We start from the raw sequence: 101,308 nt of genomic DNA, 5'->3' as shown, positions 1-101,308 counted from the left end.
AATTTAATAACCCCTGCTCAGTAATAAAATGCTCTGACCCAGAGCTCTGATGAGGATGAGAGGAGGGGAAGGGGTGCGGCAAAACAGCTGACATTGATTCAACATTGATCAGATGTTGATCAGACATCAGCATTTCAGTCATTAGATTTCAACCACAAAACAACATTGATTCAATGACACAGTTTCAACGTTAGTTAATTGGCTAGAGGTGGATGGTTGTTTGATGGTTGATCCACCGTCATTTGTCGTCTTCAACCAAAAATCAACCATTAATCAGACTTCGGCATTTCAGACATCAGATTTCAACCACCAAACAAAGTTGATTCAATGACACAGTTTCAACGGTTTGATTGGATGATTGTTTGATGGTTGATCCACCATCATTTGTCGACTTCAACCAAAAATCAACGATTCTAACTATTTTTCAACGTTGATTTAACATCGTGTGCTATCTGGGGAGTTACCACTGTCACTAGACACTACATTTTTAACGTAGTGTTCCTGTTTTTTATGTGTATCGATGACTGTGACCTAGCTCATTCCTGACATTCCACACCATGAGGGTCCTTGAGAGACTCTTGTTGGCCTGAGTGGCAAACAAGTATTTTGTAGGATCCATTGGAGTTAGTTAATCACTGTGGGATTGAAGACGCCATCATACACCTGCTTCATCAAGTTCAGAAACTGTCAGAAACTTTAGAAGGGAAAACTTGGATAGTTTGTGTTGTAATTTAGCTGAATTTTTAAGTACATTTAAAAAATATATTTTTAAGTATATTTAAATATACACTTACAAATTCAGGATAGTTTGTATTGCAATTTAGCTGATTTTTTAAGTAGACCCCATATTTACAGTTACTTTTAAAATATGTACTGCTTCATGTTGTTTTATTAAAGTTCTTGTTTTATTTGTATCTTGTGCTAGCCTTTAAATATATATTTTTTTATTTCTAGAAAAGATACAAGTCCTGTTTGGAGGGCACAGGTAAATGGTCGTTTTTGCCCTTGGTTTAAATTTTGCATGAAGAAGCTTACGATGCTGACTGATATGAAGAGTTTCACCTTCAAGTTAAAATAATACAATTTGAATTCAGATTGCTCTGGTCTTTAATTTAACATTAGAGATGGATCGGCTAATATTTAAAAAAAAAACACAGACTAAGCTAAACAAGATTAGAACGATAAACTACAAAGTAGATAAAATGAATGTTTCCGTTTTTTGGAAACCCATCAGTGGTTATAGTTTGAAAGGTGATACCCGGATGTTGTATGCGTTAACTTCACACTAACTACCTTCTGACATCCTCATTCGAGCAGTACAGTGAAAATATTCAGGTGAGTGCTTTTAGGACTGTTTATTGGAGTGTTTGGTATTGTGGGATGCAGACTTTACGCTACCTGAACGCAATGGACGAAGTTCTACAAAGAGGTCTGCAGCGCAGTGATTGTTTTCATTTGTTCAACATTTTGAAGTAAGTTCGCCAACAAGACTAGCGTCAGTTAGCTTTAAGCTAACTATTAGCTCGCTAGCAGTAGCTACGTAACACCGTGTAACGTAGATGTTTTTACGGTTTGGGGGTTTGATCTCGACAACTGTACTTTTTGCTGTTCCGAATAATATTTTAGAAGTTTCTGGGAAAGAGACACTTTGTGTTTCAGTGGGATTCCGTTCACACGGAGCAGAATGAAGCCATGTTGCTAAAACGAACCGGAACAGAGTGGGAACACATGCGTTCCGCTCAAGTCTGCCCTCAGAGGGTTCCAGAAAACTTGTTTATCTGGAAAATCACGTTTGCCACTCGATCTGGGGTTTCTCGTCACCGTTTCATATACAAAGCGAAACGATGTACCGTTTCAAATTTAGCTTAGGCTTAAATATTTTTATATAGTAAATACCAGCATTTTTTTTTCAACTTTTTAAAGTAATTTGAAGTGTATTTGTTTTATTGTATATTCAAACAATTATTTTCCGGTCTTTTTGGTTTCGTTTCCACACTAAAGGATCCAGTGAGGCTGGTGGTGATGTTAGGGTCAAGCTAAACACCTGCTAATTCTAACAACTCTGAGTGAACGCAGTCAACAACGATGAGTTGCTAGAGGTTTCCTCTGGCGTCCAACAAGCTACAGCCGAATAAAAGAGTTTCTTGGAACCAGAATTCTGACCCTTCCAGTTGTGTACTGTTTTATGTTCCCAAAGATGGATCCAGCAACATTTATAGAATAGTGAACTTGCCCACAATGTATTCTTTTTTATTCAACAGATGTTACCATTGTCTTTTTACACATTTCTATTTTTTTTCTTTGTTGAGACTTGATCAGCATAGCTTGGGTATGAAGCTGTGTTGCTACAGACACACTTAGACATTGGATCATCTTCTAAGTGTTAATTTAACATAGTTGATCAACCATTTAAGATCTTTGACTGGAGGAAGTTTTTATTTGAACTTCACAGGGGCATGTTTTGATCCAAAACTCAAGCATGGTCCCTGCCATGAAGATCCAGCTTGGCCCAGTATCTGACAGCTAGTTGTATTCCCACACAGTCAGGGCAGATTCTCTCTTCTTTAATTTTGTAAATTCACCTGGAGGACACAAATGGATTTTAGGGTCACACAGTCTGGCAAAACTTTTACTATACAGCTTAATATAGTGAGTCTAAATTCTAACCATTCTTTTGTTTAGATTTCTAGGGTTGGATCAAAACCGATGGAGACGCCAGGAATTTGTGAGATTGATCTGCCAAACAGAAGAATAGTGAGCGGCAGTGAATCCCCAACTGATCTGGATAGTCCATGTCAGGTACATGACAATGTGATCATTCTTATGTGCTCGCTATTCTTGGGTTTAATCTGCTAGATTATTTTGCACCTTTTAAATTAATATTTACAAACGTTTTTCGAAGCTCCCTGACTTCATTTTCTACAGATATATTGATCACAAAAATGGAAAAATATAATTCGTGATGGTAGGATCTGTCAGAAAGTAAATTTTATAACTGATCAAGATTTTCAGTTTCCAGTTAGGTTGTTGTCAGCATGTCCTGTTATGGGCTACATATAATACAAGATCAACTTTGTTTTAAGATGAGGCTGAGTTGTTGGTTAGAGAGTAGACAAGGAGAGCTACTTACACCAAGTTATGGTTAGGACAGTGGCTTCCAAAATGTTTTCTGCTGGGTCCTCCTTTGGTTAATAAGAACATTTTTGTGAGAGCTGAGTAACATGTAGCATCAGATACCAATATGTGTAAATGAGAGGTTGCACTAGAACAGGTGTGCCCAACCAGTCGATCTCAGGAAGGTTTTAAGTTGATCTGGCCTGTAGGGTCTTCAGCAGAGAAACTGAACGCCACCAGCTGAGATGAACTCATTTCTCTGGTTTTGAAGAATCAAAAATATACACTAAGGTCCAAAAAGTTTAAACCTTTATTAAAGACAAAAAACCTCAACAAAACATGTTCAAATTATTGAATCAATAAAATAATCATAATAATCACAGTAATTATTACTTTATTAAGGTGCTGTTTGGTTAACAAAAATCAAAGGCGACCCACAGATGAACTCACTGACAGATCACTATCGGTGTTGAAGTTAGCTAATCAACCACTGCTGTGTTCAAGTGACAACTTATTAACAAAAAATAACATCAAGCCTGAAAACATAATATTTTAGGGGACTGATTATTCTGCTAACATCTGTCAGACCCATATAAGTGGACTGGGTCCTTTGAAGGATGCAGACCCTGAATTCAGACATGGCTACTGTGTCCCTCACTTTGGGAATCACTGTGCTGGGGAAACAAAGTTAAAGTTTACTCCTGCAGCATAACTTTTGACATACAACTAAAGATTTAAGCCCTTACCTTTTCTGGAGTTTTCAATGAAATCTCCAGCTCAGTGTTGTTTAATGGGATATTAGAGCTGATGTGTTGTCATAATGGTGTGTGTGTTTATAGGAGGAAGTCGCAGGGTTTCATTTAGGTCTGTGCGGGCCTGAGGAAGAGAGAGGGGAAACCCCGGGAAGAGAGGACAGTCCCAGTGACCTGGGGGAGGCAGAGCTTGATCCTGGAGGAGACCCCAAGGCTGGAGACGACAAGGCTTTTGGTAGGAAAGCTGCTGCTTGCGCATCTCCATTTCCTTTATCAGTTTCCTCTCAACAATGCTGAGTTTTCATAATGTTATGGAGTTTTTTTTTAAGTTAAAATATGGTTTGTTTATTTTGATGGAACAAAATGTGGGCAAAGGTTGAATGTTTGATTACACTCAGGACACTTGGCCTGCCTTTGTTTATATGTGACGTGTAGGTGGAGTCAGAATATTTTTTGGTGGTGGGGGTCAAAGATCAATCCAGTCCACATTAGTCAATGCTCAAAACTGCAGGAGGTGCATGGATCAAACTGTTAAACACTAAAACAGCAACATTTGGATTAGAGATTCTGCTGCTCAGTGGAAAAATCCAAATGTCATTCACTTAACCTATTAGTATGTAAACGGTAAGGATGCTCCGATCAGATTTTTTCCTGATCACTGATTTTGATTTAGGATATAAATGGAATCATAAAATCATTTAACTTAGAGAAAAACATACAAAAAATGCAGGTACAATGCATCAAGTATTCAATCAGAAGAGCAACAGAAAAACATGCTATCAGTAATACAGTATTTAACAGCAAGTCCCCTTGTGTTATAAGCCTGACGGGCCGCCAGTCTTTACTTGCTCTCCAGCCAGGCTAAGCATTGCTTGTTTTTTTTTTTTAAGCATTAGCTAACTACAAGCATCTTTGCTGCGCTGAGCATTTCACTGGCAGTGCAGTGAAATGCTCAGCCAATCACACCGCTGGCGCCTCTGTGCATTGGCTGCCTCACGCGCTATCACGGCTGAATCTCTAAAGTTTACGTGGGCGTGGATCGGCGCATGCCTCCTTTCACTTAAACTGGGCACAGGCTCACCTGTATGGATATTTATCTCAGCCCCCTGTGAGAACTCATGTTTCTTTGGAGAACTCTACATCAAGGTATGAGTCAAGTTGCTCTGCTCACACAGCTCAATGTGAACCGCAATTATAGGTGCGCGTTAAGCATGCAGTGACAATAGTATATCTGTGTGAACAAAACATTATGTGCGGCGTGTGTGTTTATGTCTCAACATGCTGCTCTGTGAAAGCACTGATTAAATGTATGTATGCATTTCTTGGTTAGCCGGTGCATTAGTGGACCAGCCTCGTAGTCCCTGGTGGTAGTAACAGCCTTTTCAGCATGTCAGTGTTCTTCTTAAGTCTTCTAATGAGCCATCATTTGAAGATGGGTGCGTTAAACCAGGGGGAGAACTAAAGCATACAAGATGCCGGCCCTCGAGGACCGACTTTGAGCACCATTGCTGTAGTGTCTCATTGACCTCCTTTGACCACTTCCTGGCTGTCCTCATGGTTGCAGGCTGTCTCTTTACCAGATGTATGTAACAAAAACTGAGGTGCACCTCTCCACTCCCTCCACTCGGAGGGAAGAGGTACTGTATGCATCTTTTACATTAGCATACAGTTAACATAAAAGATGCATTACGTTAACAGAAAGAACTCTGGACCTCTTCTTTCTGGTGGGACAGCTCAACTTCACCACATACTGGGTGAAGTTGGGCAGGGTTTTGTCCATGGTGACATGATTAAAATCACCCTTGATAACCATGAATACAGTCGAATGTCCAGACATCATGGCCATCGTGGCATTTAGCAGAGGAAGGAATGTAAACAGTCACCTGAATAACATGGGAATGTTCACATTTGCAAGTAAAATGGAGATCAACCAACCACCAACAGTTCAACATCCAGGCAACAGATTTGGTCCTTGACCGTTGTATGAGCAGGATTGCACCAACGGTTGTTTAGTTGAACAGCAACCCCCCCTCAATTCTGCTTTATGTTCTTGATGCAATCCCTGTAAGCCTGAACAGTCTCATAGCCTTTGATGGAGACATTGGCATCAGGAATGTCGGAGTTCAGCCATGTCTCTGTAAAACACAATAAGCTTCATTCCCGGTACTCCCTCTGGCTCCTGGCCAGTGCTGTTAATTCATCCGTCTTGTTAGCCATCGATCTAATGTTGCCCATGGTAACGGGAGGGGAGAAACAGCTTGTTGCTCCTCTTCTCCATAAGCCTCTGCTGTTTCTTGCTTGTTGCTCTCCTCAGCTGTTTGTTTCCTTTTTTGCAGCCCCGATGTGTCCTTCTCCAGAACTGAACACCATGCCTTCCGGCTTCAGCGCAATCACCTGATCCCTTGTGTAAACAATGTGGCCAAGTTGTTTTACTTGGCAGAGTAAAAAACATATTTCTGCAGCAAAGAAAAAGATTTAGACTCTCTTAGTCAACAATGTTGAAGATGAGCTTCTAGTAAAGTGCAAAAAGCAATTCATGTTGTAAATAAATAAATGGAAAACATGAAAAAGTAAAAAGACCAGAGGAGTAACCGCAACAGATGCACCAACCTGCATACATGTTGGTGCATGCGCACTCTGACCACTAGTTAGTAATGGTTTGGGAAGCTACATTTAGGTCTGCTGATGTTTGAAGCAGCTGTTTTATATAAAATTGACTTAAAATTATTTCTGTTTGATCTTTGGCTTCAAAACAGTTTAAATATATCATTAGTTACAGTTTTGTTCCTTTTTACTAGTTTCATTCTAATGTCCATTCTTTAATTTGTGCAAAATTTCTTGGTATGAGAAATAATTTGCCAAGATGGCATAAATCTAAAAGTAATGTGTTGAGTTCTTGTACTGGAGCTTTTAGTGTTGTGATCTGTTTGTTAAACTATTTTTAATGTGTTTCTTTGGCTGTCTTGTCATTTTCCCTGCAGGAAAGGAGGTTGTACTGCTGATGCAGGCACTGAATTCTCTTGCCACACCTGAAGAGAAACTGGCAGCACTGTGCAAAAAATATGCAGATCTGGTAGGAATGTTGGCTTCTGTCTTTTTACATAGAGTTACATAAGACACTAGACCACTGTAGAGTTTTTTTTTTTTAAACTGGCTATTTGTTTGCCACTTTTTTGACAGTATGATTGAAAATTCAAGAAAATAAAATGCCAGAATGTAATTGTTTTTATATGTATCGCAAAAATAATTAGCTGATTTGAGTCTTTCTTTGTTTAGGCCAGATATAAATTTTTAATAATTTATTGGAGTCCATCAGAACCACATTCTGCCCACAATAGTGAGGAACAGAGCATATAATTGAAAATCTCACGACCTAGTGTAAAACCAAACTGCACATTAACTGGCGGAAAAGTGCCTATAAGGTTGCAGAACACGTCTAGAAGGATCAGCCCGACGTGTTGAGCCATGATCAGGGTTTTCCCTAGAAAACTTGCTAAGCCCGGAGGTCGGGATGCCAAGGTGATCCACCGGCGGTCCACCGTGTTTTTGTATTAAAGATGTTAAGTTTATGTAAGCAGATGGACGGGAGAGGACGGGTGGCTGAGTAATTGATGCTTATAGTGTAAGTGTAGCTTTACAGACGAACCGCACAATAAATTTAATTTCATCCTGGTCTCAACAAACGGGTGACGGAGCGCATTGTGGCGGTACATAGCTGGTAGATGTGCTTCTGTGTGTGATAAACGAAAGTGTCAAATCCCGTCGCTAACATAAACACAAAAGCTATAAATGGCTGGGCAAGGTGAGAGTTCATCTATTAAATTGACTGAAGATGAATACATTTGAGCCTGCCTCTTTATTATTAAATTCAATATAATTTCAGATCTTTGTATAACTTTTCTTCTGGTTAACTTAGAAAGTGAGCTATTATTGTTACAGGTTAATTTTGTAAACTACAACCAAGTAAATATTTTATTTTATAATTTTTTAAAATCTGATTACTCGATTAATTGTAAGAATAATCGATACATTACTCGATTACTAAAATATTCATTTACAACAGCCCTAATCCAAGTTAAGTCAGCGGCTCCATAAGGCCTCCCAGGGCTTCAGGGGCCCCATAAATGTTAATATTTTAACACAGACCACAGATGAATAAATATAACAGTTGTTTGAGATTATCAGTGCTGCTAAATTTGATTTATGGTTTCAGCATATATAAATTAGATTTTAAATTGTTAAACATTTAAATGTAAGATTTTAAGAAGCTGGCAAGTTTACTTTGTAAAAGTTCAAAGAACAATATTCATAGTTACATTGTTTCAATCTGATGCTATGAGTTTAATTTTTGAGTTTAAGCTATGTTTGTTCACAAATACAAATGAGTAAACTGCAATTAAAACTAATTGTTTATAGGTTGGCTAATTAAACTACCCCTCTCCCAGTTTTCACTAAATCTAACAAAGAAGCTGTTGGAGGTGCTGATGCTTTTACCAGCAAGAGGAGCTCCTATGTCAAATTCTGCTCCAGGCCTCATACAGCCTTGGACCAGTAATCCATGATGAGTTAAATCCACTGCACTGCGTTCAGAAATACATAACAAAGCAGCAGACTTAATTTAACGCTGCTAATGTGGCTTAGGTAACACTTTTATTTCGTGTCTGATGAATTTTTAATAATTGCCACACAAACTGTTTTGGTTGCTCGAGTTTATGGGACAAGTTTTACAGATCTCTGCGCAGCCACGTGTATTAACTCTGGTTCACTAAGTGGACAAAGCATTTGCATTAATATGATTTGATGCATCTTTTAACTGGAAAAATAATACTAAAATAATATAAAACCAGCATGATGCGTGACTAAAAGGCGAACGCGAAAGCTCCTCACCGGGCTGAATCTGCATGATGAGTTTAGCACTGGTTTGTTAACTACTAATGCACCAGCCAAGCGGGACCACAAACATAAACTTTACAGGGAAGACAGAGCCACTCACTGGGCAGTGTATTGAGATGTAAGCGCCGCACATAAGTCTGTTATGTGCGGATCTATCTTCCCTGTATGTGCAGCTCTGGTGTGACTACAACGCGCACCTCTGAAAGTGTGACTATAAGTTATTCCTGCGGTTCACATAGAGCTGCGCAACTAGTGCTAACACGGTGGGGTTTAAACTCTTACCTTGATATAGAGTTGTCCAAAGAAACGTAATTCCTCACAGGGGGTTGATGTAAATATCCATACAGGTCAGCCTGTCCAGTGTGAGTGAAAGGAGGCCTGCGCAATCCGCGCTGAGGTAAACTTCAGTAATCGAGCAGCGTCAATGCACAAAGGCGCCAGCTGTGTGATTGATCTGCGCTCCCGGCTTTACCATTTAAAATCATCAATTATAAACCTATCTTTACGGAATAAATCTGATTTGCCAGTGAAACGCTCAAAGCAACAGACACTTGCAGCCCCGCTTAAAAAAAAATTAATTTTTTCTTTGTTTTCTTAAAAACAAAAACCATCAACGCTTAGCCTGGCGGGGGGGCTTGTAAAGCATGGCAGGCCGACACTGCGGTAAACCCTGCATGATAAGTTTGTGGGGCCAGCCAGCTGCAGGATTAAGGTGGAAGTAGTTTAATCTGCTTTAATATTTGGCATTTAATTATGTTAAGTGCAGAAAATGAACAGATCACTAAGCTTTATTGAGGGGTTGGAGGTCTCAGGAATGCTGTTGATGTGTTCTCTCCTTTAGAACAGGACACCTTCTGAGCCACATGTTCTGTGTTGTGATGTCGACTTTATTTTTAAAAGGACAAAATCATTGAATAACATTAGTTTTCTAAAGCTTGATTTGTGATCGTGTTCACATATAGACCAGCACTGCGACTGAACACCTGATGCAGTTTTCTGGCTAATTAATGATCTTGAAGAATCCTCCTGACCTGCTGATACTTTTTATTTTTTTTGTCTGCCTGAAAAAAAAACAAACAAAACGTGCAGACATCATATACATATTGGCAGGTCATGCTGGGTCTATTAGTCAAACCTCTCTCATGGCAGAGTAAAAGAGGACAGGTTGATTTTTAAACCTTTTCTGAGGTAAATAAGATGGGTGGATAAGATCAACCTCACATTTAGGTATGGACAAATCACTGATTTTCTAAAATTAAGGAAATCTGGGCTGATTTATTGGTGCATCCCTACAAGATTGTGCAACTTTTATTTACCTTTTATTTTCATGTGCTGTGACTTTGTGGTTGGTTCAGCTAGAGGAGAGCCGTTGCATGCAGAAACAGCTGAAAGCCCTGCAGAAGAAGCAGTCTCAGATTGTCAAGGAGAAGATCCACCTGCAGGGAGAACACAGCAAAGCCATCCTGGCCCGCAGCAAGCTGGAGAGTCTCTGCAGAGAACTCCAGAGACATAACAAGACACTGAAGGTAATGGCTCTCTTCACAAGCATTAGGCTCCTTAAAGTCTACAAAGCTTTGCATACATTTCATTTCATTGTGCTCGTTTTAATTTACAAAGCCCTTTATACAGCTAAGATGTTTTCTATTTTAAATTTATTTCTAACAGATCTGACCGTTGATCTCCAGTGATGCTAAGCAACACAATGCCCCCAGGTAGTGGAGAGGCAGTTCATAGGTTGGTCAGAGAGAATTTTTCCAGCATGCTCTGAAGCAGACCAGGTCTCCCTCCAACCCCCATCAGAAACTGGGCCACAAACGTGTCTCTAAGACAACCGCTGCCTTGCTGAAGCAAATCTACTCTGATACAATGTCAAGTAGTCAGTTTACAGTTTCTATTACAGTGTCATATCTTCAGTTTAGCCCCATGGGAAGATGAAACTAAATATTTACATAACTGTGAGGGGTGCACTTACTTTTGTGAGCTACTGTAATAATGTTGAAACAGATTGGCTCTGTGTTCACTGACAGGAGGAGAACGGCCAGCGGTCCAGAGAGTATGAGGAGCAGCGGAAGGAGGCCATGCTGCACTTCCAGATGACTTTGGGTGACATTGAGGTGCAGATGGAGCAGCACAGCTCCCACAATGCCAAGCTGAGGCAGGAGAACATGGAGCTGGCCGACAAGCTCAAGAAGCTCATAGAGCAGTATGAGCTCAGAGAGGAGGTCAGAACCAAATGTAGCAGTCATGTTGCAGCTTCACTCAGCACCATGGGCAACTTCGGGTTGTTGCGAGTCGGGTTTTAAAAGTGGTTTCTACTGTAACAGCTTCCCATCGTCTGGTTTAGTTATGCTTCCACTCTGCTTCACATCAACGTTTAGTCTGCCAAGTCACACTTAACCTTCCTCCTGCCACCAGGTCAGTTCAAGCTAGAAATTGACCAGTCAGAAATTATTTTGATATCAGTTTAACAGATCTCCGATATGTGCTGCCGTTTTGTTTTTCATTCTTCAATGAATTGTTGCAGTAAATAAAAATATTGCATTAAATAAATACTGAATGTGGACAACAGAGAAAAAAATATTGAAAAGAAACCTAACATTGAGGAAAATGAAAATTAAAGAATAGTTAGGATGTTACAAATTAAATAATAGTTATATTTACATTAATACTGTTAAAAATTATAAACAAATATTTAGAGGTGTGCCGATCGATCGGCCACCGATCATAATCGGCCGATTTCCTTGAAAAAGTCTATGATTGGTGATCGCTGATCACGGGCTCTTGTTGCCGATCACACAAACCGATCATCACCTGCATCTCATTTCCCAGCCTGCCTGTGCAGCTGGTCTCCTCTTTCCTTCACTCTGCGCAAACGCGCAGCAACAAATCCTAATCGATGTGGAACTATAACGCACTGAGTGAAAGGGGAAGTTTCCGTGTTGTGGCGGAAAATTACCTCGGGGTGAAGCAGGTCAAAATGCATCAACACAACGAATCTAATATGGCATAAAAACAATGCCATACTTGACGGAGTTTGGCTACATCGAGGCTCACTGCAGTAAAAAAAACATATGGAGGATCAGATAGCAGGTAAAGCAGCGCACAGCTACAAACACTCACCCGGATTAGCATGACGGTCAGAAAGCTAAACAAATAACCCGCAAAATTATTGAAGTCTTCGAGCTGCGATGTCAGACGCTGGTTCTGCTCTCCTGTTGAACCGCTGCTACGCTACAGGTAGTAATATCTGACAGACGGAGCGCCGCTTCTGCTCCACCTGGTGGTGACTCTCACACCGAACCTCTGTTTGGAGCTGCAGCATCTAACTTAAAAAAATTATTTTACATACATATTAAAACTTTCACTGTCCTAACATGAGACAGATAATCTCTGAAAAAATAATCCATCTCCTCCCTGATCTGCATAATTACTCCGCTCAGTCAGAAACAGCCAATCAGAGCTAGCAGTAACCAGCTAGCCGCCATGCTAACAGGAAGTTTTCATTCAGTAACTCAGGATTGTTTTTTGTAATGGAACCTGTTTTTGCCTTTGAATGTTAAGTTTTATAATTGAATTTTTTGGCAATGTTGAGAGGTTTTATTTTGGCTCTTTGCATTATTTAGCCTCTTCAGAGCCTTCATGTGTTTTCAGTCTGTTAAAGATAGTATATCGATAGCAGTACAATTACGTCGTCGAGGCGGTCCACCGTGTTTTTGTATTAAAAGATGTTAAGTTGACAGGAAATGTAAAAGTATTACTGTGTAATTATATGTTACAGGAAAAGATCTCCAGTGAAATGCTATTTAAATCCACAACTAGTCTAAAAACAAATTTGCACTTCTGTTTAATCCAAATTAAGTCAGCAGCTCCATCAGGCCTCCAAGAGCTTCAGGGGCCCCATAAATGCTAATATTTTAAAACAGACCACAGATACATAAATGTAACACTTGTTTATTGAGATGATCAATGCTGTTAAATTTGATTCAATTGTTTAGGCATACATAAATTAAATGATTTTAAATTGTTTAACATTTAAATACAAGATTTTAAGGAGCTGGCAAGTTTACTTTGTAAAATTTCAAAGAACAATATTCATAGTAAGATTGTTTTGTTACCATAGCAACAATCTGATGCTGTGAGTTTAATCGTTGAATTTGCAAATACAAATTAGTATACTGCGATTATAACTTATTGCTTTTTAGGCTGGCCAATTAAACTACTCCCTTCTCCCATATTTCACTAAATCTAACACAGAAGCTGTTAGAGGTGCTGATATTTTTAGGAACAAAAGGGGCCCCTAAGTCAGATTCTGCTCCAGGCCTCATACAGCCTTGGACCGGCCCTGCATGATGAGGTAATCTGCTGCACTGCACAGAGATGAGCAACAAACGGGAGATTTAATTCAATGCTGCTAATGTGGCTTTAGTAGCTCTTCCATTTCGTGTCTGTTGAGTTTTTAATAAGCGTCACAGAAACTATTCTGGTTGGTCGAGTTTATGGGACGAGTTTCTCAGATCTCCGTGCGGCCGCGCGTATTAACTCCAAGTAGACAACGCATTTGATATGGTTTGATGCATCGTGTAACCGAAAAATAATACTAAAAAAATAATAAAATAATATAAAATCAGCGTGATGCGTGACTCCGAGGAGAGAGCGAAAGCTCCTCACCAGGCTGAACCTGCATGATGAGGTTAGCGCTGCTCGTTATCCAAAAACACTCCGGCCAACCGGGACCACAGACATGAACTTTACAGGTAAGACGGACATAGAGCCACACGCTGGGCAGCGTGTTGAGATGTAAACGCCGCATATAATTGTTCGTTCACAAAGATAAATTATTCTCACCACTCCACAACGCGCCTCTGAATTCGCTACAAGTTATTCCTGCGGTTCACATTGAGCTGCGCAACCAGAGCTAACGCGACAGGTCGAAAACTCTTACCTAGAGTTCTCCAGAGGATCATAATTCCTCACAGTAGGTTTATGTAAATATACATACAGGTCAGCTTGAGTCCAGTTTGAGTGAAAGGAGGCGCGCGCGATCCTGCTGAGGTAAAGCAGCGGCAGCGCGCGAGGCAAAGCGCAGAGGCAAAGCGCAGAGGCACCAGCTGTGTGATTGGTCCACGTGCTGTCCGGTTTAAATGCATAAACTATAAACCTATCTATTAAAAACCTATCCTTTATGAATAAATCTGCTCTGTTAGTGAAATGCTAAGAGCAAAAGAGACGCTTGCAGCCCGGCTTTAAAAAAAAAAAAAAAAAAACGATTTTTTTTTTTTTTCTTTTTTCCCCTAGAAACTTAAACAAGCAACGCTTAGCCTGGCGGCGGGGCTAGTAAAGCATGGCTGGCCGCCAGGCTTATAATACACTGGGGGAAACCCTGAGGCTGTAGTCAGTTGTGGATGCTTCACCTGATTGACAGATGAATGATTTAGGTGAGATACTGTGAATGTGTCAGAATTTGAGTTAAGAAGTTGCATTTAATTTTCCTTTGGTAGCAATAAAGTATTTTTGAATACTCACATCCTGGCAGTTTGCAAAAAGGCTAGTGGTTACCTGTGGTATTCATGTGGGACCACATCTGCCTTCAAATAACTGAAATCTGCCAAAGTTGTGAAGTCTCCACACTAAACACTAATTTTAATAGTTCAAACTCCAAATATCATTTAGTATGGATAAATACACACATCTAAACCAGTCATCCCCCTACCAGTTTCGTTCCAACTCCTCTCCTTATCATTTCTGTTGATATTCCTTGTATGAAATGCTGAATAAACATTCATGCTGTTTCCGCACAACATCGCCGATGTCAGCTGTTTGGGATTCCCCTCCTTGCTTATTTCACCATGCTTTCTGATTCAACAGGTTGCGTTCTCACTCCCAGTCAGGGAAAACTCCACACACTGCGATAGTCGAGCCAAGACAATCCAACTTGTTGAATATGCCCGGTTTTAGATTGGGCCGGTTGCCAATCTTGGAACATTCCGAGTTCTAAGATTGACGACTTAAGGGGAAAATTGATTACTTTTTACAGGACAAATAATGTAAAATCATAAACTGTAGTGTGACAGAAAATATCGTCAGCTACTCTGATTATGATCCATCCAAAAATGCTGTGATCTGGAGCCTGTTCCATTACTTGCGATTGGAGTGAAACCTGTCACTGCTAGGGAGGTTTTCTAATTCATGAATATAATTAATGAAAATGAAGACGTTTGTGTTCCTGTCCTAGTCTTGCATGCCGGCATTGTTTCTTTCTGCAGCACATAGACAAGGTGTTCAAACACAAGGAGCTGCAGCAGCAGCTAATGGATGCCAAGCTGCAAAGAATCACTGAGATGATGAAAGAAGTGGAGGAGAAGCAGCAGCGGGAGAGAGAGTTTGTAAGATCATTTCTTTTTTTTAATTGTCTGTCTGATATGTGTGTGCTCATCAGAACACCTTGGCAGATTATTCATCAGAATATTGTGGCCAAAACGCACCATATCCGTTTTTGCATCCGATCCACAGAAAATTGGGTTGAAAGATATAAGCAGTAAATAGAACACATTGAAGTCAACAGGGCCTGGCTGACAGCTAGTGATTCTTGTAACTGACCAAGTTGAATCTGGAGTCAATACGTGAACAGAGCTACACAATACAAGAGGTGTTTTTCCACTGGCAGATCGCGCTCTAACCAGTTAATGTGTGGCTCAGTTCGACCTCAGACTCAAGTCGGAGCTGGCATGTCAAAAAAAATGAAAAGAAAAGGGATTAAAGCTTTAAGAGTCGGATGCGAGCGGCGTGCTTTGGCCTTTAGAATAGTTTACGTTTGTTAAGTACAGTGATCCCTCATTTTTCGCGGGGGTTTCGTTCCGAAAATAACTCGCGATAAGTGAAATCCGCGAAGTAGTTACCTTTAGTTTTTACAATTATTATACAGCATTTAAATACTCTACATTGAAACCAAAGAACAAAACCTGTTTTCAGGTCGGCAGATGTGTGTGTTCATCAATCGGGCCTTAATGTGATCTGGAGTCATGTCATTAAAGCGTCTCCTCCAAGCTGCTTTGCGAGATTCACAGCTGTATCTACGGCAGAGCGATGGATCTCATCGAGCCTCCGGTCGGGTTCTGCTGCCTCTGGCCACAGATCTTTCCAGCAGGCATTCAAAGTTTTCAACTTTCATCTCCTGAATGGCCAATCTGTATTACTTATATTTAAATACCGTAACGTTATTGGCACACAGGTAGAGAAGGAGCTTGGAGACTGTTTATCCAATCAGGACGCAGAACACAATGCACTGTGAAAAAAAATGCACCAAAAAAATCCACGAAGCGGCGAGACCGCAAAAAGTGAACCGCGTTATAGCGAGGGATCACTGTACACTCTAAAAAGCTGTGTGACACAAGTGAGTTTCAGTTCTAGTCCCCCTCAGGCTGCTAACCCACACTCAAATGGGCAGTATTATGTATTTTCCAGGCACATAGTGCCGTTTTATATGACAGTCAAGTAACCGTTTCTTTCAGTTGTTATAAATATGCTGTATATATCAATAGTCCAATCCAAGCATGACTGCCTGTATAGGACTATTGATATATACAGCATATTTGACCACTCTAGGTTAGTAGTCACCCCTCTACACCAGGATGAGATGGCTCTTTGCTGCTACTTTCTTCTTTCTCCATGGTAGCTCTTCGTTCTGAACACTGGGGAGGTTGAAGAACTCTGTGAACTTTGTAGCAGCATCAGCCGTGTAGAATGGAACATAAGCACCCAAACTGTTAGCAAGACTACAGAGGGAAAATTAAGTGTTGAAGCCTAGTTCAGGGTTAAACACCTGTCTGTTGTGGTGTTTCAGCTACTGAAGGACGCCACAGAGTCCAGGCGCAAATGTGAGCTGATGAAAGAGCAAGAATCTCAGCTGAAACAACAGGTGAGCTGATCCAATCAGGATGGATGCTTCTGCATGGTTTTTATCTCATCTGTCTTTGACTGTATAACACAATGCAACACAATGTGCTGTAATAAAGTAAATGTAGTGTTGTACACATGGGCTCTGGAATAATGTTGTCTCCTCTCAGCTCTCCCTGTACATGGACAAGTTTGAAGAGTTTCAAAGCACTTTGGCTAAAAGTAATGAAGTCTTCACCACCTTCAGACAAGAAATGGAGAAGGTGAGCTTTGGATCTTCACCTCTTTGTGTCTTATAGGTTAGACAGCATCCTCAGGTCTACAACTTTGACATCATTTAACTAGAGAAGAACATTCTGTCTCACAGCTGTGACCTCTCTAAAGAGTTCACAGCAAAATTGAAACCCATTCAGAGAAGTTCCATCAAGTCTCAGATGGAACCAGAGACTTGAGTTCAAAAAGTAAGTCAGACTCAAATTAGACTTGTGTCCTGAAGACTTGATGCTTGACTTGGAAAGATCACGATGTCTTTCCCAGAGAGCTCCCATCTCTGCCTGGAGATTCCTGCTAGGAGTCGCTGCTTCAGAACAATTCATTCAGCTTTTTAGAGCCACTCTGAGCGCCAAGACAACATACATTTTGATCTTATTGAGGAGGTGTGGAGGAGAAGGAGTTGCGTGCACAAAGATCAGAAAAAGTCATTCCATAAAACTCGGGCAACCAAAATAGTTTCTGTGGTGCTCATTAAAAACTCAATAGACACGAAATGGAAGAGCTACTAAAGTCACATAAATTAAATCTCCTCGTTTGTCCCTCTGTGTGCAGCAGAGATGCACAGTGCAGTGGATTTAGCTCATCATCCAGGGCCAGACCAAGGTTGTATGAGGCCTTGAGCAGAATTTGATTTAGGGGCCCCTCTTGCTGCTAATAACATCAGCACCACCAACAGTATTTCACCATGAACTTTGGGAAATCTGGAAGAGAGGGCCTTGTTTAATTGGCCAACTTTAAAAGTCATCAGTTATAATTTTAATTTACCTAGAAGTATTTGTGAACAAATAGAGCTCAAAATATTAAACTCATAGCAGCATCAGATTTTAGCTGTGGTAATGAAACAATCAAACTATGAAGATTGTTCTTTGAACTCTTACAAAATAAACTTGCCAGCTCCTTAAAATATTAAGTGTATATGTTAATTTAAAATCTTTTAATTTATTTATGCTGGAACCATTAAATCAAATTTAACGGCATTGATATTCTCATTAAACAAATGTCACATTTATACATCTGTGATTTGTATTAAAATGTTAGCATTTATGGGGACCCTGAAGCCCTGGGGGGCCTTATGGAGTCACTGACTTTATTTGGATTTAACAGGAGTGCAAATAATTTATATTTTAATTGTATTTTATGATTTGTTGTTTTTATGACGCCATAGTTGCGGGTTTAAGTACTGTCAGCAAAATCTTCTAGTAACATAATTATCCAGTAATATTTTTACTAGAGGTGTGATGATCGATCGGCCACCAATCATAATCGGCTGATTTCCATGAAAAAGTGTATAATCGGTGCTCACCAATCACTGACTCGTGTTGCCGATCACCAAAACCGATTACATTTATCTTGCTTTGCTACCTGCATGTGCAGCTTATCTCCTCTTTCCTTCACATTGCACAAGTGCGCAGCAACAAATCCTGTCGTGGAATTATAACGCTCTTGAGAGTGAATGGGGAAGTTTGAGTGTTGCGGTGGAAAATTACCTCAGGGGTGAAGCAGGTCAAAATGCATCAACACAACGAAGCTAACATGGCATTTAAAAAACAAGCACTTGATGGGAGTATGGCCATCTCGAGGTTCACTGCAGGAAAAAAAAGCTCATCCAGAGCGGCCAGACAGCAGGTAAAGCAGCACACAACTACCAACACTCACCCGGATTTGTATCACATTCGGAAAGCTAAACAAATAACCTGAAAAGTAAGTCAAGTCTTCGAGCTAGTGGTGTAAGACACTGGTTCTGTTCTCGCTCTTGGACCGCCGCTACTAGTAGTAATATATTCCATCAGACAGTGAACTCTCACACCGAACATCTGCTTAAAGCTGCAGCATGTAACTAAAAAAAAAAAAAGATTTTAGATATGGATTAAAATATGTCTATTATGTCTAAATTAGGTGAATTTATTGCCATCTGGCAATAAATTCCATTTTGCCAGATAATGGTATTATTTATACCTAAAACGAAAAATTAACAGCCATTCAAGGTGATCAGCAAAGATTTGTGATTGGCAGAGATCAGCCTCATGGATGATCGGAATCGGCAGCAAAAAACCTGATGGGAGCATCCCTAATTTTATGTTTTCTGTGAACATAACATTTTCTAATACAAAAACACGATGGGCTGCTGGTGAACTGCCTCAGTGCCCTGGCTACCTAGCTTAGCAAGTTTTTTCCTTGCTAAGCAACTTCCTGAGTCTTTCTGAAAGAAATCAGCCTAGTTTTGGCTGTTTCATGAATCAATTGATAGAAATGAGCCGATCATTAAATCTAGAATGAAAATGTGTCATGACGAAACTTTACAGTATTGTATTAATGCCGATGAACATGTTTGATCAAACCTTATTTACATCTTCGTTATTGTCATTGGTCATGGTTTCTCACCATGACCAATGATTCTGGTCTGATCATTTTACTACATCATCCATTTGATATGGATATTTATGAACTCCTAACATTTCTTTTAGTGGCCTTTCTCAAACAGTGGCCTCCGTTTCTTTGCCGCAATGTTAGCTCAATGTGCTCAGAGCTAGTTCACCAAAGGATTGTGTTAAAAATAATGATGGAAAACTGGCTTAAACCGGGTTACTCAAATGAAAAGCTCTAGAGACCGACAGAAAGAAAACAACTCCAGGACTAGTATTTATCAGAAGAAGCTAAGTCAGTCTGAGAGTTGATGCGTTGTTCACCAGCGATTGGATTCCTTTGAATGATTAGCAGTATGGATTGCTCCAGTTAGTCAGAACTATTCTTTGTTTTTTGTGACTTTGCTTGGTAATGAATGATGCTTTGTTTTTATTAATTAAAAAATATTAAATAAATACAATTGATAAAATATTTTGGTTATTTTTATATTTAATGGTGCAGAAAAGGATTTTTGTTTCTGTTAAAGCAACTCAAGTCTATTTTTCTTTAATTGTGCTTCTAAATCACAAATGGTACTAAATGTTATTATTGTACACAGCACTTGGTGGTAAAAAAAATTATTATTATTTCCATGTGTTTGGCATCATTGGAAAGCTTAGACTCCATACTTTCAGAATCTGTAAATAACTCAAAATACCCAAGAAGACCTGTTCATGGCTTTGTTGTGGCCTGTGACATTTACCAAACAGCACCACTCTTCTCATTATGATGAACAAAGAAAACATAAATAAGTAAGTTAATATTAGCATTTCAGGTTGCATCATATGTTAAGATGCGTTTTCCTGATTTCAGGTTAGGTGCCCCCTGGCTGTTTAAGAGTTTAGTGGTCCTCACCCTGAAAAAGTTTGATAAACACTGGGCTAAAGTGTTTGTGAATAACTTTTATCTTGCTGAGGGAAAATTTGAAGAATAATCTTGTTAGAATTTGAGACATTTGATCAATTTTCCTATATTAGGAGTTGCAACAATTTTAGACTGAGGAAGCTTTGAGACTGAGAGTTTAGAGGAAGCTGCCAAGTTTTATTTTGGAGGAGGAGCTTGGTTATCAGCCTGTAGCTTTGGTGAGATTATTATGGGATGTTGGTGTCTCACAACAGTCTAGTCATTGAAGGAGTTTGAATCCCTTCAGAGCAATATAAACCTACCTCAAACATTTTCTCTAAGCTAGAAGCAACATTTCACGGAAACTTCTGGCCAAAAATATCAAAATGTACCATTCATAGCAGTTTCACACTAATTTCAATCTGAATATACATTTATAGTACAGTGAGACACAAGTTCTAAGTAGATCGGTAAGATAACACCAGCCACATGATTGGTGTGGATTTAATTCCAGATGACGAAGAAGATCAAGAAGCTGGAAAAGGAGACAACGCAGTGGAGGACCAAGTGGGAGAGCAACAACCAGGCGCTGCTGCAGATGGCCGAGGAGGTGAGCCTCTTACCCACAAACTTTTTAAACTAGGACTGACAACGTTAACGCATGACAACAATTTGAACATTTTAACACACTATTACATGATACAAATTACTGAAACTACCTATTTTGACCTAAAAGCCTCTCTCCTGTGTAGGGCTATTTATATTATAGCTTTCTTGCGTCGCTAGGCTGCAAGAAAAATAAGTGAGGCTGCGACGCAAGAAAGTCACAGAAAAATCAGAGACACTAGACTGTGTGCACATCTAAGTGTACAAGCTCAAAATTTCAAATGCACGAATTATGCTGGTTGCTTGGATGGATGAGGACAAGTGACTGTGGCCTCGTCACACAAGCTCCACAGGAAATGGAGAGGGGCATCTCTAAATTTAAAACGTTTAAAATAAAATGAATTCCTTTAAACTTTCCTGAATATAAAAACCTGGAAAACTAGGAATCTTTGAACATGTTTGGTTGGAGACAATAAAACTTTTCTTAAACATTTATTGAAAACATGCATACAGTGGCGTTTTTTGATCTGGGCAACATCTGCAATTTCTCAGGGCAGCATCAGAAAGAGGTGGGGCACCCATAAACTAGAAAATAAAATCTCTTATCTGTCAGTTGTCCCCTGAACAAGTTTGCTACATGCAATGGAGTAAGTTTCTCTTAGTTGCTATTGAGTAATGGGAGACTATATTACCTGCTACAAAAACCCCAGATAATTGCTTGTATTTGAATTGGTTGAGGGGTAGCAGGAGGAGGGGTTTCACCAAGGGTATCATTTCTGCGAGAAAAACTGTGTGCATATTTATAGTTAGGTTATGGTGATTGTTTTTTTTTTTTAGTCAATTGATACTACTACTCTACACAGTTGTCTGAAACACTCTGTTGCAGAAAACGCTGCGCGATGGGCACTTCAAGGCTCTGCAGGGGAAGCTGGAGCTGCTGGAGCGCCTGTGCAGAGCTCTGCAGAAGGAGAGGAACGACCTGAGCAACCAGCTGAGCCTCCTTCAGGAGCAGAGGGACAAGGGGCCGGTGCCACCTGGCCCCGGCCAGCACGAGGCCTTGCCCATGGAGGACGAGGAAGACGAGGAGGAGGAGGAGGATTCTGAAGATTTGGCGCACAATGAAGAGCTGGAGGCGTGTGAGGAGCCCCCACAGCATGCTGCTGATAAACCCACTACTGCTGCAGCAACACCACCGACCAGGCTGCTGGATTGAAGCTGCGATGGGGCAGTCTGAAACATTACCATTACTAAAGATTTACCCTTTCACAATTGTAAACTATATCTTTTTGATCTTTTTGTGTTTTTACACTTTGCTCAATAAAATTATTGTATGAAGAATTGCCACATTTCTAAGGCGCTGTGCAGTAAGCTGTGAGCAAAGCCCTTTCCTCCACCAGTCAGGCTGATTTGGGCCTGGAGCATATCATTCCAGCAGACTGCAGTACAGGGGGTCTGTCTAATCGCGACATTTTCCTCAAAGCTTCTGCTTCCTGAAAATATGACTAGCAGATAAGGGCCATTAGATGTTTGAAGAGCATCAAATAGTTGAGCTATTTTTTTAAGTCAAATTCTCATTTGTATTTTTCAAGGAAATTTCCTTTAAAATCCATCATATGGAGTTCTAACAAGTGTTTAGGGTTTCTTTTGGTTCCAGTCAGTTGTAGTTCCCAGTGAAGGTGTGAATGTCTCATGATGTTAGCTGTCTGCTTTAGTCTTCCTGGTTTTAACTTGGCCACCTGCTGTCTGTGGCAGCTCCATTTAGGAACCATCTCCAGTGAAACTCAGGGTCATCCTATGCTAAGTTTTTCTCCCAACTAGATAGCCAGTATTATTCATTGTGACTATCTCTGTCTGTCTTCATCAAGCTTGGCCTTTAAAGCACTTCCAGGAAGACTGAATAACAGCACTGCTGTCATTCAGGTGGAGATTTTCACATTTTACAAGATAAATGTCGAAATATCTGAGACCAAAGTGAGATGATGTGAAGGGTTCTTTAGAGTATATAGAGGCTGGTCTTAACAGGCCATTGGTGCGAATTACATTTGAAACATTGACATCCAACCATGTCGGATTTGATCTTGGAAGAGAAGATGGGATTTGCTTTTCTGGAGAGTTTGAATACATCTGCTGATAGGAACCATTAAGGGCTCTGATGGGGGTGTGGCCTCTTCAGTGAGTCTACACCTTAAGTGAATGTAGGAAGTAGCAGCAGGTACCAGCCTGACTGCTGTCATTGGGGAGGATTGTACTACTGACACTTCTGGTTTCTCTTCACTTGAAAAGTAGATTTGTCACTTCATCTCATTTGCACATCTTATAGTAATCATTGTTCCTTTCCATAAGCCTCAGCAGCTGAGAAAGCAGCTGTTGCCATGCAATGTGCCCTGTCCTGTTTTACTGTAGCACTTACTTCACATGTTGTAGTCCTTCAGCTCCAGGCTGACCCCAGATCTGCCCGACTTCTATTTTGGCATAACAAAGTAGTGGGACGGATATGGATGTAGTCCAGATGACATAATTAAGATTGTAAGTGTTGCATAGCAGTGAATGTGTAAAATGGCAGTCTGTGCACTTTGACCTTTGCCCACCTTTCTAAGCAACTCTTCATGCTGAGTTGAAATCAGAGGAAACTAAATGTTCATCAGCAGGCAGCGAGGGTTTCCACCCCTGGCTGAGCTGCAGACAACTTGACCTTGGCATTGCCTCAGAATTACTTGGATAATGTCAGAATCTACCTCTGTGGGCAGGGCCATGAGTCAGCAAACTGACTGCTTTTGTTTTTACCACCTTCTAAATGTAAAATGTTCTAAGACTGTCATGCTTTTCAATAAACATTTTGTAGGATTTCCAATGTCTGGATTCATTTTCCCTAGCCACTTCACACAAATCTCAAAACTTCTGCTTTTGAAAAGCAACATTTACAAAAGCTTTATTGCAGTTCGGTGCCAGAAACATCACTGATAATGTAACACATTATGTAATGATGAATAATCCCAAACCGCCAAGTGTTTTGTACCTTAGAAAGTAGCAAGCTCACAGTTGGCAATGTACATCTGCATAGTGGTGATAGAAAACCACCAAGAGCTGCAAACATTCATCTTAATATTGTGGTGGTATTAATTATGTTTTCCTGTGAGCTTTGTGGGTCTGAAAAAAATAACTGAATATTTTCTAATGCCCTTTACCACAAAATGCTTTTCATAATACTGAAGAGAAAACACTTGAAGGGGAACAGCTTCTGTTAGGGGCCAGTGGAATGACACCAAATTCAAGTGTGAACTAGAGAGGGCACAGGCTGCTCTGACATTTCACAAATTATTGGATTAGGAGACCGCCAAGGTCCAGGGGGTGGCAGATTAGTTGGTCTGGGCAGAGAGTGTTCATCATCCTTGAGCCTCCAGCTCTGATGCGGGTGTGTTGTCTGGCTCCTCATCATTGTAGATATTCTCTGCCTGGAAGACAAGGGAAGCACAAAATGTCCCTTCATCTCTGTGTCTGTGTAGGGTTATAGTCATCAAACCTTGGGATCTAGTTTCTAATTTGATCTAGAGAGACTTTGGATAAGAACCGTTCTCACCATCTGCCAGACTTGCATGATGTTGTCTTCGGACACGGAGCAGATGACCCAGGGTTCATTGGGGTTCCAGGAGAAGTCTGATATCTTGGCCGTGTGGCCACCATGAATGAACTGAAGTGGCAGAAAGAAGATAAACTGGATGAAGACATGAGCAGGTTGCCAACAAACCACTAAAAGGTTCCATCTGGACAATCAGCAGACAGGTTTCATGTCATACTGTCCACCACTGAGGCTTCTGCTAAACATCACCTACCAGAAGCTCTGGTGGGCCGTCCTCAGCGTCCTCTGAAGACTGCTCCTCCCCAATTTTACTGAAAACAGAATCCATCATTATCACCCTGCACAGCAGCGCCACTTGTCAACCCCTGAACATGTGAGCAGGAAAGTTCATGATCAGCAATCATCACTGAACACTGTAAGATTCTACCTGAGATCCCAGACGTTGAGACGTCGGTCAGTACCGCTGGAGGCCAGGATGGTTTCATTGTGAGGTGACCACTGGACCTAATGAACAGAACGGAGTCCCTAGTAAGATCAAACTGGATGCAGAGTCCAACAGCCCAAAGTATCAAACCGTCCCTGACCTGTTTTCATGTAGCATGTAAACAGCTGCCTGCCATGAAGATGCCATAAAAATGACTGTTCTCACACAGAGTATGAAAGTCTGGTTTCTGAAATCTGCTAGCTGCGTCACATAAATCGTCTCAGCTTCACAATTTTAGCCACTGCACTTCTGAAGGATTTAAACTCCAAAGGGATATAAGCATTGAGTTCTGGCAGCTGAAGGAGGAACAGCTTATCCTGCTCTCTCCCGTCCTTACTGATAATTTTGCCTGTGAATTATTTTTAAAGTCACAATTTTTATGGTTATATTTACATTATCAACATCATAACTGGATTACTTCAAACCTAAGGATCGGGAGATTTTCTCACTTTTATTTTTACCTTACTTTTCTTCACCTCCAAGTTGAACTAGGGCAAAATGCCCCCGTTCGACCACAAGGACATTAACAGTATTCTACAACAGCTTCAGTTTTTAGAAACGAAGATTCAACGGCTGGAGGAGAACTTTAGCTCAACGCTACCTGTGGAAATGAAACAACTCTTCCTCAATCCAGCGGAGAGGTCGTACACCCCTCACCAAGCAGCTCACCCTGGATCGCTCAGGGCGCCAAGCTGAAACAAAAGTCTCACACTGCGGATCCCATGAGACGTCTAACAGGGAGAACCCCTCACCTGGACGAAGCAGAGTGGGCGGCTCTGAGCCGAAACCCACCTACAACTTCAACACCTGCTCCACCAAAGAATAACAAACAAGCAGCTGGAACCAAAACGGCCCCACCGACTCCACTACCAAGGACAAAGCGACCAGCCCAAGCCTCAAAACATTCTGACTCCGTGGGAATCCCACTGAAAAACAGATTTTCTGCGCTCCAGCCTGAGCCTCTGAGTGAAAACCCACCTTCAAACATCAACAATGAGGCTAGACCAACACATCCACCCCACAAAGCTCCAAAGGACAAAATGACCACCAGGAAAATGAAAGGTATGCAAAGAGTGCTTATTGTTGGAGATGAGACAGTAAATGGAATCAGTCATGTTTGCAATCCCAAGAAAACGAGAGTGGTTTCTTTTCTTGGTGACACTATATCAACAAGAACAACAATGTGACCATCGCTTCAGAAGAACAGGCTCAAGGATGTCTGACTAGGATGGGACCCTCCGCTTATCAGAACCAAAGTGCCCCAAAACAAAGTGCTGGGGACAGAATGACTGGTTCCTCTCCTCCTTCCCCCCTCCCTCTCTGCTCCTACACTCACTCACAAGATCAGAGTTTCCCAGGAAGTCGATCACTAAAGAGAGTTGGGCTGCACCTGAGCCGCCTGAAGATGCTGGTGGAGGATCCAGGTCAGAAAGGAGGACAGACGGACTCCTCCTCCTCCCAGGATGGGAGGAGGAAGATGGTATGGATCAGGATAGTATGGCTCAACAGCAGGATGGTATGGATCAACAGGTTCTCCTTGGCATGTCTCTCCTTAGCGCTAACATAGCAGACCTCACTTCATTTAAGCCACCTGCCTCTGACCTCCCTGAGGATCCAGCACTCTGCGTTTCTGAGGTCTGAGACTGGGGTCCAGATATTATCTTTACACTTGTCTTCCTCCAGAATGTGTCTGGCCCCCCGGCACCGCAAAACAGGACATTACCTGTCCAGATCACTACAAGAAAATTGACAAAAAATAGAAATACAAAAAACAGTGGTCTTAATTCAAACCTCAGACTGATCCCCTACCTAAAGGAACCTCAGACTTAAGAACCTTCGGCCTCCAAGTCACTTAAACTGGCTCTCTTAAATACCAGATCTATCTGTGCTAAAGCTCTATTAATTAATGATTTCATCACTGAACATAATATTGATGATTTATTTCTGACAGAAATGAACCAATCGTACTAATTGAGTCAGCGCCTCCTACCTACAATTTTTTAAGTGAGAAAAGAAAACATAAAGGAGGAGGCGTGGCTTCAATATTTAAGAATACCATAAACTGTAGTAAAATCTCTTTGGGTAATTTTATGTCTTTTGAGTATCTTGGAATCGAGGTAAAAGGCCACAAACGAACTTTGACACTAACTTTATACAAAACTCCAACATATGTGGAAGGTTTCTTTACGGACTTGAATGAACTTCTATCTCTCATATGCATTGATTATGATTGTTTGATAATTGTCGGTGATTTCAACATTCATGTTGACAAACCCCAAGACTGAGGGGCAAAAAAGCTCCTTAATATATTAGAGAGTTTTGGTTTAACACATGTCAAACAAGCAACACACACTCATGGACACACAGTGGACCTGGTTATCAGTGAGGGTGTGAATATTTCCAAAGTCTCTGTAACTGATGTCGCCCTGTCGGATCACTTTGCTGTTATCTTTGAATGTTCTTTATCCGTTAACCCACTTATACAAAAAGCTACGATCACAAAACGTACTTTCACAGAAAACTCAGCAGAAACATTTAATCAAATCTACTCTTCTTCCTCGCCCTTAAGCTGTAATGACGTAGATAAGTTGGTAGATGATTTTCAGTGCAAACTTTCAGATATCATTGATTACATTGCCCCCATTAAAGTGAAGGTTGTGACTGGTAGGAAGAAATCTCCATGGAGAAATGCACAAACAGTTCAATCTGCAAGTCAACTCTGCCGTAGGGCCGAATGGAAATGGTGTAAAGCTCAACTTCACGTTTATTATGACATCTATAAAGAAAGACTACGTAACTATCACACAACACTAAAACATGCAAGAGAGGCTTTCTTTGCAGATGTCAAACAAAAACATTAACAACGCTCGAGCTCTATTTGCTACTGTTGAAAGGCTCACAAACCCTCCTATGACGTTACCACCTGAACTTCAATCTAATGCCGCCTGCAACAAGTTTTCCAGTTTCTTTTCAGAGAAAATTCAAAAGATCAGAGGATTAATCTGCACATCCACTCTAAAGCCAGTACCAATGCTGTGCCCAAACAAAACAAATACAAAAAATGACCCAATTTCAACTACTTCATTATAAAACCCTTCAAGAAATTATAAGTCAATTAAGCTCCAGTTCCTGCTGTCTGGATGTCTGGATGTCCTACCCACACATTTCTTTAAGAAAGTCCTGCCTGTCGTTGCTAATGATCTGATCCAAATAGTAACTCATCGCTCTCATCAGGTGTTTTATCCGAGGCTTTGAAAACAGCAGTTATCAAACCACTGATAAAAAAGAACAATCTGGACAAATCACTACTGCAGAATTACAGGCCGACCTCTGACCTCCCATTCATCAGCAAAGTTATTGAAAAAGCTGTTCTTAAACAATTAAATAACTTCCTAACAATAATGAATTGCTTTGACTCCTTCCAGTCTGGTTTTCATGCTCACCACAGCACGGAGACGGCCTACTCAAAGTGTTCAATGATATCCATGTAAATACAGACTGTGGGAGAACCACAGTGCTGGTTCTGGTTCTGTTGGACCTCAGTGCAGCTTTCGACACTGTTGACCGCAATATTTTACTGAATCGACTGGAGAGTTTGGTCGGACTCTCCGGTCCAGTGCTCAACTGGTTTGAATCTTACATAAAGAACAGGGTTTTCTTTGTTTCAATTGGAAACTTCTCATCAGAGAGGTCAAAGGTCACATGTGGGGTACCCCAAGGTTCAATCCTAGGACCCCTTCTTTTCAATATTTATATGTTCTCACTGGCTCAGGTTATAACAGGAAATAAGATTAGCTACCATAACTACGATGATGATACACAGCTCTACATTACGATGTCACCAGGTGACTCTGAACCCATCCAATCACTGAATAGATGCTTAGAACAGATAAATGTGTGGATGTGCCAAAACTTTCTCCAGCTGAACAGAAACAAAACTGAAGCTATTATCTTTGGACCTAAAGAGGAGCGAACTAGAATCAATGCACAGCTTCAGTTATTACAACTGAAAACCAGCGATCAGCCCGAAACCTGGGAGTAGTGATGGACTCTGACCTGAACCTTCAGAGCCACATTAAGACAGTCACAAAGTCGGCCTTCTATCACCTGAAGAACATCTCCAGGATTAGAGGACTGATGTCTCTAATCAGTCTATAGAAACTCATCCATGCATTTATCTTTAGCCGCATTGATTACTGCAGCAGTGTCTTCACAGGTCTGACTAACAAATCAATCAAACAGCTGCAGCTGATCCAGAATGCTGCTGCTCGCGTTCTCACTAAAACCAGGAAGATGGAGCACATAACACCAGTGTTAAAGTCCCTACACTGGCTCCCTGTAGCTCAAAGAATAGACTTTAAAATACTGTTGTTAGTTTATAAATCACTAAACGGTTTAGCACCACAATACATTAAAGATCTGTTATTGCTGTACCAACCGTCTAGATCCCTCAGATCTTCTGGTTCTGGTTCTGCTCTGCATCCCCAGAACCAGAACCAAACGAGGAGAAGCAGCATTCAGTTTCTATGCACCACAGATTTGGAACAAACTTCCAGAAAACTGTAAAACAGCTGAAACATTGAGTGCCTTTAAATCTCAACTTAAAACCCACCTGTTTAGAGTTGCGTATGGCTAAATTGTGGGTTTTGATGTCTTCAATGTTTTTATCTTTACTTTTCATCTAGTTGTTAATTTCTTTTTATTTCTCTTTCACACTATGTAAAGCCCCACCGGAAAACGTCCCAGTTCAACGAATCTATATCTAGGGGTGTGAGAATCCTTGTTAAATGACGTTTAACTAAAGTCCTACGGGATTTAGAGTCCCAGTTGACGGTGTTTCAACTAAAAACCTAGAGGTTGGAGTCCTTGTCAAACGGTATTTTTGACTAAAGTCCCAGAGGGTTAGAGCCCCAGTTAAACGACCGTTAAACGACAATTAACTAAAGTCCTAAAAGGGGTGCAGGTTTTAATGTTTTTATCTTTTTTAAAATGTCTCTCTCTTTCTCACTGTTTATTCAATGACACATGCTGTTTTTATTTTAATTATGTAAAGCACTTTGAAATGCCTTGTTGCTGAAATGTGCTATGCAAATAAAATTTTATTGATTGATTGATAAGAAAAATGTCCGTTTGAAGCAGGAAGTGAGGAGGTTATTGGATCTTTCCCAATCACACTGCTAGCTGGTCTGATAGTTTTAGATGACTAGTTTATTTCTGGTCAGCATATTACTATTATTGTTTATAATGCATTATAAGTTGGATATGAGGACCCAACAAGTTCTTGACAAAACAACTAAAATTCTTACTTGGAAAATTTCATCCTTGTGGGACTCAAAAGAGTGGAGCTTCAGTTTGAGATTCCTTAGATCCCACAATGCAACAGTCTGGGAGGACCAAACAGAAAAACACATCTGTCTTTAATCAGTTGGGAGTTACAGTTAAACTTGAATTTGCACGTTAGCATGGTTTCCACCTTATCTGCAGAACCCGTGGCAAGAATGAACTCGCTGTAGGGATTGAAGCTCAGACAGTTGACCTCAGCAGTGTGAGCATCAACAGAGTGGCTGGCTTTAGAAGTGTTGTTGGAACGAGTGTCCCATCTGAATCAGCCCAAACCCCAAAGAAAGCAACAGGAACATGTCAGTTATCAGAAACACAACATGGAGGAGTAGTGTTTTATGGAAAGTTTCTGCTTTGACATCAGCTACTGACATCATTAGTTTCTGATCATCAGCAACGGAGCCAAACAAGGATTCATGGAGTAAATGCCATGACACGTCTTCCACAACTGCGGTGTGACCAGTGAAGATGGTCTTGGCGTCGACGATCTTTCCTTCCTTTGGGCCGGTGCCAATGTCCCACAGACAGATGGTCTGTGGAGGAAAAATTTAAAACAGCACAAATTATTCTTGCAATTGTTCAGTTCTTCGGATCTCTTATAGGTGGGAAGGTTCTGATTTCTGATCCAAGTACCCCATGTCCAACTGTACACAACCCTAATCCCCTAACCCAGAGGTTCCCAAACTGTGGGGCGCGCCCCCTGGGGGGGGGGGGGGGGGGGGCTGTGCCATTGCAGGGGGTCGCGGGAAGCAGTCTGGATGGAAAAAAAAACAAACAAAAAAAAAAACAAAAAAAAAAACATGAACGCTTTATGCGCTGGGCTTTTACCTTAGAATGGCCAACTCTCTGTTATTCCTCTGTCAATTTGATACAGTAGGGGCTTCTGCACTTCCCATATCAGTGTCCTCTGTCACTTTTATCAGCAGTTTAATCTGTTGTTAACATGTCGTAACCTGTTTTTCCAAGCTGCAACATAAGCGCTACGATGCTCACACTGGGTTTACAGCTGTGCAGCAGTGAAGGAGACCTGCTGCTGCTGTGCAGAGATACACAAGTGTGCGTTAGAATCATGGCAGTAAACCAGCACAACGCAAAGAACTTTAAACAATTTTTCCCCCAAACTAACAGACTGTTGAGTAAAGCTGTTGAATGCAGGTAAAATTAGCTAAAAGATGACTAGCTAGCTAATATCAATACAGCACCTTAAGATTGTTAACAAGTAGCTTGTAGGCTGCTGATGTTGTCTGTGTTCAGCTACAATTCATTTTGCCCCCAAAAAAGTTGATTCCCTCCCCCCCATGTTCGTCTGGAGCCGGGGCTGAGTAGGGAGTCTCTAAGAATGACGTTCTTGAGACGTCATTCTCTAAGAACGTGAAGGCGTGGCAGATGCAGCAGCCCGTTTGCCGTTTATGCAAACAGAGGGAGCCTCAGGCCTTCCTCTGAGGCAGATTATATCGATGGGTTGGTGCAAATGGTTTTCCACTTGGACCTGCTTCCTTCAAGGACGTCTCCAGCTGGCACTCACTGAGAGCGTCTGTAATCAGAACTGTGACTATAATAATAATAATAACAATAATAATAATAATGGAGGAAGTTGGGTGGCGGTCTGACAGAGGAATTCACACATCGTTCAACCAGACAGCTATTTGTAAGCCATAGGGGGGGCCCAGAAATAGTTTGGAAACCACTGGGGGGACCAAGGAGAAAAAGTTTGGGAACCACTGCCATAACCCAACATGATCATATCCATTTTAAGAATGTCGATGTAAGAAAATACTCGGATGTAGATTTTAGGAAAGGAGAGCAGGGTTTCCTCCAGAAAACTTGCTAAGCCCGGTGGTCGGGGCGTCGAGGCGGTCCACCGTGTTTTTGTATTAAAAGATGTTAAGTTGACAGGAAATGTGAAAGTATTACTGTATAATTATATGTTACAGGAAAAGATCTCCAGTGAAATGCTATTTAAATCCACAACTAATATTAAAACAACACATTTGCACTTCTGTTTAATCCAAATTAAGTCAGCAGCTCCATCAGGCCTCCAAGAGCTTCAGGGGCCCCATAAACGCTAATATTTTAAAACAGACCACAGATACATAAATGTAACACTTGTTTATTGAGATGATCAATGCTGTTAAATTTGATTCAATTGTTTAGGCATACATAAATTAAATGATTTTAAATTGTTCAACATTTAAATACAAGATTTTAAGGAGCTGGCAAGTTTACTTTGTAAAATTTCAAAGAACAATATTCATAGTTAGATTGTTTTGTTACCATAGCAACAATCTGATGCTGTACGTTTAATCGTTTAATTTACAAATACAAATTAGTAAATTGCGATTATAACTTATTGCTTTTTAGGCTGGCCAATTAAACTACTCCCTTCTCCCATATTTCACTAAATCTAACACAGAAGCTGTTAGAGGTGCTGATATTTTTAGGAACAAAAGGGGCCCCTAAGTCAGATTCTGCTCCAGGCCTCATACAGCCTTGGACCGGCCCTGCATGATGAGGTAATCTGCTGCACTGCGCAGAGATGAGCAACAAACGGGAGATTTAATTCAATGCTGCTAATGTGGCTTTAGTAGCTCTTCCATTTCGTGTCTGTTGAGTTTTTAATAAGCGTCACAGAAACTATTCTGGTTGGTCGAGTTTATGGGACGAGTTTCTCAGATCTCCGTGCGGCCGCGCGTATTAACTCCAAGTAGACAACGCATTTGATATGGTTTGATGCATCGTGTAACTGAAAAATAATACTAAAAAAATAATAAAATAATATAAAATCAGCGTGATGCGTGACTCCGAGGAGAGAGCGAAAGCTCCTCACCAGGCTGAACCTGCATGATGAGGTTAGCGCTGCTCGTTATCCAAAAACACTCCGGCCAACCGGGACCACAGACATGAACTTTACAGGTAAGACGGACATAGAGCCACACGCTGGGCAGCGTGTTGAGATGTAAACGCCGCATATAATTGTTCGTTCACAAAGATAAATTATTCTCACCACTCCACAACGCGCCTCTGAATTCGCTACAAGTTATTCCTGCGGTTCACATTGAGCTGCGCAACCAGAGCTAACGCGGCGGGTCGAAAACTCTTACCTAGAGTTCTCCAGAGGATCATAATTCCTCACAGTAGGTTTATGTAAATATACATACCGGTCAGCCTGAGTCCAGTTTGAGTGAAAGGAGGCGCGCGCGATCCTGCTGAGGTAAAGCAGCGGCAGCGCGCGAGGCAAAGCGCAGAGGCACCAGCTGTGTGATTGGTCCACGTGCTGTCCGGTTTAAATGCATAAACTATAAACCTATCTATTAAAAACCTATCCTTTATGAATAAATCTGCTCTGTTAGTGAAATGATAAGAGCAAAAGAGACGCTTGCAGCCTGGCTTTAAAAAAAAAAAACCCAAACAAACAAAAAAAAAAACAATGTTTTTTTTATTTTTTTATTTTCCTAGAAACGTAAACAAGCAACGCTTAGCCTGGCGGCGGGGCTAGTAAAGCATGGCGGGCCGCCAGGCTTATAATACACTGGGGGAAACCCTGGAGAGAGCAGAGCACTATTAGTGTTCCTTCAGCCACTTACATGGTCATCAGAGGCACTGAGCAGGTTCCCACTGAGGTTTGGATTCCAGGAAAGGCCGTAACCTTCTTTCTGGTGACCTTTGAGCCTCAGGTCAGGACTGCACTCCCCACTGGGATCTGAAATAATAATATTCATATTCATAATTTATGATCACTCCAGTTCCTAAATAGTCAATAGGCTAAATGCCTATTGACTATTTAGGAACAGTCAATAGGCAAAAGTTCCATCTTGACTCACCTGGCTTTGATGGGTGCTTGGTGTAGTCAAAGACCAGAACGTCAGATGTGGGAGTTTTGGTGGCAATAATGCAGGGATTCTGGGGCATGTATCGTGCTCGGTTCACCTCTCCTTCATGGTTAATCTTGATCTCAATCTCTATTTTCCCACTCACTGAGCCAAACCCGCCAAACTCTGACAACACACAGGCCCAACACTGAAAGCACTAGAGTCTGATAAAACACTGAACAGCTGCATATAAAACATCACCTGTGGCCAGTTTACAGCATGATAGAAGAACTACAGTACCATTTGGTTCTGGTATTAGAAACATAATGCTCCAACCCTGGCTACGGCCAGTAGCATCACTGGATATTTGCTTCTCATCATACATACTGTACCTGTTATTTACTCAGAGGTCATGAACACCCCACACCTACACACAGCAGAATCTCCAACAACATACCTGCTGGAAGATAAAAAATAAAAATAAAAAAACAAAGTTTCAACATGCTAAGTGAATATGATTTATGTATGTGGTTTAGAATGGCATTCATAATGCTAAATCTATGTGTGTAAGATCTACACACACAGACAAAATTGCTGGTACCTCTGTTAATGACCAAAAAGCAACAATGCAGGGTTTCCCTCAGTGTATTATAGGCCTGGCAGCCCACCATGCTTTGCTAGCCCTGCCGCCAGGCTAAGCATTTCTTGTGTATGTTTTTAGGAAAATAATAATAATAATAATAATAATAATAATAATAATAATAATAAATAATAAAAAACCAAAAATGTTTGGTTTTTTTCCCTTCTTTTTTAAGCCGGATTGCAAGCATCTCTGTTGCTCTGAGTGCTTCACTGGCGGAGCAGATTTATTCCTAAATTCCTAAAATACAAGTTTAGAGAAGATAGGTTTATAGTTTATGCAGTTAAAGCCGGACCAATCACACCGCTGGTGCCTCTGTGCGTTGCTTCGCACGCTGTAGCAGCTGGATGACTTAAGTTTACCTCAGCGCGGATCCACGCCTCCTTTCACTCAGACTGGACACAGGCTGACCTGTATGGATATTTACATCAACCCACTGTGAGGAATTATGATTCTTTCCAGAGCTTTTGATCAAGGTAGGAGTTCAAACCCCACCGCGTTAGCTCTGGTTGCGCAGCTCTATGTGAACCGCAGGAATAACTTGTAGAGAATGATTTATATTTCTGGACAAAGAATTTTGTGTGGCTTTTCCATTTCAACACGCTGCCCAGCGCCCGGCTCTGTCTGCGCTGATAAAGTTTATGTATGTGTTCCCGGTTGGTCGGAGCGTTAGTGGTTAACGAACCAGCACTAACTTCATCATGCAGGTTCAGCCTGGTGAGGAGCTTTCGCGCTTGCTGCCTCGCAGTCACGCATGAAGCTGGCTTTATATTTATTTTTACAGTTAAACGATGCATCAAACCATATTAAATGCTTTGTCCATTTAATCAGCCAGAGTTAATGTGCGCGGCCGCACGGACATCTGAGAAACTCGTCCAACCAAAATAGTTTCTTGTTAAAAACTCAACAGACATGAAATGGAAGAGCTACTAAAGCCACATTAGCAGCATTGAATTAAATCTCCAGTTTGCTGCGCATCTCTGCGCAGTGCAGCGGATTTGACTCACCATGCAGGGCCGGTCCAAGGCTGCATGAGGCCTGGAGCAGAATTTGACTTGTGGGCCCCTCTTCATGCTAAAAACATCAGTACCACTTATAGCTTCTGTGCTAAATTTAGTGAAATCTGGGAGAGGGGAAGTAGTTTAATTGGCCAACCTAAAAATCAATAAGTTATAATAGCTGTTTTCTCATTTGTATTAACAGAGCTCAAACTCAAAGATTAAACTCATAGCATCAGATTGTAGCTATGGTAACAATTTAACTATGAATATTGTTCTTTGAACTTTTACAAAGTAAACTTGCCAGCTCCTTAAAATCTTACATATAAATGTTAAACAATTTAAAATGTTTTAATTTATGTGTGTTGAAACCATTAAATCAAATTTAACAGCATTGATCATTTCAATAAACAAGTGCTACATTCATGTATCTGTGGTCTGTGTTAACATATTAGGATTTATGGGCCCCTGAAGCCCTGGGGGCCTTATGGAGCTGCTGACTTAATTTGGATTAAACAGAAGTTCAAATGATTGATATTCATTTTAATTGTATTTTTTGATTAGTTGTTTTTAAGACTAGTTGTGGGTTTAAGTAGCGTTTCATTGGCGATGTTTTCAGGTAACATAAAATTACCCAGTAATATTTTTACATTTCCTGCCTACTTAACATATTTTAATACAAAAACATGGTGGACCGCCTCGGCGCCCTGACCACTGGGCTTAGCAAGTTTTCTGGAGAAAACCCTGCAATGGTTACAGAAATAACTTGAAATGAAAATGAACCAATGAAAATCAGATCAAATCTATTGAGGTTTGTGGTCAGAATGTCACAAAATGTGGTAAAGTTTGAAGTGGTATGAATACTTTCGCCATGGAGAGTTAGAAATTTTAGTCACTAAAATTTTGATTTTGTTCTTAGAAAATAGTTTTGTTGCTATGAAATTGCAAGATGATCTGTGTACTAACCTCCTTTTTCACTATCGTAGTGTGATGCATCAAACTGGGCGTCGTCATTTGGTACCTGGACACTGGCTATTACAAGATGGTTTTGCTCATCTGATGTGTGGGTCCCCAGAACCAGACGGTGGACTGTGTAGTCCTTCCCCTCTGGTCTAAGCATGCATTTTTCACAAAGAAAAGATAAGGAGAATCAATGCTAGTTTCAAACAGCCCAGAAAAACTGCTTGTAAAAGAAAAACTGTATTTTATAAAGATGTTAGACATAAACATGAAGTAAATATATCCTGACTTTGATTCTTCGGAACCACTCTAAGATTAGAGATGAACCTCACACATAAACACTGTTCAGATTAAGGCCTAGCAGAGACTGTAACATCATCATTCACAACTTCTTCTGCTCGCTGATTAGTCCGTTTAAAATTCTACCAGATATGACCATGTACAGGGCAGAAAGTCCAGACTGTGCTGGGAGTGAGAATTATTTCAAGCAGAATTGTGGAGGAAGGCAGTGGGCCAGGCTAGGGCAGCAGGGAAACTGTACATCAATGGGAGAAAGGCACAGAGTTTCTCTTTCAAAACTCTGGGTTCAGGTCTCCCTTCTTGCTGTTGTAGTTGTAAGATCACTGGATTTATGCCGAAAGTTCTTTGGAGGTGTGGAGGTGTTTCACTTGACCATTAAGTTCCAGACAATTACCTGCCAATAGGTTTCTCTGTGTTGTTCTGGGATGACAGTAACTGGAAAAAGCATGTGCCATATTGTCTCCGTGTTGTACTTTTTATAGCCTTTTGATGTCAGAGGATTACTGGCTTGTGAAATGTCACAAGGGGAAAACCATCAACAATAATCTAAGAGAATAAAATCTCATTACCAGTCAGTCTCCAGGAGGACAATTTTGTGCTTACCAAAGAAAAAGCAGCTGCCTCATTACCAGACAGAGATGCAAACTGGTTGATTTTTCCAGATCAGCGGTGCATCAGGCATTTCCATGTCACCATTACTGAGACTTTATTACAGAAACAATTGTAATTACCTGTTGACATCTGGAAGCCACTGCACAGTCAGACTGGGCCACTCCAGGGCATGGGTCATGACCAGGTCATACAGAAATGGAGTGTTCCTCTTCCAGATCTTGTATTCTTCATTGATGACCCTTTCTTCCACTGCATCGTCGTACACTGAAGAGGAAGAGCAAGGGATAAGTTAAATGTATGAACACAAGTAATCAGAAATATTTGTCTTACCTTTTCATCCTTAATGAATAGTTTCTCAGAGTTAGTTTATCATGATCAGAAGCTTTTATTTCTATGGTTATACACTGGCTTTAATTGAGATGTCTTCATTACTGGGACTGTTTCTACTGAAGTATCTTGCACACCACTTTAAGAACACCTTTGCACTTTATTAAAATCACCTTAACTAGCATTTTATTCAGCACTGTACTTTAACTGTAGATTTACATATCAATAACAATTTGCATGCAAGAATTTGTAACTATTTATTGAATATTTGAGTATTTTAATAAGTAGCATTTTGTTCCAGGCTGCGCATAACCAACCATCCCGCTTCAATTAGAAGTTGGGGTTGGCTGGCCATAAAGAGGAAAGAATTGGTCCTCAGAGCAAATAATGTCCACTGTTCAGTGAAACTTGGACACCGGTTTGTGTAGAGTCTGGTGGTAAAATTTACCACTAGACTTCTACCAGGTAAATGTGAGTGCAAAAAAGTGACTTGAAGTTGTTAAAATGTAGTTACTATGATTGGTCTTTTACCATTTAAATGATCTTAGTTTGGCATGTTGCTCTAGATTCTGTAAGCCTTCAGTTTTAAACCCATTTAATCTTCAGGATCCATCACCTCCTCCATGGTATGATCCAATATTTTCATTTTCAATCTGGTATTTTGCATTTGACTTGGAGTGGCATGTACTGGCTGGTCAATAAATCAGTTTATCAAATTTTCTGTTTTGTACAATAGAACTTTTTAAAACCAGGGTTTTATTCTCACCAATGTACTACTTGTGTTTCCATAATTCAGCGAGGTTAGCAACCCATGCTTTTCAATCTTGTTTGATAAGCGTGTTTTACAGCTTCCATTTATTTGGACTTCAGGACAACTCACAGAAGGCAGGATTTTTAAAAAGTCAGTTTTTGAAACTATATTTAACATTTAAATATATTTTAGATTACATTTAATTTGCATTTAAATATTTTCTGTCATTTGTTGAGAAAGTGAGAAAAAAAAACTTAAAATTGCAGATTTTATTTTTAAGCCATATTAGCCAGCTGTAGCACAAGCAACAGCAGACAATCATTTGTGTTGTTGACTTTACAACAATTCCTCATACTGAGTAGGCATGTAGTGACGGTACAGAGGAAAAACTCTTTTAACAGGAAGTAACCTCCAGCAGAACCACATCTGCTCTCACAAAGCAGAACCACTGTCTACTGTTTTGCCAAACAAGGAAGTGACATTTTTTAATTAGATATTTTTCTAAACAAAGGCTGAGTTCTCCCCCTACTTTTTGGTTTTGTTCCAGTTATGGAAAATTCAAATACTGACATTGTGATTAATCATAATTTTGCTCTCAACTGGATGAAACCGGCAACCTTCAAAAAATGTTGCAGTATAGAAATGGTATTGAGTATTTTGCTTCATATAGGTATAGAAATGTTACCATTGTGACAACCACAATGACATCAAAAATTTGTCAGCAACTCATCCATGCACCTTTAATGTTTTCATGCACTCCCACATGTTTGAAATACAGATAATCTAGTTTTCTCTCAAAACTTGAATTTATGAATCACAGTGCAAGTAATGCTTAGATAATTACAACCTATTTATAATGGAAAGGTTATTCACATAAAAATAAGTCATAAATTTGTATTTATTTATTAAAAAATATATTGCACATTGCACTCAATACCATGGACTAGAAAGGAGATGTTAAGCAAACGTGCATGTGTATTTGCAGTTCTGTGTTCAACTGTTCTTCCTAAGCTACATGAAAGTAAAGAAACAGGTCTGATTTGTCTTTATGACAAAGACCAACAGATTTCTTTTTATTTATATTTCATGTTTTTAGGTACTCATTAGGTGCCATTTATCTTGATTGGCATAAAGGTTAATTTATAAACCTTTAACCTAATAAGGATATGATTTTTAAAATCATAAAACATCCATTTATTGATAAATTAATAATAGATTTTTCTCTTTGCTTATATGATTTCAAAGTAAAATACTCTCAAATCTACAAACACTACATCAGTGATCTCAAACTGCAGTCCTGAATTACCAGAGACCTGCCACCTTTAGATGTGTCCCTTGTCCTACACACTGGAATTAAATGGTGAAACTTCCTCCATAGCATGGAGTCAAGCTCCACAGAGCTCTGCTGTTGAGCTCATCAGAGCCAGGTGTGCGGAAGCAGAGAGACTTCTACAAGTTACCGGACACCGGCCCTTTGAGACCACTGCATTAGATCCTGTGAATAATAAATACAGTTTTTTGTTGTTGTCTATTTTGTCAAACTTCTGTTTCTTTAAACTTTTCTCTTTCACAATGTGAGATGGACAGACTATCAGTCCACCACTTTAGCAATGAGCTGTTGCAACACAGCATCACAGGTAAAAGACTTGGGAACAAGAAAACCACAAGCAATTTCCCCTTGGGGATTAATAAAGCATATTCTGTAGGAACCAGTTATACTCTTAAATATAGATAACAGATAAGTGATGCTTTTCTATACACTAGTAAATTTATTTTCTGTTTGTGTGTGTTTTTTTGTAAGTTCTTGTCTAAAGTTTGTCTCCTCTAACCCCTTGCATTTAGTAATTCTGTATACATGTGCCTATATTGCAAAAACGATTCAGGGAGATCTTCAACTAACAACTGTGACGTCTCCCAGTGACGTACATAGAATGCAGAAGCTTGTCAGTTGAAAAAGAGTTTATCCCGTTTATGGGGAAAAAGGTGACTGTGGTCTGTTGTTTTATCGGTAAGATAATACATCTAAAGTGAGTTTGGCTGATTTAACGCAAATATCTGGCTGGTAATTCCAAAAAGTGCTCGCAAGAGAGTTTTACAACCAATAAGTGTCCAAGATTTCCATATTCTTGGACTCTTTTGTCCCACGCATCTATCTGATAGGGCAGGTCTCGTTGTAAGGTTTTTATTTTAGTCATTTCACCATAGACACCTTATTTTTCACTTTTTAGTTGTAATATTGCTACAAACTTTGTACAATCTACTCGAGTTTCAGGGTTTTCTTCACCATGCTTAATCACCTGGAATGCAGAAAGCCTTTTGTGGAAACCTTGACAGAAGTTCTTGAACATAACATAAGCTCCACCAGCACGCAGTCAAAGACCAGAAAGCATGACTGCGCTTCACTGAGCTAGCACAAGATGCTAACCATAAAGCCCGACAAACCCGCACAAAGCGATACATAAAAGAAAACTAAACCTTTGCCCACATGCTACAGAGTTGTATTTAACCTACCCTCCTTTTCAGCCATGTCCCAAACCGCGCAATGACACAGTGGTCAAAAACAAAGGAAGTCGCAAACTGCTACTTCTTAGCAGATCCCTGGCTAGTTGTCGGAGCTGAGCGTCATCAATGGGTCTGCACCATTTACACGCCTCTGTAGCAGAGCGCCGAGTGGGCGGGGCTTTATGTATGCCGCCGGATTTCCCGCGCAGATCCAGCACTGCTAGATAAAAGGACATACCTTCATAGACATAATATAAGAGTAGACCCCGCATTGGCTTCTCTGGCGCAGGAAATACGGTGGCCATCTTGGAGCGGTCGTCCTCCTACTTTGCACAACCAAAACAGCATAAGATGCCTCAGCACTGCGGGATATTGTTGTTCGGATCGACGGACTATTGATATGAGGGCTCAACAGACAACATTTCGAAAGTAAGATGGACATATTATTGTGCATTTTTTGTGATTAGATTAGATTAGATTGTGCATTTTTTGTGATTCACTGAATTTATGTCCACCGGCGAGATACCAGCTAATATTAGCTATAGTGCTTGGTGTAAAACAGGTGTTACGTGACGTAACACCTGTTACCGGGTTGGCGTAACACACACACACACACACACACATATATATTACGCCATATTCACTAGCAAAGTTTATACAGCTGGTAAAGACTATTATTTATATGTAATTCTTTCACTCTGTCAAACGTAAGATACATCCCAAATCTTCCGTTTTTGTTTTGAAGGTTTCATAAAGACACGATGTGAGGAAGAAGTGGGAAATATCTTTAAAGAGAGACGGATTCACTGCAGCACGGATGAATCTCGCATCGGATTTTGGACTCAATCTCAGCTGCTGAATCACTGAAGCTAGAATTCGTCGGCTGGAAAACAGCCGATGAATAATTAGATACATGTTTATATAAACATGTATGTAATATATATTATTCAGTATTAATCATTATTTATTTGTGTCATTATTAATAATTATTTATTTGGTTTGTATATTTATATAAATATGTATTGATATTACTAAATAATTAAATAAATTATCAACGGCTGTGTGCTTTGTAAAATGCTCATCATACATCAATATTACATCAATATCAGGATATTTTATTCCTATTGTATTGTTTTCCCCACTCCGCATATTTAAATATCCTGAACTATGTATCAATACAATTAAAAAAAACTTTAAAATACAATTGTTTATAAATGTAGCTTTGATAACTGTTTGAATAAGGTTTTAAGTAACAAAAATGTGTATTATGATCGATTTAATGCGCTGATATGTTATTGTGTCTGCCAGACATATAACGCTGAGTGGAGCGGTCGACCGCTCCAAGATGGCCGCCCTAAATCCCGTCATCTACAAAAGGCGAGAGCGGTTCTTGAGGCATCTATTCTTATATTATGTCTATGCTCACCGTGGCACGGCAACATTTCTTAAGAGCAATTTTTCAAGGGTCGGCAACGTTACAGTAATATGTAACGTAAAGTGTGGTTTAAAAAGTTTTTAACCTGTTCAAACTCCAGGATCAAAAATTACTATAGGTGGCAACCCAGATAGCACAGAATGATTGAAACAACATTGAATCAATGTCAGCCAGAAACATTGAATCAACGTTGAACGCTGACATTGAAACAACATTGAAAGTGGTCGGTGACTTGTATGTTGAATCAACGTTAGGGTTTCAACCATAACTGACATTATATCAATGTTGATTCAACCATCATCTGTATGTCAACTTGTATGCATATTTGTGTTGATAGTACATTGAATCAGTTATGAATCAATGTTGATTCTACATTATATCAATGTTGAGTCAACCATCATCTGAACGTGGATCTGCATCCGGATTTCGGTTGATTCTACATTGAATCAATGTTGATTCAACACTCATTTGACTGTGGATCTGCATGCATATTTGTGTTGATTCTACATTGAATAAGTTAGGAATCAATGGTGATTCAACCATCATCTGAACGTGGATCTGCATGCATATTTGTGTTGATTCTACATTGAATCAATGTTGATTCAACACTCATTTGACTGTGGATGTACATACAGATTTGGGTTGTTTTTATATTGAATGAAAGCTAAGGATTTATGTACATTTTACGTCTGATAGGTCTACATCATAACATGCCACTAAAAGTTTCTTCACTGGTGTTAAACACTGTATTATTGGCAGATGATGCGTAAACTGTGTACAAAAATGACAACATGGGTTTGATTTAACATTTTATTTAAGAAAAGAGGGACAGATCTTTAAACATATTTGATTCCTTTTTGACTGTCAAAACAACAGTATGTTGTCCACAGAAGAACAGAGTCCATGAAGTTAAGCTTTGTACTGTATGAAGTAGGGAAACAGTACAAGTTGTGGTAACCCCAGTTTGACTCTGGTTGGCGTCACTTTGATTCCTTGTGATGTCTTCCTCTCATTCTGGCGCATAATGAAGCCACTTCTTGACAATTTTGCTGCAGTCCTCAAGAGTCAGCTTTCGGTCAAACTGCAGAGCAACAGCTGAAAAAAATAAAAGTGAGGAAGGTGCCAGTTAGAAATATGATAAACATTTGAAATGTTCTGAAACACAATGAAATATTAAACACTGTACTGGTTACAGGTCTGAGAACAAATACAAACCATATAGTTCCCCATGTACACTCACTGTTAAATTAATATCTTAATCTTTCATTAATATTTATCTTAATGTTTACATATACAACTGCATTTACCCATCAAGCTGCAGTATAGTGTAGGATTTATGATATTGATATTAAATCAATATTTAAAATAAAGGGCTGTTTATCAGAAAACCTAACAATAAAACTCAGGGAGGATCAGGTTTATTTAACACACCAGAGACAAATAAATCAAACAAAAGGTGATTTATAGTGTAGTTGGAAAAATTATAATTAATACACAATAAACTTCCATCAAATAGCTGGTTCAATCTTCCATCCATCCATCCATCCATCCATTTTCCTTCACCCTTGTCCCTCAGTGGGGTCGGGAGGAGTGCTGGTGCCTATCTCCAGCTCACGTTCCGGGCGAGAGGCGGGGTACACCCTGGACAGGTCGCCAGTCTGTCGCAGGGTTCAATCTTCCATCAACTACAAATATTTCCAAATAAGTTGATTAAATTCCTTAAAAAGTGTCTATATGCTAATAAAGATCCCACACAAGTAACAATAGTCCAGTTCAATTTAACCAGTTACCAATCCAAGGATCAACAGACTGAATCAGTCATTAGCAGGTTTAGTTCAGTGTTTCACCTGCCTTACATGTTAAGTGTTTCCCTTCTGCCTCACCTGGATTGAATCTGTGGATGATTAACAACCTTCTGCACTTCTTGATGGCTGCAGACGGTCATGTAATCATCCAACTCAGCTGTTCTGGTACAGAGGCTCATTTAAGCACGTCCCTAAGCATATCATAATAAAAAGTTAAAAACAAGTGATTACTATCACAACAATTTAAAGCCCACCTGGACCAGCCAGCCTTACACTTCCTTGTCCACCACATGTTCTCCCAGACCAAACAATAGGCCCCACCCTATTTAAAAACTCAAATCCTACAAAATCTCGCAGGATTTCATACTTAGGCCTGGAGTGGTGGGTAGGATGAAAATAATACAAAAGGAGACATGACCTCAATTATTAAAAATATCCGTTTTGCCCCAAAATAACCAGGATTACTATGGGCACAAAACAATGCCCTTATTTTTCAATAAACACATTTAAGATCAAAGTAATATTGAAAAACTTACCATAAAAGTGCTCAGAGGAGAATTCAATTCAGAAGCCGGTAGCAAACAAGCCAGCAGCAAAGTGGCTTTTTGGTTGGGACAAACCACAAGTGTAAAATTGGGGAGGTGGACTGTACAACTCCTAGTAGAGACTTGTAGATGTTTTTGTGTCAACACATTATGCACAGTCAGTAATAATATTTACAGACAAGTAAGAAAATGTACAGAAAGGAATCACAACCCACTGTTCTCAACATGTAGTGCTTAATTTGAAACATGATTAACCCCCACCTAGTAATAAAATGTTCTGACCCAGAGCTCAAGGAGGGGGAGGGAAGAAGGAATGAGAGGGGGTAAAGAGGAGAAGGTTGGGAGGAGCGGCTGGGTGGGGGAGGCTTGGGAGGGAGTAGGGGGAGATGAGGAGGTGATGAGGGCTGCAACAAACTGCCCAGATTGCACACAACGGTAAATAAACGTTGAATTATAGTCAGAATGGTTGATTTTTGGTTGAGGTCAACAACTGACGGTTGATCAACCATCAAACAACCATCCACCTCCAGCCAAGTAACCAATGTTGAAACTGTGTCATTGAGTCAATGATGTTTTGTGGTTGAAATCTAATGAATGAAATGCTAATGTCTGATCAACGACTGATCAATGTTGAATCAATGTTGAATCAATGTCAGCTCTTTTGCCACACCCCTTCCCCTCCTCTCCTCCTCATCAGAGCTCTGGGTCAGAGCATTTTATTAGTGAGTGGGGGGTATTACATTCTAAATTAACCTTTGTAAAGGATAGTGGGTGAAGATTCATTTCTGTACATTTTCTTTCTTTTTCATAAAAAAGTCCTACTGACCATTTGAGTGTGATATATTGACACAAAAACATCTACAACTTACTACAAGGAGTGGAGCGGTCCACCCCCACCATTTACATGAGTGGGATGTCCCAAACACACAGCCACTTCGCTGTTGGCTTGTTGGCAAAAGATGTTAATTCAATGTTGAATTGCCATCATGTGCAATCTGGGCAGGCGCAGAGCTATGGGGGGTGGTGGGGTTAAATATCTGATTATAGACTGAGAAAGTCTACCACCTGTTGAGAAAGGTCTATTTAATGTTAAAGTTACTTTCCCTCAATGGAATATATACTAGTCAGTCCCAGTGACCGTTTCACTCACGGTTTAGCCGATGTGTTTCCTGGGTAAAGATCAACCAAAAAACGCAGACCAACCTCCCCGCCCCTCGCTCAACAGTTTCTGGTAGCGCAGGCGATAAACGTCAGGGGCCTGGTGATTCGTTAGGGGTCCGGTAATTAGCCCCGCCCCCCGGCCCAACGCTGACTTGTTCCGCTAGTGAATCTGGGTACAGAACGGAATCACAACTCAGTGTTGTCAACACATAGTGCTTAAGTTAAAACGTGATTAACCCTCACCTAAAAGGGGTTGTGCTGTGGTGGCGCAGGGGTTAAGCACAAACCACAATCAAGGACTCAGTCCTCAACACAGCTGTCACAGGTTCAATTCCTGACCTTGGCAACCTTTGCTGCATTACCCACCTTCCTGTCAATTAACTATCAAATAAAGGCCACTAGCCAAAACAATCTTTTAAAATGTGAAAAATGAAAAACCCTCACTTAAAATTAAAGTTGTTTCACCCGATTGAGGGGTAGATGGGCCCAGGTGGGGGGAAAGAGGTGTGTGTGTGTTTTTGGTGGGTGGAGGGAAGGGGGTTGGGCGTTTGAATGGCAGGCGGTGGTGAGGGGTGCAAAAAACACCTGAACACTTTGATTACTAGTTTTTCCCCAAACCTTATCCTCAAGGCAAACTGACCTGCATGCTTTCAGTTCAGCAAAACCTTGTTAATCAAATGTTAATTAAAATCATGTGTGCTGAATTAGGGAAATGGCTAAAACTTGCAGGGCAGTGTGCCTGGTGCCAGTGCTGAAAAACACTGGATTCGATGTGGCATTTCAATCAATGAATGTTAATTGGCTAGAATTGAATGGTTGTTTGATGGTTGATCCAGCTTCTGTCGTTGACCTGAACCATACATGCAGCCTTTGTGATCATAATTCAACATTGAATTAACATTGTGTGCTATCTGGGTAGTTCTTCCCCAAACCTTGACGTCAATCAAACTGACCTGCGCTTTTTCAGTTCAGCAAAACCCCATTAATCAGACGTCAATTAATATCATGTGTGTTGAATTAGGGAAATGCCTAAAACTTGTAGGGCCTGGAGGACCAGTGCTGAAACACACTGGATTCGACGTTGGCATTTCATTTATTTGATGTCAACCACAAAACAACATTGATTCAATGACACAGTTTCAACATTAGTTAATTGGCTAGAATTGAATGGTTGTTTTATAGTTGATCCACCATCAGTTGTCGACCTCAACCAAACATGCAACCTTTGTGATGATAATTCAACATTGAATTAACTTATTTTCCAACAAGCCAACAGCGAAGTGGCTGTGTGTTTGGGACATCCCACTCATGTAAACGGTGGGGGTGGACCCCTCCACTCCTTGTAGTAAGTTGTAGATGTTTTTGTGTCAATATATCACACACACACAGTCAGTGAGAATTGTTATGAACAAGTAAGAAAATGTACAGAAAGGAATCAGCACCCACTATCCTCTACAGTGCTTAATTTAAATGTGATAACCCCCGCTCAGTAATAAAATGCTCTGACCCAGAGCGCTGATGAGGAGGAGAGGAGGGGAAGGGGTGCGGCAATACATCTGACATTGATTCAATATTGATCAGATGTTGATCAGACATCAGCATTTCAGTCATTAGATTTCAACCACAAAACAACATTGATTCAATGACACAGTTTTAACATTGGTTACTTGGCTAGAGGTGGATGGTTGTTTGATGGTTGATCCACCATCATTTGTCGTCTTCAACCAAAAATCAACCATTAATCAGACTTCGGCATTTCAGTGATCAGATTTCAACCACAAAACAACGTTGATTCAATGTCACAGTTTCAACACTGGTTACTTGGCTAGAGGTGGATGGTTGTTTGATGGTTGATCCACCATCATTTGTCGTCTTCAACCAAAAATCAACCATTAATCAGACTTCGGCATTTCAGTGATCAGATTTCAACCACAAAACAACGTTGATTCAATGTCACAGTTTCAACGGTTTGATTGGATGGTTGTTTGATGGTTGATCCACCGTCCTTTGTCGACTTCAACCAAAAATCAACGATTCTAACTATTTTTCAACGTTGATTTAACATCATGTGCTATCTGGGAATACACATCAAGTGTGTATTTCTCAGTAAACAAACTGTTGAGACTCATGTCAAAATAAAATTAAAATTTAGCTTAGAATTGAGTTTGCTTCAGTGTCACATAACTAATTTCTTTCTGCTACATCTGTACAAAACATTTAAGGCTCTAAATAAAAACAAGTTTTAATAAAATTCTTCATAAATATTGATTTATTGTAGCAGCTCGCAATACAAGTTATGTATTATTTAAATTATAACTTGTTAAGTTGCTTTATTTTTAAACCTTTTTTAGTTTTGCCATGTCCAGGTTGACTGACAACCAATAATAGAAATAATGAATATTATCATAACTTAAACTTATTGGTCAAAGCACCAGGGTTTTTATGGTAAAAATGTAAAAGATTTTATTACGCAATTTTTAAAGGCTGTGTGTTGAAGATTGTAAGAAAAAAACATGCTTTCTGTTTTTCTATCTACCGTCAGCTTCTCTCTGCTCCAACATGCTGAGCCATTAATGCTCGGCCCCTCCCTCTCGCTTCAAACTGTTTTTATTAACATAGGAGTTAGTGAGCTAAATAAGATTCAAATATTACATTTGACAAAAAAGCTTAAATCTATGAATGCAAAAAAAAAAAAAAAGTTGCTCTGTTCCCTAATATGTCCTTTACTCTTTTTATTTCATTTTGTTAGAAACTGTGGAGTACGGTACTCACTTTTCACCCAGAAAAGGGAATTAGAACAAACTTGGAATCCAGAGACTCTAATTTATTAGCCACTCTTTAGCTTATTTTGTTAAAAACTGTAGAGTACTCACTATTTTATGGAGTGAAAATAGTCTCAAAATATCTGTGTGTGATATTTGCACAAAAAGATTTGTGCGTGCATAAAAAGATTTGTGTGTGTGTAAAAAGATTTGTGCGTGCGGGAAAGTATCTCTGTGTGTGTAAAAATATGTGTTCGTGTGTAATTTCACTCCATAATATTTAGACCAATATCGTCACCTTCTTAAAATAATTGCCTAAGTCATTTTTTTTCAAAAATGATTTTTTTTGCCTAAATCATCTCTGGCCACCTGGTAAAATTGCCTACATCCTCAATTAAACAGATCATGCCGTTCTACCCCTTTTGTATAATTGCCTATATCAAGAGTGTGACTTAGGCAGTTTTATTTTGCTTAAGTCACTTAGGCAATTTTAGAAGTTTTTCAAGATGGCGGCTGATTCAAGGAGACGAAAATTCTACACAGCTGCTGATGCTATTTCCAAGATTCAGGACTCTTCCCATGTTGGTAAGTGAAGATGTTTACTATAATATACACTAGGCTATCAAAATTGCATAAGATCTTTTGTGAAAATTTTAGTTTAGGAAGCTAGCTAAAAATGCTCTGTGATAGACTGGCGGCCTGTCCAGGGTGTGCCCTGCCTTTGCCCGAAGCCAGCTGGGATTGCCTCCAGCATTAACCATGACCCTCCAGAGTCATCTAACTAAGAAAGTTTTCAATACTGTAATGTAATCTACAGTCTAGAAAAAATTCACAAAAGACCCTCTTTACTTTATTGATTTTAACTAATGAAAATTTCAGTTGAACATAAGTAATCGTAAATGATTTGACTGGTGTTATAGTGTGCCTGTGTTGCTGTATCTAGAGGCAACTTGCAAACCATTTTGGGAATCCACGATGTATCTTAATACAATTGACCTCAAAGGCAATTCATGTTTGTCAGAATAATCACACATTTTTGAAAGGTTTGAATATATTTTTTTTCATTTTGGTAGGAGATGCACTTGATATTGATGACACCAGTCTGTCCTCATCTACTTAGAATGACAATGAGACCATCAATAAAGAGATGATGCAGTATGTTGATAATGATGCACCATCTGCTCCCATGGATAAAGTTAAAGATGCCAAGCAGACACATCCACACCAAGAAGAGGCGATATCAAATGATGATGGCGATGATGGTGATGATGTCATTCAAGATCCGGACTATACCCCAACTTGTGATGAGTCATCTTCTCCTGAAGATGAAAACAGCCTATCTATGGTGGCAACAACTTTAGAACAGCAGGATGAGGATGTTGAATTAAAAGATGCAGGCAAAAAGAAAATGAATCCAAGTAGAAACGTCTAAAAGGAATGTCATACAAGAGCAAAAGTGGCAAAGAAATAAGTGCAAAGACTATGGGTCCTCCCTGCAACTCCAAGTTCTGTCAGCGAGTCTTAACTCAAGACTGCCAAGTCCTTACAGAAAAGCAGCGGCAGTGGGTATTTGACAAGACTTCGGCAATGAACACCTGGGAAGAACGTTGGCTATATGTCACCACTTTGGTCACAAAGACTAGCATAAAGCAAAAAATAGTTACTGAGGGATCCGATGCAATTCATCATTTACCTACCAACTGAAGCTTGAAGATGGAACAAGTGTTAAAGTGTGCAAGGCACTTTTTTCTTCTACAATTGGTCTCCCTGAAAGAACCATCACAAAATGGCTGGATGACCCTATCAACCCTGAAAAACAAGCAGAAGTGCCATCAAAATCTGGACCCAAAAGTGGCAGGCATACAAAGGTTGAAACTGATGTCAAGGATTTCCTTAAGAACTGGTTGAGGGACCTGCCCAGTGTTGACTCACACTACTGCAGAAGCACAGCTACCTACAAAGACAAGAAGTTCCTTTACCAAGGCACAACCATCTCCCAACTACATCGTGAATATGGACAGGCAACTGCAACTGCTGGAGTGAGAGCTGTTGGAATCCAATATTTCACAGCTGTGTTCCATGAGGAGAACTACTCCGTATTTACTCCAAGAAAAGATCAGTGTGATGTTTGTGTTTCATTCAAACATGGAAATATCAGTAAGGCTGCATATAACACACATGTCACCAAGAAGGATGAAGCGAGGCAAGAGAAATCTAGGGACAAGGATTCTGCTGATGAAGAGAAGTCCGTTTGGACAATGGACTTGCAAGCTGTGCTACTGTGTCCAAAAACCCAAGCCAGCAGCCTGTATTACAAAACAAAACTGCAGGTCCACAACTTTACCCTTTTCAACTTGAGATCAAAGGAAGGCTACTGCTATGTTTGGGACGAATCAGAAGGTGACCTCTGTAGCGAGGTATTTGCACATCTTCAGTATCATTGTTTTGAAGGTGTGATCAAAGGCCTTCCAGACCTCAAGGAGCGACGGTTGCGGTTATCAGAATTGCAATACATGTGTAGCAAATGCATACTCTGAGCTTGCAAGGAAATATGGGGTGCTAATAACCCAGAAATATCTTCTTGCAGGTCATACACAAATGGAGTGTGGCAGTATGCATAGTACTATTGAACGAAAAATAGTTGCAGATATCTTCACCCCAAGAGACTATGTCGTTGTACTCCAGACTGCAAGAATCAGGCCATCACCTTACTATGTGAAAGTGCTCAAGCACGATGAGTTCCTGAAGCTGAATGGATCTTACTTCTTCAGCATCAGACCAGGCAAAAAAGCTGGAGACCCGACTGTGCATGACTTGCGGGGTCTTCAGTTTAGCAGTGAAGGCAAGGTCCATTTCAAGCTGTCCTTTTCAGAAGACTTCGTGTGGGAAGAACTGCCACAAAGAGTGCAGGTGCCAATGGGCCAATGGCATGGATAAGTTTGTTTCCATGTGCTCTGCCAATCAAAGAGAGAAAGTTCCAGGACCTCCAGTCAATGAAACCCATCATGCCTGTCGAGTGTCATCATTTCTTTGACAATTTGCCACACTAATAGGCATCAGACAAGAACCCATCAAAGAAGAGCTGGAACGAGAAGTGGAAAAAATGCACATGCCTCCTCAGCATTATGTTTTGTTAGTTTGTGCTGTAAAATTGCCTAGGTCACAAAGGCATGTTCAAAAATTTGCCTGTCATTTAATTCTGTCATGTTCCATGTTTGACTGACCTTGCTGTTTGTATGTCAAAAGACATCTGTTGTTACAACTTTTTTGATTAAAATTGTTCGTAAATCAGTGATTCTTGAGAATGGGGACAAAACAGGTCCTATGGATAAAGCACCAGATTTGAATAAAATATACACAAAATATATTTTTTCAAATATCTGACTAAACTAACCTGGGTCATGTGAGCACAACAATGTATATTTTTCTTGTGTTTGCTGAATATTTTTTTATTTTAAACGTTGTAGTCGGTTGATGATGCCTGTAAAATCCCTTGTCCAGGAGCAGAATTCAACACATTCTAATAGTTTAAAACAATTAAAGAAATACTAAAATTATATATTATGACAATTAAGTATAAGCAGTCATATAAATAATTATAAAAGTATCGATAAATTGAATTAAAAATCATTTTTAGATATTTTCCAACTCCGTTGAAATTTGTCCCTAGTTCTTGTCAACACCGTCAGACATGAAAAGAATGTAAAAAAAATCAGGCAATTATTGGGGGGCACCAGAACTTCTGAGGACCCCATGACGTTGTCTTTTCTCTTCCTTTTAAAGAGGGCTTGTTAGCTCTGGTTAGCTTATGTTATTCTTTAGTTTTTTCTTCTGTTTTACTCCTAAGTTGCTTTTCACAACTATGATGTGTCAACTCCATAACTGACAATTTTCAAAACTTTGATGAAATTTTGTGAAATAAAAGCTTAATTTTGGTATAATGTAAAGATTTCATGGACCTGACGAGCTACAATATGGCCTCTTTCAGAATAACATCATATAAATAGAGGTAGTTTGGCATTTCGTCAACTCCGTCAGAGTTTTTGTGATTCTTTCAGTGAAATTGTTATCAAATCTCACTTAAATGTGCAATTTATTGATTTTAATACATTTTACATAAATTGCATTACTTCACATGTATCAAGTTTTTAATTTTACTCACTAGTTTGTCACCACCTTCAGTTCTGTGTCAACTCCGTCAGATGGACTTTTTGTTGTTTTTTGTTTAAAATAATATTTATTTTGTTTCTTGAGAAGCATTTGTCTGTAAATGAGTAATTTTACAGACAAAAAGTCATTAAAAATTATTTTTTATTTATTTTTGTCAGATGGTGACCAACGTTCTAGGTCAGGTCGATTAAAAATGTAATTTTTTAAAAGAATGTTGCAACTGGGAGCCTGTACCTTAGCATCTTTACATTTCCTAAACATTATTTGTCATATTTGCATACATAAGATTTAGAAATAATTAAAAAAAAATATGGGAAAATTAAAACCCATTTTGTCCCTATTTTCAAGAATCACTGAAATATCATTTATTCAACAAATGGTTCAGTTTTTTGTGTTTCCTGAAGAATTGCAAAAAATGACTTAGGCAATTATTTTAAGGTGACGATATTCTACTTCTTAGATTAATTTTTAGATCATCATGCAGAGACTCCAGAGGATACTTACTATACTTATCTAGCAACCCTGAACAGGAGCACCTAGTTTACATACTTTAGATCAACATTAGATTATTTTTCTTCTTTTGCTCTTTCCTATTGTTTTTTTATTTTGTTTGTATTTCCTTTTAATTCCTGTGAAGCACTTTGTATTGCCTTGTTGCTGAAAATGTGCTATATAAATAAAATTGCCTTTACCTTTTACCAATGCAATAACAGCCAGTTTTGCTAGTTTTGATTTCTAAGCCATAACGAGGCAGTTTATCATGATTCAGCCAAAGTAATGAAATGAACAAACTGCGGTCTGATTTTTATTGTTAATGTGTTTCATCCTGTTGAGCAGTGAAAATAAATAAAAGATGTTACATGTCTTTAGCTTTAAGTATTTACTTACTAGTTGTTTTTTGCTTGTTCATTTACTTCCTGACCCCCATCTGCATTGTGTGATGTCAGTACTACATCTGTAACCCAGCAATGGAGTTGAAGTTCTAGATAGAGCATTAAAAGCATAAAACGATGGAAAGATATTTTAACATTTAAAAGTTACATTTGAGAATGTCATATATTATAATGGCCTTACATAGACAAATGGGTTTAAGATACTTCAACGTGGAAATTCCAGTTATGGATACTTATATGAATTGTTCACACAGTTGGAAACAAGACAGAATATAACAACCATTGTTGTAGACAGCACAGTAGGCAGCATGAAGGCAGGTAAAGCACTAAGGGCAGATAACCTCCCAATTAACTTAAATATTTAAGACTAAGCTACTTACATGTCTAATAGATGTTATTGTGTAGGTATTTCAAACTAAAAGTTTACCCAAATTCCTAACATATGCATTGATGGTATTGCTCCTAGGAAAACTGGAAAAATCCAGACAAATGTGGAATCATAAGACCATTAAGTCTGGTAAATACTGATCTTAAAATCCTACGTGAAGCTGCCAAAAGGAGAATTGATGCCCAGCATAATACAGAGATTATGTATCCATAACATCACATTTAGGAGACTATTTAGATATTTAAACTCTGTTCAAAGTAAAGGTTTCTGGGTAGAATTCAGTGTGATATTCAATAAAATACAATATCAGATATTTGGTTCATACAAGTTGAATCAAGAATTTAGATTCTAATTTAAAAACAATTAGTTATGTCTTATAATGTGAGAGAAAATAATGCAGAAATATCTTTGTTTAACTAGGTGAGGAAAGTTTTCTTGCATAATGTAAAATAATTGTTTGGTTGAAACTTTGGTTACCTCAAGTAATGTAATTTGAGAACTTAATATTACAAGAAATGTAAAAATAATATTAGGTTGTTTTAACTTAACTTTTGAAGGTGGAAAAACATATTGGTTTGTAATTGAACCTAAAAGCACATGTCGCCTTTTATATTTCCTTTATCCTTAATAAAAGGCAATGTTGGTCATTTAAAAAGGTTATTGTACTTAAAAATGTATTGTTCTTTGCTATTTTGGATTTTATCATCTGCTATTTATGTTTATTGTATAGGAACTTAACTTTGGAGGTTTTATTAATTAAACATGTATTTATTTTTCATATTATGCAAATCCTTGCATTTGCACTCTTCCCCACCCTTTATATTTAAACAATTTACCTCACTTTAATTCTGTTTTTGATTTGATAACTTTGTCCTGATCTGAGTGTATGAAAAGTATTCCATAAAAAAGGCTGATTGATGCAGCATCTCTTTTTACTCTCCAGTCTGATGAAGAGATGGAGGTTAGGCCTGCCTGTCCATGCCTACTGGTAGAAACTCCAGAATCATGAACAGAAAAGCTTGTGGTACCCCGTCCTGTGGCTTGAAATGTCATGGAAAACACATAAAAGTTTTCACAAAGGCTTAATGAATCTATAGCATTTACACACAGTGTTTTTATATGAGTTGACTTTTAAAACCCACATTGCCAATGCTAGTGCTAAATAACTTTCATAGCATCACAGGTGTTCCTCCTTAGTGTTTTATAACACAAACCGAGACATATTTATTAGCTATCAAGATAGAATAATAACAAATCTAAAAAAGTAGTTTTTTTTTTTTCAAACACCAGTACATATAAGTACTATTGTGTACTTATGAAGTTTTACACAAAATGATTTAACTTAAGATTTTTTTTAACAACAATGTCCTCTCTGGGTTGCTACCAAATTAAGTGTATATGATTATAAAATCACCTCATGGTAAATAAATAAACAAATAAATGAATAAATAAAAGCTATAACAGGGAATAGAATTTATAACATTGGGGAACTAAAAGAGCAATTTATTATTACAGATATTTCATCATATTTTGGCAAAAAAAGAAATAAAGTTGTAACAAAAAAAGAACAGCAGGAGAGGAAATTAAATATTTATTTTAACCGGAAATGAACTGTCATTAATATGACACATTTTGCTTTTCTTACTGGATCCGTACTCCAATTTAGGCCATTCTCAATTACATCTACTCTTGACTTTGTGCGTAAGAGAAAAGGTCTGTTATGGGTCCCATTTCCCGCATTTTTTATTTATTTATTTTCATGTAAACTGCAGTCTTCATATAAAAACTTGATGATTCAAAATTTAGACCAGCGTTTAGGGCCCAGTTAGATGTGATCAGGATTATCAAGTTCGCCTAAATCTCAGCGTTTCTTCAGCGACATGGCTCGACCACGACCGCGGGAATACAAGGCAGGAGATCTGGTTTTCGCAAAGATGAAGGGATACCCGCACTGGCCAGCGAGGGTGAGTCTGTGCTGCAGCCGGGCTGAAAGCGCAGAGAGGCGGCGGTGTTTCCACAGAGCGGCCGGCTGACTGCACGGTTCTCAGCAGGATGGACTGTGTTGCTGGGGCAGGTTCTCCTGCTGCCGTCAGTCGGTCTGCTGGCATGCTAATGACGGCTGGAGAGGAAAAAGGAACATTTGTCGTCACCATTTTCCCTGCGAATATTTTGGTGAAGACAACATTTTTAGATATTTCAACAAACGAGCGGAGAAACTGCTTGAATTGTATCCAGTATTCCAGAATATATAAGGCACTTGACCTGTAGTTACCTTAGCCCAGGTAACTACAGGTCTGTTTTAACAATGTTAAACGTTGCACTTAGTCTTTTGGTAAGACCTGCACCCAATTAATGCGCTCATGTGTACTGCAACCGACACGGACGGATCTGTCGTGTCATTTTAGCGACTACTGTTAAGGTTACCTTCAAATAGTAGTTTCCGACTTTCTCGGTTTTTTTTTTATCACACTCAGGCTCTTTCTTAACACGTAAGATCAAACATTTTGTGAACAACGTATCTGTAGAAGATGGATAGCAGGTAACTCTGCTCTCTTTCCCGTTCTTTCTTCGGGAATCTTAGAGGAGAGTATAAGGTTTATGGGTTAAAATGTGATCTAACTAGCGTAAAAGAAAAAGAGAAAAACTATCATTTCAACTCAAGTGTAGAAAACTAAAAAAATCCCAGAATGCTAACCCTGAACAACTTAATGAAAGCAAATATACAATTACTGTACTGAAAATAATTGTTTGTATGCTTAGGTTTGCTATAAAATGTTTTGAGTTCGTTTTAATTTTTTTTTCTGAAGACATTCTGATTGGAATTTCTTGAAAGAGATATTAGTGATTGAACTCTGGAAACTCTGGTAACCATTAAGTACAGTTTCCACACTTTTCCATATTGTTCTAGCGGGGTACTTTGTATTGTCCTGGTAAATACAGCTGCTTGGAATAACTGTAAAGCTAATTTTTAGAATTTTCATATTAAATAATAAAATATAGTAAAACTGAACTGCACACAGTCTGTGAATAAAATTCTAACTTGTGTAATCTACATTTAGGAATTTTTTCTCTCTTCCTGTCATTCAGATTGATGAGCTTCCAGAAGGAGCGGTCAAACCTCCTGCCAACAAATACCCAATCTTCTTCTTTGGGACCCATGAAACGTATGCGCATTTATTTGTTTGTTTTCAAACAGGAAAACTATTTTTATACATAATTTGCTTTATATTTAACTTTCATCCAGTTGTCACATCTATATTTTGACGTTCTACTCATTTGCTATTTCTATATATTTTCTTTCTTATATTATTCTGTCTTTGTACTATTTTTCACTCACAAGCATACACAAACACAAAAATTTAATATTTATGATTCAGTGTTTAACCTACAAATGCTTACAGACTGAATTAACTTCACCGTCTCAGTACGAAGTAGTTCTCATTCATTAATATATTTTATATGATTAAAAGTTTTTAATAAGATATAGTTCATGATGTCATGCATCAGTTAGCATACTGACTTAATATTTCCTTGAGTTTATTTCTTTCCTATTCTCCTTGCTCTCACAAAAGACTTTTAAATGTGGCCAAAGTATGAAAAGAGCTCTTCTCACTCACATATTTTCATATTATTTAGTTGTCAAATCTAAGCCAGTACATTTTAATTAAAACATGTTTAGCGATTGTACCTCAGGGAATAATTTGTCAGCTGACGGTTCAGTTGAAGTGAACTATGGTGCAGTTTGGTATATGTGAACGCTAAGTGGACCGTAGAACACTCGAAAAGCAAGAAAGGGACTATAACCCAGGGCTTTCTGGGTATTCTATCAAAACAACCATGCAAGTCTAACACTAGAGGTAGAAAAGAATCATGGTTTTTTGCCAACTTTAGACAAAAGAGAAATCCTTTGATTGCTAAATTCTGACACCAATCTGTTTGTGTTTACATTTCACGAAGACGAAAGCTGTGATCAGTGTCTTTTTTTGAGGTTTTTCTGTGGTTTCCTTCAGTGGCTCTTGATACATCTCCACTACGGACAAGGGAGGGAACAGATTGCTGAATGGGGTTAGTCCGTTTGTTGTGACAAATGAAAGAGAATTGCACCAGCTGAAAACATTTAACAAATGTTGCAATTTTGGTCCCCAATCAAATCAAGTCTATTTAAGTGTATTAAGTTCTTTTCCTCCATTGATAACAGTTGTACCATTAATATTGAAGTTGTGATAACAGCACAAATAAACTTAACAGAAATGCAGCTCTCATGACTTCCAAGTTTGTTTTACTTTTCGTGTTTTACTTTTTGACTCGCCCCCCTCATTTCTGTAATATTCGGAGCAATAATTGTTGCCCATGTGGGCAGAGGGCATTTGACCATATCCCAGTCATCCTCCACAGAATTTGGTGTGGATTTGATCCTGCTTAAGGGAGTTACAGCTGTTTGAAATATTCTAAGCAACACAGTTGATTTAAATTCCAATATAATCCAGTTCAGTTGTTTACAAATTGACAAAAATTATGCATATGTCAGTTAAAGCTAATCGTACGCAAATGACAAGATAACAAAATGTTCCACTATCATAGTCTCTGTTTTGAGTAAGTAATACAAAATGGCAGCTTTGTTCCACAAAAGTCTGTAGGATTTTCACAATACAGCCCCAGATCCAGAGAAGTTTAGCAGAGGGGACATTGGTTTATTTTGGGGGAGCACAGTAAACAAGCTTTTACTTTAATATAAATATATAAGGAAACCTTTATGTAACCTTTCAAATAAATAACCATGTTTATTAATACAAAATAAATAAGGATGTATACAGTGGCATGTTTAAAATGTTGAGTAATTATGCTCAAATTTGCATAAACATTAGCTCACATGTTGCAGAAATCTAAAAATCTAATGTTTCCAATCTCTGAAGTCTATTCCTTTAAATGCAAAATTAATCTACTCAATTATTATTATTATTATTATTATTATTATTATTATTATTATTATTATTATTATTATTATTATTATTATTATTGTTATTATTATTATTATTATTATTATTATTATATTAGCAATAATAATAATATTTATTATTAAACTATCAATAATTATTATTAGCAATAATAATATTACTCAAGTAAAAGAAAAAAAGTACAGTGCAGTACTCTTACCATTTTTCCCAAAATGTTGCTCAAGTAAATGTAACCATATTACCAACTTTTGAACATAGATAACATCAGCAGCTCATACTTGTTAACAAGCTTAACATGATATATTGGTATTATCAAGTCATCATTTAGTTAACATTATCTCTGCATCCAACAGCATTAATCAACTCACTCCGTTAGTTTGGGGGGCAAAAAACGATCAAACTTCTTTGCCTTTTGCTGGTTTGTTTCCATGCGTAGCAGCAGCAGGTCTCCTTCACTGCTGTACAGGTGTAAAACTGGCTTGAACATCTTAGCGCTCATGTTGCCTTTAAAGCCATTTCGGAAAAACACAACATGTTACAACATGTTAGTAAATTAAACAGTTATGGTTGTCACGGCTGAAAGAAGTGCAGAGGACAAAGGGCACAGTTATGGGAAGGGTGAGAGTCCCTACTATATCAAATCAAGATAGGAATAACAGAAAGTTGGCCATACTGAGGAAAAAATAATTTTAAAAAATAGCTTCCAGTCTTTTGGGGGGAGGGGGGCATGGCTCACTCTGTGGGGCGAACAATGCCCACCCATGCCACCGGGCCTGTCACAATGGCTCCAAGATGCTTTTTTCTGTCATTACTGGATTTCATAATCTTCAGTCAAAGCAGGGCTTTGGGCTGATTGCTTCAATGCTTCTAGGAGGTGTGGAGGAATTAGGCCTCATCCACCAAATCTTTGACTGAATGAATCTCTTTTTGGAGCTGGATTAGATGAGCTCTATCCTATTCAATTAGAACAAAACATATGCCACAGTGGTGACTTCAGACTTTTTTATACTTTTCTACAAGTATAAAAAATGTCATACCTTTATGATAACATTAGGTAAACAAGGGGGAGTACTGAAAGTTTCAGGGGACACTGCATTGCGACTGCACCTTTAAGGGTACATGAAGAAGGTAAAGTTCTTTATAAATGTTTCTTTGTTCATATCTTAAGCTGAACCATAAACACACTTCTGTTTAGTGATGCTAAGTAGACCTGCACTCAGCACAAGTTCATTTTTTAAATAATATTAGCATTGCTAATTTTAACATTCTCCCAAAAGTAAATACCACCCATTAAGGCAATCATTTGAACACCACACTAATTACTTGTACATACATATACATTTACTCAATACTTGCTTGAGAGCAAAAGAATACTTTCAAGCATATTTTATTCATTTTCCCTTTTAGTGCATTCTTAGGTCCAAAGGATCTTCTGCCCTACAAAGACTATAAAGACAAATTTGGCAAGTCAAACAAGAGAAAAGGCTTCAATGAAGGCTTGTGGGAGATTGAAAACAACCCTGGAGTCAAGTTCACAGGTTATCAGGTCGGTTGGCAGCTTGCATCATCTTTGGTTCAAAGGAAAGTCAGAATAACTACATAAGGGGGTTGCAAAACAGAGCATGTTTAATGGTACAAATAAAGAACTGTTCAAAGCAGAGCCCGTTTTTGTAAGAAAGGCAAACCTGTCTTAACCTATACTGTCTGACATATAGGCCATGCAGCAGCAGAGCTCATCAGAAACAGAAGAGGGAGGAAACACTGCCGATGGCAGCAGTGAGGGTGATGACGGTGACTCTGTTCAGGAAGAAGATAGCAAGCAAAAGTTAAAGGAAGACAAGACTGGATCCAAAAGGAAAAAAATACCCTCTTCTAAGGTATGATGTGACAATAAGATGCAGGTTGTAAATTAAATGGAAGTCGACTTTATAGCTATGACCGGACACCATATTTAACACTTGTGTTATTTTAGGGCATAATTCAAAAAGTGTAGTACAGAGTGCCTGAATGTTAAAATTGACCTTTTACTATGCCTTTGCTTGTGCAGGTATAGTAAGTATACCTGCATTTCGTTATTATAGTGTTCATAATTCTTCTGGATGTTTTGTTTGTAGTTTAATATCAAAGGAGGATTTTGGGGAATTTATTATATAAAATATATGAAGAGACACCAACACTCTAGATCAGAAATCCCCAGTCCAGTAATGAATAAGGCCTGTTGTATTTTCATTTAGCTTGGTTTTGATTTTCACAAACTTCCTTTTGTGTTGAAATATGAAATGTTTCAGATCAATAACTACAAGTATGGGCTGTTCCTAAACATATTGAAAAGCCTGCAGTTTGGTGTGGAGTTGAATGTTTGACTTGTCCCGAACTCAACATTTGACCTTGCCTAAATCTGTAACATCTGACATGTTTAGATGAAAGATGAAACTTATATCTGTGAAGTGGGTAACTGCTGCCATTCCTGCTGTAGAGTGATTTCATGACCTTCAAGGTTTCCCCCAGAAAACTTGTTAAGCCTGGTGGTCGGGGCACTGAGGCGGTCTACTGGGGTTTTGTATTAAAAGAAAATATTACTGGAAGACATTGCCGACAATACTTAAACCAACAACTATAGAATCTTAAAAACAACAAATTAATAAAATAAATATCAATTATTTGCACTTCTGTTAAATCCAAATTAATTCATCAGTTAGTGAATCTGAAAACATGATGTAATGCTGATCACATTTAAAACCGGCTCAAGGAAAAATGAACTAAGAGAATATCAGTGCTGCTAAATTTGATTTAATGGTTTCAGCATAGATAAATTAAAAGATTTTAAATTGTTTAACATTTAAATTTAAGATTTTAAGGAGCTGGCATGTTTACTTTGTAAAAGTTCAAAGAACAATATTCATACTTAGATTGTTCTGTTACCATCGTTACAATTTGATACTATGAATTTAATCTTTGAGTTGTAGCTGTTCATTAATGCATCTTAGTAAACTTAGTAAGACTTCAAATAGACAAAGCAATTGATATGCATTGTATTGCTGCAAAAATAAAGCAAAATCAAAACAATAAATAAGTCATGCAACATGCTGGCTTTCACCCGTGGAGGTGAGTGCGAAAGCTCCTTCAAATGCTGAACCCCTGGTCCACTAACGCACCGGCTAACCGGGAACTCAAACTTTATTTATAACCGCAGACAGAATTAGCATGCTGACATATAAACGCACACGACACATATAATGCTTTGTTCACAAAGAAATATTCTCACTGCACGCTCGCATTGAGCTGCGCGAGCAGAGCAAACGCGATGGATTTAAACTTGATTCCTAACTTGATGAATTCTACAAAGACATCCTCTTCCTCACAGGCGGGGTTTCATATAAATGTCCATATAGGGGAGCCACGTAAAGCATGGCAGCCCACCAGGCCTATAATAGGAGGAAACTGACCTCAGTTATTACAGTTTGTAAAGTGAACTGCACCAAGTGAAGAAATGTAAATACTGTAAATGTGCTGAGAGCATCAACTCAAATGACTGAAAAGCAATTTACTGTATGGCATGTGAGTTGTATAGAACATTGATAGCCTCTGACTGTGTACATTTCTGAGAACTATATTAATTTGGCACAAAGGGTTCTATAAAAATTTAAGACACTTTAATCCTGCGCCACTGCCATGCCCAGTCATTTAAAAATAATAATAAATGTAGAAATGATACAGTATTTATTTTTGGTGTCTTCATTTTTTGTCTTCATTGCCACTAAATTATTACTTAGGGTAATAAAGAATGTTGTATTCTTTACTACAGTCTGTCTTTGTTAGGATTTAGGGCCAAAAGTAAAAAACCTGCTATTTCTGCTGTAAATGGAAGCAGTCACTCACATTCATCTCCCTACTTAGCAACAACAGTTGCCTAGCAACTGGTCTCCATTGTGCAGAGCACATGTGGTGCATTTGAAGGAATGTGATGCTTTTTAGGAGCACTGCTCTCATCATATAATAAAATTTAAGTACAACTTTTTTCCCTTAACAGATAAAATAATTTGAAAACGATTTACTCACATTATTTTTGTCTGATTAAAATTAGTATTGTCATTAAAGCATGAATATAGCACACTGTATGTGGGGAATGATTTAGTTCTACAAATGGTTGCCTTTCTCAGTTTTCGCCATGGTTTTTGGCCTTCATTAACTGGATGTCCCTATGAATTTTAACTTAGTGCCTTGCTGTAAGAGCTGAGCTGTGACCTTTCACTGCTTGGTTAGAAAATGCATTTGCTGTTTTTAAGTTTTCATGACAAGAAAAAATGAAGAATGTTTCACATAAAATTTGAGTTTAGCTCAAGTTTCTGAACAAGAGGGAAGTCAGATTTCCAGACTGATATGACAAGATCTAAACAGTGTAAATAAGCAATAAGGAAATCTACAAAACAGACACATGAATATCTGGACTTTCACTGCTCTGTGTGGCAGCTTGGAAACACACTCAGGCCATAGTCCCTAAGAAACACTGGCCTAGAATGTAGACAATAAAGTTAGCTGCAATTTGTCTTCTGCATTTTATATGCAGACACATTGATAATAAAGCCAAATTACTTTGTAAATAGAAAAAACCTGCTAAAAATGGAAAATTGGATCTGTTTATGTTCAGGTTCTATCAAGTTCACACTGCAGCCTGAAGTGACCCAATTCCGATTTTTTTGACATAATGTGACCTGTATCCGATCTTTTCATGGCAGTGTGAACAGCACAGGTCGGATTCTTTTTCGAATGTGACCCATATCCGATACGTATCCGATTCAAATGTGACCTAACGTTCAGGTCGCCTTCATCTGAACTGAATGTCACTGATTCTCAACAAATCTCACTATTCTGTGTCCTGATACGTACAAGCGGGAAGAAAAACAACAACCATGACAGATTATATGAGGATTAAGTTGTTAATATGCTGCTCCAGTTGGACAACAACTTCATATAAGCTAAGCTCCACCGTTAGCCTCCATGTTTACTTCCACAAACACTGAGCACTTCTTCGTTTTATGGCAGTTGGTAGAACACTGAGAACGCTGACGCTATGGCGCCCTCTACTGCGCATGCGGGACACTTTCAATTCGTTTGCCCGTTCACACTGCAGAACGCATACAGGTCGCATTTACTGGCAGTGTCAACGGCCCCGGCAAAAAAATCAGAATTGCCAAAAGATCGGAATTGGGTCACTTCAGGCTGCAGTGTGAACGCACCCTTAGAGTGTGATATGAAATTACTTGTTCCAATATTTGCTAGTGTTTTACTGAATTTTTAATTTTCAAATATTCATGAATGTATCTTTGCTTTCTTAACTTTACCATTGCTCTTGTCCATATGACAGTGACAATAAAGAGCAAGTCTTTGAAATCTACTTAAGCACATAGACTCCTGTTATAGCACATGCAATATTAAATAAATTTAGTAATTCTATTCCAATCAATTAAACAGCTGATTCATGGCAGATATAATCTCAATGTAATTTACAAGACAAACTGATGATGAATTCAAAATAGAAATATATAGACAATTCAAACATATATGATTGAATGATTCTTGTATATAAGAAGATGATTTAAAGTCACCGACATTCCAACTGAGGATGACTTTATGTTGAGAAACACGCCGGGTAGATCATGATGTGCTTGTCTTTCACAGCAGTCCTCAAAACTGTCAAGGGTCTCATCTGAAGAGGATGACCAGGAAAGGGATGGCAAAGATGAAGACCAAAAGAGTGACTCAGAGGGAGGAGACCACGACAGCAACTTTATCCAAAAGACTACCGACGCTAAGGTGGGGGTCCTTATGATTAGCACTTTTTAAAAACATTTTAGTCTTTTTTAAACAAAGCATCAATCTAATCACCTGCAAATATTTGAGCTGCCAGTAGCCCTTTTTAAAAGCTCTTTTCAATCTTTGATCGGCATGTGTTTTCAACTTCTTGGAAACTGGCTGAAAGTGATGATGAGACAGAATGGCAGGTTAACCTGGTCCACTGCTGGTATGTGCTTCATTTTGGAATAGTCACAAAACTGTAATGTCCATGTAGTGACTGGATAGGCTCAGATTACAAATATTTAAGTCAGTTCTATAAAAGTCAATGACAGCAAGTCCTCGTAAGAAGCAAAGAGGAGCTCCTTTAGATTCACAGTCCTGCTCCATGTCCTGCTAGCACACCCAGATCAGTTACCTTGGTTTTATCCAAACGTCCATCACAATGTTTTTTGTTTTTCTGTTTTATATAAGAATTTTTTTGGCACTAGTGGCCTTTACTTGACAGGAATGTGACAGGAGAAAGAGGAACAGACATGTGGCAAAGGAACCACGGATGGAATTCAAACTCAGGACGGCCTTATTTGGGTCTTTAGCCTCTGTATTCAGGGCGCCCGCTCTAACCGCATAGGTTTTAAAAGCGAAATTATAATGCAGTTTTGAACTAAGTAAACCTCTGCGGGGGAGAAGCTTTTATTTTCAAAATAGGAGATTCAATTAATATGCATTATGTAATATTAATGCATCGAGTGCTTCAGATTAACCACATCCCTTAACTACTACTACTGCTTTGTTTGTAAAGCACTTTAAAACAATACTAGCTGTAACAAAGTGCTGTACAGATAAAAATAAATAAACATTCAAAATATGGAAAGGATGAAAGACAATAATAGAAACAATAAAATGCAATAACAGAGGTAAAAGTAAAAGTCTCAACATGTGCTAAAACTGCACAGTGGCGCAGTTGGTAGAGCTGTCGCCTTGCAGCAAGAAGGTTCTGGGTTTGCTTCCCAGCCCCAGACATGGAAGTTTGTATGTTCTCCCTGTGCATGTGTGGGTTTTCTCCGAGTACTCCGGTTTCCTCCCACAGTCCAAAAACATGACATGACTGTCAGGTTAATTGGCCTCTCCAAATTGCCCCTAGGTGTGAGTGTGCATGGTTGTTTGTTTGTCCTGTGTGTCTCTGTGTTGCCCTGCGACAGACTGGCAACCTGTCCAGGGTGACCCTGCTTCTCGCCCGGAAAGTTAGCTGGAGATAGGCACCAGAAACCCTCCCGACCCCACTAAAGGACAAGGGTGTAAAGAAAATGGATGTGTTAAAAGCCAAAAAATAAAAATGTGACTTAAGAGGGGGTTTAAAAGTGAACAGTAAGGAACACTTCTAATATATAGCCACAAATTGTTCCATAATTTGGAAGCAGCAACACTAAAAGCTCTGTCTCCTCTGAGCTTCAAGTGTTTGCATCCCCCGTTTTTTCAAAATATCAGGAAGTGTTTGTGGCTCCAAATGAGTTTTACTTTGCTAGACTGAAGACAGAATTGGCTTTTCGCATTATAAAGATTTTAGAACCCTAAACTAGGATCTGAAAATCTGTTGGACTAGACCAGGGAACCAGGGGTCCTCAACTTCAGGCCTCCAGGGCTGATGTCTTTGCTTCAACACCTGAGTCAAATAATGAGGTCATCAGCAGGACCCCGGAGAACTTGGCTATATACTGAGGAAGTAATTCAGTTATTTGATTTAAGTGTTGGACCAGGGACACATCTAAAAGTTGATGACACTGACCTAAATATTTAGGACTCATTGTCGTACAAAGACTCTCTGTTTCACTCACTAAGGCACACACAATTTCCCAATGACAACAACATCACAATTATTGTTGGTAAAAATCAAAGGTAAGGGAATTTGTGTTATGGACAAATGTGTTAAAGGGAATTTTGTTTCTCTCCACTGATCCTACATGCATGCTCGGTGTAAGCTGCAAAGTCAATGCATGTAGCTACATGCTCCTCCAGGAGGAGGCAGTGCTGCATGTCAGTGACTTGATGGAATCTACTGGGTTTCTTTAGGTGGAAACTTTTTACTCAATTTGAATAATAAACTCTTTCATGCATTGTTTGATTACTAGGATCAACTAGAATGTATGTATGATTTGATTGATTTGACTTTTTATTTAGGTAAAGTGTTTTGACAAGACATGTTGTGAAAACTAGTTATATAAATAAAGTCAATGGAATTGAATTAAATTGAACTTTTTCATTTTATTGATTTTAAATACTTAATTTTGCCCATGCAGAACCAGTTGCTTATGGAAGAGCACTGAAGGAGAGAACATGCCAGGAGGATCCCTCTTTTTAGCGATGATGTTGGAGAATTGAATCAAGTACCTGGTTTGTCATGTTCAGCCATCACTGACTGCAATCATCACCTCCATCTCTGTGGTGGACTCTCATTTTGTGTATGTGAGAAATTTGGACCCTAAGAGCTTCCAGAATCCAACCTGAGGAGAAAATGAGGGCAAAACTGGGCTTTCCATTTGTCAGCACTAATAACATAGCTGTCAGAATTAAAATAAAGGCTTTTATTTTTTTCAACATGATATCTTGGAATACTATTGTTTATATTATTATGGTTGATTTATACATTTACACAATTACATCTAATCTAGTCTTTGTGTTTACTAAGCCTTTCTTCAAATAAACAACCCAGAATAGAGAAGAACTGCCACTGATTAAAAACAAATCAAAAGACATCAATAAAGTGTACCAGCTTAAGAACAAGGTATGATTTTACATTACTCACTGAGGAGTTCCATCTGGGACACCTTTTGTCATACTCTTTTTGGGTGGGTTTGGTTTTTTGGGAAGTGTTATGTGATCAGATACCCCAACGCTCAGCTGCCTCCCCACTCTAAAGCTTCCAGACTAAAAGATTCTGACTTATCACAACATTATTTTATTTAACTTGCAGTTGAATGGAGTCCAGGATGATTTTGCAGTTTTATGAAGACAAACAATCTGAAACAGTAAGCAATTTGAGGAAGCAGCCAAATAGCTTACTGGACAATTGTAATGGTGTGTTCACATCAAACGCAAATGGAGGTGCGTCGAGGGCCCGTTGTAGTGCGTTTGACGCATCTAGTGCAGTGTTATTTGAACCATTTGGAGAGTTTTGAGCGTTTGACATGCCAAGAGTGTCCAGTGCATCGGACAAATAGGCCATCAAGGAAAACAACAGCTAGAGATTTTGACACGCCTCCACATAGACTTTGAATGTAAACCAGATGCGCAAATGCTAGATGAGACCAAAATCTCAACAATCTCCATTCAAAGTGCAAAGTGCACAGATGCACTTGAAGCGTCAGACTCGTTTGGTGTGAACACACCATAACTTCTGTCTCAATTTGGGAACCTTCCAGTTTACATTTGATTGTCGTCTCTGTGATTGACTGTGATTGCATAAACACGTCACGTTTGCCATATGGAGCTGCCCCTCAATGTATCCTACTCCTTCCTCTCTTTGCAGCCCATAAATACTTTTCTAGATTCACCCCTAGTGTAGTGTTGCTGATTTTAATGAGCAGATGGATTGCTATGACTGTTCTTTGCTCATCTACACGACAAATTCAGTTTAGCAACAGAATGTACAAATATAGTCTTTGAGAATGGACAGCACTACAAGAAATAGGAGGTTTCAGTTTGAGAATGGATCACTTCGCCAGCTTCTGAACAGCCAGTTTTCTCTTTGTGTTAGCTGCTTCAGCAAACTATTATCCATTCTGGATAAAATGTTCTTAAAGCTGTGATTATTCCACTATGTCTTCTTTAGGCCAGGCTTTCAAATTAAACACGTAAAGCACCCTTTTGAGAGTGTTGTGAACAGGTGTGAAGCTTAAAATGTACTAGTACATGAATGTTTGCTGAAATTAGCAGGTTATTTTCCTGTAGCTTGGTTCTCCTGACTGCTCAGGCCAGAGTAGGGTCAGTTGGGAGCTCAGTAAAAAAGATGGACTCCATGCCAGGCTTTTGACTCTGCCTTATAGATTCAGGTGAAACTTTTGATGCTCTGGGCCCAAAGGTAGACATGTCCCCAGGCTTACTGTTTGTCTGTCCTCATCCCAACTCTAGCATGCAGTTCAAGAAAGAGGCCTAGTCAATTATTTGTCTCTACACCCAAGTCAGTGTTTTTCCCCCCTACACTGATGGGTGTACCCACTTTTAGATAGGAGGCGAAGTTTGAGGACTGTTTTGGCCGAATGATTGAGGCTTTGACCCTTTGGATTTAAAGGACTGAACTACCTCGTCTCATACTCAGCTTCTACAGAGTTCTGCTAATGGCCTAATTTTATGATCAAGGTGTGTTGACAGAAACACTAAAACTAAATAAAACAGTTTATAAGCGAGATGTAAATGAATTTTACTTAAAAAAAACAACAAACAAAACAAATAATACTATCATTGCCAGATGCTTTAAAAATATGTGTGATGATTTAGGACAACATTATGAAATATAATGATTTCGTATTGGTTTCTAAAATATTTTATTATTATGCTGTACCTCAGCATTCTAACTTTTGTCCGGAGCTTCAACTCCCAACCTCTTTTGAAAAATATCTTAATATGGCTCCAGAAAAGCCATGACCATGTTTAAGTTTGTATGTTTTTATTGTCTTTATACATTTTAAGTTGTACTGTGTTTGCTTGTTGTTTTTCTTGCTGTTGCTCTTATCTCTTTCATACCAACTAGCCAGTTGGAGTAAAGATGTAAGCTAGCCATTTGGTTATAATTTCCCATACGTACATGCTATTAGTCCCATTTTTAAGATAAATTAAAGTAAATCTTTCCCAGACTTAATGTTTGCCTCTCCCACACTGACTGCAGTATTCTACTGAGGCTGTAGGGAAATGTTGATGGATTCACAGGCTCACTACTTCCCCAAATTCCTATGACTTCACCATGAATTAAATGTTTAACTCTGTACATTCAGACAGCAGAGTGCTGTTGAAGGCAGAGTCAAATATGGGCGAGTTAGACATTTGACCTCGACCTTCAACATTTGCTTCTCTTGACATTTTCACTTACATTTACTACATCCTGCTACCAGCAGTAGTGGTAAGCCTTTACATCCTCCCACATTTGACTGTTATAGATACAGAGAATAAAAACTGAAAGAACTTGATTGAAAAGATTTATTTAAAAGCCAACATTTGGACATTTTTACGAAGTGGTAAGTTTGCCACCTCTTAAAAATGTCCAAATGTTGCCATTTAAATAAATCTTTTGATGTTGGTCAGTAAATTATTTGACTTATCTAATGTCAAATGATCCTACAACAAAAGTATCAATGCTTCTGTTTGAATAATATAATTTATTTTTCAGTTTTAGTTTGTAGAAAATATTGTTGGAAAAAGAATGAGTGAAAGGACTGCACGTCGTACAGACAGCAGGTTAGGTTTCACCTTGTGTTACTCCAGCTAACTCAAAAACCACATTTGAAATACTGAAGCTTCATATAAGCTTTGTTTTTCCATCATATGCTTCCAAAGTTTTTTTGAACCATAATGTTGCCGCACTACGTGATGTAGTGTGGCAACATTACATTAGGTAGTGTATCATAGTTATATCTGTTTCAAATTATGAATGTGAAAATTAGTTTCCATAGAAACTTTGTACCAAAATTGTTAGACTGTGGATTGAACATTATGTTTAAAAAGTGACTTATTAGAAGGTAGTTTGTGAAATGTTTGTTACAAAAGTACATTATTGCTGCAATAACATGAGGAAACCATAAAATTATGTCTCATACTTCAACCAAGCAAAACAGCCAGATGAAGTTGTGCATATTTTTCCTTATAATTCATAACCACACATTATGTATAGCCATCAAACTATTTATACTGGTGTGCGTACCTACTTGTATATTCATTATATCTGCTGTGTCTGAAATTGTTTTTCAGGATTGCCAACTTGCCCCACCCCTCACAGTTTCTCACACACACGCACACCCACACACATGCGCACACACGCACACACGCAGGTATGCATACAAACACACGCATATATATACACATATGTATATATATATATATATATATATATATATATATATATATATATACACATATGTATATATATATATATATATGTATATATATATATATATATATATGTATATATATATATATATATATATATATATATATATATATATTCTAAAGTCCAATCACACACTATATTGCCAAAAGTACTTGCCCCTCTCCCCCACATACATGTCAGCTTGAGGTACATTCCAGTCTTAATTCACAAAATTTGCTATGATGTTGTTCCAAATGTCTCTTCAACCTATTTTGGGAGTTTTTGACCATTCTTCCACAGGCACATTTGTTAGATCAGAAACCAATGCTGAGTGAGAAGAACTGCGTCAAAGTGTCTCTTTAATTCATCCCAAAGGTTTTGAGGTCAGGTCTGACCTTTCTCCAAATACCTTTCTACTTGCAACTGTCAACTCCAGACTTGCAAACTAGATTGTCAGATAGAGGTATGACGTATCACTACAGAAAACACTTTTCTAGGGTTCTAGAGTCCAAATAGAGTCCACAACTTCAATAGAAATCATTTCTCAATAGCAGAAGGTCCAGACCCTCTGGACAAAGCGATGCCCCCTAACAAGGGCCGGTTAACTGAGCTTCTGAGGGCAGAAACGTTTGGTAAAGTAGTCAGCAGGTCTGGATCATGGATTCTATACATCTGTTGCAGTAGAAGTAATTGGAGCACTTGAATTCAGTGATGTGGCCCAGTATTTTTGGCAGTACAGTGTTTATGTTGATGTATTGATCATTTCCATTTATTGAGCTTAACAGAATTGTTGATAAGAATCCTTATGTGTGACTGTATTCTGTAACCATCTGACATCATATGTCAAACTTCCTGCTATTTAATCAGAAAAAGATGAACGAGAAAAATAAACAACATAGAGTTCACAACTGGGCTACATATTGTAAGCCCTTATTAACAGTGTCTGTATATTTTACCTTTGATGTAGAATATAGGCCTAGCATTTTACTTGAAAAACTCTACTACATCTTTTTAATGAAAAATTAATACTGTATGTGTTGCCCAGTGTCTATAAAATAGGTCACATGATATTTCAAATCATTCTGTAGTGACATGGTGTTGTACTTAACATCTATTCATTTTAGTCTGCTGCTCTCAAAGAGGAAAATGGAGATTTCCTACAGTATCTAAAGCTGTTACTAACCTTGATCACAGTTCAGACTTCAAAGATGCTTTTTCTTTAAAACATTGCAAACATGCTATGTCATTATTTAAACTGAAATCTCGAAACCCATGAGTTGTCAACTAAATCCTGCAGCTTTTAGACTATTTATTTTTTAAATAATAGGTAATGCACTTCCTGTATGTTTTTAATATTTCTATGGTTGTGTTTGGAACATATATCCATTATAAAAATTTGTAATTTAATGTAAATTGATTTTGCTGTGTGTGGGAGACACTTTTTTTTTGCTAAATAAACACATTGGGATCCATATTTATGCTGCAGTTGTCATTAAACACCTCCAGATACACATTCTCATGTTGAATGAAAAAAATATTTAAGTAGCTTTCCTCCAAGTAGACTTGATGCAGTATTTATACGATGTGATACGTTTCACCTTTAATCAGTCGGTGAAATGTGGCGTTCAAGTGACCGTTGCTGAGCTGCAGGTTTCCACCAGAGGGCGGAGTTAAGCATAGAGCTGCCGTTCCCACTAAATCAGTGGTTCTTAACCTTTTTTGAGGTACCGAACCCACCAGTTTCATATGCGCATTCACTGAACCCTTCTGTAGTGATAAATAAAATGAATCAAAGATACAATGAGAAAATTAGTTTCTGTCATTTAATTCATGTGGATTTGACATAAAGCTCAAAGTTTTATTTTATGTCTCCTGGTGGGTCGTGCCCGGAACACCAGAGAGGCGTCCAGGAGGCATCCTGACCAGATGCTCCTCTCGACATGAAGGAGCAGTGGCTCTACTCTGAGTCCCTCCTGGATATCTCAACTTCTCACCCTATCTCTCAGGGAGAGCCCAGCGACTCTATGGGGAAAACTAATTTTGGCCACTTGTATCCGTGACCTCGTTTTTTCAGACATGACCCAAAGCTGAGTGTAGGAACGTATCGACCTGCAAATCAAGAGCTTTGCTTTTTGAATCAGCTCTCTCTTCACCACGACAGATCGGTACAGTGCCCGCTTCACTGCAGACACTGCGCCAAGCCGCCTGTTGATCTTCTGCTCCATTTTTCCGTCATTGGTGAACAAGATCCCGAGATACTTGAACTCCTCCACTTGGGGCAGGACATCCTCCCCTACCTGGAGAAGGCACTCTTCTTTTCTGGCTCATTTACATTTATTCACTTATTCACAGGGGTGAAAGTAGTTTTAAATTCTTGGGGGTATTAAGACAAAAGTATATATATAACTTCTTCTTTGTGTGCTTTGGAGTTTCTGTGCTGTTTAATTTTTTTGCGAAGCGATAAAAGCTGGTAGCTCTTAAATTGCTTCAAAATAAAGCTATATTTCCCTCAGCCCACTGGCTGCAATGTTGACAGGTTAAGATGCCATGAGACCTAAATCCTGAACATCATGGCATGGAGAGCATCCCAGTTTTCCATGTCTGGCATATAACCATTCATTTTAGCTTTTAAACTGGTTCTACTGATCCTGTGTCCAGACAGACGGATAATCAGTAGCCCAGCATCATGACCTGTTTGTTCTGAAGATCCTGCAGCTTCCACTTCATCTTCCTAACATGGCTCCTCCTCACCCATCATGTTATGACTCTCATACTGACAGGAGGAACCACAGAGCTGTTAGGTTAAAGCTCATCTTCTGAAGTTGGGATATTTAATTTCACACAGTTATCGCGGTAGAAACCATTTGTTTGTTAAATAATAAATGAAACATATTTACCGTGTTTGATGTTTGTTATGAATGACATATACTCACAGCCGAATGAGATAATTAGTCCAAGTTTGTTGTTTATCGAACGTTCAGAAATTACAGCGGCTGTGATGCGCCAAGGCAAAAGTGCATGTAATGGTAAAATACAGGAGCACGATAAAATAACCCTTTTACCAGGGGTAAAGCACACCCGTTGCCATTGCAACCACCACGAGCCGAGCAGGGACTACATTGAAAATATACCATTCAGTCCGTTATTAATAATATTTTGCGATTATTAATAAGCCTCCCTGAACACAGCGGTGGTTGATTAGTAAAATTTAAACTCCTGCTCTGCTAGTTATTTTGGTAATGGAAGCGAAACACAGAATTGCGCAACAACTTGTTGACACAATAATCACTGAGATTATTGTTGTTGGGTTTTGTTGAAAAATCAACACGTTTTGCTGATATTTTTCTTTCTTTCTTTAATAAAGTTAGGAACGTTTTAAGCCAATCAGAGGAGGACCTGCTGGTCTCAGCCTCTTGGCAGCGTTCAGTTTGTCTCCTAATGCCGAGATCGACTCAAAACCTTCCACGATCGACGTATTGCACCGCTGCTCTAGTAAAACACGAACAGTTCAGAAACAATATGAAATGGGGAAAAAAAGTTATTAACTGATTAAGTCCTTGAAAAACTAATCTGTCACGGCTGATTAGTGGGTGAACTCACGGCTGCACAGTGAACCAACTGATTTTTTTTTACAGCAGACAGCCGCTCCTCTCTCTTGCAGGTACTGTGTACCCCCACTAAATCTTTTAGGGGTAAACAGTACCCGACCGTACCCCCCTACTTTCACCCCTGCTTATTCATATAGCTATGAGTTTTTATTTTATTTTTTAAGATGATAAAAGAAAGAGCATTGAACACGTTGATCAACAGGTTTTGCATGTAATTCAACACATTCTCTCTTTTGGTTTTCTCATCCAGGGTGTCAGACACACACAAATAATACACATGCACAATAAAGTATAGGTGGTAATGTTAGCTAGTTGGTTAGATAACCAGCGTTGGCTAACTTTGAAGAAGGCTAATATGTTGATTCATGACAATAACGCTGTCACAGTACTCATGATTGACACACACACGCACACACTTTTGTGAGGTAAAAACTAAATACTACTAAATATAAATAAATACTCCAAATAATACTTATATATAAGATTTCTTGCTCTGTAAAATATTATTATTCAGGGGTAACACTTGGGACTCAGTGTGTTTGGTTCACAAAAAACAATGTGTTCTTGACAGTCACAGTTGGTAAGAAACAAAGATTCCCATTAAACGCCTCAGGAAATGAATGCGGGTCATTTTGGACCCACTCACGGAAAAATGGGGTAGTGATATAAAACATGCTATTTCTTAAAATGTATAAAAGGTAAATTAAAAATTTGAATTGCATGATATCAGTAGCGTATTTTTTGAGGAATACCTGGAATATGAAGTGATGAAAACTTTTCATTACAAGGATATTGCAAAAAGATGACCTCACTCAAAAGGACCCACTTATGCATCAGAGGGTTAAGCGTTTCACTAATTCCTTCCTTAAAGATTACCTCCAGAGTTTCATGTTCACAATCTTCTTGCAATACTGGACCAACCATCTGCAACCCTCCAACACCAGGCTCTTTCTATCATTTTCATTCTGATCATCATTGTCATCACCAAATCCAACCAACCTGTCCAACCTCCATCCATCCACACTTCCATCTACAGCAACATCCAAATTCACTTTGCTCATTCCTCCTGGGCGTTAATCACCTCATCCATTGACTGATTTCTTTAAAATAGGGAGGAAAACAAGTATAAATATTTATTAATGTATGCTATTAGTTAAAGAAATGTGAACAATAGACCGGTCAAGTCCTAGACCACCATTTTTTTTATACTAAAACCCAAAAGTATGCTCAAATCCTGGCTGCTGATCTTTGGCATAATAAAAAAAGTAATTTCTAAGTTCCTGCAGGTGGCAGCAAAGATCAAACATTTGGATGGCTTACCAGTGAAAAAAGGTGTGTAATTTACTGTAGATAAAAATACTATTATACACATTGCACCACATTCTTTGCACTAAGCCTCTGCAATGAATGCAGACATTACATCTGCCCCCGTGGTGCAGTGGAGAACAAAGGGACATGCTTTGCTACCCTTATATTTTTCAGGGACAAACTTGGAGACCTCCAAGGGAAACTGTCCATACACATACACTCACAAATGTAAATATTTTCACAGTATGTTTAAATAGCACAATAACTCGGTTGGAAGTGCTCAATACACACTTACCATGCTTAAAAATAGCAAATGTTATATAACAAGTCTAAATTTTAAGCAATATAAAATCAAAATAACTACTGAGTTGTAGAGCTTGTTACATAGTGTCATATTTTAAATTTTCAACAAAAAAGGAACAATGAAGTGTTTTATCTCTCCACTTGCAGCATACAGTAAAAATAGATATATCCATAAAGAAAAAGAAGGCAGTAAAAACCTAACATCTTTTACCCACATTATTGGATTCTGTGTGGTGTGCTTTGTATTAGTTCAAATAAAGCTTAATCGATTTTGGGTTTGGGATATTTATTTCTGTGATTTTTATGTCAATTTTTGTTAGTACATTTAAAATATGAAATGTAAGGATTTGTGATCATACAGGAAATTTCTAAAACTGATTGATACTTAAATCTCAAATGTCCACAGTGTGTGTGTAACATGTAACAACTTTAGAAATGCAGGCAGAAGGATATGTGTTAATATGATGATGTTGTATGACGATATTTTACTTAATTTTTTTTGGTGCCTGCAGTGGACTGTTGACTGATGACGTCTTGGCAAAAGTTCAATCTAGAAGACTCTTTAGCCTCACCTGTCTCATCAATCAGCGCCTCCCCCTCTCCACCCTGGACCTATCAGCGTTGGTTCAAGCCTCGCTTCAGCCAATCATCAGTCGAGCTCCAGTTGAAAAGGCCCTCCTGGCCACAGCCTCCTCCGCTTACCAGCTGCGATCAACCCACCTCTGCCCCATCTCCATCTTCTGCTCCTGGCTCTCAGGCCACATCCTTCTTCGACAGCCGCCACCAGTACAGGCCCCGGGGGGATTACATTCCTATGCAGCATCAGGAATGTTTATCGAGCTTATCGAAGTTCCAGCTCGACGTCCCTGGCCGGGGCCTGAACGCCAAAGGACTTTAATGTTTATTTGTCATTAAACTTTCTTTAATTGCTTTCTTTCTCTATCTGAGTCTCTCCAGATTGAATTGAAAGCTTCTCATGAACTTTGTACTGCAGGTGGCATGTTTGACTTTCTCCTCCTTTCTTTTTCATCTGAGCTGTAGCTTATGAATCTCCTCTGGCCCATATATTTTTCAGTATCTGTTTTCAGATACCAACATCCCCCCACCCTTTAAAAAAATCCTTTTTGCCAGTTACAACTTTAAATTTTCGTTTACTTAAAACATTATTTAACATACATTTATGTATTAACATTTTAAAAGTTTAGAAGAACCACATTTTCTGGAAAGTTTAAATTTCAATACTCTGTTTTGTCATCTGTGTTTAATGTCAAGATTAAGACCCTTTCCATAGCTGCAACATAACTTCCTGGAGGCAATGGAAGGTTTAGCACAGTAAAGATGGCTAAACAAGATGAAAAACACACACTCACGATATCTGTAAATTGTCTTCCAAAAGTAGATTACACACAGTATTTAATACCAAATTGGCTTGGCACAGATAATCAGATTCTATCTTTAAAGAACCACAGTAGTGGTTCTTAAACCACTGCTGTGGTTTAAGAGCATTTTTGACAGCTGTTTATTGTCAAAAAATGTCACTGTTGGCATTGTGAACAATTTGCCACAATTAAATTGGCAGTCTGATTTATTTTATAGTTCTTAAAAAAAGTATTCATTCCACTTGAACATTCTAAGTTGAATGCATTCATGCAAAGCACATCCTGCAGGCTGTTGTGCACTGCTGAGCCAGTTCTGTACAACCTAGCTATCAGGAAATAATCTGAATTCAATTCACGTCAGTTTATTTACATAGTGTCAGTTTACAGCAAACATTATTAGTAAGGATCCAATTGAAAAGCAGGTTCAACTCATGTCCCATTGACCTGCCTTTTATCTAAGCTGACCACTGTCTCCATCCTTATGCACTCTGCTGCTCCTTCGAATTCCTCTGCTTTTCTGAGTTTGACATCAGGTGAAAAAAGAAAATTTTTTAATCAGTTTTAGCAACTAGGTAAAACCAGGGTCAGTGTTCCACTTGTCCTTGAAGTTCTGTTTTACTTTTAAATGTACTCAAGCTCAATGGTTTACTCTCACAATGTGACTGCTGTTCATTGATGCACTGAACCCAGATAAATCTGGCTTCCATGGCTGCCAGTACTGCACTGTCAAATTCCATGATCCTAAATAGCTAAAGTCATAACAATGCCTGCGACCAGCCACAGTGCTTCATAGTCATAAAGGCCCCCGGCACGCTCAATTTATCATACATTTTGCAGTTTCACACCCATTCACAGAGAGCCCTTCGTGGAGCATTAATGTTGCTTTGTGAAGAGAGCCTTTGACACTCAGCCTGATGCACCTTCCACGGCTTGCATTCATGCCCAACCTGATGAGAAAGGCGCAAAGAGACAACCCCGGCACCCAAATGCGGACTGTTTGGTTTGCGGCTGACACCCTGCGCTCTAAATAAATGATCTAAACGCTCATCAGAGATTGTTTTGCCACTGCTTGCCCTCAGCACTGACATAAGGGGAGGGGTTGGAGGGGCAACATCCCCCCCTGCGGCCTCATGAAGGCCAGCCAAGATGAATATGAGGAAATGAGGCAGACATCCAGTAAATAATAGTTGCCATTGTGCCTCTCAGCAAGCAGAGGTTGGGGTAGGGCTGGAGGCAATGGTGGAGGGAGGAGGAATGGGGGACTCTGCATGATATGCCAGGCCCTGACATGGCACCCAGACCCAGAGCTGTCACCCCTGCGGAAACATCATCCTCGCCTCCACAATTTGTGCACTTAACACTTCAGTTGGCACATGACAGGTGCTTATTTCCCAGTGCTGGCTTTTCCCCCTTACAGTGATGCCTCTGAGCTCCGGGCACACACAGCATCTGGTATGGGTGTCTGTCCATGAAGCCGCTTGCCTTAACAGCTCATCACTACACCAGTGATACGTTATAGAACTGCACATGTTACATTTTGCACACTGGCATGGCTGCAGTGGGTTGTAAGTGTGGACAGTAATCTGTGGGACAAAGAGGTCATATGTTCACAGAAGTCCTGAGACTATCATGTTAAATCTGCATTTCATCACTTACATTCTAAAAGACATCTAAATGGGATTCTGAAATGAATGCTATAACTGATAAGTATAACCACTACTAGACACCTCTGATGTAGCAGCCAAATACACCTTATTCCAGATTATTATGCAAATTGGATTTAAATGTCAACGATAAAAATTTTTGTTGTGCTATTAAATTCATAGATGGTATTGTGTCACAGGTTCCTTTGAATCACTGTAATTAATTTCAGAGAGCTGGTTGATTAGTTTGTCTGGTGAGCTCAATTAAAGGAAATCTACTTAAGAAGGATGTTCCACATTATTAAGCAGGCCACAGGTTTCAAGTAATATGGGAAAGAGAAAGGATCTCTCTGCTGATGAGAATCATCAGATAGTGTAGTGCCATATGACAAAGTATGAAAACATTAGATATTTAATGAAAACTAAAGAGATTTGTGGCTGATTCAGAACAAAGATGGGTTTGTGCAGACAAAGGCATAATGAGGAAGGTTTCTGTTAGACATTGATGGGATTAAGAAAGCAGCTGCTAAAATGGCCTTACAAAGCAGCAAACGATTATTTGAAGCTGCTGGTGCCTCTTGAACCTCAATGTGGAGGATCCTCCAGACCAGTGGTTCTTAACCTTTTTTGAGGTACCGAACCCACCAGTTTCATATGCGAATTCACTGAACCCTTCTGTAGTGATAAATAAAATTTGATTTTTTTCCCCCAAATTCAAGACATAGGGGTGACCCAACTAGAGTCTGGTTGGGTCACCCCATGATCACTAAGTCTTCTTAAAAGGTAGAGTCTCTGAGAACAGTTCTTCAAAATATAGTCAGTGTTTTCAGCAAAGTTGAGCTGACTGTCCAGGAACAACCCAAATTTGCCACAGTTTCAACAGGTTGGCCGTCGAGAGAAACTGGAACCACTTTAAGGTCTTGCTTAGATCATTTAATTAGCTCTACATTCTTAAGAGAATGAAAAATTTATAAGAAATAATAAAGACTTTCCGGTATTCTGATTTAGTAATGTAATTTTATTAGTTGTGTTACCACCCCCACGCCACTAGAGGCAGTACCAACCCCGAAAAGATGCGACTAAGGAGCAGATTTAGAAGTACACCGAAAGCTACAGAATAGACCCTTTTCACATGACGTCACACAACCTCCGTTTTGGCTCGAAGCTGGTGTACATAGTAACGATAAAGTTGTCTATTTCATATATATATATGTAAAATGGACACATATATATCTATATATCTATGTATATCTATATAGAGACATATATATAGAAAGAGAGATTTAGATATTTATATATATATATATATATATATATATATATATATATATATATATATATATATATATATATATATATATATATCTGACAGCATATGTTGATCAGACAGAACACCGGAGCATGGAGTTTACACAGTCTCTAAAACATTTGCCTAAAGTAAGATTTGAAGATAGATCACGATTTGAAAACCAATTTTCTCTGACAATAAAATCTAAATTAGACAAAGGCTAGAAATTCTTCACCGAACAAAACCTGTTTGACTATGAAGGTAGGTATTTTTGTTTTGCGTAACCGTTAGCTTAGCATTAGTGAATTTTGTTAGCTAGCTAACTACGTGACATAACTGTTCCTTAACCAGAACTTTTTACTGTTTTTGAACTATAACGTTTTAGGCTCTAATCTTGATCAGATTCTTAAATTATAGACTGGAGTTGCCACTCATCCCATAAAATAGGGGTTTGTTTGTTATAAGCAGAGATAACAAAGCAGCGGTGCCGCCGCTGCTTTGTAATGCCTTCCTCTAATCGGACCACTTTTTCCGGTAACGAATAATCTAACGAGCTCGTATTTCAAATCCAGTAATCTGATTAAAGTTATTTTTATGTCCTTTATTTTCCATTAATACAGAAAATGAACCTCTAAACGTTACATCACTGACAGGCGGCGGTGTATATGTTTCCTAACTGTGGCTAAAGCTGCTGCTAGCTGGTTTACTCATGATCGGAGGCTGGTTGGAGAATGGTAAATTGACAATGACTAATAACGGTTATCTAACACGTAAACACTGTTTTATAAAATACAGAAAGTGAACCTCTAAACGTTACAGCACTGACAGAGAGTATATTTTTTCCTAAATGTGGCTAAAGCTGCTGCTAGGTGGTTTACTCTCCGATCCGATACTGTTTATTTTATACACAGTTAGAGAATGGTGAATTTACAATGATTAATAACAGCTATCTAATACTTAAATGCTGTTATTATTAAACTTACCTTTTATTATATCCTTAAGATTATGAGAATGCGGGAATTTTTCAGCTTAGTTCCCAAGGCAAAATCACACCGGAAGTAAAGATACCCAGTTTTGAGTTATGGCGGCCATTGTCTGACGTCACTGTGAAAAGGGTCTGTAGGGTATATGCCACGGACTTACGTTTTAGCACTTACGCATTTTTTTCCACATAGCCTGCTTCTGGTGTACAGGTCACTCTGTGCTAGAGATGGAGTTTTTCACTTGGTCCTTGCTGGATTTGCCCACAGTACCCGTTAACCATTTTAAAAACAAAAAGCAGCAGGAGGATGTAACTTCATAACCTCATTTTCTAAGCAGAATCTCAGAGGGAAAAAAGAGAAATTACATTGTGTAACGCAAGAACAGATTATAGCAGTCAAGTGGAAAAATTCACTCTAACGTGGATAATAATTATGAAACAGCAAAGGTAGATAATCATATATTCGGGATTCGGGAAATACGTGATTTACACCATTTGTTCTGTGGGTTTTTATGTGGGTCGGTGCCACTTAAACGGCTGTAAAGCGAAGGTTTTGGACCTTAATCTGACTGACTTCTTGTGTGGTTTGGAGCATTGCTGCTCTCGGCTGTTTTTAAATTACCGTGCTCGGTATTGCTCCGACTGCATGTTAAATGTATTTTATATAATTGTCACATAAACAAAAACTAAGGAGTTGCCTAAAAATAATTTCATACTCCATATAACATAAACACACACGTATTGACTTACCTTGTGCCGAATCGCTGCCTCTGTTCTCAGCCTGTTCCCGTTGCAGTGGATTTCTTCTGGCATTATTTTCCTCCAACAAATTATTCCACTAAACGAACCACGTACAACTCCCTTTATATCCCCCATCTTCCCATTTCTGACGCTGGATCTTCAATATCCTCAAGCTTTGATATAGCAGGCAGCTACAAACCGCGTGTTAGCTGTAGTGGCTAAGTTTTGGCTACAGTCCTCTGTCGCCTTGTTATCAGCTGGAAAATTAAAAAACTAAGCACTGGATGGTACCGACTAATTACTGGAAACAACGGCACACCACAAAACTCAGTCGTTGTACCAGCAGCTCACAGATATTTTAAGTTTTGCGTCTTTTTCATGGTACAGATCTTGCAGCTTCGGCCAAGAACAATAGGAGCAAGCAGGACCCGGAACCAACCTATGTACAAAGAGGTAATTTTCAATAGATACACATATGGGTGACAGAAAGCAATAAGGTGTGTATTGCAGATAACTTGGTGTAAGGGTTTAGAAAGACAAACCAGCATAAAATGGGAAAATGTATAGGTAAATATTAGTAACTGTTACTTCTGACTGCCACTTTGATTTGATTTTTTTAATGACAGTAGGACTCTAAAGTTTCAAGTGTTTAGGGGGTAGGAGTTTATAAGTTCTCACTTCTTCCTACCCCATTTTGAGCATGATATGTTAACTGAAACAAAAAATCTGTATTTTCTCTTCTTTCTTATGCACTCCTTGTTACTGTGCACTATTTTATTTTTATATTTGTATCATGTTCGAATAAAATTTCATTTCATTTCATTTCATGTGGAATAAATTCAAACGGAAATACGTCACCACCTCTCGTGGCATATACCCCATTTGGTAAAAAACGTGAGCTTTGCTGAAGTAATTAAAGACACAAGTTCAAATCCATGCTGAGAGTGAAACTCCTTCAATCAGTGCTCCTCTGCAGCTCTGATTGGCTCAGCAACGTAACGTGATCCTCTGCAGCAAAACGGGGCGTCATCACGACTTTACACACTGAGACCGACTCATCGATCCCCTGGGGTTCGATTGAACCCAGGTTAAGAACCACTGCTCCAGAGGCTTGCGGTGCATGAACCTACTGTTCGGCCACCCCTAGCCAGTGTGCACAAGCCGAAACGGTCCCAGTGGGCCCAGCCGTACATGAAGATTAATTTTCAAACAGTCTTGTTCACTGATGACTGCTGTGCAACCCTGGATGGTCCAGAATCTGGAAAGGCTGGACCGCAGTAGTGGACCATCCACCACTACGTCCATCTGGACTCCAGATGGACGTAGTAGTGGATTGGTGGTGGATGGTCACCACGTCCCAACATGGCTGTGACATCAGCAAGGAAGTGGTGGAGTCATGTTTTGGGCCAAAATCATGGGGAAAGAGCTGGTCGGCCCCTTCAGAGACCCCGAAGCTGTGACCTCAGCAAAGTATATGGACTTTCTGACTGATCACTTTCTTTCATGGTTCAAAAAGAAAAGCCGTACCTTCAGTAGCAAAATCATATTCATGCATGACAATGCATGGTGCAAGGAATACCTCTGTGTCATTGGCTGTTATGGGCATAAAAGGGGAGAAACTCATGGTCTGGTCACCATCCTCTGACCTCTGACCTATTGAGAACCTTTGGAGTTTCCTCAAGCAGAACATCTGAGGGTGGGATGCAGTTCATATCAAAACAGCAGCTCTGGGAAGGTATTCTGACATCCTGCAAAGAAATTAAAGCAGAAACTATCCACAAACTCACAAGTTCAATGGATGCAAGAATTGTGCAGGTGATATCAAAGAAGGGGTCCTATGTTAACATGTAACTGTCTGTTAAGATGTTTTTGATTGAAATAGATTTTGATTTTAGTACCTGTGACCACTTAATGCTGCACATTCAAAGAATGACCGCTTGCAGTTCTTTATAATCCATAAAATGTTTAGAAAATCTGCTGTGCATAATAATTTGGAACAGTGCATTTTGAGTTTTTTAGTTTTGAAAAAAATACTGTTCTCATTGGGAGCTTTCAGTAAAATTTCATTTATACTGTAATAGTTAATGACTTGAAAATTATACTGACCATCATTTGCATTGACTATTTAAGAAAATCTGAGAAAATATTACTTGCATAATAATTTGGAACATGGTGTACATTCACAGCTGTGGTCAAGGACCTTGTGCTATTTAGCACTGCAGAATGCTCTGGTAGCTCTTTGAGGATGTGGTAATGTGTTTTTTTTTCTTCCATAATCTTTGCATTGAGCTCCAGGTTACAAGTACATTATTTGCCAGTTTCACACTATCACTGACATATTATTATTAATTTAGCAGAAACAAGTCAAAATTTAGTCATGTAAAACTTTACATATGACAGAGACATGGATGTGTATTAAAACATTTTACACCAGAACAAATATGTATCATCAAAAATGAAAACAGAAGTATTAGCACAACCTGGCTATATTAAGGAGTGTTACAGAGGGGTTGGCCATTATCAAAGCAAAATATTCTACATTAAAGATGAAACTACCTATTTGTGTGAGGCCTTTGAAGTCTTACATTTCAAGACTTACATTTTCTCTGCACTCTGTGAAATAACATTTTATTAGTTTTGCATATCTTTTCCCTATGCATTCATTCCTAGTTCACAAGTTTACTGAAACATCAAGTGCTCAGCTTAACAGCCTGATTCATCTAGTGTTCTGTTGTAAAGATACAGTTGCAGGATGGTGAAAAGAAAGCAAAGTGATAAAACAATTAAATTGTAAGAAATAATGTTCTGGTTAGCAGCTAAACCTCAATATATTTTTTCAGATTTGACGGTGAGTTTTTGAAAGCTAGAAGTTCATGATTTCTGGGGAAGTAGAGGTGACACGGGAATTATTACTTTCAAAGTGCCATGCGACGTAGCTGTAATGTGTAATGCAACACTTTAGAGAAATGTAGTGAAGTAGAAAGTACAGATACTTCCTGTAAAATATAACGAAGTAAGGGTTGAAAGTACCTACGATTAGATCTATGTAAATAAAGTACAGATATATGAAAAATTTACGTAATCCAATAATGCAGAACTTGTTCTTTGTTACATCCCACCACTGGCTTGCAGGTAAGTTCTTCTACAGGAGAACAGCCAGAAGAGAACAAGCCAAGAGGCAACGAAGGTGAAAGTCGATGAACAGTCCAGCAATGAAAGAACCAGGGAATGGAGAGCTGTGGAAGGACAACAAGGCACAGGTAGAAAAGCACACCGGAGTACTACGCTGTTTACCACTCTATGTCAGAAAACCATCTGATATCGGCCTCATGGAACTGCTTCTGTTAAACTGCTCCTGATTGTGACTTATTCAGAACCAACCAGCTGCAGCCAGTCCTGCCCGGCAAACCCTGTCGGTATAGGAGGAAACACACAAACACACCCACTCTCCTTCACACATCCTTAACAAGAAATGGTTGGAGAGAGATGACAATGGAGAAAAGAAGGGCATTTGATTTGTTCCAACTGATAGACAGACTGATTTGAAATCTGAAATAGTTGAAAACTTGAGTTATTGTCTCTGTAAGAGTGTGATTTGCACTTCCCAGAAAGAGCAGCACATCATCAGCATATAAAACACATGTTGTGGATTGTATTTGCAACAAGACTTGTTGATGGAACTGAAATGAAAAGATCAATTCTATGACAGACACTGGAGTCTTCCGTCATAAAGACTAGAGGATGGATGTTCTCTTTTAAGAAATAATCAGCAACTCAGTGAGTATATTATTTTTTTTTCACACATAAGAGGGATCGTTCCTGTTGTAGTGTAGAGGTTTGAAGTTTTAACAATAGTATTTGCTCTCAATATTTGAAATGCCTCTTGTAATAAGTTATTAAATTATTAGTAGGCTAGCTGATGAATAAATAGCCTCACTTGTCCCTCTATTAATTGTAATGTCATAGTGGTGGATTAAGTCAGTAAACCCTCACTGAAGGGGAGGTTTACTGACTTCAGTAAGTAAACCTCACTGAAGTCTACTAAATTTACAGTCCGTCACTGGTGCTATTGCAGATTTGAGCGATTATGGAAGAGTTCTGGGGGAAGCGGTTCAGTGGCAGCTAAACACACACTTCAAAAAGATGAGAGATGAGTATATCAAATCGAAATATCTCAAGTATTTGGAATCATTTTTTTTCATTGCATTGTGCCTAGTTAAGTTAATTTAATTTTCAAACAGTCAATTCATTGTGAAAAAGTGTGTAAAATAAATTTATTATTATTGGTTCAATTAAAGTTCTGCATATTAAAACGTTGTTAAATGTGATTTTTGTGATGCATATCTCATTTCAAACAAAACTTTTCATATTACATTTGTAAGAAGGAAACACATGACAGGAGTCCAAAAGCTAGAAAACCAGCAGTGCATTGAGGGTTCTGTCCCCTGAAACAATAACTTCAAAACAAAAAAAGAGGGTCACTTGCAAGAAGAATAGAATGTGTCAGTAGGACTACCCACAATGAATCAAAGAGTAGGAGCTAACACTTCAGTTAGTTTCCCCCCTGGAATGAAATGATAAGACAGCACCTCAGGCAGTAGAAGACCTTGAGTGATGAGAAATAAGAGGAAATATGGCCCAAGCCTTTCCGTAGGATAAATCATTGACTATTAACAGACACAATATCCTATTAATGGCAACACAGGAGCCTCCATCGTGGTTTAACAAGACGAACACATGCAGCAGATCTTTAGAGCTTGAGACATTCAGAAATGTCTCAAGCTCATGATTGTGAAATGAGATATTTCACAATCATGACTGATGAAATGACTAATGTGAATCCCACTGAGGGTCAAGAAAAAGGAGGTAGCTCACCCTGTTGAGGACAGGAAGAAAATAACAAGCACATCACACTCCACAATAAATGCAAACACAGCTCTACTTTGCTCCCTATCCATCACACAGTCAAGATGATTTTCACCTGACTCACCCCAAGAATACAACAAGCGACAAACGAAGCTGGAAGATGCTAAACAAAAGTTAAAAATGGGAGGAGTTACACTGCTTACTCAAATCATGGCCAAAAATCAAAAGCAATAAAACTTAATTAAAATAATATGTTGGGTTTACTTCAGGGCCTGGCCTCTTGTTAATGTTATTTAGTCATTCTGATCAAACTCGCTGGGCCCGTTGAATTCTGAAACTCTTTCTGCCCTTCCTCTTGACATTTTAGCAGGTTTAGCCTTTGAGTTAAAACTGGATACTTGTATGGTGATTTTCAGTGTAAATAATCTTGAAAATTAGTTTTTTGTTTCAAAGTACCGTATTTCTTAAAATCCAAATAAAACACGAAGCCACCAAGGCAAAAATTGCTACCGCATGACCCTTATCCCCCACACAGTGTGTGGGGGATAAGGGGGGTTCTGAGGGGTTGTGGAGAGAATAAGAAATACAGAGAAAGAAAGGCCGAAATTAACAGACAGAGAGAGATGGTGGTGGGGTGTTGTGGTGTGTGTTTGTGTAAAAGAAAAGATAAAGAAGCTCAGTCACACTTCCTCATGGCCCCCTTGGTGTCACCTGGGAATCTTGCAGCAGCCGTCCGTTTTAGAATCCTTCTAAAAAATCGGGCCTGATCTCTTTGTTGAATAATGCATCTATATATATATATATATATATATATATATATATATATATATATATTTTTTTTTTTGTAATTTAAAAAAAGCTAGCTTTTAGTTGCTGTAGTGGGACAGTAATGCCACCTGACAATCGTTCCCTGCAGTCTTGACTGTGGCCTGCAGGAAAAGTCAGACTCCTTGTGATTGACAAGGACAAAAACTGGAGTCGTCGTACTTCAGTTTTTGAATTGTCAACCACAGCCATGGGATTTGAGAGTGAAGGATGAAACCCTGACATTGAATACAAGACGTTAAAGACTTAGGCATGACAAGTATGATTACCATATCCAGTAAAGTTCTTTAGGGCACCAAGGTTAGCAACAGCCTCTGCGGCGCATTTTATTATTTATAACATTGAAGAAATTGAATGCTTGTTTGAGGCCATACAGCTTACAGGTGTTTCAAAGAACATTGTTTACATAGTGCAGAAGTACAAGCACCTGTTTGAACTTTACATTACAGCAAATTTTAGTTAATAGCATATGAAATAAGATAAAATTTTTCGTTAGAGAAACAGTCAAGTTTCTCTAACGGTCCAGTCAAATCCAAGCCATAACGCCATAAATACCCTGATTAACGTTTTTAGCAAGCTTTATCTGTTATTTTACATCAAAAAGTGTCTGTAACCGTTTTTCTTCCTGTTTGTTTTTATTTGAACTGAATTTAATCATATTCAGTTAATTATATGATTATAATTATTCCAAAAGGAAACTGCAATTTGACCACTGGAGATTGGTACCAGCAGCTCCCTAGGGATAAGTGTGTTAAGATGATAGATGGATGGATGGATGGAAATTCCCATTTAAGCAAGACAGGTTGTGAACAACAGCATATCTTAAGGAAGTAATAACCTAACGTGTTGAACAGTGGTTAGCCTCGTTGTCTTGGAGCAAGAAGATCCTGGATTCAAATCCTGACCAGGGCTCTTTCTGCTTACAGTTTGTAAGTTTAAACTTTTATATTAGTATTTAGCTTTTGCATTAGGTTAAAACATTACCATTATCTTTTCTGTCCTGTTGAGATCACAGATCACAAACTGAACAGGCAGTTTTCTGCTTAGACCCTCTCCTCTGAGTCTCACAGGGGTTCCATTAGGCCAGCTACTAACCTTACCTGGGTCCAGGACTGTATAGCACCCCACCCACAGCGTTCTATAACTTGTACAAGAATAATACATTTTTTTCAAACTTCTCCCTCATTCTTCTGTTCCCTTCTTCCCTGTCCTAACTGCTCCACACTTTTAGATTTTTTTGTTTTTCTAATTAGAATATTTATTTTCGATGTAAAAATACATGTTTATATGTATGATATTCCTGCCACAAGAAGTTAACAATGACATTTATTAAATACCTGTTATAAATGATAATTTCAAAATTTTTATTTTTGATATTTTTCAAAAATTGTAATTTGATTAATTGAAATTCAAGTGTGGAATCTAATCAAAATTTGAAGAAATCTGAGGGTGAAATCATACATAAAAATGTAATTTTTTTTTACAAGTTTTTACTTTCTGTTCTAAAGTTATTTCATGAATGAATTTTAACTGCTACTGTCTTGCTAAAGGAAAACCCTAACAGCTGATTGGCAGACCTGGACAGAACCTCAGCGGCAGATCAGTAACCTTTCTGTACGATGTTTTTTTCCCCCCACTGACTGATTTAATTTGTAAGGTGGAGGGATAAATTAAATTCTGCAGAATCATTAGGCAAAATCATTAGGCAAAAGATTTAAATACAGAATATTAATATACAGCAGGGGTCCCCAAACTACGGCCCGCGGGCCGGATCCGGCCCACCACCTCATTTGGTCCGGCCCCCTGAACAATGCCGGATCCGGCCCGCCTCCTCATACCAGAGAGCATTCAGTGTTTTTTTTCATATATTGTATTTTCCGGTTTATATGTGGATTTTTCTTCAACCACCAGGGGGCTTGAGCAGATGTAAAACTAACTTTCCCTCAGTGGAATATATACTAGTCAGTCCCAGTCACCGTTTTCCATTTGCATTCTGGGTAAAAAAAAAAGCGTGAATGTGTCGTCGCCCCCCGTCGTCGCCAAGAATTTTCTAAGGTTTCTTTCTCCAAAAACTAAGACCAGCCCCCGACCAGAGAAAGGTCGGGTCCTGTGGCCCTCGCAGGAAAAAGTTTGGGGACCCCTGATATACAGTAATATTCAATAAATTAGAATATGTATTCAGATGAGGCCCATTTGTTGAAAGTACCTTTTGAAAATAACAACCTTTAATCAAATATTAAACATACTCTTCATTACGTCCACATTTCTGTTTTTAAAAATTGTTTTTTCATTGGTCTGATGTAAAATTCTAATTTAAAATGGCATGTTTTCATTAACTGTAAGTGGAAATATCATAATTTTTGTGTAGGTGTATAATTAATCTGTAAAATGCATTTCATTAAGTGATAAAGTTCTTAAAAAGATTATCTTTATGGTTCTCTATTTCTTTGAGATAAATATAAATTAGCTTATCTGACACATGCCTCCAGCTTTATAAAAAAATCACAAGCATATATAACAATTTAGGTACTTTTTAAAAAATTGAACAGTGGCATGTGTTGCTTTCCATACCTTCTGTAGTCATTGATTAATCTTTTATTATTCTGTTTGTGTAACATGTGTAACATACCTAAGCTCCAGATGCTATGGTCTGAACCTTCTGTTAGCAGTGAAGGTGCTACAGCAATGTCTTCATTCATTCATGGCTGCTCACCTCAGATAGGTTCAGGAGCAGCTGTGACTTTTTAGTGCATCAATATGTGCTACCTCTGTGTTTTATAAAGGTAGGCAGGGGCAGATCTAGAAAAATATCTATGGGGTGGCAAGAGGGGGGCAATGATTTTTTCAGGGGTGGCAGCATATATATATTTTATATAATGTCTCATTCTCACATTTAGCATACATAGACCCAACATTGGACTTAATTTACTTAATGATTTACTTGTTGCAAAAATATTTTAAACTTACATTGTTTCAAAATGAGCTTCATGTCACACGGAGGACTAAATACCATTTCTTAATCTAGTATAGTTAATTATTTTTACGTCTTTCATACTGCTGCTAATTGACATGTATTACTGGATTGGACAGCGCCTAATAGACCCTTTTCACATGACGTCACACAACCTCCGTTTTGGCTCGAAGCTGTGTATCCTTAGTTCCGGTGTACATAGTAAGTAACGATAAAGTTGTCTATTTCATATATATATATGTAAAATGGACACATATATATCTATATAGAGACATATATATAGAAAGAGAGATTTAGATATTTATATATATATATATATATATATATATATATATATATATATATATATATATATATATATATCTGACAGCATATGTTGATCAGACAGAACACCGGAGCATGGAGTTTACACAGTCTCTAAAACATTTGCCTAAAATAAGATTTGAAGATAGATCACGATTTGCAAACCAATTTTCTCTGACAACAAAATCTAAATTAGACAAAGGCTAGAAATTCTTCACCGAACAATACCTGTTTGACTATGAAGGTATGTATTTTTGTTTTGCATAACCGTTAGCTTAGCATTAGTGAATTTTGTTAGGTAGCTAACTACGTGACATAACTGTTCCTTAACCAGAACTTTTTACTGTTTTTGAACTATAACGTTTTAGTCTCTAATCTTGATCAGATTCTTAAATTATAGACTGGAGTTGCCACTCATCCCATAAAATAGGGGTTTGTTTGTTATAAGCAGAGATAACAAAGCAGCGGTGCCGCCGCTGCTTTGTAATGCCTTCCTCTAATCGGACCACTTTTTCCGGTAACGAATAATCTAACGAGCTCGTATTTCAAACCCAGTAATCAGATTAAAGTTATTTTTATGTCCTTTATTTTCCATTAATACAGAAAATGAACCTCTAAACGTTACATCACTGACAGGCGGCGGTGTATATGTTTCCTAACTGTGGCTAAAGCTGCTGCTAGCTGGTTTACTCATGATCGGAGGCTGGTTGGAGAATGGTAAATTGACAATGACTAATAACGGTTATCTAACACGTAAACACTGTTTTATAAAATACAGAAAGTGAACCTCTAAACGTTACAGCACTGACAGAGAGTATATTTTTTCCTAAATGTGGCTAAAGCTGCTGCTAGGTGGTTTACTCTCCGATCGGAGGCTGTTTATTTTATACACAGATAGAGAATGGTGATTTTACAATGATTAATAACAGCTATCTAACACTTAAATGCTGTTATTATTAAACTTACCTTTTATTATATCCTTAAGATTATGAGAATGCGGGAATTTTTCAGCTTAGTTCCCAAGGCAAAATCACACCGGAAGTAAAGATACCCAGGTTTGAGTTATGGCGGCCATTGTCTGACGTCACTGTGAAAAGGGTCTATAGTCGCTATGTGATGCTTTGAGTTATGTCCAGAAAACCATTCTATTACAATGCAGGACGAGCAGAAATCTGTCGCGAAAATTCAACCTGTAAGACTCTTCCGACATCACCTATCACCACGCCTTCACCCCAGCCAATCAGGACGCACCACCTCTCTACCTCGATCCAATCAACTGGCAAGAGCTCCTTCAAAAAGGCGAAGCAACCACCCGCTTCAGCTGTGTTTCGACCAACCTCCTCCCCGTTTCCACCACCAGCCTCCCAGACGCCTCCAGGTCCCCTCAAGACTCCTCTCTCCAAGCTCCGCTCCACCACCAGTGACTGGGCCCGGGGAAAGACCTACCTGAGCTTCATTCGAGCCGATCATTCAGCTCGCTGCCATTCTCAGCACGCACGTCTTCCGCCGGTCTCCGAGTGCCAAATTCTCGGTCCAATAAAATTGTCTAACTGCTGTTTCTCTCTCTGTGTGAGTCTCTACAGATTGAAATATTAGTAGCCCCATCATTTATTATCAGATATCTATTAAATACGGCTTAAAATAAAGTTGAGAAAATTTGTTTGCTGCATAAATTCTCCCTAAAACAAATCTATAAACAGTTTGGTTTCTGTTAGTTCTGTCAAGATGCAAGAAATGGTAAATTTCTCTTATATTGGTAAATCATTTTATTTTAAATATGCTGTAGGAGCCGTAGTTTGATGACTGTTATAAATACCGCCACGTTTCACGAACAGAGGGAATTAGTTCAGTTTTTGTCTCTAGTTTAACTTTTAGTAATTGCAGCGGCTGCAATAAAGCTGACAAACAGGTGAAGAACAAAGCTAGATAAAACCACTTCTACTGTATTCAGCTTTTTCTTGCTCTGGGCTTTACCCTACACGCAGACTCGTTGCCATGGAAACGGACAGACAACAGCTCAACGAGCAGATAGAGCAGAGATTACCGATCTGAGGAATCAACACCAAAATCAAACATTTCCCACACAAAATCATCAGGCTTGATGTCTATATTGTGATTATTAATAAGTTTTCGCCTGATCACAGCAGTGGTTGATTAACTGACTTAAACAGCTGCTCTACTGATGACTTGGTGGGCGGGTTGTCCTGTTTTAGTGCTAACGGAACCAAAACACACCGAACTGCGCAGCACATGTTAAGGTTATCAAAGTCAATACCAGGCTAACAACAGTTAGGCTAGCAGAACTGACTCACTGCTCACTTTCTCAGTGTTTTCTTTATATTAAAACTTTTTCCTCACCTGTTAAATCTGAAACCCATGAACCTTGTTGTCCATGACTGCCATAGGGTTGAATTAACCGCTAAATATTGCGTGGTTTTTTCAGATTCTATGGGTGATTGTGGTATTTTCCTGGCCACCGATATTCCTGACTCAATGGGCAGCAATTAAATGGCATGCTACTTAGCAGTAGGTGTCAGGTTACGATGTGTTGCATTCTATGTTATTGGAAAAAAGAGTTCAATGCGCTTAATGTCCGATTTTCCATAACTATTTATTGAATTCATAGTCGCCAGCTGGGGTGGCAACTGCCACCCTATGCCACCCCAGTAGATCCACCCCTGAAGGTAGGATATTCTGGTGAAGAAATATAGTGCATCAACAAATGCTACTGCTATATTTTCTAAAGGTAGATGAAGTGATTCGATGCAACAGAATTACAGAAGTACAACATGTACAATACTACTATATTTTATAAGGTAGGATTTTCTAATAAAAGAATTAGTGCACACATCTACGATAGCTTTTTACCTTAAACAGGTAGGATATTTTGATGAAGGATGTGATGTTATTCTGGTTTGTTGTGTATATAAATTATTCGAATGCTATGCTAAGCATAACTCCTAAGCTCAAAAACTCAAAGAATGTTATCCGATGATGACATTTAACATTATCAGAACCTGCTACAGTTTTCGATTTGTAAACATGACAGTGGCAGTTTTAGATAGGACTGACAGACAGAGATAGCTATAGCTAGGAGGAGACCCAGAGGAAGACCCCTTAGGAGTTACCCTGGAGGACCTACAAGAAGTGGCGGCTAGGAAGAGGGAAGTCTGGGCTTCCGTGCTTAGGCTGATATTCCTTCAACCTGACCACGGATAAACAGAAGAAAATGGATTGATGGAGTACAATGTGTAATTGTTAGAACTCAGGACTGTTTTCTTGCATATTTACTAATCTTGGCAGAACACTGCTAGTATCAATTGTAAGCAGGGGCGCGTTATAGGGGGGAAAAGTGATGACAATTCATATTGTATTTTCAAAGATTGTTTTTAGCAGTAAAAATTTTATGTTCCCACTCCCAGATCATAAAACACACATCCATATTTGCCCTGAACCTCCCATCCCCTTACGTTAAATGGTTCGTTCCTGCTTGGAGCACTTGAGAGTGACACTGTTCAGCAGCAGTCAGTGGAAGACATGAACAACTGTGGCAGTTACTATGCTGCTAAGAAAAGTTATAAAATCAGGTTTTCAAAAAAAAGAGAGAGGGAGAGAGAGAGAGAAAAAGGCAAGAGTGTAAATTTATAACCCAGTTTTTCTCCGAGAGGTGAGTAGACTGTGTGAGATGATCAACCATTTAGCATAATTAGCTTAGCTACAGACTGCTGTTTGCCTCCATTTTATTAGCATTTAATGATTTAAGGAAAGAAATTACCAACGTATTCATATATTTAACTTGTCCCTTGTACCTTTTACCACTTAACAACAGATGAGTCAGTCAGCAGCATCTCTAACCCACGTCCCTGCTGACCCGTCCTCTCCTGAGTGAAATTAAAGCTGCAGTATGTAACTTTTATATAAATATATTTTTTCCACATATTTGTTAAAACTGTCATTATGTTGTGACAGTATGGTATGAGAGGTAGTCTGTGAAAAATCTATTTCCTCTGCTTTTTCCCAGTGCTAGAAGCAACCAGTCAGTGGCAGGAGAGCTTTAGTGCTGTCAATCACAATCTCATGTGGTGCTGCTCATCCTTCCTCCTCCTCGATTTGTGCCATGCTGCAGCTAGCATAGCACAGAGCTGTGCAGATTCAAACTGTGAATGCTCAGTTTAGTTAGCATAGCTACCAATGATGGCAGATAAATGATTTCTTGCAATGATAAGTTCTTTCTCCACCATTAGCACATTTAGCAGTGAGTGAATGAGGCTAATTGACAGCGCTAAGAGCGTCCTGCTAGTTCTGATTGGTTGTTTGGTCAGAACGGTGCATTACTTTAACCAGTAATAGTAATTCAGGAAGGAGATGGAGGAGATTGATTGTTTTCACAGATTATCTGTCTCATAACAAACTGCTATGACATCATGACAGCTTTAACAAATATGGAGAAAACATATTTTTTATTAAAGTTATGTACTGCAGCTTGAATAAAATGCAACTACATAGCATTTTTAGAAGTCTGGATTGCTTTATGTGTAGTTGCACGTTGCTTTTGACTGTTGCTCATGGGAGAGACATTTCAGTATCTAAAACTAATAGAAAAAATGTAAGCAACCTATGGATGTAATGTAAGCATACTGGATGTGGACTGTTGGATGTTAAATTCATGAGCAGTAAATATTGTGCTAATTATCAGTATTGAACCAAAGAAAGCAAGGCAGATGCAAGCCTTTAAAATTGTGACGCTTTTTATGGGTCAAATAGACTCAAAAAATTGTAACAGCAGCTGCGCGGGGGGCCCAAACAAATTTTTTGTCAGGGGGCCCAAGATTCCTGGTGGCGCCCCTGATTGTCAGATAAAAAGAATTCTAGGATAGACAAGAAGAATGTTTGTGGATGATGTCTTACTTTCAATAGAAACACTTAACGTGTTATGTCTGCCTCATAGAGCTTCTTCAGTGTAATATGAACAGACAGTGGGTCATACTGCCGTTAGCTTCATGCTGACCAGCAGCTGCTGCTTTAAACACGGATCAATTCTAAGACCCACCATCAGAAACGTAACTTGCATCATTTTCCAGTGCTTTTAAGGCAGCTACTCACAGGCCTGGTTTCAAGATAAACATAACCTTCATGACTCTCTGTAATTGTCTCTTGAACAGTTCAGACAAACTGGCTGAATAAACGAAGCCTCTCAATAGTGTCTCCTTGTCACTCCAGTGACAGTTACTTTAAAGGGACTGAAAAACATGTTTTTCATTCCTATTCTCAAGAAAACCTTTTTATACTTATGTTTTTCTTTTTTCTTCCTTGCTTGATCCTGGGTGACTCTGTCTTTTCTTCTCTGTGGGATAAATTGATGGCAGTGCAGGAGTTAATTGTAAAGGCATGTGTTTGCCTTCCTGATGGAGAGTGGATGTGGATCAGGATGGGGTCAATGTTCACAATGACATGTTTTTTCTCTTGCCACTGTAAACGGAGAAGAGGCCATGGGAGAGTGCTGAAATCAGGGTGAAAACAAGTTCTACCAAAGCACTTACACCTATTCCTATACAGCAGTCAATAAAAGAGAAAAATAATCTTAAACATCAGAGAGGATAACACATCCATTGGAAGATGCAGCTTCACAGAAACCTAGAGTTAAGATCCAGGGGACACAAAGAGCATGTGGGCATGAATAAAGCTTTGCCTTGTAGCAAACACAGAAACAAACGGTCTTCAAAAGTTCAATCCTTGACAATGTCTAAAACGGTCATTTATTAATTAATACACCCTCAAGAATTCAAGAATCCTGATTAACCTCTCCATGTTTAGATACAAGATTTTTAACATCCCATTGATGTAAAATAAACAAACGAAGGTGGAAAATGGGGGTAAATACAACATTGTGTCCTTTTTCACCACTCATATCAGAATATATACTGCTCAAAAAAATAAAGGGAACATTTCACTTTAATTGTGTGTGTGTGGCTCCAAATCCAGGCCTCCATTGGTTAATAAATTTGATTTTTCCATTGATGATTTTTGTGTGATTTTGTTGTCAGCACATTCAACTTCGTACAGAACAAAGTATTCAATGAGAATATTTCATTCATCCAGATCTAGGATGTGTTATTTGAGTGTTCCCTTTATTTTTTTTTTTTGAGCAGTGTACTTAAACTCATTACCTTCATGGTGAATTAATCTCAGGTATTTTCCTGAAACACTGAATTCATATTCACTAGATATACAAACTTCTGAGGCACTTTTATCTAAGGACTAAAAGTGATATTCTTCAAATAAAAGTACCACGATGAAAACTCAGTTTCCTGCCATTCCTGCCAATAAGCAAAACTTATTGCAAACACTGATGTTGCACTCTGTCACTACATTTTTTTTGTTATTCTAAAACTATATAGTTATTGAAAATGTAACTTTCCTGTAAATCTGTAAATTGAAATTGTGTGCTCCTCTATTTCCTGACCCAAATTCAGGAACAAAAATGTTTTCACAAAATTTTTTTGTCATGACTTTATTTTGATTCTTATGCTTTTAGACTGTGTGTACTGTGAATTATGTTGTGTCTTTGAAAATTGCTTTGTAAATAAAACTTAAGATCATGGTTTCTGACAACAGCTCCTTATTATTGCAAGGGATGACCTGTACCTGCTCGGACCAGGCTGTGGTATGCGGGAAATGTATTGGAAAATGTTTTACAAATTCTTGGTTTTGCCTCAAAAGTGAACTTTTGTGCTACATGTAACCCTTGTTTAGACATGAGTCTATACACAACACTGGTTAACACCAATGTACATGGTCTACAAGTGATCTAAGCTTACACTTAAAAGTTACAAGGGGTACCACAGAAGTTTTGTAGGTCATGCAAAAAGTATCAAATAGAATGAGCAAAAACTCAAATACCATCTCATTTGATTCAGTATGGAAAAATGATGATGTATTTACAACAGCAGCCCAGAAAAAGGCAGAGCTACCTTCTGCCTATAGACAATATACACTTTCCTGAAATACACACTTTATTATTTTTGATAGAATATTATAAAATTGTGTTTTCAGGATGAGCAGAAGATAATTATAAATAGCAGCAACCATCCCTAAACTGATTTTTGGTGTAAGTTTTTTTTTTCTTTTTTAGCTCAAGCACACTTATAAAGTAACAAATTAAAAATGAGAAAAAATGATCTAAAAATGAATAATATGATGCTCTTACATCAAGTTTTTCTTTTCCTCTGACACTCAGATTGTAAAGGCAATAAAAGTAAGAAAAAATACAGAATACAATACTCAGACAAAGGTGTCATACACCTTCCTCTGTATTTGATTTGTACAAATTATCCCCTCATTCATGTTCTATAGACAGTTGTTGTGCAGTTCATTGATAAAGAACACATCCTGATTGAACTTTCAAAAGAACAGAGACTTTGTCTATTAGAGTGAGCAGTTACTTGGTGCACCAACAGTTGTTTAAAGATAAGCCACCAGCCAGTCAGAGGTAGTAGGTAGCTGGTCCTAATGGAGGAACACCCATTTTTCAGTGACAGCAGGATCCCAATGTGTCATTTAAGAACTGCAGGGGAAGGACAGTCTACACCTCTAGCAGTATGGGACACAAACTACATCAAAACCATTTTGTGATGAAGGTACTGAGTTTTATTTTAATTTATCCATGCTGAACTGAATAAATGTTTGTGTTGGAGGTGGAAGAAGAGGTTGGGAGCAGGGGGGGAAGGAGATTACGATACATGAACCAGAAAGAATTTTACTACCATACTGATTTTCTTAAGTGTGACCTGATGGATTTATTTCTGAAGAATGACACACAAAGGCCATTTTAAGTATTTATTGCTAATAAAAATGTGAATAAAAAGTGCTGCAAATTTCCTTAAAAGATAAATTTATTTTTTTTAACAGAATAGAGAATTCTACATTACAAGATTATCACTGTTCCTCCATGAAAGTGTAAGTCTTCAGCCTTAAACAGATGTTCACATAGCAAACATGATTTTTTATAACTGCAACAGATTCACATTTAGGATTATCTCTGGTGTCTGGTATAATAGATCACATTTGCTTTTTGGAAACATTATTAGATTAAAGCAGAGGTTCCCAAACTGTGGGGCGCGCCCTCTGGGGGGGGCGCTGTGCCATTGCAGGAGGGGCGCAGGAAGCCGTCTGGATGAAAAAAAAATCTATCTATCTATCTATCTATCTATCTATCTATCTATCTATCTATCTATCTATCTATCTATCTATCTATCTATCTATCTATCTATCTATATGAACGCTGTATGTGCTGGGTTTTTACCTTAGAATGGCCAACTCTCTGTTGTCAATTTGATACAGTAGAGGCTTCCACACTTCCCATATCTGTGTCCTCTGTTACTTTTATCAGCAGTTAAAACTGTTTAATCCGTTGTTAACATGTTGTAACCTTTTTTTCCGAGCCGCCTTTAAATGCAACATGAGCGCTAGACCTCGCGCTGGGTTTCCACCTGTGAAGGAGACCTGCTGCTGCTGGGCGGAGCTACAGGTGTGTTAGAATCACGGCAGCAAACCAGCAAAACGCAAAGAACTTTTCACAATTTTTCCTCCAAACTAACCGACTGAGTTGAGTAAAGCTGCTGGATGCAGGTAATGTTAGCTAAAAGATGACTAGCTAATATCAATACAGAACCTTTAGCTTAACAAGTAGCCTGTAGGCTACCGATGTTGTCTATGTCCAGCTACATACATTCATTTTGCCCCAAATAAAGTCGATTCCCCCTCCTCCCCCCCAAACACACATCGTTCAACCAGACAGCTATTTGTAAGCCATGGGGGGGGTCAGAAAATGTTTGGAAACCACTGGGGGGGTAAAAGTAAACGTTTGGGAACCACTGTGATTGCAGTAAAGTTTTTCTGACTTTACTGCAATCACATATTTACAAGCAAAAAAAAAGAAAAAAAAAAGAGACTGTCAACTACTTTTTTTAAAAAATAACGTGTTACTTGCAAAAGGGAAAAGGTAACAGAGATGAAAGATTGTGTCCTGTATGGCTCAGTTCCGGCTGTAAGTACATCCTTGACCATAAACTAAACATGTTCTTATTTCACTGATGTACAAACTTACATTAGATGAAGCAGAAGGAAGTTTGCTGTGTGGTCATTAGCAGGTTGGACTAAGCAAAGTCCTGCCTATGAGGTAATAAAAAAATCTACTAAATTAACATTTCAGCTAAACTGTCCAATCACCTTTTCATCCTAATGAAGTAAACTGATAGGTACTTTTTCTCAAACCTATATAAAAGACCACAGACAACGTATATGAATTTTATGACAAAGCTTTTGCAAAAGGAGAAATCTCCATCAACAACTTCTCCAAGCCATTCACAGAGAGTTCTGATCTCCTTCCACGCGAGCCCCTGTTTTATTGTCCAAGCAGAACAGCCAAAAGGGGCAGTCAGGAAGAACAACAAAGGTCGTAAAACTTCTAACCTAAACAAACCAGCCAGGTGTGATATCTGATCTACGGTCTGAGCTCAGTTCAAATCTCGGTCAAGCTGTTAACAAAACAAAATACAACTGCTCACAGGCAGTTAGGAGGTATTCTGGTTGATAAGAATTAAGGTCTGGGAAACACAGAGTTAACTGTTTCACGTGAAGATGAAACATAGTCCTGACCTCCAGGTCAGTTCATTCACACATAAGGAAGAGAACACTTTAAACAAAAAATTACAACGATCTATAGACTGAATGTGAACTAAAGTAATAACATAATGATAATACCGAAAATTCTCTAACATAAACTGTTGGTAGTAAACTGTTGGTGATGACATTGACTAAAGGGAATTATTATAAAGAATGGTTCACTTGTTAGTTTACAAGAAAACAATATGAAAATGATAAACGTTCCTTTTTGAAACTTTATCTGTACTGATTTCAGTAACAGAATTCAAAGTGCTAAAACATTCAGACATACAACTCGAGAGAAAAAAGAAAATACAGTGCAGGAGCGTAATAAATGTAAGAAAGTAAATAACCACATATTTCAGCAT

At 38.7% G+C, this 101,308-nt stretch overlaps 3 protein-coding genes and 2 long non-coding RNA genes across 9 annotated transcripts; 3 read left to right on the top strand and 2 right to left on the bottom strand.

Annotated features, from left to right (window-relative positions):
* The first annotated feature begins 1,234 nt into the window (after positions 1-1,234).
* On the top strand, positions 1,235-23,628 carry txlng (taxilin gamma). The gene is made up of 11 exons (XM_088004059.1): positions 1,235-1,335; positions 2,683-2,799; positions 3,954-4,101; positions 6,848-6,939; positions 10,115-10,285; positions 10,787-10,981; positions 15,023-15,142; positions 16,600-16,674; positions 16,823-16,915; positions 20,686-20,781; positions 21,664-23,628. The coding sequence occupies exons 2-11, from the start codon at positions 2,707-2,709 to the stop codon at positions 21,988-21,990; spliced, it is 1,410 nt and encodes a 469-aa protein (XP_087860185.1). The 5' UTR covers positions 1,235-1,335; positions 2,683-2,706; the 3' UTR covers positions 21,991-23,628.
* A 51-nt stretch (positions 23,629-23,679) lies between these two features.
* On the bottom strand, positions 23,680-41,223 carry LOC106912153 (histone-binding protein RBBP7). 5 transcript variants are annotated; one of them, XM_088004056.1, is made up of 12 exons: positions 41,087-41,223; positions 37,617-37,761; positions 36,592-36,737; positions 34,000-34,176; positions 33,763-33,878; positions 30,551-30,711; positions 30,312-30,438; positions 30,145-30,222; positions 24,782-24,858; positions 24,608-24,665; positions 24,355-24,465; positions 23,680-24,229 (listed from the first exon to the last, which is right to left on the bottom strand). In XM_088004056.1, the coding sequence occupies exons 1-12, from the start codon at positions 41,100-41,102 to the stop codon at positions 24,161-24,163; spliced, it is 1,281 nt and encodes a 426-aa protein (XP_087860182.1). In that variant the 5' UTR covers positions 41,103-41,223; the 3' UTR covers positions 23,680-24,160. The 5 variants fall into 5 exon arrangements, with proteins under 5 accessions (XP_087860182.1, XP_087860183.1, XP_087860180.1 ...); XM_088004057.1 differs by having other exon boundaries at positions 34,000-34,173; XM_088004054.1 differs by lacking the exon at positions 41,087-41,223 and adding an exon at positions 40,873-41,060.
* A 65-nt stretch (positions 41,224-41,288) lies between these two features.
* Positions 41,289-42,152, top strand: LOC148160108 (uncharacterized). Its single transcript, XR_015762461.1, has 2 exons — positions 41,289-41,506; positions 41,823-42,152. It is a non-coding gene; the product is annotated as an uncharacterized LOC148160108 (long non-coding RNA).
* Positions 42,153-43,308: 1,156 nt separating this feature from the next.
* Positions 43,309-44,619, bottom strand: LOC148160107 (uncharacterized). Its single transcript, XR_015762460.1, has 2 exons — positions 44,396-44,619; positions 43,309-43,607 (listed from the first exon to the last, which is right to left on the bottom strand). It is a non-coding gene; the product is annotated as an uncharacterized LOC148160107 (long non-coding RNA).
* An 11,289-nt stretch (positions 44,620-55,908) lies between these two features.
* On the top strand, positions 55,909-67,584 carry hdgfl3 (HDGF like 3). The gene is made up of 6 exons (XM_014973169.2): positions 55,909-56,200; positions 57,324-57,400; positions 60,599-60,737; positions 60,907-61,068; positions 64,871-65,005; positions 67,282-67,584. Exons 1-6 carry the CDS (start codon positions 56,117-56,119, stop codon positions 67,306-67,308), a joined length of 624 nt encoding a protein of 207 aa, XP_014828655.2. The 5' UTR covers positions 55,909-56,116; the 3' UTR covers positions 67,309-67,584.
* The last annotated feature ends 33,724 nt before the right edge of the window (positions 67,585-101,308 follow it).

The sequence above is a fragment of the Poecilia mexicana genome, unplaced genomic scaffold, assembly GCF_051168715.1.
Source record: "Poecilia mexicana isolate PSO_F unplaced genomic scaffold, ASM5116871v1 scaffold_3, whole genome shotgun sequence".
NCBI classification, from domain to species: domain Eukaryota; kingdom Metazoa; phylum Chordata; class Actinopteri; order Cyprinodontiformes; family Poeciliidae; genus Poecilia; species Poecilia mexicana.
This window is presented reverse-complemented; position numbering and strand designations above follow the sequence as displayed.

Coding starts and splice junctions, on each gene's coding strand:
- txlng (XM_088004059.1), top strand. CDS start 2,707: ATGGAGACGCCAGGAATTTGTGAGATTGATCTGCCAAACAGAAGAATA. Junction 10,982..15,022: donor AGTATGAGCTCAGAGAGGAG/GTCAGAACCAAA, acceptor TTCTTTCTGCAG/CACATAGACAAGGTGTTCAA. Junction 15,143..16,599: donor AGCAGCGGGAGAGAGAGTTT/GTAAGATCATTT, acceptor GTGGTGTTTCAG/CTACTGAAGGACGCCACAGA.
- LOC106912153 (XM_088004054.1), bottom strand. CDS start 41,035: ATGTATCGCTTTGTGCGGGTTTGTCGGGCTTTATGGTTAGCATCTTGT. Junction 30,223..30,311: donor CCACGGGTTCTGCAGATAAG/GTGGAAACCATG, acceptor TGGTCCTCCCAG/ACTGTTGCATTGTGGGATCT. Junction 24,466..24,607: donor ACGGCCCACCAGAGCTTCTG/GTAGGTGATGTT, acceptor CTGCCACTTCAG/TTCATTCATGGTGGCCACAC.
- hdgfl3 (XM_014973169.2), top strand. CDS start 56,117: ATGGCTCGACCACGACCGCGGGAATACAAGGCAGGAGATCTGGTTTTC. Junction 57,401..60,598: donor TTCTTTGGGACCCATGAAAC/GTATGCGCATTT, acceptor TTTCCCTTTTAG/TGCATTCTTAGGTCCAAAGG. Junction 65,006..67,281: donor AAAAGACTACCGACGCTAAG/GTGGGGGTCCTT, acceptor TTGCCCATGCAG/AACCAGTTGCTTATGGAAGA.